Source organism: Salarias fasciatus, chromosome 3 (genome assembly GCF_902148845.1).
Source record: "Salarias fasciatus chromosome 3, fSalaFa1.1, whole genome shotgun sequence".
NCBI classification, from domain to species: Eukaryota; Metazoa; Chordata; class Actinopteri; order Blenniiformes; family Blenniidae; genus Salarias; species Salarias fasciatus.
This window is the reverse complement of record NC_043747.1, coordinates 21,257,406-21,399,417: the sequence shown is the minus strand read 5'-3', so window position 1 is coordinate 21,399,417 and position 142,012 is coordinate 21,257,406. Positions and strand designations below refer to the sequence as shown.

The window sequence follows — 142,012 nt, the reverse complement described above, 5'->3', positions numbered from 1 at the left end:
AAACTGAGTCGCAAAGTTTCATTTTGCATTCTTTTACACAGGCATGAAGCCTATAAAAAGATATTGAGTTCCTGGAAGATGTTGCATGATTTGGACATAGGGATTTGGATTATTTTCACCTCAATGTCTTAGATTATTAGACCTGTCCTGACTTTCTGCACCTTTGAGGGCTGTCTTCTTTTGGCTAGTGACCCATACAGTTGAATTTTTTGTCCAGGTTAACAAGTAGTCTTTAGCAAACACATCACGTACATTACAGGTAAATGGGAGATAAAAAATAAGCCCAACATTATTTTACGCGTTACGGGAAGGGTAATAAGCGCGACAGCTGTGGTTTTGGTGTCGGATAAATAATAATGACTAGCTTGCACGCTATGGAAAGAGTATTAAAAGTTTTGCACAACACACAATACAGTCAGTTCACCCACATGCCAATATGACACCTGAATTTGCCTGAGCTGTGCAGCTCTTTGCTCAGTGCGCAGCGCGCCAATATTATCACAGCCAAAAAGCGCGCACAACAGAATTTTTAGCGGGACACGGCAATAAGGCAGCTGTATGAACATGAATAAATGTTACACTTCCAACTACATGCAGTCGGCTATTACGTTAAAACAACTCTGACATATTGACTGAACTTTGCATATTTGACCATGAAATTCCACAAAATAGTCATAGCAAAAAGAAATAGACCAAATACTAATCAAGATTTTGCGCACTCACCTCCAAATGGCGCAAAGCACCTCCGGGATGGCGGGGTGCCAGTACCAGAGAGCGCACAGGGATCGGCTGCTGGATCGGGGCAGCACCTCCGGGGGGGGCGTGTTGTTAGTACCGGTAGTGGAGGCACAGAGACAGGCTGCTGGATGTGGGCGGCCGGGCCAACCTCCATCGGTGACGGTGCCCTTGGTTGATCGAGAGCCAGGGTGGGGACTGCCTCAGCAGTCAAATGAAGTAGTTTAGCATAGCCCAAATGAACCTCGCTGAAGTTGGAGAAGGAATCCTGAGAAAAATGTAGGTCGCAAACGCCAGCACGAACCGGCAGTTTGCTATCCTCCCCAACGCCAATTGCTCGCAACCACTGGCGCCTAAACTCTAAGTCCTCAGGAAAGGCATGTAACCCAGCGGTACTATGGCATCCCGCTACACTACAACTCCTCCTCCTCCCCATTACTAAAATGATGCTAATGCTAAAACTATGTTCACCTTATAATCGCTCTGACAGATATCGCTCGCTCTGGTCCAATTCCAACAGGCCGGTTGTAGGGGAGGCATCTGCTTATAAAGGGCTGTACTCGATGACGTATGATGGATGCAGGGGCGTGGGCGATACGTAAGCTGGATGCCGTTATCCAGCCAATCACGAAATTCAAATGTAGTAACTGCAGTTAAACCACTTGGAGTGGTAGTAAGACGGTTTTTGTCACAAAAATAGGATTTTAAACAACTTTGCACTAAATTGTAAAAGTAATGTCAGAAACGAGTAGACAACAATATAAGACATGCATTTATACAGTTTATCAGCAAAAAAAAAAAGTGATTTGGGGGTTAGTTGCTCTTTAAGTAGATTTTCAGGATCGTCCCAACCCCACAATACAAAAGCATCCCATGGTCTCCACGGCTCTCTGTCACTGTCAGCTGTCACCAACATCCGTGCTAAATGTGAAGAGGTTCTGGCCTGACTTGGGCTAACACTGGCTTTAAAAAACGTATAGCCCTGTTGCTGATTTAAAAAAAAAAAAAAAACAGCCGACTTTCCCACTGTGAAGATATTTGTAAGCTTCTGTGCTCTTGTAGTTCATACATGACTGGAGACCACTTCCGCATGTCATCCTCCCACTCTGTTCAAAGCCTCCGATGAGGCAGAGTTGTTCGAATACAGCTTTTAAGGTAGATGTTAGTTTCTCCCCACTCTATTTTCTCGTTTGTTTACACCGCAGTTGTCGCTAATCGGAAGTGCAAACACAAAGTGGAAGTCCCGCCGCTTGAGAAATGGGCGGGCCTGAATAAGGTCACACACCGGCATTGCAATGCATGCCGGGATGTCACCGCCATGTCAGAGTGAAAACAAACCCACTCAAAGTAGTGAAAAAATGGTTGTTAGCTGTGTAGCAGCTGAGTGGAGTGACTACAGAGGGAAAAAGACAGGATCGTTGTTTCACAGGTTTACGGCCGATGTAGAATGGAGAGGAATGGATCGCTGACCTTCAGCATGCTGGTGGGGAACACACAACGAAGCAGTGGTGACCAGCAGGAACCAGTGGAACGTTTTTTTGGAGATGTGTGCTTTTATATATTTGCTCTCTTCCTCTGTTTACTGATGATTGATACGATAAAGTGTCTCTTCCTCTAATACTGTTTTGTAAACCTCGCACTGGCGACAGAACCAGTTACGGCCGCACTGTGTGACAAAAAATAGATCCAGACATGAACAATTTTTTGAACAGGTGAAAAATGACGGGGAGACTTGAAGTACAGATGTATTTTTATTGTTTAACATTTAAAGCTCGTGTCCGGAGTTTCCATTCATTTCCAACGTATGTATCATTTTTCAACAGAGCTTAAATGTGTCAGTCTGGTCGATACTACAATATAATATTAGCATAAAGCAATATAAAAATTTATTTATGAGCCCCGCCTTCGTCTCATAGACCCCCATGTTATCCGAAAAAGCGCCGGTCAGCGTCAGCCAATAGAATGCGAGCTTCCGCATTCTCGTGCTGTCAGTCAACATGTGCGTGCAGCCAGAGAGCACGCGCATTTGCCCAGGCAGAGGAGAGTTAGCAACGCAGCAGCCGCCCGCTTACCTCGGATATATCCATGGTCTGCTGAACATCCACCGTAAACAGCTAAACATGTAGGATGCTGTAGGACTCGGAGGCTCTCATTTTCACTCCACAGGTAATGTGTGTGCACAATTAAAGGGGCGTGGCTTGGTCGTTCATGAAAGCAGAGGGAGGGCGGAAAAAACCTCTCTCTTTCAAAACTCCGGACACCAGCTTTAACCCCAAAGAATGTAAAGAATGACATGACAAACTCAGTGCAGCCGTGACTGGTTCTGCTGCCAGTGCAAGGTTTACAAAACGGTACTAGAGGAAGAGACAACATCGTATCAATTATCAGTTAAACAGAGGAAGAGAACAAATATATAAAAGCACACACACCTCCAACAAAATGTTCCACTGGTTCTTACTGGTCCTCACTGCTTCGTTGTGTGTTCCCCACCAGCCCGCTGAAGTGCAGCGATCCACTTCTCTCTCCATTCTATATCGGCCGGAAACCTGTGAAACGACAATCCTGCCTTTTCCCCTCTATCGCTGCTACAAAGCTGAGAACCATTTTTTCACTACTTTGATGCTGATTTCTCTGTCGAACACACCAGAAAAACTGTGGCGCTCCGGGTTTTTTTTCACTCCAACATGGCGGCGACATTACGGCATGCATTGCGATGCCGGTGTGTAACGTCAGCTGCAAATACTCTATACTGTAACAAGATGGCGTCCGCCATGAAAATGCTGTTTTTGCATTAATTTTGCTCCTTGAAATCTATTTGTATATATTTCCACAAATGTACAGAAGGTTTGAGTGAAAGTAATGAGTTGAATGACTCATGTCTCTCTTTCTCCTGTGCAAAACAGACAGGAAATAACACCTGCTACGGGCCACATGGGGCGTGGGCCCTGTAACACGTACACACCAGACCAGCGAGCCAAGGCTAAGGAGTCGGTTGGTTGGTCGCCCAATGACCCCATCGTCCAGCATGACCATCTGTCTGTCCAGGGATGATTTTGGATTCCTTCAACTGTGCAAACTTATCCACAGTAAGAACTTGAGTAGGCCCCTACTCACTCACTTGTTTGCTGTATTATAAATGGAACAATTTGAAATTTGTCTGACATACCAGCAGTAAATAAATGGGCTTGTAGTATTAGATTCTACAGATTTCTCAGTGTTTCTCCCATATCATTTCAGAGGTGGTGTGTAAAAATCCTGCAATGAAAGCCATGACGGATGAAGAGTTCCAACGCCTGGCGAGCGACTGGCTTCGATTTGCGTCTGACCATGAAGGGGGGAGAAAAGAACACGCAAACCGCAAGTGAGCTGCTGCAACTGCACAGGACAATAATTAATTTCTACGTCAGTGTTTTTTTTTATTTTAGTCATTGGTGTTAAAAAGGGTTTTGTTCTCAGTGTTATGTATTGCTTTGTGAATTTTTTGAACAATAAAGTGTTATGAAATGGCTATTTCTTCAATTTATCTTAAAGTAAATCCTATAATGGGGGGGGGGGGCACTATTAATCCATATTGGTTGGTTGAGTGTTGGCCCCATGTTGGCAGCCAGCGTAGATGCCAACACTGGGCCAACGTTGGGCCGATGAGCAAAAATACATTGGGCCCCAACATTGGGCCGATGTTGAGGTATACATTGGGCCAACGTTGGGCCAACATCTGATTGTTATGTGGGTTGTTAATCAATAAGTTAATGGTTAAATCACTCTGTGGTCTACTCCATTCCCAAATAGCTGATTATTTAACATTATTAACGAATAAATAACCATTTACTCTGATTAATAATAGTTGATGTTGGGTTAAATTACTTGGTGCTTCACTTTAAACAGTTTATTACGTCATAATTGATTGTTAATGGTGATCCACTGTTAATGACCTGCAATTATTAATTGGTAAATCAAAATTTACTCAAATTAATAACTAAATTACCTAAAGTAATCCATTACTTCCAGTAATCAATACTTTAGTAATTTATCCCCAATTACCAATCTTAAACCCCAACATATGCAACAGAGAGTAATGCCCCCCAAATCTCTCTCTCTCTCTCTCTCTCTCTCTCTCTCTCTCTCTCTCTCTCTCTCTCTCTCTCTCTCTCTCTCTCTCTCTCTCTCTCTCTCTGTCAAGTCAAACTTGAGGTGGATCTGTCTAAAGAAATAAGGCAGGTTCAAAGAACAGGAGGCGGAACCTTCAGAGCAGGAGGCGGATCCTTCCTGAGACCTGCAGGACCTGAATCAGTGGAGCCCCAGCACAGGTGAGGCAATCAAGCAGACAGCAGCACCAAGCATCAGACAGAGGAAGCAACCAAGCAGACAGCAGCACCAAGCATCAGACAGAGACTGAACGCGATTGCTTGCAAACTCACCCTGCAGATTCAAAGCACCTACAAACACCAGAGAGGCAACCGGTAAGCAGCCGAGCTGTCTAAAAAACTGGTGGAATGAAGAGACTCTGCGCACTGCGTTTAGTCCTGATTGCTGATTACCATCAATTGCGCTGTGTGTGAATGACTAGTACTCATGTGTTGGTTATGTTTAAATATTTCACTTTGATTTGGGAATCTGCTTAATCATTATGAATTGGAGAGCTCATGTGTTGGTTATGTTTAAGTATTTCACTTTGATTTGGGAATCTGCTTAATCATTATGAATTGGAAGCTTGATTTGGATTCAGCAGTAACTGGGTTGAGTTTCACAAATGTATTTGTAATTGCCATGGTTATTCTTTCGCAAATACTTTGATAGAATATGATTTGTGATTTTTTGAACAGAATTTAAATATGTTTCCTTTTTTTTCTCTTTGGAAGGTTTTTCACCTATGTCCAAATGTCAAGTGGCAAAACTGAATCCTGAAACCTGCACCTAAAAATAAAAGATGCAAAAAAGGACAAGCTGCTTGATCATTGAGTGAATCCGCTTCCTACAACTCTGAGTAGGTGACTCATCCCGTTCAAGTGGGGATTGCAGGGAAACCGAAGAGAACTTGACACACTCTCTCTCTCTCTCTCTCTCTCTCTCTCTCTCTCTCTCTCTCTCTCTCTCTCTCTCTCTCTCTCTCTCTCTCTCTCTCACACTCACACACACACACACACACACACACACACACACACACACCTCTCGTTTTCTGTTATTCTTGTACATGTAAAATGAAAATAGTTACATTTTACAAACATTTTTTGGTCTTAGACATCCAGAGGCACTATGTGGTATTACTGCAGGTTCTGTTATACACCATCATTCTTAGGCAAAATCAAAATTTAGAAAAATAATTTTTCCTATAGTGCAACATTAATTAAATTACTAACAAGCGTTTTCTCCTCAATATTTAAGTCTGAGTACATTTCAATGTACCTGACTGGATAAGTGGAGGAAAATCCCACCTCAACAGTGGAAGTACTTGATGTCAGGCCATTTCTCCTCACTCCAAGTAAATTCCGTGCTTGTGATCAAGTATGGATCAACATAGTCAATCCCCTTGCACTTTTTGCGACACATCCTGCTGGTCCATCCTGCCATGGAGAGGAGCGCTGTTTTAACAGTGTGCAAAGACTGCTGTGGAGCAGCTTCAAACTATTTATTTACTCAGTGATGTGAAGCCAGCAGCCCAGAAAAATAACATGTCAGCTAAAGGGAGATTAAATACAGAGGATGTTTAGTCAAACATTTTATTAAGACTTCTATTCTTTAATTTAAGCTGCACCGACAGCGGGTGGCATGCACCGCCCTCGGTGGCCTGAGTCCCGAGTCCACTCAGTCCTGTGTCCTGTTCGGTCCGGGGTCCTGCTCAGCACCGGTCCGGTGCTGGGTGTGTCTCGGTGGGACCGTCCCGCTGTGGGGAGCAGACCTGGCCACGGTGCCGCCGCTGTCTGGCTCTGAGACATAATTAAATGAAACAATAAAAATCTGAACTGTATCACGTGAGTCAGCCTCATTATTTGTAATATCAGGGTTAAATTAACGGATCTATAATGTGTTCAGACCTCAGCCGGTATCCGTTCGTCCAGATGACACTGTTCATCGCTGCTGCAAGCTTCCTCCAGACAGCGTTTTCCTATTCTCCTTTAATTCCAGTTTTTATTCTTCCAGAGAGCTCCTCCTGATTTACCTCCACCTCAGACCTGAAAGGTGATGATATGATTATGAAGAATGTTCTGCCCTCACTATGCGTAAGCCACTTTGCAGAGCTAGGCAGACAGTTAACATCAGAAGGTTGGGAAAAAAGGACCAGGAGAAGACTGAATTTCGTTTGAAGGCAAAGTCTTGTGTTTTTGATTCTCTTTTCATTTCCTTCTTTTAATTTCTTTTTTGTAGAACTGCAATGACATGAAATATACACAGAATATACTTACACAGCGTACTGAATAACATTTTCTACTGTAAATAGTTGACCCTTTTAACAATGCTTTTTAAACATATGAATTGACACAAACATGAATTTAGCTACTGAACATTCACAAAATTATAATGAGATGGGATGAGAAGTGCTAAAAATAAACTATATTATTTGCTTAGAAGAGCAACTTTCGATGGCTTCACGAATCACATGAAATGACATGGATAAGAAGTGACAATACTTTCAACATGACAATACAGAAGCCACACTCGAAGTGCACATGTACATTATGTAAGAGAACAGAACTAACTCTGTATTAGCTCACAGCAATAAGCTCGCTTTACAATCAGAGTACTGCACATCATGCTGAAGGCTAACAGAATAAGCTACATAGCTAGAGCTAACTAGCAAAGAATTCGGCATTTCTACCACAGAAAGAAACATACATCTGCAACAGGCACCATCAACACGCAGCAACAAAACAATGAATTGCTACTTACAGACGTATAATCGCTCAGACTTGTCATAGAAAGGGAGAACTGCACATAGCTCTGATGCACACAGCTGCACTGAAGGGGAGCTACTGCTGGAGACAACAATATTAAAAGAAACCAGTAGGGGGCACAGTTGCAGCAAAAACAAAAGGCAGAACAAAGAACTCTCACTAAAATGTCAGTCCGGCTGCAAGGATGGGGAGTGGTAGCAGGAGGGCTTTGTTTAGAACAATTAATTAGCCATGTGCTAGTCTTAGTCTCTGCTGAACAATATCAAGAACTTACCAGAATGAAAATGTCTGGAACATATCAAAAGATATCTTGGGATGACATCCAACTTCATGTCCATAGTATAACAGCAGCAATCCAGGCAAGCCGCCTTCTTTCAGTAACATTAGACAAATTAGTTCCCTCATGGTGCTTCCAAGCAGGAAAATCAAAAAAAGACAGCCCATTATCTAACTTTTAGCCCTTCCGGTCATACAAGTGAGCCTTACAACCAGCAACACAGCAGTTTCAAACCATTTTTGTCATTACTTTTCCAACTTCTAACAGGTTTGCACTGCAGTGCGTCTGTTGTGCCCTTTCAAAGTGGTGGATCAACATTAAATGGCTCAGCCCTTTTTTTGTGACATAACGCTCCAAAGCTCAACTGGCTATCTGCCAAGGAAGTGAAAGTTAAACTGGATTTATTCAGTGCAGAGGCAGACACTCAACCTGGCAAGAAGGTTTTCCTTGATAGTATTTTACCCCAGGTAAAATAGAAATCTACAATTATTCATTGTTTTTTTGAGGAGAGAGACATGGCTGACAAGGAGAAAGAGAGAAGATACCTTCAGAAGAGAAGAGCGTCTGGAGGAGATGAATGTGGAGTTATACAAAAGGTTTCAGGAAACAGCTATGGAACCCGTTTCAAAGACAAAGAAGGTAAGCTCTCTGCACTGACTTCAAGTAAGTTCAGTATTACATGATATTCATATTTTGAGTATCTTTGTGAAGTCTGATTGTGGCATTTTGCTGTTGACACAGACCAGGAAGGGGTTTTGCAGACAAAGGATCGCACCATTTCCCTTCCCAGTGGAGAAGTTCGACTGACTGTGAGTTCGATTAACCCAACAGAGACTTTGGATCAACCAAAGGTCAGTTTCAGTGACTTTTATCACTTATAAACTTTTAATACTTTAGAAACAGTCAATGAGATCAACTCTCAGGTTTTTACAGGAAACCCTTCTATCAGCTTTTAGGAATAAAAATACCTGTCCGTTACGACACAACTAAATCATTCTGTGAGCGCCGACAGTCCACAGGGCAATATTTGCTTTACTCGCGCTGTCATGGCTGCTTCCAGTGGCATTTAAACCTCCACAGTAAATACCCTCTGCAGTATGCAAAGTAAACAAATATTAATCCAAATAATGAAATAACAACACACTGATCTTACTCCTCTAAATATAGATTCCAAAGGTATGGAAGGTATGAAACAGATCCTTATCAGATAAATTAAACCAGTAAATGTCCAAATGTCCGTTGTAAACCTTGTCTCATGCTTTGGCTCATTCAGTGGTGCTACTTTTCTTGGGGTCTTAAAATAGACCTGCTGTCATTACACAGTCTAGAAAACTAATTTGAAATTTTATTTTAACTCTTTCCAAATTGCGTTGAAGTGTCGGTGTGGTGTATCGGCTTGGAGGGGTCGTTCCCCCCTCCTCCCTGCCTACCTCCTCCTCTCATAGAAAGCCCGGTCTCCTCTGCGCCCAAATTCCAAACGAGAACCACACGTTTTACAGATTTCCGTTCTTTGCTAAATGTCCCAAATAAAATCAGAAGGAGGGCAAGCAGTTGTGTGTGATTGTGTCAAAATTTCACTGGTACAGAACAGCTTTGGAGTTCAACAGGAAGTGAGTGCTCATGCGTGTCTTCCTCCTGAACATGGCGGTTGCTTTGGGGATGGGTGCGTTTGATTTAATGCACCAGGATGTTTTCCACAACTGACCCACGTTATCCACACACATCAAGACACCAGCAATGACCACGACATTCCTCCATCAGTTTTGTGAGAAGAATAAGTTCACATAGACTTCTGACCTCCCAGTGCTCATTCTGCTCTGGTCCTCGATATAGTAAGATATTTGTGAATGGACATGTAATGAAGCCAAAGGTGTTTGAACAAACGTAAAAATCAAGAAATGCTTTCTCTGTTTCTGCTTTCTTCACAACAGACAAATCATAAACATAGGTTACACACAGATGACGCTTCTGCCGCATAATGTGATGAGATTCTCCATCTCCTTCTCTCTACATGTAAACAGCAAGATGGAGATTTTCTGAATCTCCACTGTGGCCAGTGTACAGATGGTATCATTTTGGTGACTCGTAGCTGTGTTCACTTATCAATGAAAGACCCAAACACAGAGAAATACCAGTTTTCTCATTTCTATGGTTTCATGTAGTCAGATCCTAAAACTGAAAATTACTTTCACCCCTGGATTTGTCAGGTAAAGCCTGTTAGCACTTAAACAACCACAGTGTTTGTTATCTTTATGACAGAAATGTATGATTATCTTCAGTTATTACACCTACATTCAGCATTGTAAAATTATTATATCTGTTGGTGTTTTTCTTCCTCAGATTTTCACAAAAACAAACACGAAAGGTCTTGAGAAGATTTACCATTTGGATGGTTTCCTCCTGCGCTACATGAGAGACAATCCTAAAGCTTTCAAATATCTCCAAAAACAACTCTCTTCAATCGGCTGCGAGGTGGAGTTAAAGTGTGATGAAGAGAAGGCTGTGGTGAGGGGAGATGTGGAGAGGGGCCCTGGAGGAGCCTTCAGAAGTGATGCAGAGAAATGGGAGCAGCAAGTGAGCTGGATCATCGCCACCATCACCGAGGAGTACGACTGCTATCATGTAGTCGAGGCAAAGCAAGTGCAGGTGTTACTGCAGGATCTGTCCTTTGTGAATGAAGACATCAAGGTGTACAGAGAGAGCGGATATCCTGTGATTGTGGGGAAAGCAGAGGCTGTGAAACAGAGGGTCGCAATCCTGACAAAGAGACTGCCGATCCGAAAGGAAAAGCCAATCACAGAGAATCAGCTAAAACTGATAGAACATGAGTTCTGTTATGAAATGCGTGCACACTATCCAGATGTTCAGCTCAGCAGAGGTAAAGGCATCATCGTCTTGGAAGGCCTGGAAGATGAGGTGCAGTCTGGAGCCACAAAGCTCAATGGACTCATTGGCCAAATCAAAGAAAGGAAGATTCAGTTCCCAACACCTTTACTGAACTTCATCAATTTGAGTGGCGCCATTTCCAAATATCAAGCTCGCTTCATTATAAATCCAATCTCCATAGAGATGAGGCCGGACCTGGTTCTGTCCAGCCTGTCCGCTGATGCTTTGGACGAGGTCCAGGCAGCGCTGGTGAAAGATCTGAATGTGTCCACCATCCAGCTGCAGGGAGCTGCAGCAGTTTCTCCACATCTGGACAAACTGAAAGACATCCTGAATCAAGCCCAGAGTGAAGCAAACCGTGACGAGCTCAGAGTGGACGTCAGCTTCATCCCGGGAATCAATGGAGCCAAAAACGTACAACTTGTGGGCCACAGTGCAAATGTGCTTCAGTTTAAAGACATTATTCAAGACTATCAGCTGAACCAAGTCATGAGTCAAGATACAGTGAACCTGTCAAATCCTGAATTCGCTGATTGTTTCGATAAAATCATAGACCTGACCGGTATCAACTTACCCAACGTGACTTTTAAAGTCTCGCGTTTACCAAATCCTTGTGTGATCCTGTCTGGTCCTCATTGCAAAGTTCAAGAAGCCAAGCAGGCTTTGCTTCCAGCTTTGGCCTCTTTGACTTCAGACACATTGGTTCTGGAAGGCTCAGGAGCTCAGCGATACTATCAGACAAGTGGTAAAGACAGCAAGGAGCTGGTAGAGCGCTCCTTCCAGGTTATTATCAGGGAACAGCAATGTGTGTCAGCTCCAGATGTGAAAAGCAAACAAAGAAGCTCCAGCAGCCCCAAGACTTTCATCTCAAGAATTCCATTTTCCACTCACAATGTGAGTTCTCCCATCAACAAAGCCAACATAGCCATCAAGCTTGGTTCTTTGGAAGATGAGCAGGTTGACCATTTTGATTATATTCATCAGCATGTCCTCAAGTAATAACAAAAACAGAACAATACATAAAGCTCGTGTCCGGAGTTTTGAAAGAAGGAGAGTTTATTTAATGCAACGTCTCGAGGTTCCGCTCTGCTTTCATGAGCGACCAAGCCACGCCCCTTTAATTGTACACACACATTACCTGTGGAGTGAAAATGAGTTTTTACCAAGTCCTACAGCATCCTACATGGTTAGCTGTTTACGGTGGATGTTCAGCAGACAATGGATATATCCCAGGTAAGCGCGGTGGCTGCTGCGTAGCTAACTCACCTCTGCCTGGGCGAGTACGCGTGCTCTTTGGCTGCGCGCACACGTTGATTGACAGCCTGACAGAGCGGAAGCTCGAACTCTATTGGCTGAAGCTTTTTCGGATAACATTAGGGTCTATGAGACGAAGGCAGGGCTCATAAATAAATTTTTATATTGCTTTATGCTAATATTTTAGTGTTGTATCGACCCAGACTAACACATTTAAACTCTGTTAAAAAATGATACGTACATTGGAAACAAAGGGAAACTCTGGACACGAGCTTCAACTGATTTGACTTTGTTTCACTGCCTGTCTCAAAGGTCAATGTTCTGGTCGTCCCCATGGTCAACAAACGGCTGAGGTCCACACAGATCGGCAAATGCCTTCTGAAGAAAGCTGGGAACGCACTGAAATCAAAGTTCGACTCTCTGGCGTTGAACTGCAGACTCGCTCCTGGAGACATTCTGCAGGTTGACGGTCCTCCATCGCTGGGCTGCTCAAAGATCTTCTTCATTGAGTGTTTACCTTGGGATGGAGGCAGAGGCACGAGTGTCCAGGTAAAGTAAGAGCTGTGAAAAATATGTCTAGAAAAGGAAATATATTTATTGAATTTGAAAGTCTGCTTATTGGAGGCAAGTTTGTGAAGTTGACGATACAGTTTTTCTGTTGATTATTCTAATGATCACCTTCGCATTTCCGAACTAAAAGTCAATAAAACCAAAATGTTCCAGCAATCACAAGCAATTAAATTCATTTGGTGTTCATAAATAAAAGGGTCGGAGTTTGTGAAGGGAACAAGTATTCCATTGCCTTTTATACCTTGTGTCTTCCTGATATTTCATTTAATCTACATGCCAGTTCTGTATATCTTTACAATTCGTCATGTATAATCTTACAAAGAAAATGAAAGAAAATTGTATTTTGTTTTTGTGTTCTGCAGGCTCTTGGAAAAGGACTCAGACAATGCTTGGATAGATGTACTCAGCAGGGCCTCAGTTCGTTAGCTTGTCCCATTATTGGGCCTGGAAAACTGCTAAGATATCCTCCGAGCGAAGCCGTCCAAGTGCTCACTGATGCTGTTTGTGGGTTTGGATCATGTGCATCGTCCAGTTCGCTCTCCACCATCCACATCATCATCAAACCCGGTTATCCTGGCTCAGACGAGGTGAATATATCAAACACAATGTCTGCATCAAATGTGATACTTTGTTTGATGTTTGGTTGCTTCTGTTTCTTTCACAGCTCTATCGTGACCTCTACCAACACCTGAGCATGAGAAAAGGAAGTGAAGGTACCCTCGAAAAACCAGCTCAGTTGGCCTTCATGACATGATAATCTGAACTGCTGATGAAAAAAACTCCAATCTGAATTGTGATCCTTCCCTCCAGAGATCTTCAGATCCCTCGCCAGTGACCTGGATGAATTTACCATCAAGCTGGGAGGCGGAGCTAAACTACAGATAATTTTTGGGGACATCGTCGATGAGACGACGGATCTTGTGGTGAACACAACAGACTTCACAAATTTTGACCTTGGTAAATGAATTTTGATCGAGAAACTGAAAGGAACTTTATTTTGCTGATGACTTTTTATTTTTACCTCCTAAAGACATCTAAAAACACATCTGTTCCAGAAGACATTTCAGACTCACTGACACAGTGTGTCTTGGCGGTACCATATACTGCCTTCTAATACTCTGCTGTTATGCCAGAGCAATGTTTACAATCTCTATATTACATGCTTGTTTGAATGCTCTTTTATCTTTACATTTTGGTTGTTGTGAAGCACTTTGTGACTCTGGTCGTGAAAAGTGCTATATAAATAAATTTGCTTGCTTACTTCGTTACTTAAATTCAGGATCAGAAGTCTTGTGTTGTGGGAAAGTGTTGGTGAACATCAGTGCAGTGGACTTGATGTTAAAGCTTAAAAACTTTGAAAAATGTGTTCATTTTTGCATGTTACTGATCATTATTTCAGTTTATGTTACATAGTTTAGAACATGGTTGTCAAACATGAGACCATGGGATCTCATGGGTTGAGGGTAGGAGTGAAGATTGACCGGTAAATCGAGAGCTTCGCCTTTCAGCTCAGCTTCCTGTTCACCGGAACAGGCCGATACAATGAATGCATCACTGCAGCCACTGCACGAATCCACCTGTCAACCTCACGCTCCATCCATCCCCGACTCATGAAAAAAAACCCAAAGATACTTGAACTTCTCTACATGGAGCATGGTTTCTCCCCCTCCCTGGAGAGGGCAGACCACCGTCTTCTGGTGAGGACCATGGCCTCGGATTTGGAGGTGCTGATCCTCATCCCTATCGTTTCACACTCGGCTGCAAAACCACCCCAGTGCTTCCTTTAGGTCTGGGTTTTAATAAAGCCAACAGGACAACATCATCTGCAAAGAGCAGAGATAAAATCCTATGGCCACCAAACATGACCCCCTCCAGTTCCCAGCTGTGCCTCGAAATTCTGTCTCTAAAAATGACGAACAGAACCGATGACAAAGGGAAACCTTGCTGGAGTCCAACATGCACTGAGAATAAGTCTGACTTTCTGCCGGCAATGCAGACCAGACTCCTGCTTCGGTCACAAAGAAACTGGATGGCCCCTTAACAAGCGGCCCCAGACTCCGCATTCCCAAAGTACCCCTCACAAGGCACCCTGAGGTTGAAATCACATTGTTCCTCCTGGATCTGAGGCTCGCCTATTGGTCGAATTCTCCTCTCTAGTACCCCAGAATAGACTTTCCTGAGGAGGCTGAGGAGTGTGATCTCCCTATAGTTAGAGCACACTCTCCAGGCCCCCTTTTTAAAAAGAGGAACCACCAATCTGCCAGGCCAGAGGCACTGTCCTCAACTGCCCCTGTCAGCAGCTCCCCGCCTCCATTGTAAACAGTGTTGGTGGAGACCTGCTTTCCCCTCCTGAGGCACCAGACGGTTTGCCAGAATTTCTTTGAGGCTGACCAGCAGTCCTCCTCCATGGCCTACACAAACTCCTCCCAGACCCAAGTTTTTGCCTCCACAACAGACTCAGACTGCAGTTCGTTTGGCCTGCTCGTACCTGTCAGCTGCTTCTGGAGTCCCATGAGCCACCAAGACTTGATAGGACTCCTTCTTCAGCTTGATGGCAGCCCTTACTGCTGGTGTCCACCACCAGGATTGGGGGTTGCTGCCATGGCAGGCACCAGAGACTTTACGAATACAGCTCTGAGCAGTTGCTTCAATAATGGAGGCCATATTGTTAATCAATACTGTTGTCTAATCATGTAATTTCACATTTTGTTTCACATTTATTGATATTTCAGAATCAGAATCAGAGAATCAGAATGCTCTTTATTGTCATCGCAACAAGTTACCGAAGTTCAAGTGCAACGAAATACATGGGTTTTTAAGACGCCCAGGCAGCCAATTACGGCACTCCGTCTTGAAAAGGAAACAGAGTTAAAGGAACTCAGACAGAAATTGGGGGGGGGGGGGGGGGGGGTAAAAAAAGATACGTCAATTCAGATCACGGTTCCGAAGGGAGTCGTGATTAGAAGTGAGAGACCAAAAAAAGCCAACCTGCGCAAAAACATAGCCATAAACACGAGACAAATTGCTATCAGACTAATTGATCAGTGGTCACTGCCCCCATCGGCGCAACACACCATCACCATTAGTCGTCAGCAGAAGAGAGAGGGGAGGAGACGTTGAGAATAGGCGGGGTGGGGGATGTATTTGAGTGTGTGCTCTATTAGTTCATCAGTCCGTGTATGTGTGTGTGGTTGGCCCGTCCTCTCTGCGCTCCAGCTGGTGACCACCGTTGCCATGAGGATGTCCTCAAAAGAAGCAGTCCAGAAAGGGAAGGGTGTTTTGTCGCGGAGTCAGACAATGGTGGGAGATGGAGAGCGACCTCTTGTCCTTGTCTTCTTCCGGGAGATTGAATTCCAAGGGGCGCCAGATTCAGTCCGAAGGTTTCTTGGTATTTTGTTTTGGTCGGAAGGAGCCGTTGTGACCTTCCCATTATCGCTAGTTCTCAACCATGTCAGACCGAAGCTGAGCTGTACCTTCCCGTGGTTGAATCCATCTTGCGCCTCAGATCGTCCATAATCCCAGCAAAATTGTCCATCCTTCGAAAGAGTTCGCAACCTCGGTCAGCCTCAGCTTTTGCCCGTTGATTTGAAAAGACCGTCCACCCTTGGACGTCTTTTGAGGTGGCGGTCTTCTTAATCCTCCAGAGGATCAGACCACTGACCAGGCCAATCAGCAGCAGACCGATCATCATACATCCAAAAATGTAAACATTTTCTGCATCCTCGACGCTCAGATTTGCCAGACAGATGATGGCTCTCCACTGTCCGCGGGAGTCCATCAAATACCCAGCATGCCAAGTTCTGTCAGGGCAGACAGGCTCCCCCGCTCCTGCACTTCTTTGTGAGAAAATCATATCAATTGCGTTGAGAGGCCAGCTGATCAATTCCATGGTTGATATGTTTTGATTCTTCGAAGAAAATCAAGACAGGTGGTTGCTCCAGTCAACAGACGAGACAGAGTGCTGCAGTAGAGACAGTAGGGAGGGAGAGAAACAAGCAGGAGCGATAGGAAAAGCGTCCGCCTCCTCCAAGAGCCAGCGAAGAAGAAAGAAATTTGTATTTAAAAAATGAATCCCCCTTGTTTTCTTTGTTTCCTGCAGATGGTGTGTGCAAATGTATCTTAGCCGTAGCTGGACCAGAGGTAGAAGAACAACTTAAAACAGGTAACAAAAAAAAACAAGAGATACAAAAAAAAGAGATTGTCGTTCCTTTTTAATTGACTAGCTTCTGACTAAATTTGTTTACATATGTTTTGTCAGTTGCGACATTAAACCCAGGAAGCATGGTTTTCACTCAACCGGGACGGTTCCCCTGCAAGGCCATTTTACACGTCTATGGAGAGAAGTCCACCAGCCGCATTGAAAAGATCAGTCAACTGGTCATCAAGTGCTGCGAAGCAAACTACTACACTTCTGTAGCAATCCCTGCAATCTGTGCTGGTGGGTTCCTGGAACATGGAAGATTTACAGCTTCAGGAATCAATTTTAACTGTCCCGGTTTGGTTTGTTGTGCAGGAGCCGGCGGGCTGCAGCCTGGACTCGTGGCAGGAGCAATCCTTCGAGGGATCAAGAGCGCCACGACTTCCACTCACCTTCACATGCTGCGCGATATCCGCATAATCCTGTACAAGATGGATGTGTTCTTGGCATTTCAGGAGGAAGCCATGCAGATATTTTCCACTGCTGAATATTGCACAGGTGAAGTGTAGCTTCAGCATCTCTGTGATGATTGAGAAAGCTGTCTGTTCCAGTCAGACACTGCAAACACATTTTAGTTCAGGGGCCACATTCAGCCCAACTTCATCTTGACTGGGCAGCAACGGTAAAACAGAGCCTTTAAATTTAAACCAAACGATTTCAACTGAAAATGACAACAACCTCAACATAAAGCATTTTTAATGAAAACTTCTGTTACGGTGTGCACCAGAGGCTCAAGAGCAGATCACGAAATGAACAGTGGAAAACAAAATGTGTAAATTTCACTGAGGAGATCTGAGGTCCGGGAATCCTCATGGGTGCAAGGGACTGGGCCAGGTGAAGTGATTGGAGCAGGAGTTCCCAAAGACAGGTAGGTAGTAGCACTAAAGTCAGGAGTGGTACAGAAGCAGGCGGCGGCTGAGGGGCAGGCAGGATGCACGAGGCAGGGAGTTCGCCTGAGCGTGTCTTCAGACTGGGATGGAAACACAAAGTTAATAGGGAACGGGAAGCCATCAACAAACTCATAACAACTAACTGTAGTTGGTGCTGCACTCCAGTGCTTAAGTGGAGTCAGAGTTTAGTTTGAATAGACGCCCTCACCAGGAAATCTCCACCCGAAGTCGCAGCTGAAGGCAATTCTCATGATCAGCTTGCCCTAACACCACCACCCAGCACCACCCACCTAAACAGACAGGCAGACAAATCAGACCCTGAGCGCCTCGATATGGTCTCAGAGACACAGGCTGTGCACCTTCTGGAGCAAAATATGGTTTAATATCCCCCAATAAAACTTCTCCTACAGCTGTGCCATTTTGCATGTTTTTACAAACCCATGTCTGTCCGGCTAATGCTTGTTTGTTAGCATCAAAGGAGCTATCTTTCATGGCAGCTTTGCCAATATCTCACCGCTGAACTCAGTATTGTGTTGTGTCCTCTACTCTTAAAAAATTTTTTTCTTAAGAATCCACATATTCTTTGAATTTTTTAAAAATTTTCTCAGTGGTTTTGGTGGAAAAGACTGAAGCCTTTTGAGGGCCCATTTTGGCCTTAGAGCCACAGCCCTGGTTTAAATTATAATTCAGATAAAATAATATTTTTTTCAATGAGTTGTTTTTTAATTTCTTTTTCTTTCTTTTTTTTTTTGCCCATTTTCAGGTGCCCTGCCTAAAACACAGCAACAAGAGCGCCGGCTGTCAGCGAGCGCAGACCTCAGCATCCTCAGCAACAGTCCTGCAAGTCAGAACTCTGCCTTTCTGTTCCTGGGTCTCTCCAGGAAGAGCGTTGACGACGCCATGGCGAAGCTGAAAGATCTGTATCAGAACCAGTGCTCCACTCACACCTTCAGAAAAGAGGAGCTGGACGGCCTCACGCAGGATGACATGACAGAGCTGATGGAGCTGATCAACACTCAGGGACTGCACAAACAAAATGACCAGTCAGGCGACTTGTCTGTGAGCGGCCTAAAAGATGGCGTCACCCAGACGGTGATTGCATTCAATGCAATTCTCCACAGTAATCTCAGGAGACAGGTGAGAATCAAGGAGGAAGAGGATCTGTACACCCGTGTGGTTTGGTGCATCATGAGCCACAATGGTCTCTGGGAGAGACTTCCCAAAACTGCAAATTACAATTTGGAAAAACAAGACATTGCAAGGGGAATAGTGGATGCACATGGAGTCACGTGGACGGTAGACCTAAACAGCATGGAGGCCACAAACCTCATGGTCGCAGAGCCCAGGAAGCTCAAACGACTGGAGAACCTGCCAGGTAAGAAGATGGATGTCAGGAGTCACAACAGTGAACCCTAGTGGACAGATTAATATAACAGTTCCCTCTGTTGAAAAATTTCAGGTCATGTGTTTTTAAAAAAACATATCATTCACTCTGTGCAGTACCATCCTGTGAAGATTTTCAGTTTACAGTTCTGTTTTGTTCCTGGTCTCAATGTCTTCCAGACTTCACCATGCCTCTGTACTGGGACAGTATGGCCCCCGGGGAGAACGTGAAGGTGGTGGCAGTGCCACCTTCCTCTGCAGAGTACCGAGCTTTGAAAAGTGAATTCAGTAAAACTGAGAGCAAGACTGTCATGAAAGTAGGTGGTTCCCAATGGAGACATCTATACCTTTTTGAAAAAAGGAAAAGATTTTGAATTCAGAAGCAAGTTGTCGAGTTATTTGCAGGCCTGTAATGATATGAAGTATTTATGTAATAAACTCCCTCACAGAAAAATGTACTTTCCAAAAAAAACAATAAATTACCTGGATTAATATCATTTTGTTTGTAACAATACATAAGTTTCAAAACGGAACAGAAGGAGTTAGATTCCTCAATATAACGCTCAGTAACTCATGATCTTTTTTATTGTTTTTGCTGCTAGATTGAGCGTTTGCAGAACACCCATTTGCGTCGCGCCTACGAAGTCCAGAAGAAGCACATTTCAGAGAAGAACAAGCAGGAGGGGGGAGCGAGGGAAAAACTTCTGTATCACGGGACCACCAAGGACAGCTGCAACTCCATCACAGAGACTGGCTTTAATCGTCGTTTCTGTGGACAAAACGGTAAAGATCTCCAGAGAATACTACAACTACTACTTCTCCCCTTCCCTCTCTGAAAATGTGGGCTCAGTATGTCTCATCTCCTGTTCATCTCATCCTCAGGAACTGCATATGGTGCTGGTGTTTACTTTGCCGTCAATGCATCTTACTCAGCGAATCCGCACTATTCCAAGCCGGCTGCTGACAACTCTCAGGTCATGTTCGTGGCTCGAGTGCTGACCGGCATCTGCACTCAGGGCAACAGCAGCATGAACGTCCCTCCTCCTCGAGACAGCCGGCGGCCCCACGACCGCTTCGACAGTCTGGTGGATCAAATGGTCATTCCCCAGATGTACATCGTGTTTCACGACCATCAGTCTTATCCAGACTATCTCATCACCTTCAAATGAGGGGGAAATAAAACAGCTGGTTTCTCTCTATAGCGCCACGTTGTACCATAATCTCAGGGTATCATTTGCAGGTAGTTCTTGTAGTTTAGTTAGAATCCGTGCCTACCGAAGCTACACTTTAAAGAAGAATTATTGTCTGTGTATTATTTACTGTCTAGTCACAATCAAGGTGGTGTGATGTTGATCGCCTTGACAAATAAATGAACCAGTAAAATTGCAACAAACCTTCAAATAAACTCTTTGTTTGTGTTATGGCCGGCTCAAATGTTTTCTTCTTGCTAGGGGGGGCATAACATAAAAACATTGAGACCCACTGATCTATGATAACATTGCATGTAATGGCAAAGTGAATCTGTGAATGATTTTTTTTTTTTTTTTTTTAATTTTTAATTGCAAACACGAACAAACAATACAGATAGACCGAGACATGCAACACGACAAGCCACACAACAGAAAACAGAGAGGAAGTAAAACAAAACAACAAAACAAAAACAAAAAAAAAAACCCAAAAACAACAACATAAAAAGAAACTAAACAACTAATGAGTAAGCTAGTTGGTGTGTGTGTGTGTGTGTGTGTGTGTGTGTGTGTGTGTGTGTGTGTGTGTGTGTGTGTGCATAAGTGGTATGTGTGTGTGTGTGTGTGTGTGTGTGCATAACAGAAAAACATATACGGTCCACCCCTTTTTTTCACATATAGATATCCATACACATTCATACCCTCATACATACATACATTCACACATGTGCACAATACATACATATACAAACAATTGTACGGAAAACAATAGCCAAATAATCAAAACATCAATAATAACAGCAACAGAGCTCTGCCACCAAGAACAACCACAATATAACAACAACAATCACAACAATAACAACAACAATGATAACAACAATAGGAACAACAATAACAATAATAAGAACAACAATAAGAACAACAATGACAACAACAACAATAAGTATGCTATGTGAGAGTGGTTTGCTGTGGGTCATGATTGCAGAAAGTTAATGAATGTTTGCCAGATGGGGTTTTGGGGGGTATCAGAGGAGTTTGTATTTTCTGGAGAGATGTAGTCGATGAGGAGGTTTTTCCAGTGTGTAATATGTATGGAGTTCCGTGATTTCCACTTCATGAGGATAGTTTTCTTGGCAACAGCTAGGGCCATGAGAAGTAAGCGGTTTTGTGTATGATCAAGTTTTGATGTGGATAGGTCTCCTAATAAACAGAGGGTGGGGGAAAGCGGGATGTGGCAGCCCATGATTTGTGACAGGATGTCTGTAATGTTTTTCCAGAAGTGGTGGACAGGTGTGCAGTGCCAGGTTGCATGAATGTAGGTATCTGTGAAGTTTTCTGTGCAGTGTGAACAGTTATCGGATGATGAGAAGCCCATTTTTTGCATTTTTTGTCCAGTCAGATGTGTTCTACGAATGATTTTGTATTGGATGAGGTGTAGGTTGGCATTTTTTGTCATGAAGAAAATGTCCTTGCAGATTTGGGGCCAGAAGTCGGCATCGGGAGCAATTGTGAGATCTGTTTGCCATTTTTCTGAAGGTACAGATGATATTGTATCGGTTTGTGAAATTAACTTGGATATTTTAGGTAAGAGTTTTTTTGAGGAGGAGATATTAATGAGGGTAGAAGCTGAAGGGGGGAGGTCTAGGTTTATGTTTCTGTTTTTCATTGCTGATTGGATGGATGATGAAACCTGTACGTATTGTAAAAACTGTTGGCTCCTGATGCCACACTTTGTTTGTGAATGATTTTTCATAATACCTTGAAATATTGGCAGGGGTTCATAATGTTGCATGAATTTTGACAATTTTCCAAAAATTGGAAACGTTTCAAGTGAAAATGGATTAGCCCTAATCCTAACCCTCACCCAGATGTTGAAACATGTGACACTTCGCCATGCTTCTTTTACGACTAATGGTCAGAATCAGTTATCAGATGGCTCTTTTCCTTACAGCTGCTTGAACATGATAATGTGAGTCCGAGGTGTTAATCTGTGAGATCTTCAAGGTAACCTGTGTTTATTTTACTAGATTGAGCGCCTGCAGAACATTCACCTGCATCGCACCTATCAAGTGCAAAAACAGCACGTTTCTGAAAAGAACAAAGGACAAGGAACCATAGAGAGGACGTTGTTCCACGGGACGAGTCCAGAAACCTGTGACTCCATCATGAATCACGGTTTCAACAGGAGCTTCTCTGGAAAAAATGGTAATGGTCCTTTGGTTTGAAATCTAAAGAAGTAATTATGATTTGATAAAATAATGAGGGTCTCTATACATACTTGTGTATATGTGATTCTTGCAACCTGATCTCACAGAAATGCGTGAAATGAGCACGCATTGTAAGAACCAGAGGGTCCCAGATTGCGTGCTTATTTCACGCAAAGTGCTGAAAATGCATGCTGTCACCACGCATGCAGTCTCCACTCAAAGTCAATTAGAATCCCTGGCGTGGTGGAGACACGCATTCTCACCTTCAACATGTCGCTCCGTGGGTGTTGTTTCAGAGATCCCGGAAGTGCAAATGTAGACTAATCGATATTCTGAAGAAAGATGTGATTATTATCCAAACCAGTGCAGCCATCCGAGGCAGACTGTGTAGCAGTGGTATGTGCTTCTGCTGAGTTAAAAAGCACCGTGAAATAACTCTATTTTAAGAAAACACGTTTTATTGTCAATGTAACATCACGGAGAAGGACTACAATACCCATAATCCTCATGTTTAACAGCGACATGTCTGATTGGTCTAGCCTGAAAAAAAAAAAATAATTCAGCTTTTATTTTAGTCCCTTGGTCCTTTTTGTTTTCAACATTGATTTTTGACTTTCTAATTCAATGAGTGAAATGTGCTTTTTTTGTAATCTGAAAAACACTGGTGTTTCCCGTTGCCTAGGTAACGCTGTCGACGTATCCGCATTCGGTGGTGACAGAAAGAGAGCGAAAAATGTATTTCCCGGTCCGGTCATTATATGTTCTGAATTACACATATGATGTTTGTGGAGTTAAATGATAATTTGTCGTGTTGAGTGTAGCACTTATGTTACACGCTAAGGGCTAATCAAGCCCAGGACTAGATGATGATAATTCCAATGATAGCAACAGGCTAGCTGATCAGAAGATTCTGGGGTCGCTCATGGAGAGAGAAGAGGCAGAGACTTGGAGTTGAGTTTGCAAGTAAAAAGGTACCATATATTGAGCTCTTCGACACAAAAGGAAAACAAACAGGACAAACAAACATAACAGATTTGCAAAACTTTAACCTGTGCGAATGGCCATTCGAGATACTCTCAACAAGTTACAATTGTAATGAATATTCGAAGGTGACAGGTATTAGAAGTGCAACACAAAGGAACGATGATGATAACAGCAATTGATTTTTCACAGTGGTAAGAGGTGGAGTCCAGCTTCACACCCCTTGGACAGAAACAATCAACCCAATTGTCCATTCATCCCACCCAAAGTTCACATGACCCACGTCTGGGTCTAAACAGCTGGTGACTCTGCGGAAGAGTCCGAGCATGTGTGGGTTGTGTGGGTGTAGGTCAAGTCGTGTGGGGGTGAGAGGTTGCTGGCTTCAGGAGCCCCTACCGGCCCGGCAGAGGTAGCACTTGGTCTCCGGCTGGAAAACCGGAGCTCCGGTTAGGCTCTCGGCCTGGTCTCTAGCTCGCCATCATTCTTTGCAGGACCGCAGGAAAAAAACCTGGCCTGTACAAAGCACCAAATAACGAATATCAAATACATGTACATATCAAATAAATACAAATCCTTGTACTAATAAATTGGATTGAAGTAATTGTGCGCACTGACCAATTTATAGCACTACCTGCACAGTAAGTTACATTGCAGTGAAAGTAATCCGAAAAGAGATTCAAAGAGTCTTAAATAGTAATAAAATACAATCTTTCAGTGTCAACGTTCAATAAATAGTTATATCATTAAGTAAAGTGCTTCATGCAAACTGTGGAAATTAATTAATTAGTCCACTGTTGACAGATAAAGTGCTCATTCAGTGCATCAGTGAAGTTTATAAGCCACAAACTTACAAGATCACATTCAAAAATAAAGGCACTTAAAATACATCATCACACTTTTCTGACACCAATGATGGAGTATTTGGCTTATCATCACAGTTCAGGGTAAGTTGATATTTTTGAAAACAAGGCACAACTTTGAATAACCCATGCATACTAACACCTGCCTCTAGAATGAATGGAGACGCTAGGCTAACAAACGGACTGAGCACTCACCGATTCCACGGTCTGGATTACACGTGTGTGCTCTAATCGCACGATCTCGGACGCGGTAGCCGACGACTCCTATGATAAAGTGCATGGTTAAGTATAGAGCAGCACAAAGACAGTTTAACCGCAAAGATTTGACCGAAACCGACCTGAGCACAGCCTTCTCTTGGCATCCCCACTGCCTCTCCGTGTCTCACTACTCCCCGGCATGACCCTGCTAATAATAGGTGCGTTCGACATGAGAAAGCCAGAGGCAGACCTTTAAGACTTTTGAGCCGCCCCGCCCAGATGTGGCCCGGCGTCACTGATACGTAAGACCTACGTAGGGCATCGAAAACTCGCGAGACCCAAACGAGATCAGTCACAGAGGTAGCCGCGTGAGCTACTGGAGAGCAACTCACCGCGGCTACCTGGCCCACCTCTCTGTTTCATACAGGCAGGGGATTGGACCCGAGCCCACTCGTCATCAGTTTGATGACAACGCGCTTTATTTGCATAAATAAACATCCAGTCCCGGCTCCAGTCCAGTGTAGAAGGGGGGGGGGGGGGGGGGGGGGGGGTCGAAAAAGTAACGGAGCAACACAAAGACAGAATCCACAGATCAGAGGCCTGTTCTACTGTGTCCAACAACGTATGATCATTAATCACACTGCTAAAAAGCACAAATAGTAATAAAAGAAATGATAAAATAACCAGCCCTCACCTTTAGTAGAGCTGGAGTCTCCACTTTTTTTTTTTTTTTGGAATTTTGAATAGCACAACACTTCATATTGATTTGACCAAGCCAGTGGAGTTTGCTGTTGTTTTTTAAGCACAAAATAGACTGAAAACTTTATTTATTAATTTTTTGGACTGAGGGGGCGAGGCAGTCTGCCCCCCTTGATGCCTGGTAGCACTTGCAGCAGCAGGCACGCTTCACATGACAGAAGCCAAAACGTAACTTAAAATTATTTTGTTTTTTTTAAATTGTATTCATTTCAGTTAACTGAATATGATTTAACACAATGTGACACACAAAAGAAATTATGAATTATTTTGTTTTTAATAAGAAAAACAAAATTACCCCTCTGACAGCCAGGGGGGGGCAAGGAGGCACAGGGGGGGGGGGGGGGGGGTCATTGCCACCCCGGACGACGGGCCTGTAAACACCCCCCACAGTGGAGTCATGAGAAACACACCAACATAGAGAACTCCGCCCCACGGCTGCGCCGTCTGCTTCATCTAGCTCCGTCTACCTCTGGCTTTGCCATCGTGAACGCACCTAATAGCCGGCGCTAGGTCACGTGACTGTGTGACGTCGTCATGAATGAAGCGATCCGATTGGCTAATCGCCAAGCCAACGGGAACATGTCAAATGCCGCGGGATTTGTGAGAGAGTGAGTGCAGCAGATCTATAAATGTCTGGATGTGGACAAGAGTGAACAGTATAATGACAGGCTGTCAGGATTTGACACCTGGGTTACATGAGCGTCTGATGGTTTGTTGCTCCGATTGTTTCCCTCCACTCGCTCATGCTCGGTGCAGGACGGTCGGAGCATGACGTCACATAATGCTACTTGGAATTAGTTTGGCTTTTCCCACAACCTTTTACAAAGCAATCGGCGAAGCAAACTTCAAACTCTCAACGCGAAAACGGATCATTTTTCCCACAAACATCATATGTGTAATCCAGGACCAGGAAATAAATATTTTTTTTATTCGAGAGGACCCATGGGCTCCAGCGGAAGGCTTCGCCACTTGCCGTTTGCACCCTGATTCAGACGAGGGCTGTTTTGGAGCTAATAATACCTCCTGATGTATTTCTAACATACCTGTTTTTCAGGGCATTTTTTTTTTTTTTTTTTAGAGTGGCTCCAACATGATCTGCCACCAGAGAAAACAGCTGCAGCTTCTCCGACGCTGCACTGCGCGTCTTGATCTCCATGGAAACCAAGACGCGATTCTGGATCATCTGGAAGTGTGACAACAATATGGTTCTTAGCTGTTGTTTATTTCTGACAAAATAAATGTGTATTCACCCTTGCAGTGGGCTGCATGCTCCTCATTACTTCCACATCGCGAAAAGTCCTTCAAAAAGGACCCCATAGCTCATTAATTCATATACAAATATTTATTTTATTTTATTTTATTTATATGTGAATGGATCCCCATTAGTTGCCACCAGGGTGACATCTAATCTTCCTGGGGTCCATACCTATTAAACAGTCATAAATTGTAATAGTACACAATAAACAGAGTCACAGATAGTGAATGGAGTACATAGATATTAATTCATGATCCAAATGATCAAGAGCGACATTTTAAAATCAAGTGTCTCCTATTGGTCATGTAAATATTACCACGGAGCATCACGGACTGAAGGAGTGTTTGGAGGACGTTGCTCTGAGAAGTAGTTAATTTTAATAAATGTACATTTTATCTTCATATTTTCCACTCGGTTTCTGGATGTGATCAGTAGTTTTTTTGTTTCAACGCACAATCTGTCTATTTTGCCTGCTGAATTGCCGTCAGGTTGGTTGTTAGGCTGTTGCTAAGGACTCTGACCCCTGAACCGGAAGGAAGTTGATGTGCGTCACAGACTGCTTTTTTTTTTTTTAACGGAGCGAGTTTTTGCTCTTAAACTAATGATTGCCCACAAATACTCCTCTTTGCATTAAACATCAACAAATTCTGTGATTGTGGTGACTGACAGGTTAGAGGTGGATAATGTGCCTGCTTGCTGTTCTGTTTGAACTGGTTTGAACCGACAATCAACCAGGCTGCAAGGTATTATGGGAATCGTAGTCAAAGCAACACTGGTGGTCCCACGCATAATAATCCGCCGCGTGCGTCTCATATGCACATCTGTTCTGCAGGTGTGTGTGCCACATCATCCGTGCTTCCACATCTGTCTGGGACGCTGCGCCAAAATCCTCTTTTAGACTGTCAATGGACAAAAACCCACTGATTTTGAGAGCGGGATTGTCGGTATCACGAGAACACAAGATCTCGCGGGAATTGCAGCATCTGTCAGTCACACAATCGCTGGCAAATCACAGAAATAAATCCAGAGCGATGAACTTTTTCATACTCAATTCATCAGACACGCATTACACTTCACCAGCAGTACGTGTTGAGGTGTTCATATGGTTTATTGGCGTTCATAAACTCATAAACGTAACCCTACGTTCAAACCCCAGAAAGAACTACAAAATCTATGACGTCATCCATGCATTTGCATCACTACGCCTTTGGGAGTTAAAGTTCTGTATTCAAAATACCCGTTTTCCCTAAATAGAAGAGTAAAATATAAAAAATCAGTACATTTAGGGGTTTAGAGTGATGAGGAGCATGCTCCTTTGGATTATGTTTTTACATGAAACTGATATACGTAGGTGAAATTTAGTTTTTACCACATATCGTGATGCCCCCTGCTGGTGATATATCAAGTCAAACCTGACAGAATAGTGGAGTTTAAGAGCTTTGTATAACAGTTGGTCCCATGATTCTAGCATTTTTCATTGTCAAAATAGAGGCTTTAAAAGAAGCACCAAAGTCAAAGTTCAAAGGTCAATATCTCTGAGCAGGAGCAAATTCAAACTTCCACTCTGGTGTAATCTTACTCCTCTGATCAAGCCCTTTACAATGATGTATCATACTTAGTCCTATGACACATTTTTAATTTTCCCTCCTCTTGACACAGGCTTGTTTGACATGTAGGTTTCAGGGAGAAATGTGAGGCTCAACAGGATGAAATGTGATTAAATTGAATTTATCTTAAATATAGTGGCCAAATTATTTATTGAGAACTTTGTTTGAACTTACTGGAACCCTTAACCCAAAATCTTCATCAGCTGATCCTCCAAACTGCTCACAAAGGCTTTGAGAGTGTAAAGGTCACATACTATGGCAAAAGATCCGATACGTATCAGATTTAGGACCACATATCCAAGTGGCCTGGGTCGCATTGAAAAAATCGGATCTGTGTCGTTCAGACTGTCATGAAAAGATCCGATACAGGTCGCATAGGGGCAAAAAAATCGGATTTGGGTCACTTCAGCCTGCAGTGTGAACGTAGTCTAAGTCCTTTCTGCTGTCCGTACAGGGCGCGACAGTGTCCAGTTAAAAGAATCAATTCAGCACCATCATTTGGTCAGATTTGCTCCAAATAAGATGAGATTTGTGGGATGTGTTCACACCACTGCCAGATAGTCATATGCAGAATTTCAAAGCCTCACCTCTTTCCTGAAGCTACTTCTTGTTTGTCCAACAGGTCATGATTTTATAAAATCCAACAGGTCATGATTTTATAAAACCCAACAGGTCATGAATTTATAATTCCCAGAGGCCTCGCAGTTCAGGTTTCAGGTCTGTTTCTGCTGTAGAGGTCAAATAAGAGCAATAGAGCAACAGAGGTCAAAGGTCAGAACAGGCTTCATGTCTCAGAGGAGGCCTCAGAGGGTTTACTGACTTTATGGGGCACCTCTAAAGGACTGTCTGACAATAATCCAGCTCTCACAGCATGAAGGAAATAAACAGGCCTTGCAGTGTGTATTTTTTATACATGGACCCACACTGACCTGGAGAGAAGGCCTCTGCAGCTCCGTCTGGTGGATCTTTTGTTGAGACTGAATTTAAAATGAAATAAGGATGGTTGAAACCTCTAAGTCTCAGCAATGCACATCTATGTTCAGAGGTTCTCCTTCATGTTGAAGTACTCTACCATGCTGCGCACACGTATTTAGATTTTCATGGTTGGTGCCACACAGGCCGGCATAAACCGGTGGGAAGACAGTGGTGTGAAGGGAGCCGGAGCTTAAACTAATTATTCTTACAGAATACTCAAATATGCCTGAATGAAGAGGAAACATCAACCAAAAAGAAGTTTTCGTGAGCTAATCACACACTAACCATGTTAACAGCTCAGAAAAGTCAATTTTTCAGAGCTACTTTTCCTCTGCACACACACACGGCGCTGGTGGTGTTGTGCTGCTTTTAGATCGGCATTTCCCTCAAAGATCCCTGAAACATTTCCCTTAATTCATCCAAAGGGATGAATTAAGATCTATCTAAAAGAAATGAGTTGACTTATCACCCTTTTCTCCTTTGTTGTCATAACGTCAATACTTCATAATCCACTGGAATACAATTAAAACCATCAACTTCCTTCTGGTTCAGGGGTCAGAGTCCTTAGCAACAGCCTAACAACCAACCTGACGGCAGTTCAGCAGGCAAAATAGACAGATTGTGCGTTGAAACAAAAAAACAACAGATCACATCCAGAAACTGAGTGGAAAATATGAAGAAAAAATGTACATTTATTAAAACTAACTACTTCTCAGAGCAACGTCCTCAGTTAAAAAAAAAAAAAGAGCGAAAACAAAAACACTCCTTCAGTCCGTGATGCTCCGTGGTAATATTTACATGACCAATAGGAGACACTTGATTTTAAAATGTAGCTCTTGATCATTTGGATCATGAATTAATATCTATGTACTCCATTCACTATCTGTGACTCTGTTTATTGTGTACTATTACAATTTATGACTGTTTAATAGGTATGGACCCCAGGAAGATTAGATGTCACCCTGGTGGCAACTAATGGGGATCCATTCACATATAAATAAAATAAAATAAAATAAAATAAAATAAATATTTGTATATGAATTAATGAGCTATGGGGTCCTTTTTGAAGGACTTTTCGCGATGTGGAAGTAATGAGGAGCATGCAGCCCACTGCAAGGGTGAATACACATTTATTTTGTCAGAAATAAACAACAGCTAAGAACCATATTGTTGTCATCACTTCCAGATGATCCAGAATCGCGTCTTGGTTTCCATGGAGATCAAGACGCGCAGTGCAGTGTCGGAGAAGCTGCAGCTGTCTTCTCTGGTGGCAGATCATGTTGGAGCCGCTCTAAAAAAAAAAAAAAAAAATGCCCTGAACAGCAGGTATGTTAGAAATACATCAGGAGGTATTATTAGCTCCAAAACAGCCCTCGTCTGAATCAAGGTGAAAACAGCAAGTGGCGAAGCCTTCCGCTGGAGCCCATGGGTCCTCTCGAATAAAAAAAATATTTATTCCCTGGTCCTGGATTACACATATGATGTTTGTGGGATTAAATGATCTGTTTTCGCGTTGAGAGTTTGAAGTTTGCTTCGCCGATCGCTTTGTAAAAGGTCGTGGGAAAAGCCAAACTAATTCCAAGTAGCATTATGTGACGTCATTCTCCGACTGTCCTGCACCGAGCACGAGCGAGTGGAGAGAAACAATCGGAGCAACAAACCATCAGACTCTCAACACGACAAATTATCATTTAACTCCACAAACATCATATGTGTAATTCAGAACATATAATGACCGGACCGGGAAATACATTTTTCGCTCTCTTTCTGTCACCACCGAACGCGGATACGTCGACAGCGTTACCTAGGCAACGTGAAACGCCAGTGTTTTTCAGATTACAAAAAAAGCACATTTCACTCATTGAATTAGAAAGTCAAAAATCAATGTTGAAAACAAAAAGGACCAAGGGAATAAGATAAAAGCTCAATTTTTTTTTTTTTTTTTTTTTTTGCAGACTGGACCAATCAGACACGTCGCTATTAAACATGAGGATTATGGGTATTGTAGTCCTTCTCCGTGATGTTACATTGACAATAAAACGTGTTTTCTTAAAATAGAGTTGATATTTCACGGTGCTTTTTGACTCAGCAGAAGCACATACCACTGCTACACAGTCTGTCTTGAATGGCTGCACTGGTTTGGATAATAATCACATCTTTCTTCAGAATATCGATTAGTCTACATTTGCACTTCCGGGATCTCTGAAACGACACCCACGGAGCGACATGTTGAAGGTGAGAATGCGTGTCTCCACCACGCCAGGGATTCTAATTGACTTTGAGTGGAGACTGCATGCGTGGTGACAGCATGCATTTTCAGCACTTTGCGTGAAATAAGCACGCAATCTGGGACCCTCTGGTTCTAACAATGCGTGTTCATTTCACGCATTTCTGTGAGATCAGGTTGGACAGAAAAGTGAACAGAGACTGCAGGGCCTGGGATGCTCCCAGTGCATCTGGAGTCCAGGAAACCTGTAAACATGCAGTCAGAGACCTAATGGGAGCAATAAAATCACAATCATTTGGAATAAACTGTCGACAGTAGGAATACATTCCCAGGAATGAGACACCCTGTTCTTGGTGAGCGGGACTGGTGTGAATCCGGTGAATCAAATGGACTCTCTGTCTCAACTAAACACCTTGATCAGTTATTCACACCATAGTGCATCCAATACCTGTAACCGCTGTCATCATCCAGGACGTGTTAATGTGACACCTGGCCTCAGTGTTACTCAGCAAGGTTTAGCTGAGGTTATTAACCTACATAATCTTTGTTTAGTCCACAAATATTTCAGCTAAAACAGATGGAGGTGGAAGTGCCATCTGTGTCAGTGGATTTTGAAATTGACATTTGATTGAGGGTTCATGAAGCTAATCATAAAAAAACCTTCACTTAAATAAGTTCTCTTGTGTATTTAGCATTGGTATACTTTCCATAATACGTACAGACAAACACAAAGTTCACAATATTAAAGCATGACATTTTAAATCATTTCACTGAAGACAATGAGCCTCACAGCCTGCGGTCAGAGCCACAGCACTGTGGGGGGAGAAGTGACCCATAATGGAGGCAGCCTGCTGCCTCTTCTTCATTTTATCAGGATCGATCAGTCCTGTTGACCCACTAGTATTTCTCCCTTGAGATTGACAAGATCCAATGAACACATCATCATTTGAAAGTTGATAAAATAACATTAGGAACTCCAATTACTTCTCTTTTTCTCTGTGTGTGTGTGGTGTTGCAAGTGTCCGTGTGTGTGTATATGTGTATGTGTTTGTGTGTTCATGCTCTGACCTCGGCGATCAGCCAGCAGTTGACACGTCGTCATTACGTTGGAAGTTTCCACGTCTGTAATCAAACCCCATCGCCTCCACAACCTCCTCAACCTCCTCAACCTCCTCAACTGCCAACCACCACGCCTCCAGCCTCTGGAGCCGCTCCCTCCATTATTGTGTCCACGTTCACAACCACAACAGTTCCCCCTTCTCCCCTGCATTAAAAAAAGTCTCAGCAGAAAGAGAAGAACAGAATCACCGCACATGTCTTCGCAGGCTCAGAAAAAAACAATTTTCCCTAAATCTGAGTCAATCTGAGTCAGTCCCTCTAGTTGTGTGTGTGTGTGTGTGTGTGTGTGTGTGTGTGTGTGTGTGTGTGTGTGTGTGTGTGTGTGTGTCTGTACTTCCCGCTGCTGTGAAGCTTCTCCTCTCCTCAGGTCGGTGCGGTGTGGCGGGCAATGGAGGATCGGAATTGTGGATCAGAATGATGGGGGTACCTGCAGGAATTGTCTACAAAACAAACAAATGCTTCCCAGACAAAAACAAAACAAAAACACATTAGTATATCGTTTTGTACTAAACTATCTTATTGGTGCATCTTCAACCTCATATCATCAGCTCACTGTTTTCTGTTCAGCTGTCCTCGGCTCCTCAGCTGATAAAGATGCAGCTACTGAATAAACTTTTTTTTACAGTTCACTTTGGAGGGTCTGAAATAAAGAAAACCCTCTCAAGATTAAATTAATTAGGTTATACATACCGATCCTAAGAAAGTGGACTTCCTGTTCCGTTTGTTCTTGAAAACACAATGCATATGTGGTTATTCGAGCATTCGTGCTCATTGGCACATCATGTCTACAGCACAGATTGCAGAACATGTACTTCAGCGTAGGTCTTACGTTATGCTGAGAGAGATGGCGAATATTGGAGGGTTGGATCATTGTTGTTGAACCTTCCCAAATCATTCCATAGCCAATCGCGGGGTTTGGCAAGGGAACTACGTTTGTGAGAACCTGGTACATTAAACAGAGACATCTAGACAATAGACAGACATACAGACGCTGCGCATTGAGTCCTGTCAAAAAAATGTTGATGTTTGAGGGGCGAGTCTCAGAATATAGGATTTCTGGTTGAGGCGGAAGATTATGGCCAATGACTCCGGTCTGGAGTCTCTGCCTGTTCAACTCCAACGTCAAATCAGTCCTTCTATATGGAGCAGAGACATGGAGAACAACAAAGACCAAAATCAAAAGAGTCCAGACCTTCATCAATTTATGCCTGCGAAGAATTCTAAAGATCCACTGGCCAAATACCATCAGTAATGCAGATCTCTGGGAAAGAACCAACCAAGTGCCAGCAGAAGAAGAGATCAGGAGGAGAAGATGGAAATGGATAGGGCATACCCTGAGGAAACCATCAACAAACATTACACGACAGGCCTTGACCTGGAATCCTCAGGGGAAGAGAAAGAGAGGCCGACCAAAGAACACCTGGAGAAGAGACCTGGAGGCGGACGCCAAACAGACTGGCTACACCTGGAGGGAGTTGGAGCGAATTGCCCAGGACCGTGGACGCTGGCGGACTGTTGTGGATGGCCTATGCCCCTCTAGGGGTTTAAAGGCCAAGTAAGTAAGTAAGTAACTCCGGTCAGAGAGTCGGGAAACAGGACAGAGAGATCAGATTGTCTTCTTCTTCTTCCTTATTCTTCTTCTCCTTTCTTTAACAGCAACTCTATGCATGTTTATGCATGTATGCGTGTATATATGTGTGTGTGGTCTGGAAAAACAAGGAATAATCACTGTATCACAAAATTAGTAGTTACTGGATGTAACTCCAGTTCTACGAGTAAGTGCGTGCCCGCCTACGGGCTTCGCTAGTGGCACACCTCCAATCTCTGTCCAATCCACTGAGACTATACAAAGCTCGACGCACCAATGGCACGCGATGGCGCAGCGCCACGCCCCACACCAAGGGTACATAACCTCGGATGGCACTAAGCAAATCCTTCTTCTGACGTAGCAAAAACAAGGGAAGCAGACAGCTGGGCCAGCAGGTAGGCGGGCACGCACTTACTCGTAGAACTGGAGTTACATCCAGTAACTACTAATTCTACTTCGTAAGTGTTTAGCCCGCCTACGGGCTTCGCTAGTGGTACTCACCAAGGCAAAGGCCGTAGGTCGATGAATGTACTCCCAGCTGGCCTGCTGACGGGATTGGTGCGTAAGACGGAAGTAAACAAACCGTACGTCCAGAACGGCCATAGAACTCCCGAAGGACGAGGCGGGCACCTAGCGATGAAGTGCGGCCCACGACGTACAAAGCATCGCCACAGCGACACACACACACGCCGGCCGGGAAACCACAGCGGCAAGCGGTGAAGGGGGGGACCCCTGGCCCGCGTTCCACACACGGGGAGCGGCAGCGAACCCAAAAACGGCAAGCGGCAGAACTGCTGCCCCGGCAACACCGTAAACAACATCCGCAGACCGCGGCAGAGCCGAGCAGCAGGCGGGGAATCCCTGGTCCGCGAGCCCACCCGGGACATGGCAGCCAGGCCAGAAGGACCGAAACAGTTAGACGACCGAACTCCTGTTCTCGCCGAAAACCGACATGGCCACAGAGTCAGTGCACATATCCAACAGATACGAACGCATGAAGGTGGACGCAGAGGCCCAGGAGGCAGCCTGGCAGATGTCACTCACCATGACCCCTCTGCACAGGGCCGCAGGCCACACGTCGTGTGGAATGGGCACGAATCACTGCTGGTGGCGAGAGATTCTGTGCCTCGTAGGCAGCTGCAATAGCGTCCCCCACCCAGTGGGCAAGACGCTGAGAGGTCAGCGGGGAACCATGCCCCCGGGCTCCAAACCTCACAAACAGCTGGTCCGTGGTGCGAAAGCCAGCTGTGCGCTGGACATAAAGACGCAGAGCCCTGACCGGGCACAGTGACCGCAGGCGTGGGTCGTCCCCAGATGAGCCAGGCATGGAGTCAAGCGTCCTGATCCGGATCACTTGCGACCGGAAGTCCGAAGTGATCACCTTGGGATGAAAGGCTGGGTTAGGCCAGAGGTGCATGAGTCCCCCATCCCAGCTGAACACCGTGCAGGATGGGTGGACTGACAAAGCGCAGAGATCCCCAACTCTCTTGGCGGATGCTAGCGCCAACAAGATGGCGGCCTTAAAGGAGAGAAAGCGGTCCTCCGCCTGCTCCAAAGGCTCGAAAGGAGGTCCCTTAAGGCCCTTCAACACCACATGGAGGTCCCATGGAGAGACCACATGCCTGGGGGGCGGTCGCAATCGACACGCCCCGCGCAGAAACCGCTTCACAAGCGGGTGGCTGCGTGCAGAAAAGCGGCCGAAACTGCCGTGGCCCACTGTGATGGCCGATGCAAACACTGCCAGGGTGGATGCAGCGCGACCGCTGTCCAGCAGGGCCTGGAGGAACTCCAAAACTCCACCAATGGTGCAGGAGACCGGGTCCAAGCCCCTCTCCGAGCACCACGATGTGAAGAGCTTCCACCAAGACCTGTAGGCCTTGACAGTAGAGGGGGCCCTGGCACTCTGGATGGTGGACACCACCACTGGGGGGAGGTCTAGTTCCACCAGCCTCACCTGCTCAGCCTCCAAGCCAGGAGCCTCCCGCCCAGGAAGGGGCGGGACCGAAGGGCGCCCCCTGCCTGCTGCAGTGCGTCGGGCCCGTCGGGAATCGGCCACGGGTCCCCGACTGCCAACTGAATCAGGTCCGGGAAACACCACGCACTCGGGGTGTCCGGAGCCACCACGATCACATGAAGATTGTGCAACCTCCCCTGCGCAGCAGCGGGGTCAAGAGGTGGACTGGAGGGAACGCGTACAGGATGCCCGACGGCCAGCTCCTGTGTGCGAAGGCGTCTACCCCTAGAGGGGGGGCGTCTGACGACCTGAGCGAGAACCAGAATGGGCACTGTGTGTTCTCTGCACTGGCGAAAAGGTCTGCCACTGGGCATCCGAACCTGCGCCAGAGTCTGGCTGCGACCCATGGGGACAGGCCCCACTCGTCGTGGAGTGGGCCTCCCCGGGACATTCTGTCTGCACCGACGTTGAGGACTCCGGGCACGTGACGCGCTCTGAGAGACGCGAGGTGCCGGTCCGCCCACCAGAGGATCTCCGCCGCTATGCAATGAAGAGGGGGAGACCGGGTCCCCCCCTGCCTGTTCAGGTACGCGACCACTGTAGTGTTGTCCGTCCTGATGAGCACATGGCTGTCCTTCAGCCTGGCTTGGAAATGGAGCAGGACCCTCTGCACCGCCGTCATTTCCAGCACATTGATGTGAGTGGGAGTCAAATCCCAAGCACCGCCCACCGCGTGGTGGTCTCGGGTGCCTCCCCATCCCGCGAGAGACGCATCGGTGAACACTTCGACGTGATGCGACACGCAGCCCAGGGGAACTCCTTGCATTAGGAGAGCAGGATCCATCCAATAAAGGAGATCCTGGCGTGCTTGGGGCGGGATCGGGAACCGTTTGCATCCGTTCCACTTCCCCAAGCAGCGGAAGCGTGCAAACCACCGTTGCAGCCTGCGCATGTGTAGAAGGCCCAGCCGGACCACTGGGTGGGCCGCGGCCATGGGCTCACCTAGCTTGCTACAGGCCCGGTCACACCGCCCGAACTGTGCTGGAGCGTCCCTGGAGAGGTGAAAAAAATTCATCACCTTTCACCACCGTTCACCACCGTTCACCACAGTTTAACCCTTAAATTCGTTAATGCTCCCAAATGGGCGAAGTAACGTTTTTTTTTTTTTTTTTTGCTACCAGTTTAAGCGCCATTGTTCCCTACTCAACGTGGTTGTGGCAATGCGGTGTTGGCGATGGCCCATCATGCTTCGTGACATCGCGATATTTCATTTTTGCAATGACCGCGACAGCCCTAGAGTCCAGTTGCTTTCCACACACATCCAACGTCCAGTACGAACTGACCTCGAAAGAGAGCAGATGGCACGGAGACACATGTATCTGTAGTAAAACCCTCTCATGTCCCTCACAATGTTTTCTCTCCCTGTTCTCTCCCTAAGCGGATGTCACTCTGCTTTCTATCTCTGCTTCCAGCTTCACTCATCCAAGTTACTTCTCAGTCATTCTTCTTTTCCCGGGTTTTCCTGTTTCCCAGTGAACATTTTAGCAGAACCAGTCACTGTCTCATGCTCAAACTTCCCCCCTTTGGGGAACCCAAACCATTCACTCAATTCTCTCACACGTCCCACACACTCGGGCCCATACCTTCTTGACATGTCATTACATATTGGGGTGTCTGGAGGACTCTCCACTAGGACGACCAGGTCCCTCCTACTCTGACACACAGATGAGCCTGGGCCAAATGACTCCCCTCCCGTCCGACACCGGGGCAGGGGACAAATGACCCCTCTCTCATCCTCCTAGTGGAGTGGTCAACAGATCTGTTATCCATTTTCAATTGGACATCGCCTTTTCGCCACTACGGTCCCAGCCCAGACCCGAGGGTGCAAAAGTGCTAAAAAACCCTCTCCAATCTCTCTCCCACTCCAAACGCCAAACACTCTGGGAGTTTTATGCTGTGTATTATAGTGACCGGCACTACATCAGTCACTCGTCCTCCAACCAGTCCAATATGGTAAGAAGTCACTGAGTGCTTGTAGGAGTTTCCCTGAAAAGGAGGGAAACCAGTTCGTGGATCCCAGCGGTGGTCCGGACAGTAGGCCCAGACCCAGTCCCCATAGAGTCCGTCAATGGCGGTGGGGCTGCAGCAATTTGTCCGCAGGATGGCCAATCACCAGGTCTCTGTCCTCCGCCGGATTCCACTCGTAGGATTCTGTTCATGATGCCAACTGTTATGTCAATTTTATTTAACAAAGGGCATCAGCCGGTGAGCTCGTTTTGGTCTCTTTTATTATGCTGTACAGCAGGAGAAGTCACGCAGTCAACAGAGTAACAGGGGTGTACAAAACTCTAATAACTATCTGCCACGTTCACTCCCAGGGGCCTTGACTGCACCCAGCCGTAGGCTGGACACAGGAAGACTCCCACGAGTGCCCGCAGCTGCTACGCTAAGATTATCAGGAAAAGTAAATTCTAGAAAAAGCATTCGCAGTTCCCCACACATCTGAGTGTGTGAGAGCCACGGTTATTTATAACAAATAAATCCAAGCACTGCAAAACAGTTAAGCATGCACTCAATAGAAATTTCCACCACAACCTTCTGGTTTTGCTCCTTTCCATATAAATCAACTCACTTGTTTTTCCTATTTAGCAAACTCTGTGTCTGGAATGTGTACTGGTAAAGAATAGAATAGATACATCAACCGGGGCACTACATTCATTTTAATCACCTCTATTCTTGAGCTGAAATCTAAGGCTAAATTTGTCCATTTTGACAAGTCTTTTTGAATTATTGTATTTATTTTACCATAGTTATTAACTGCATATAATGTACAAAATTTTTTAGTCAAATTAAGCCCTAAATATTTTATTTGTTCGGAATCCTATGTGAGTTTTTGTTTTTGTCTGATTAGTTGGGCTGGTCTGTAGTTACTACAAAGTATTTGAATTTTTATGATATTTAATTAATATCCAGATATTTTTCCAAAATCTTTTAAAATTTGTAAAAGTTTAGGGAATGAGCTGTCGGGGTTTTGGAGGTATACTAAAATGTCATCTGCGAAGAGACCTATCCTTTGTTCTTCTTTGGCAACTGTTACTCCTTTCAGTTCAGTTGTTTGTCGTATGTACTGGGCCAGAGGCTCTATAAACAGGGCAAAGAGGGCAGGGCTGACTGCAAAGAGATCGGTCCAGCAGACCCGATCAAAAGCCTTTTCGGCATCTAGGCTCACTAAAGCTGTGGCTGTGTTTTGTTTCTTGGCTTCATAAATTACGTGTAAAGTCCGTCGTATGTTGTCCTGTGTTTGGCGTCCCTTTATAAATCCTGTCTGGTCTTCGTCTATTAAATAAATGCAAACCTTTTTATAATGCACTTTAGTCTCTTTGCACTGAAACAGAGTAAATCAAAGCCACAACTGAAGGATATTTTTTCTGTATTTTACATCAGCAAACACAACCGTAATAATGTGCTTTTGTGATTGCACTTTTAACAAAAATAAATGTGTATATTTGTGATATTCAGGTAGGATTTCATAAGTTTAAGCTGATATTTATTGAAATGCTTGGTTACATTTGCTGTTTTGTTTTTATTGAAAACTGCTGAAGAAAACTAAAAGACCAAGCACAGATAATTATGATAGAAAATAAAGAGCAACAAAAGCCCTCAAATGGATAAAAAAATACACTGAGGCCTGTTACAATGTTTTATGAACAGTTTTTAGTCTCATCATGATATCGAGTCGAGAGTCATTATGTGGTATTACTGCAGATTAATCAGTTCTTTCATTGATAGTTTTGGGATTTTTTTTTCAACTTTTTTTTTTTTTTTTTTTTTTTTTTTACAGAATTATCATTCTTTTCAACCTACAACATGTTAAATAGTTTGAAGGCCCAAAATCAGCTTTGCCTCCACCAGAAATTGGTGAAATAATTGTTGCTCTTGTGCAAATTTCATTACATTGTTGTCAGGTGTTTTCAGAGGACATTTCAATGTACCTGATTGGATTAAAAAGAGGAAAATACCACCTCAAAGGGAAAATGAACAGCATTATGTAATTGTCTGTGTGTTTAGGTAATAAGAAGGAGGTGCCTTTTGAAAATGACAGTAGCAGGAAACAATCAGTTCAGTGGCAAACAGACGCTCATCAGCTGGGAAGGAGGTTTTTCATGAAAGTTTTTTTTTTACCCGGGCAAAATGGAAGAATACAAACATTCACTGTTTTTTGTAGCAAGACACATGACTGACAAGGAAACAGAGAAGGTGAGAAGATACTTTCAGAAGAGAAGAGAGTCTGGAGGAGGTGAATGTGGAGTGATACAGAAGGTTTCAGGAAACAGCTATGAAATCCGTTTCAAAGATAAAGAAGGTAAGCTCTCTGCACTGGCTTCAATAAGTTCAGTATCAAATAATAATTCACAATTTCAGTATCTTTGTGAAGTCTGATTGTGGCATTTGTTGCCGTCACAGACCAGGAAAGGGTTTTGCAGAAAAAGTTTCACAACATCTCTCTTCCTGATGGAGAAGTTCAACTGACTGTGAATCGGATCAACCCAACAGAAACTCCGGATCAACCAAAGACCAGTCAGGCACAGGTCAGTTTCAGTGACTTACAATAATTGTTACGAGTTTTATGGGAAACTGCAACGTGAGCGCTTCACAATGTTGTCAGACCAGTTGTGTCAGATAATGCCTTTTAGCAATTTAAATATAGACACAGTCCCAGTGGTTCATACCTTTATCTCTGAAAGGTATCATTATCCTCAGTTATAACACTCTGAACACATCTACTTCCACAATGAATAATCAAATATCTGTTGGATGCTTCTTCCTCAGACGTTCACAAAAATAAACATGAAAAGTCTTCAGAAGATTTACCATTTGGATGTTTCTCTCCTGCGCTACATGACAGACAATCCCAAAGCTTTCACATATCTCCAAAAAAAACTTTCTTCAATCGGCTGTGAGGTGGAGTTAAAGTGTGACGAAGAGGAGGCCGTGGTGAGGGGAGATGTGGATAAGGGCCCTGCAGGAGCCTTCGGAGGTGTTGCAGAGAAATGGGAGCAGCAGGTGGACCGGATCATCACCACCATCACTGAGGAGTACAACTGCTATCATGTAGTGGAGGCAAAACAAGTCCGAGTATTACTGCAGGATCTGTCCTTTGTGAATGAAGACATCATGGTGTACGTAGACAGAGGAAACACTGTGATTGTGGGGAAAGCAGAGGCTGTGAAACAGAGGGTCGCAATCCTGACAAAGAGGCTGCTGATCCGAAAGGAAAAGCCAATTACAGAGAATCAGCTAAAACTGATAGAACAAGAGTTTTGTCGTGAATTGCGTGCACACTATCCAGATGTTCAGTACAGCAGAGGTAAAGGCATCATCATCCTGGAAGGCCTGGAAGATGAGGTGCAGTCTGGAGCCACAAAGCTCGATGGACTCATAGGCCAAATCAAACAAAGGAAGATTCAGTTCCCAACACCTTTACTGAACTTCATTAGTTTCAGCGGCGCCATTTCCAAATATCAAGCTCGCTTCCAGCAGAGCTTTAGAAATCCCGTCTCCATAGAGATGAGGCCGGACCTGGTTCTGTCCAGCCTGTCCGCTGATGCTTTGGACGAGGTCCAGGAAGCGCTGGTGAAAGATCTGAATGTGTCCACCATCCAGCTGCAGGGAGCTGCAGCAGTTTCTCCACATCTGGATAAACTGAAAGACATCCTGAATCAAGCCCAGAGCGAAGCAAACGGTGACGAGCTCAGAGTGGACATCAGCTTCATCCCGAGAATCAATGGAGCCAAAAAAGTACGACTTGTGGGCTACAGTGAAAACGTGCTTCAGTTTAAAGACATTATTCAAGACTATCAGCTGAACCAAGTCATGAGTCAAGATACAGTGAACCTGTCGAATCCTGAATTTGCTGAATGCTTTGATAAAATCTTAGACCTGACTGGTATCAAGTTACCCAACGTGACTTTTAAAGTTTCTCCTTCACCAAATCCTTGTGTGATCCTGTCTGGTCCCCATTGCAAAGTTCAAGAAGCTAAGCAGGCTTTACTTTCAGCTTTGGCTTCTCTGACGTCAGACACGTTGGTTCTGGAAGGCTCAGGAGCTCAGCGATACTATCAGACAACTGGTAAAGACAGCAAGGATCTGGCAGAGCACTCCTTCCGGGTTATTATCAGGGAACAGCAATGTGTGTCGGCTCCAGATGTGAAAAGCAAACAAAGAAGCTCCAGCAGCCCCATTACTCTCCTCTCAAGACTTCTATTTTCTAGAAACCACTCAAGATCTGTTGGTGGTACTGCTACCGCTCACAATGTGAGTTCTCCAGTCAATAAAGCCAACATAGCCATCAAGCTTGGTTCTTTGGAAGATGAGCAGGTTTGACCATTTTGGTTACTATTCATCAGCATGTCCTCAAGTAATACAAAAACAGAACAATACATTAAAGCTCGTGTCCGGAGTTTTGAAAGGAGGAGAGTTTTTTTAATGCAACGTCTCGAGGTTCCGCTCTGCTTTCATGAGCGACCAAGCCACGCCCCTTTGATTGTACACACACATTACCTGTGGAGTGAAAATGAGTTTTTACCAAGTCCTACTGTATCCTACATGTTTAGCTGTTTACGGTGGATGTTCAGCAGACAATGGATATATCCAAGGTAAGCGCGGCGGCTGCTGCGTAGCTAACTCACCTCTGCCTGGGCAAGTGCGCGTGCTCTCTGGCTCTGCCTGACAAAGCGGAAGCTCGAAGTCTATTGGCTGAAGCTGTCTGGCACTTTTTCGGATAACATGGGGGTTTATGAGACAAATGCAGGGCTCATAAATAAATTTTTATATTGCTTTATGCTAATATTTTATTATAGTATCAACCCAGACTAACACATATAAGCTCTGTTAAAAAATGATACATACATTGGAAACAGAGGGAAACTCCGGACACGAGCTTCAACTGATTTGACTTTGTTTCACTGCCTGTCTCAAAGGTGAATGTTCTAGTCGTCCCTATGGTCAACAAACGGCTGAGGTCCACACAGATCGGCAAATGCCTTCTGAAGAAAGCTGGGAACGCACTGAAATCAAAGTTCGACTCTCTGGCGTTGAACTGCAGACTCGCTCCTGGAGACATTCTGGAGGTTGACAGTCCTCCATCGCTGGGCTGCTCGAAGATCTTCTTCATTGAGTGTTTACCTTGGGATGGAGGCAGAGGCACGAGTGTCCAGGTAAAGTAAGAGCTGTGAAAAATATCTCTAGAAAAGGAAATATATTTATTGAATTTGAAAGTCTGCTTTTTGGAGGCAAGTTTGTGAAGTTGACGATACAGTTTTTCTGTTGATTATTCTAATGATCACCTTAACAATCAGTGTCGAGAGAACCAGCAAGTAATGCTCAATTGGAAAGTTTTGGTATTGAAACACAACCATTTTAACCCCAATAACCTCATCGAAAGGCAAAAGCAGTCATAGTTTTGATTTGAGAAACAAGTTTCTTCTCAAAAAAACTCAACTTGTTGCATTTCCGAATTAAAACAGTCAATAAAACCAAAATGTTCCAGCAATCACAAGTAATTAAATTAATTTGGTGTTCATAAATAAAAGGGTTGAAGTTTGTGAAGGGAACAAGTATTCCATTACCTTTTATACCTTGTGTCTTCCTCATATTTCATTTAATCTACATGCCAGTGCTGCATGTCTTTACATTTCGTCATGTATAATCTTGCAAAGAAAATGAAAGAAAATTGTATTTTGTTTTTGTGTTCTGCAGGCTCTTGGTAGAGGACTCAGACAATGCTTGGACAGATGTACTCAGAAGGGCCTCAGTTCGTTAGCTTGTACAATTATTGGGCCTGGAAAACTGCTAAGATATCCTCCAAGTGAAGCTGTCCAAGTGCTCACTGATGCTGTTTGTGAGCTTGGATCATCTGCGTCATCCAGTTCGCTCTCCACCATCCACATCATCATCAAACCCGGTTATCCTGGCTTAGATGAGGTGAATATATCAAACACAATGTCTGCATCAAATGTGATACTTTGTTTGATGTTTGAATGCTTCTGTTTCTTTCACAGCTCTACCGTGACCTCTACCAACACCTGAGCATGAGACAAGGAAGTGAAGGTACCCTCGAAAAACCAGCTTAGTCGGCCTTCATGACATGATTATCTGAACTGCTGATGAAAAAACTCCAATCTGAATCATGATCCTTCCCTCCAGAGATCTTCAGATCCCTCACCAGTGACCTGGATGAAATTACCATCAAGCTGGGAGGCGGAGCTAAACTCCAGATGATTTTTGGGGACATCGCCGATGAGACAACGGATCTTGTGGTGAACACAACAGACTTCACAAATTTTGACCTTGGTAAATGAATTTTGATCGAGAAATTGAAAGGAACTTTATTTTGCTGATGACTTTTTATTTTTACCTCCTAAAGACATCTAAAAACACATCTGCTCCAGAAGACATTTCAGACTCACTGACACAGTGTGTCTTGGCGGTACCATATACTGCCTTCTAATACTCTGCTGTTATGCCAGAGCAATGTTTACAATCTCTATATTACATGCTTGTTTGAATGCTCTTTTATCTTTACATTTTGGTTTGTTGTGAAGCACTTTGTGACTCTGGTCTGTGAAAAGCGTGATATAAATAAATTTTGCTTGCTTACTTAGTTACTTAAATTCAGGATCAGAAGTCTTGTGTTGTGGGAAAGTGTTGGTGAACATCAGTGCAGTGGACTTGATGTATTTAGCTTAAAATCTCTGAAAAATGTGTTCATTTTTGCATGTTACTGATCATTATTTCAGTTTATGTTACATAGTTTAGAACATGGTTGTCAAACATGAGACCATGGGATCTCATGGGTTGAGGGTAGGAGTGAAGATTGACCGGTAAATCGAGAGCTTCGCCTTTCAGCTCAGCTTCCTGTTCACCGGAACAGGCCGATACAACGAATGCATCACTGCAGCCACTGCACGAATCCACCTGTCAACCTCACGGCCCATCCGTCCCCGACTCATGAAAAAAACCCCAAAGATACTTGAACTTCTCTACATGGAGCATGGTTTCTCCCCCTCCCTGGAGAGGGCAGACCACCGTCTTCTGGTTGAGGACCATGGCCTCGGATTTGGAGGTGCTCATCCTCATCCCTATCGTTTCACACTCGGCTGCAAACCACCCCAGTGCATCCTTTCGGTTTGGGTTTAATGATGCCAACAGGACAACATTGTCTACCAAAAGCAGAGATAAAATTCCATAGCCACCAAACATGACCCCCTCCGGTCCCTAGCTGTGCCTTGAAATTCTGTATATGAAAATGACGAACAGAACTGGTGACAAAGGGAAACCTTGCTGGAGTCCAACATGCACTGAGAACAAGTCTGACTTTCTGCCAGCAATGCGGACCAGACTCCTGCTTCGGTCATACTGGATGGCCCCTTAACAAGCGACCCCAGACTCCGTATTCCCAAAGCACTCCTCACAAGGCACCCTGAGGTTGAAATCACATTGTTCCTCCTAGATCTGAGGCTCGCCTATCGGTCAAATCCTCCTCTCCTGGAATAGATTTTCCTGGGGAGGCTGAGGAGTGTGATCTCCCTATAGTTGGAGCACACTCTCCAGGCCCCCTTTTTAAAAAGGAGAACCACCAATCTGCCAGTCCAGAGGCACTGTCCTCAACTGCCTCAGTCAGCAGCTCCCCGCCTCCACTGTAAACAGTGTTTGTGGAGACCTGCTTTCCCCTCCTGAGGCGCCAGACGGTTTGCCAGAATTTCTTTGAGGCTGACCGGTAGTCCTCCTCCATGGCCTCCCTGAACTCCTCCCAGACCCGAGTTTTTGCCTCCACAACCACTCGGACTGCAATTCGCTTCGCCTGCTGGTACCTGTCAGCTGCTTCTGGAGTCCCAGGAGCCACCAAGAGTCGATAGGACTACTTCTTCAGCTTGACGGCGGCCCTTACTTCCGGTGTCCACCACCGGGTTCGGGGGTTGCTGCCACGGCAAGCACCAGAGACTTTACGAATACAACTCCGAGCAGTTGCTTTAATAATGGAGGCCATATTGTTAATCACTACTGTTGTCTAATCACGTGATTTCACATTTTGCTTCATAGTCATTGATATTTATATTTAAAGAATGAACCCCCCTTTTTCTCTTTGTTTCCTGCAGATGGTGTGTGCAAATGTATCTTAGCCGTAGCTGGACCAGAGGTAGAGGAAGAACTTAAAACAGGTAAAAAAAGAAAAATACAACAAGAGATTGTTGCTCTTTTTTTGATTGACTAGCTTCTGACTAAATTTATTTCCATGTGTTTTGTTAGTCGCAATATTAAACCCAGGAAGCATGATTTTCACTCAACCGGGACAGTTCCCCTGCAAAGCCATTTTACACGTGTGTGGAGAGAAGTCCGCCAGCCGCATTGAAAAGATCAGTCAACTGATCATCATGTGCTGCGAAACAAACCACTACAAGTCTGTAGCAATCCCTGCAATCTGTGCTGGTGGGTTAATGGAACATGGAAGATTTACAGCTTCAGGAATCACTTTTAACTGCCCTGGTTTGGTTTGTTGTGCAGGAGCCGGCGGGCTGCAGCCTGGACTTGTGGCAGGAGCAATCCTTCGAGGGATCAAGAGCGCCACGACTTCCACTCACCTTCACATGCTGTGCGATATCCGCATCATCCTGTACAAGATGGATGTGTTCCTGGCATTTCAGGAGGAAGCCATGCAGATATTTTCCACTGCTGAATATTGCACAGGCAAAGTGTAGCTTCAGCATCTCTGTGATTATTGAGAAAGCTGTCTGTTCCTGTCAGAGGCGGCAAACATGTTTTAGTTCAGGGGCCACATTCAGCACAACTTCGTCTTGACTGGGCAGCAACGATAAAACAGAGCCTTTAAATTTAAACCAAACAATTTCAACTGAAAATGACAACCTCAACATAAAGCCTTTTTAATGAACTTCTGTTATGGTGTGTGCCAGACGCTTAAGAGCAGATCGCAAAATGAACGGTGGAAAACAAAATGTATTAGTTTCACTGAGGAGATCTATCTAAGGTCCGGGAGTCCACAGGGACGCAAGGAACTGGGCCAGGTGAAGTGATTGGAGCAGGAATTCTCCAAAGACAGGTCGGTAGTTGCACTAAAGTCAGGAGTGGTACAGAAGCAGGTGGCGCCTGAGCGTGTCTTCAGATCAGGACGGAGACACAAAGTTAATAGGGAATGGGAAGCCATCAACAAACTCATAACAACTAACTGTAGTTGGTGCTACCCTCCAGTGCTTAAGTGGAGTCAGAGTTCAGCTTGAACAGACGCCCTTCATCGAGAAGGGATCTCCACCCGAAGTCGCAGCTGAAGGCAATTCTCATGATCGGACCGTCCTGACTTCCTTAAACACTACCAACCAGCGCCACCCACCTTAACAGACAGGCAGACAAAACAGACCCTGAGTGCCCCTATATATATGTATATATGGTCATAGAGAGACAGGCTGTAACGCCTCCTGGTGCAAAATATAGTTTAATATCCCCCATTGAAACTTCTCCTACAGCTGTGTCATTTTGCATGTTTTTACAAACCCATGTTTGTCAGGCTAATGCTTATTTGTTTGCATCAAGGGAGTTATCTTTCATGGCAGCTCACCAATATCTCATCGCTGGACTCAGTAATGTGTTATGTCCTCTACTCTCAAGAAATTTCTTTCTTAAGAATTCTTAAGAATCCACATATTCTTTGAAATTTTATAAATGTACTTGATGGTTTGGTGGAAAAGACTGAAGCCTTTTGAGGGCCCATTTTGGCCTAAGAGCCACAGCCCTGGTATAAATTATAATTCAGGTAAAAGAAATTTTTTTTCAATGAGTTAATTTTTAATTATTATTATTATTATTATTATTATTATTATTATTATTATTATTATTATTATCATTATATATATTTTTTTCAATTTCAGGTGCCCTGCCTAAAACACAGCAACAAGAGCACCAGCTGTCAGCAAGCACAGACCTCAGCATCCTCAACAACAGTCCTGCAAGTCAGCACTCTGGCTTTCTGTTCCTGGGTCTCAGCAGAAAGAGCGTTGACGACGCCATGGCGAAGCTGAAAGATCTGTATCAGAACCAGTGCTCTACTCACACCTTCAGAAAGGAGGAGCTGGACAGTCTCATGCAGGACGACGTGACAGAGCTGATGCAGCTGATCAACACTCAGGGACTGCACAAAGAAAATGACCAGTCAGGTGACTTGTCTGTGAGCGGCCTAAAAGATGGCGTCACCAAGGCGGTGATGGCATTCAATGCAATTCTCCACGGTAACCTCAGGAGAGAGACGAGAATCAAGGAGGAAGAGGAACTGTACACCCGTGTGGTTTGGTGCATCATGAGCCACAATGGTCTCTGGGAGAGACTTCCCAAAACTGCAAATTACAATTTGGAAAAACAAGACATTGCAAGGGGAATAGTGGATGCACAGGGAGCCACATGGACGGTAGATCTAAACAGCATGGAGGCCACAAACCTCAAGGTCGCAGAGCCCAGGAAGCTCAAACGACTGGAGACCCTGCCAGGTAAGAAGATGGATGTCAGGAGTCACAACAGTGAACCCTAGTGGACAGATTAGACATAGCAGTTCCCTCTGTTGACAAATTTCAGGTCCTGTGTCTTCAAAAAAATGTAATTCACTCTTTGCAGTACCATCCTGTGAAGATTTTCAGTTTACAGTTCTATTTTGTTCCTGGTCTCAATGTCTTCCAGACTTCACCATGCCTCTGTACTGGGACAGCATGGCCCCCGGGGAGAACGTGAAGGTGGTGGCAGTGCCACCTTCCTCTGCAGAGTACCGAGCTTTGAAAAGTGAATTCAGTAAAACTGAGAGCAAGACTGTCATGAAAGTAGGTGGTTCCCAATGAAGACATCTATACCTTTTTGAAAAAAGGAAAAGATTTTGAATTCAGAAGCAAGTTGTCGAGTTATTTGCAGGCCTGTAATGATATGAAGTATTCATGTAATGAACTCAATCACTGAAAAATTTACTTCCCCAAAAAATCAATAAATTACCTGGATTAATGACATCATTTTTGTTTGTAACAATACATAAGTTTCACAACGGAACAGAAGGAGTTAGATTCCTTAATATAAGTGACTCATGATCTTTTTTATTGTTTTTGTTGCTAGATTGAGCGTTTACAGAACATCCATCTGCGTCGCGCCTACGAAGTCCAGAAGAAGCACATGTCAGAGAAGAACAAGCAGGAGGGGGGAGCGAGGGAAAAACTTCTGTATCACGGGACCACCAAGGACAGCTGCAACTCCATCACAGAGACCGGCTTTAATCGTCGTTTCTGTGGACAAAACGGTAAAGATCCCCATAGAATACAGTGAGTCCTACTTCTCCCCTTCCCTCTCTGAAAATGTGGGCTCAGTATGTCTAATCTCCTGTTCATCTCATCCTCAGGAACTGCATATGGTGCTGGTGTTTACTTTGCCGTCAATGCATCTTACTCAGCGAATCCGCGCTACTCCAAGCCAGCTGCTGACAACTCTCAGGTCATGTTCGTGGCTCGAGTGCTGACCGGCATCTTCACTCAGGGCAAAAAGGACATGAACGTCCCTCCTCCTCGAGACAGCCGGCGGCCCCACGACCGCTTCGACAGCGTGGTGGATAAAATGGACAAACCCCAGATGTACATCGTGTTTCATGACAACCAGTCTTATCCAGACTATCTCATCACCTTCAAATGAGGAGGAAATAAAACAGCTGGTTTCTCTCTATAGAGCCACATTGTAACATAATCTCAGGGTATCATTTGCAGGTAGTTCTTGTAGTTTAGTTAGAAACTGTGCCTCCCGAAGCTACACTTTAAAGAAGAATTATTGTCTGTGTATTATTGACTTTCTGTAGTCACAATCAAGGTGGTGTGATGCTGATCGCCTTGACAAATAAATGAACCAATAAAGTTGCAACAAATCTTCAAATAAACAGTTTGTTTGCTTCAACTGTAATCAGAAAATAAAATTAGTACACATACTCCTTATTGGTATTAATAAAGAAAAAATAATAATCAAAGGGTTTAAAATAAAAATATACAAAAAAAGAATATAATGTAAGTAGGTTTTCACAATTGAATAGAGAAAAAAAGCGGCAATGTTTCAAAAGTTTAATGACATCTATATGTCAAAGTATGGTGAGGCATCATACACACACACACACACACACAAACACACACACACACACACACACACACACACACACACACACACACACACACACACACCTCGTTTTTGTTTCTGTTGCTATTGTTGTACATGTAAAATGAAAATAGTTACATTTTATGAACAATTTTTAGTCTTAGCACGACATGTAGAGGCACTATGGGATATTACTGCAGGCTCTGTTATACACCATCATTGTTGGGCAGAAATAGAAAATTAAAAAAATAATTTTTCCTATGGTGCCACATTGATTAAATTGTTAACAAACGTTTTCTCCTCAATATTTAAGTCTGAGTACATTTCATTGTACCTGACTGGATAAACGGAGGAATATCCCACCCCAACAGTGGAAGTAGTTGATGTCAGGCCATTTCTCCTCATTCTGAATAAATTCCGTGCTTGTGATCAAGTATGGATCAACATAGTCAATCCCCATGCGCTTTTCGTGAGACAGAATCCTATTTTATTTTTTATTTCATTTATTTTTTTGCTGAAAAGTCCTCAGTAATCCGCCATTGCCTCGATGTGTTTTCAACTCTGTATTCCCTCCAACATGGCGCTCGGACCTGTTGCTCAGCAACCGATGACGTCATTTCGGAACACCATAGATATGAACACTAGATGCCTCGGCACCGCTGCAGAGGTCGGCCATCTTTGTACGGGAATCTCGCTCGCTCATTACATTGTGTTGATGAGACATGAACTGTTTAACAAGCTATAACTTGCTCAAATTTCAACCGATTTTCAAACGGTTTGGTTTTTTAAGAAAACCTCAAATCTCTGTTAATGACATGACATATATTTGAATGAGCATGGCATGCCCTAAATATATAAATATAATAAATGTATATCATATCCTGAATATTCATAATATTCTTCATGTTAGGCTCCATGTTCAAATCCTTCCACTGAGATATATTCATAGAATTGTAAAGATGACAATACATAGTTGATTATTGTAATGAACACCCCAACAATCAGTGTCGAGACAACCCGAAAGTCATGCCTAAATCATGAAGGTTTAGTTTTGAAGTACAACCATTTTAAACCCAATCTGAAGCTGCTGGAAAAACATCTTTCTACAGGCTCTTGGAAGAGGACTCAGACAGTGCTTGTATGTACTCTGCAAGGCTTGAGTTTATTAGCGTCTCCCGTTATTGGGCCTGGAATACTGTTAAAATATCCACTGAACGAAGCCCTCGAAGTGCTCACTGAAGCTTTGTGTGGGTTTGGATCATCTGTGTCGTCCAGTTCGCTCTCCACCATCAACATCATCAAACCTGGCTACCATGACTCAGAGGATAGATTGTTCTTAACATTTAAAAAGCATCTCAGGCAAAATTTTGCACACAGTGTGATAAATTCAGGTAATGAAGAAACTAACTCCTGCCTCATTTGTTTTCTTCTCTTAAAGGAATTCTATCATTCTGTTGTGGCTGCTCATTCTTTGTGTGTTTTTTTTTTTCTTTTTCTTTTTTTTTTTGGGCAGAGTAATTTCTTCAGTATCGAGATGTGCAGAGAGAGCAACCCCCTGAGTTCATTCCAGGCCTCCTTTCCAGAAGCTCCACTGGAGAGCAGTCCGTGTTCTTCTTCCTGGGTCTTCACAGAAAGGATGTTGACGATGCCATGAATAAAGTGAAAGACCTCTATCAGGCTCACTGCTCCACAAAAACCTTCCCCAAGAAGGACCTGGAGTACCTGACCGAGGCAGATGTGACGGCTCTGCAGGAGCTGTTGAAGACCGAGGCTCTCCATGTTCAGGAGGATGGTCAGGGCGGTTTGACGGTGAGCGGGTTAAAAGTTGGAGTCAATAAGGTGGTGCAGATGCTTGAAACCACCATTCCTCTTCGGAGAGAGATAAAATTAAAGGAGGAGGAAAATCTCTACGCTCTCGTGACTTGGTGCATCTTGGACCTTTACGACCAATGGGAGGAACTCCCGAAAGCGACACGCTATGCCCTGGAAAGGGGAGACGTTGCAAAAGGCATCATTGACAAACAGGGACAACAGTGGAGCGTGGATCTGCAGAGGATGGAGGCCACAAGAAATGGAAGAACAACAATGCTGAAACGACTGGAGAATCGGGCAGGTATACAAATATGATGGCAATTTGACACATCTGATTCAAAAAAGTAACTTCACATCTGAGCTGGTAATTTACATGACTGTTATGCCAGTGAAAAGCTTTAGAATTGTGATTTAGTTTAGGTTTTATGGTGGTTTTCTGAGTGATAATTCTATTTAATCAGAAGAGAGAAAATATCTCCATTCTTCTGGGAATTTGTCATTTAGAAAAACATACAAAACATGTTTTCACTTCAAAAGCCTCCAATTTTTTTTCAGACTTCACACTTCCTTTGTATTGGGACAACATGAGCACGGGGGAAAACCTGAAAGTGGTGCCATTGCAGCCAAGTTCATCAGAGTACCGCACTGTACTTGATTCCTTCAAACGAACTGCCAACAACACTGTGATAAAGGTTTGTATCTGAACCATCTATCAAACTTGTCTATCTATGATAACATTGCATGTAATCACAAACTGAATTTGTGAATGATTTTTCATAATACCTTGAAATACTGGCAGGGGTTTATAATGTTGCATGAATCTTAACAATTTTCCAAAAATTAGAAACGTTTCAAGTGAAAATGGATTAGCCCTAACCCTCACCCAGATGTGGAAACATGTGACACTTCGCCATGCTTCTTTTACAGCTGATGGTCAGAATCAGTTATCAGATGGCTCTCTGCCTTACAGCTGCTTGAACAAGATGAATGTGAGTCAGAGGTGTTAATCTGTGAGATCTTCAAGGTAACCTGTGTTTATCTTGCTAGATTGAGCGCCTGCAGAACGTTCACCTGCGTCGCACCTATCGAGTGCAAAAACAGTACGTTTCTGAAAAGAACAAAGGACAAGGGACCATAGAGAGGAGGTTGTTCCACGGGACGAGTCCAGAAACCTGTGACTCCATCATGAATCACGGTTTCAACAGGAGCTTCTCTGGAATAAATGGTAACGTTCCCTTGGTTTGAAATCTACAGAAGTAATTATGATTTGATAAAATAATGAGGGTCTCTATACTGTATATATGGGATTCTTCAGCATAAATGTACAATAACCCCTTTTGTTTCTTTTTACCAGGTACTTCCTACGGTCAGGGAACCTACTTCACTGCGAATGCCACTTACTCAGTTTTCTATGCAAGGCCAGGAGCTGATGGCTCTCAGACCATGTTTCTGGCCCGGGTGCTGACGGGTTGCTACACTCAGGGAAACGGCAGCATGAGATGCCCTCCGTCTCGAAGCAGCCGCGACCTTTACGACTCTGTTGTTGACAGAACAGACAACCCCAGCATGTTTGTTGTATTCAACGATAACCAGGCCTATCCCGACTATCTCATTACTTTTAGTACTTCCTCATAATGGAGATAACACGGGTTTAAATGTAATACATTTGAAACAGACTGATCAACAAGAAGTCAGAATTGTCATTAGTTAATGAAATGATTTACTTTGAATATGTAAAGATGGTTTGAAACCTTTTTCATTTTAACATTAGGGATCCTGTCGTGTACTTGCATTATTTTGAACTTTGATGTCTTGTTGATCTGACAAAAGTATTTTTCATATTTTGTGGAACTTTGAATTAATGCAATTTGATGTGGAGCCCACAGAATGACTTTGTAAAGTACAAAACCTCATTTGGAGTTATGTTGTTGATAATTCATGTGCAATGAATGTGAATGTTTTAGTAAATGTAGAGGACAGAAACACTTCGATCCGAACTGAGAGATCAGTGGTGCTGCAGTGAAAACGAGCAAACTTTTGAAGTGTCCTGAGCATCAAAACTGGACTGTGATGGTAAATATGCATCAACATGCAGGAAAACTGCAAAATACCACAAACTGAAGACTTGACTTTGTGATATTTTGCTGCATTTTGTATCATTAAAAATGTCAATGTCAAAATTTTACCTATTTTTTCATGTGGTTTGTAAATTCTAAAAAGTATGATTATAAATTCAGTGCAAACCTTTTTATAATGTACTTCAGTCTCCTTGCACTGAAACAAAACAAACCAAAGCCACAACTGAAGGATATTTTTTCTGTATTTTAGATCAGAAAACATAGGTGTTATAATGTGCTGTTGTAATTGTACTTTTAACAAAAATAAATGTGTATAGTCATGATATTCAGGTAGGATTTCATACGTTTAAGCTGATATTTATTGAAATGCTTGGTTACATTTCCTGTTTTGTCTTTATTGAAAATGGGCGAAGAAAATTAAAGGACGAAGCACAGATAATTATGAGAGAAAATAAAGAGCAACAAAAGCCCTCAAATGGATCAACATGCACTGAGACCTGTTGCAATGTTTTATGAACAGTTTTTAGTCTCATCATGACATCTAGAGGCATTATGTGGTATTACTGCAGATTAATCAGTTCTTTCATTGATAGTTTTTTTTTTTTTTTTTTTTTTTTTACAGAATTATCATTCTGTTGTGACTGTGGGCGCCGCTGGGGGCTGCTGCCCCAGTGACTGTGTTTGCACTGCAAAGGCTTTCAGGATGCAAGACTGCTTTGGGCCAGGTTCAGGGCTGTTCTGTGTGTTTTGTGGTGTTTATTTGTGTTCCGTTTTGTTATGATTGTGTTTTGCTTACTGTTTGTGTGCTGTTGCCACGTTTTATTTGACTTTTATGTTCATGTTTTGAGCACCGTGTGTCAGGGGGGTCGTTTGGGGAAGGACGCGGCCTGTGCGCCTCGGTAGCGCTGGAGTGCACAGTGGGCTTTGTTGTAACAATAAAACGCCTGGGTTTGTCAAACTAATGAGCTGATAATCCTTGCTGCCACCACAGCTCGTCGAATGCCACAAATCTTTACAACCTACAACATGTCAAACACGTAGTTTCAAGCCCCAAAATCTGCTTGGCTACACCAGCAAACTGTCATTACAATATTGTCAAGTGTTTTCAGAGGACATTTCAATGTAGCCTGGTAAACCAGACCCGAGTGGGCGGGGCTGGTTCACGAGGCTAATTTCAATGTACCTGATTGGATTAAAAAGAGGAAAATGCCACCTCAAAGGGAAAATGAACAGCATTATGTAATTGTCTGTGTGTTTAGGTAATAAGAAGGAAGTGCCTTTTGAAAATGACAGTAGCAGGAAACAATCTCAGTTCAGTGGCAAACAGACGCTCATCAACCGGCAAGAAAGTTTTCATGAAAGATTTTTTTTTAACCAGGCAAAATGGAAGAATACAAACATTCACTGTTTTTTGTAGCAAGATATATGACTGACAAGGAAAAGGAGAAGTTGAGAAGATACTTTCAGAAGAGAAGACAGTCTGGAGGAGGTGAATGTGGAGTGATACAGAAGGTTTCAGGAAACAGCTACGAAATCCGTTTCAAAGATAAAGAAGGTAAGCTCTCTGCACCGGCTTCAATAAGTTCAGTATCAAATAATATTTCACAATTTCAGTATCTTTGTGAAGTCTGATTGTGGTATTTGTTGCCGTCACAGACCAGGAAAGGGTTTTGCAGAAAAAGTTTCACAACATCTCTCTTCCTGATGGAGAAGTTCAACTGACTGTGAGTCGGATCAACCCAACAGAAACTCCGGATCAACCAAAGACCAGTCAGGCACAGGTTAGTTTTAATGACTTAAAATAATCGTTACGTGTTTTACGGGAAACTGCTATGTGAGCGCTTCACAATGTTGTCAGACCAGTTGTGTCAGATAATGCCTGTCAGCAATATAAATATAGACACAGTCCCAGTGGTTCACACCTTTATCACTGAAAGGTATCATTATCCTCAGTTATAACACTCTGAACACATCTACTTCCACATTGAATAATCATATATCTGTTGGGTGTGTCTTCCTCAGACGTTCACAAAAACAAACATGAAAAGTCTTGAGAAGATTTACCATTTGGATGTTTTCCTCCTGCGCTACATGACAGACAATCCTAAAGCTTTCACATATCTCCAAAAACAATTCTCTTCAATCGGCTGTGAGGTGGAGTTAAATTGTGACGAAGAGGAGGCCGTGGTGAGGGGAGATGTGGATAAGGGCCCTGGAGGAACCTTCGGAGGTGTTGCAGAGAAATGGGAGCAGCAGGTGGACCGGATCATCATCGACATCACCGAGGAGTACAACTGCTATCATGTAGTGGAGGCAAAACAAGTCCGAGTATTACTGCAGGATCAGTCCTTTGTGAATGAAGACATCATGGTGTACGCAGACAGAGGATATCCTGTGATTGTGGGGAAAGCAGAGGCAGTGAAAAAGAGGGCTGAAATCCTGACAAAGAGCCTGCCGATCCGAAAGGAAAAGCCAATCACAGAGAATCAGCTAAAACTGATAGAACAAGAGTTCTGTCGTGAATTGCGTGCACACTATCCAGATGTACAGTACAGCAGAGGTAAAGGCATCATCATCCTGGAAGGCCTCGAAGATGAGTTGCAGTCTGGAGCCACAAAGCTCGATGAACTCATTGGCCAAATCAAACAAAGGAAGAGTCAGTTCCCAACACCTTTACTGAACTTCATCAGTTTCAGTGGCGTCATTTCCAAATACCAAGCTCGCTTCCAGCAGAGCTTTAGAAATCCCGTCTCCATAGAGATGAGGCCGGACCTGGTTCTGTCCAGCCTGTCCACTGATGCTTTGGACGAGGTCCAGGCAGCGCTGGTGAAAGATCTGAATGTGTCCACCATCCAGCTGCAGGGAGCTGCAGCAGTTTCTCCACATGTGGACGAACTGAAAGACATCCTGAATCAAGCCCAGAGCGCAGCAAACCGTGACGAGCTCAGAGTGGAGGTCAGCTTCATCCCGGGAATCAATGGAGTCAACAAAGTGCGACTTGTGGGCTACAGTGAAAACGTGCTTCAGTTTAAAGACATTATTCAAGACTATCAGCTGAACCAAGTCACGAGTCAAGATACAGTGAACCTGTCGAATCCTGAATTCGCTGATTGCTTCGGTAAAATCTTAGACCTGACTGGTATCAAGTCACCCAACGTGACGTTAAAAATCTCTCGTTTACCAAATCCTTGTGTGATCCTGTCTGGTCCCCAATGCAAAGTTCAAGAAGCCAAGCAGGCTTTACTTTCAGCTTTGGCTTCTCTGACGTCAGACACGTTGGTTCTGGAAGGCTCAGGAGCTCAGCAATACTATCAGACAAGTGGTAAAGACAGCAAGGAGCTGGTAGAGCACTCCTTCCGGGTTATTATCAGGGAACAAGAATGTGTGTCAACTCCAGCTGTAAAAAGCAAACAAAGAAGCTCCAGCAGCCCCATGACTCGTCTCTCAAGACCTCCAGTTTCTAGAAACCACTCAAAATCTGTGGGTGGTACTGCTACCGCTCACAATGTGAGTTCTCCACTCAACAAAGCCAACATTGCCATCAAGCTTGGTTCTGTGGAAGATGAACAGGTTTGACCATTTCCATTAATACTCATTAGCATGTCCTCAGGTAACACAAAAACAGAACAGTTTATTAGTTGAGTTAACCATTTCACTGTTGGTCTCAAAGGTGAATGTTCTGGTCGTCCCAATGGTCAACAAACAGCTGACTTCAACACAGTTCGGTAAATGCCTCTTGAAGAAAGCTGGGAATGCACTACAATCAAAGTTCAACTCTGTGGCGTTGAACTACAGCCTTGCTCCTGGAGATGTTCTGCAGGTTGACGGTCCTCCATCGCTGGGCTGCTCAAAGATCTTCTTCATTGAGTGTTTACCTTGGGATGGAGTCAGAGGGACAAGTGTCCAGGTAAAGTAAGAGCGTTAATAGGACTGGACACTACAATACAGTTTTGGAGATTATTATTCTAATGAACACCTGACCAATCATTATAAAGACATCAAGCAAGTAATACTCAAATTGTAAACATTTGGTACTGAAATATAACAATTTTTTAACCCACCTGAAGCTTTTTGAAGAACATCTAAACTGTTTAACAGCAAATTAGTCACAGTTTTGATCTGGAAAATTGTCTTGTTCTTGTTACATTTCTTTATTAAAATGGTCAATAAAAGCAAAATGTTCCTGCAGTCGACTCGTAATTAAAATGATTTGGTGTGGATAAATTAAAGAGGGAAAATTTGTGAAGGGGCAAAGCATGCTATTATATTACTTTCATGACCTTGTTTTACATCTTTCCAATAATTCATTTCATCTACATAGCAGTATATCTGAACATTGCTTAATGCATAATCTTATAAAGAAAATGGTGTTTTCTTTTTGTGTTCTGCAGGCTCTTGGTAAAGGACTCAGACAATGCTTGGCTCTATGTACTCAACAGGACTTGAGTTCGTTAGCTCTTCCCATTCTTGGGCCTGGAATACTGCTAAAATATCCTCCATGCGAAGCCATCCAAGTGCTCACTGATGCTGTTTGTGAGTTTGGAACATCTGCATCGTCCAGTTCGCTCTCCACCATCCACATCATCATCAAACCTGGTTATCCTGACTCAGACGAGGTGAATATAGCAAACACAATGTCTGCATCACATGTGAGATGCACTGCTTGATGTTCAAGTGCTTCTGTTTCTGTCACAGCTCTACCGTGACCTCTGCCAACACCTGAGCATGAACCAAGGAGGGGAAGGTATCCCAGAAAAACCAGCTCAGTTGGCCTTCATGACAATCCAACCTCCTGATAAAAAAAAAAAAAAAAACTAATCTGACTGATTTAAAAAAACTCTAATCTGAGATCCTTCCCTCCAGAGATCTTCAGATCCCTCACCAGTGACTTGGATGAAATTACCATCAAGTTGGGAGGCGGAGTTAAACTACGGATGGTTTTTGGGGACATCACCAACGAGACGACGGATCTTGTGGTGAACACAACAGACTTCACAAATTTTGACCTCGGTATGTGAATTTTGATCTCGAAACTTATTTTGCTGGTGACTTTTCATTTTCACCTCCGAAATTTAACAGCAGAAGTCAATGCAGGAGTGTGAAGTATTTGCCTTCAAAGCTGTAAAAAATGTGTTTGTTTTCTTTATTTTGTGAAGTTTGTCCCCCATATTGTCATGTTGTAGTTCAGAAGGAATTCTTGGTGTTTTACTTTGTGGCTTTTTTTCTAATTAGGTGACATTATGTGATGTTTTATCCTTAACAGATTCTACGTTAACCAGTTTTTGTTTGGTTTGGATCCAAGTATGTGTACTTCTACTATATTGATGTCATTTGCAGATGATTAAGTGGAGTATTTTTTACCTCTGGTTTGAAAGATGATGCATGCTGGGTAATTATCCTGATGATTAGAAAGGCCATGATAAGGTGCTGTGAATGCATGGATGTCAATGTCATTTTGTCAGCATGTACCAGATCCATTCCTGTCACTTTGGAAGTGATTTTTAATTACTTGAGCACCAATGAGGTAATGTCCTTGAATATAAATATATCAATAACCAGGAAACAAAATGTGAAATTATTTGATTTGATAACAACGTTGATGAACAATATGGGTGTACACAAATAAATAAATAATCATTTCGTTATTTCATTGGAATCAGATGGAATTGGAATCAGAAAAATTGTTTTGCTTTATGTATTTATATGTTTTTTTTTTTCCTGCAGATGGTGTGTGCAAACGTGTCTTAGCTGAAGCTGGACCAAAGGTAGAGGCAGAACTTAAAGCAGGTAAAAAAAAAAAAAAAAAAAGAAAAGAATAAACAAAAAGGGTTCCTGCTCTATTTTAATTGATTTATATTCAATAGCTTCTAACTAAAGTTGATTCCATGTGGTTTTCTTATAGCGACAATTAACCCAGGAAGCATGGTTCTGACTGAACCGGGACGGTTCCTCTGCAAAGCCATTTTACACGTGTGTGGAGAGAAGACCGCCGGCCACATTGAAGGGCTCACTCAACTGATCATCAAAAGCTGTGAAACAAACCACTACACTTCTGTAGCAATCCCTGCACTCTGTACTGGTGGGTTCATAGAAAATAGAAGATATACAGTTTCATAAATCACTTTTAACTGCTTGGCTTGTTGTGAAGGAGCCGGCGGGCTGCAGCCTGGACTTGTGGCAGGAGCAATCCTGCAAGGGATCAAGAACGCCACGACTTCCACCAACCTTCACACGCTGCGCGATATCCGCATCATCCTGTACAAGATGGATGTGTTCCTGGCATTTCAGGAGGAAGCCAAGCAGATGTTTTCCACTGCTGTATACAGCACAGGTGATGTGCAGCTTCAGCTTCTCTGTGATTATTGAGAAAGCTGTGTGTTCCACTCAGAGGCGGAAATCTTGTTTTAGTTCAGGGGCCACATTCAGCCCAACTTCATCTTGACTGGGCAGCGCCGATAAACAACAGCCTTTAACTTTGAATCAAACAATTTTCAACATCAAACCTTTTTGACCCTCAAGTTTTCTTTGCGGTCAATTTGATCCCATTCATTGTTTATCTTTTAAAAAATAATACTTGAATTTTTTTTTGTGCTTCATATTTCATGACTGTTCCTAATTTGATAAGTAAAATAGATTAAGCGTAAAATATTTTTTGATGATACTTTTACAATGTGCTGGAGGCATTTTACATGCATCGGTGTTCCTCTGGGGTCAGTTTGACACCAAGCTTTATAACTGTATAAAACTGGTCTGCCAGTGTGTGACCTTTGTTTGACCTAACATTCCAACACCTGCAGGTGCAGTATTGATATTTTTGAGTTGATACATTACATGGGGTGTGTTTATGTCTATGTCTGTGTCTGTGTGTTTGTCTGTGTGTGTATGTGACCGAGCATTCCCACACCTGCAAGTGAGCACTCACACCTGCCAAAGCAAAACTGATATTTCCCGCGCTGTGGAGGGTGGGTTTTCCCACAAGGACATTGGTTGTTCATGCAAAATAAGGGAGGAGCAAACATATAAAAGCTTGCCCCCTTTCCAAATCATTCGTCAACGGGAAAATATTATGGTCCCCTTGTCCACCTGAACAGAAGGGTAGACTTACGGCAGCCGATGTTATAAAGATGGTTCCAGGCCCAACTAGATACGCTGTCAGTCGTGTTGATGACATCAAGTCATCATTTGAGCTCTTTATGACACCACCAACTCAAAATATGTTAACACTTTACTTTAAGCACCCGGTATAACACATTATAAGTAGGTATAAACACTCCTACATGATCACAATGCTTTATAACTCACTATACAGCACTATACAGCATAGCTACACATGTTATAATGGCATTATAATTCTTTATAAATGTACTTATAATGTGTTATACAGGGGGGCTTCAAATAAAGTGTTACCCAAAATATTGTTCATGTGATGATGAATTTCAAGGGGAAGGGTGTGTATGGGGACACTTGGAAAGACCTCATTGTGGTAGACTTGGAAGCCTACATTGGCCTGCCAGTTTTAGCAGGAGTTTACAAGTCTAAAGGTGAGGTAACAATTAATGAATCACGATGGTTCACTTTGAGAATCATGAATGTACATCCTAAGTTAGAAAAGATTTGGATGAAAGATTTTCAAGATTAATTATTTCTAATTAAAAAGTTTGGTGGCGCTAAAGGACAGTGTCCAGATTTGATTATCAGGTGGTTATTTATGTATTCAACAAATAAACAATGTGCCTGACACAAAAAAATGTTCAACTACTTCTTGTAAATCATTTTCTGGAGGCAAATATCACTAGATTAATATTTGAGGGTAATAGGAGAGTCAATGAAACCTTCTGTTGCAAAATAGAATATAAATATCAATATCCCCCCAAGAAACTCCTATAGCTGTTGCATTTTGCATGTTTTTACAAAGTCATGGTTGTTAGGCGAATGCTCGCTTGTTAGCAACAAGGTAGATATCTTCCATGGCAGCTTCACCAATATCTCAGTTCAGGACTCAGTTTTGTGTTGTGTCCACGACTCTTGATCGTGAGCCTTATGCTTGATTGCCCTTGTTTAAATTATGATTCAGATAAAAGTATATTTTTTTCAATGACTTGATATTTTTTTCCAGATGCCCTGCCAAAAACACAGCAACAAGAGCGCCGGCTGTCAGCGAGCGCAGACCTCAGCATCCTCAACAACAGTCCTGCAAGTCAGCACTCTGCCTTTCTGTTCGTGGGCCTCAGCAGGAAGAGCGTTGACGACGCCATGGCGAAGCTGAGAGATCTGTATCAGAACCAGTGCTCCACTCACACCTTCAGAAAGGAGGAACTGGACAGCCTCATGCAGGACGACATGACAGAACTGATGCAGCTGATCGAGACTCAGGGACTGTACATACAAAATGACCAGTCAGGCGACTTGTCTGTGAGCGGCCAAAAAGATGGCGTCACCCAGGCAGTGATTGCCATCAATGCAGTTCTCCATGGTAACCTCAGGAGAGAGGTGAGATTCAAGGAGGAAGAGGATCTGTACACCCGTGTGGTTTGGTGCATCATGAGCCACAATCGTCACTGGCAGAGACTTCCCAAAACTGCAAATTACAATTTGGAAAAACAAGACATTGCAAGGGGAATAGTGGATGCACAGGGAGCCACGTGGACGGTAGATCTAAACAGCATGGAGGCCACAAACCTCATGGTCGCAGAGCCCAGGAAGCTCAAACGACTGGAGAACCTGCCAGGTAAGAAGATGGATGTCAGGAGTCACAACAGTGAACCCTAGTGGACAGATTAAGCATAGCAGTTCCCTCTGTTGGAAAATTTCAGGTCCTGTGTTTTGAAAAAAAAATGTAATTCACTCTTTGCAGTACCATCCTGTGAAGATTTTCAGTTTACAGTTCTATTTCGTTCCTGGTCTCAATGTCTTTCAGACTTCACCATGCCTCTGTACTGGGACAGCATGGCCCCGGGGGAGAAGGTGAAGGTGGTGGCAGTGCCACCTTCCTCTGCAGAGTACCGAACTCTGAAGAGTGCCTTCAGAAAAACTGAGAGCAAGACTGTGATGAAAGTAGGTGGCTCCCAATGGAGACATCTATACCTTTTTTTAAAAAAGGAAAACATTTTGAATTCAGAAGCAAGTTGTTGAGTTATTTGCAGGCCTGTCATGATATGAAGTATTCATGTAATGAACTCTCTCACTGTTTCCCAAAACATCAATAAATTACCTGGATTAATAACATAATTTTTGTTTGTAACAATACATAAGTTTCACAACGGAACAGAAGGAGTTAGATTCCTCAATATAACGGTCAGTGACTCATGATCTTTTTAATTGTTTTTACTGCCAGATTGAGCGTTTGCAGAACATCCATCTGCGTCGCGGCTACGAAGTCCAGAAGAAGCACATTTCAGAGAAGAACAAGCAGGAGGGGGGAGCGAGGGAAAAACTTCTGTATCACGGGACCACCAAGGACAGCTGCAACTCCATCACAGAGACCGGCTTTAATCGTCGTTTCTGTGGCCAAAACGGTAAAGATCTCCATAGAGTCCCATTGAGTCCGACTTCTCCCCTTCTCTCTCTGAAAATGTGGGCTCATTATGTCTAATCCCCCGTTCATCTCATCCTCAGGAACTGCATATGGTGCTGGTGTTTACTTTGCCGTCAATGCATCTTACTCAGCGAATGCGCGCTACTCCAAGCCGGCTGCTGACAACTCTCAGGTCATGTTCGTGGCTCGAGTGCTGACCGGCATCTACACTCAGGGCAACAAGGACATGAACGTCCCTCCTCCTCGAGACAGCCGGCGGCCCCACGACCGTTTCGACAGTGTGGTGGATAAAATGGACAATCCTCAGATGTACATCGTGTTTCACGACAATCAGTCTTACCCAGACTATCTCATCACCTTCAAATGAGGGGGAAATAAAACAGCTGGTTTCTCTCTATAGAGCCACATTGTAACATAATCTCAGGGTATCATTTGCAGGTAGTTCTTGTAGTTTAGTTAGAAAGTGTGCCTACCGAAGCCATACTTTAAAGAAGAATTATTGTCTGTGTATTATTTACTGTCTATAGTCACAATCAACGTGGTGTGATGCTCATCGCCTTGACAAACAAATGAATCAATAAAATTGCAACAATCTTTCAAATAAACTGCCTTTTTCAACTGTAATCAGAAAATTAAATGAGCACAAATTAGTACACATATTCCTTATTAGTATGAAAAATTAAAGAAAAATGACAGAGGGTGAAAAGCAAAAATACATTAAAACAAAGAGTGTGGCGTCTGAAAATGAGGCTCCGCTCCACGATGTCCCAGGAGAGGCTCAGCAGTGTGGCTGTCTGCCATGTCCACAGAGACAAGCTGGGGAGAATAGACGAGAAGGACATATGTAATGTCTTCATCAGAAACTTCAGAATGGCAGGACAGTGTTTTTGGGCACTTTTAAAAATGCAGATGTTACCTTGTAGCCTACAAATCTGGACCTGTTGGATTTCCAGTCCTCACAGCTGCAGTTACAGTTGGGGATAAAATGACACTTTGAGCATGTTTACCTCTGTTTTCTATGTTCAGTGTTAAAGTTCCAGTGAGCTGTAACCCAAGGGGCAGGCATTTCTAAATATATATATAAAAAAGTCTGCACTTAAGTGTGCACATTTAACACTGTCTTAAAATAAATTGTGTTTCCTTAATGAATGAAAGCATCTTTGATGCATTCTTCTTAATTACAGTTCAAATGTAAAAATATAAAATTCATCCCTATTCACATCTTTCAATAAAACTCGCATTTCTTCTTAATCAAAACAACACGTGGGATGATAAGTATACCCCAGGGATGATAAGTATATTGATGATGAATGTTAGCTGAGGTTCTACTAGAATGAGGCCAAACAGCTTCAAAATGTTGGTGTTGGCATGTTGAGAGTAAAGTTCTTCAGGACATATCCACTTTTCAAAACAAATTACTGCCTCCGGGTCGGAGCTGCCACTGCAACAGACGCACATTTACAGCAGCCGCACGTGTTTTTTTTTTTTTTTTTTTTTAATCCTTGTGGACTGTGTGTGTCTCTGCAGTCAGCCGATGGTGCGTTCAGGGGCGTCGGAATGTTCAATACTACTGAAAATAACCGGGGTTACAATGGCTACTCGTGAAGGATTTGTGTGAGGTGGAGAAAAAAAAACAATACCCCTGGAAAATACCCCCTAACTGACTCCTCTGGGAAAACCCCACCTCAAAAGCGAAAGTAACTTCTTGTAATGTTCCGTGTCGTTCAAGGAAGTGAAACTTAAACAGATCATTCTTTCAGTTCAGAGGCAGACACTCTGAAGATTTTTTTTCCTTGATAGTGTTTAAACCCAGGTAAAATATAAATCTACAATTATTCATTGTTTTTTGAGGCGAGAGACATGGCTGACAAAGAGAAGGAGAGAAGATACCTTCAGAAGAGAAGAGCGTCTGGAGGAGGTGAATGTGGAGTTATACAAAAGGTTTCAGGAAACATCTATGAAATCCGTTTCAAAGACAAAGAAGATAAGCCCTCTGCAATGACTTCAAGTAAGTTCAGTTTTAAATCATATTTCACATTTTGAGTATGATTGTAAAGTCTGATTGCAGCATTTTTCTGTTGACACAGGGTTTTACAGAGAAAGTTTCGCACTGTCTCTCACCATATTTCCACATTTTCAGTATCTTTGTGAAATCTGATTGTGGCATTTGCTGTTGACAGACCAGGAAAGGGTTTTGCAGAGAAAGGATCCCACCATCTCCCTTCCCGGTGGAGAAGCTCAACTGACTGTGAGTCCGATTAACCCAGCAGAGACGCTGGATCAACCAAAGACCAGTCAGGCACAGGTGAGTTTCAGTGACTTACAATAATTGTTACGTGATTACGGGAAACTGCTACGTGAGCGCTTCACAATGTTGTCAGACTTGTTTTGTCCCATCATTCCAGTCAGCACAGGTCACTTTCAGCGACTTTTATCAACCCTCAGGTTTTTACAGGGAACTCTTATCAGCTCTCAGTAATAAACACATCTCTCTGTTCTGACACTACAAAATAATTCAGTGGCGCTACTTTTCTCTGGGTCAGAAAATAGACCTGCTGTCATTACACAGTCTTGAAAACTACTTTGAAATTTTATTTTAATTGTTTCCAAATTGCGTTGAAGTGTCCGTGCGGTGTTTTGGCTCGGCGGGGCAGTTCCCCCCTCCTCCCTGCACGGAAAGAGCCCGGTCAACTGAACCACACGTTTTATAAGGAGGACTATAATCAGAAGGAGGGCAAGCAGTTGTGCTCAGCGTTATTGTGTCAAAATTAAAATTTTACAGAACAGCTTTGGAGTTCAGCAGGAAGTGAGTGCGCATGCATGTCTTTTTCCTGTACATGGCGGTTGCTATGGGGACGGCTGCATTTGATTTACTGCACTGGGATGTTTTCCACAACTGATCGACATTATCCACACACATCAATACACACCCTTTGCACTGGCACCAGATAAACAATATATTATATCAACGAATTGATCTCATGATCTGTTAATCGATACTTATATTTGAGATGTTTATCAGTAGTTAGGGTTAGGTTAGATTAGATAGTTTGCAATATACTGTCAAGTGTTTTTTACTTTCTGTCTGCTCCAATGGCCTACAGTGGAGTGTTAAAATGTTTTCATTTGTTTGTTTTTTTAATTTTGCTATTGTAAAATGCATGAAGCTGGAAGAAAGATAGGTGAAGGTATGAGTACGGCCATGATTACATGTCGCCAGGTATTTAACAAAGTTTTACATTTCTCTCTCTGTTTTTTCAAAAATAAATTTATTTACACGGACCCACATAAAAAACTGGTTCAGAGCAGAATGAATAAAGTAAAAATGAGTGTATGAATGAAACTGTGATGGCCTACTGGCTGTACACCGAATATGCCACAATGATTGAACACAGCCCATCATAATCAAGAACAGGTGAGCATAATCATCCCTCCCCACAACCACCCTGGCACTCCCTCTGCCCTGCACCAAAGATGACCACACCCCACCACCATAAAAACCATGAAAGAAATAATAATGAGTAATGTTTTTCGACTTTCTATGGAAGGACATATCAACACCGAAAGGGACATTAGCAATGACCACGACATTCCTTCATCAGTTTTGTCAGAAGAATAAGTTCACATAGACTGATGCCCTCCCAGTGCTCATTCTCCTCTGGTCCTCGATATAGTAAGATATTTGTGAATGGACATGCAATGAAGCCAAAGGTGTTTGCACAAATGTAACAAACAAGAAAAGCTTTCACCGTTTCTGCTTTCATCACAAAAGACAAACCATAAACATGGCTTACAAACAGACGACGCTTCTGTCGCATAATGTGACGTGATTCTCTGTCCCCTTCTCTTTACATGTAAACAGCAAGATAGACATTTTCTGAATCTCCAGTCCACTGTGGCCAGTGTACAGATAGCATAATTTTTGGTGACTCGTAGCTGCGTTCACTTATCAACGAAAGACCCAAACACAGAGAAATGCCACAGTTTTCTCATTTCTATGGTGTCATGTAGTCAGAGCCAAAAACCTGAAATTACTTTCACCCCTGGATTTGTCAGGTAATGCCTGTTAACAATTACACAACCACAGTGTTCGTAATCTTCATGATACAAATGTATGATTATTTTTAGTTATTCCACCTACATCAACATTGAATAATCATATATCTGTTGGGTGTTTTTCTTCCTCAGAATTTCACAAAAACAAACACAAAAAGTCTTGAGAAGATTTACCATTTGGATGTTTTCCTTCTGCGCTACATGAGAGACAATCCCAAAGCTTTCACATACCTCCAAAAACAACTCTCTTCAATCGGCTGCGAGGTGGACTTGAAGTGTGAGGAAGAGAAGGCTGTGGTGAGGGGAGATGTGGATAAATGCCCTGGAGGAGCCTTCGGAGGTGATGCAGAGAAATGGGAGCAGCAAGTGAGCTGGATCATTGCCACCAGCACCGAGGAGTACAACTGCTATCATGTAGTCGAGGCAAAGCAAGTCCAGATGTTACAGCAGGATCTGTCCTTTGTGAATGAAGACATCATGGTGTATGCAGACAGAGGATATCCTGTGATTGTGGGGAAAGCAAAGGCAGTGAAAGAGAGGGTCGCAATCCTGGCAAAGAGCCTGCCGATCCGGAAGGAAATGCCAATTACAGAGAATCAGGTAAAACTGATAGAAGAAGAGTTCTGTCGTGAATTGCGTGCACACCATCCAGATGTTCAGCTCAGCAGAGGTAAAGGCATCATCGTCCTGGAAGGCCTGGAAGATGAGGTGCAGTCTGGAGCCACAAAGCTTGATGAACTCATTGGCCAAATCAAACAAAGGGAAATTCAGTTCCCAACACCTTTACTGAACTTCATCAATTTGAGTGGCGCCATTTCTAAATATCAAGCTCGCTTCTTTAGAAATTCCGTCTCCATAGAGATGAAGCCGAACCTGGTTCTGTCCAGCCTGTCCAATGATGCTTTGGATGAGGTCCAGGCAGCGCTGGTTATAGATCTGAATGTGTCCACCATCCAGCTGCAGGGACCTGCAGCAGTTTCTCCACATCTGGACGAAATGAAAGACATCCTGAATCAAGCCCAGAGCGAAGCAAACCGTGACGAGCTCAGAGTGGACGTCAGCTTCATCCCGGGAATCAATGGAGCCAACAAAGTACAACTTGTGGGCTACAGTGCAAATGTGTTTCAGTTTAAAGACTTTATTCAAGACTATCAGATGAACCAAGTCATGAGTCAAGATACAGTGAACCTGTCAAATCCTGAATTCGCTGAATGCTTCGATAAAATCTTAGGCCTGACTGGTATCAACGTACCCAACGTGACTTTTAATGTCTTTCATTTACCAAATCCTTGTGTGATCCTGTCTGGTCCCTATTGCAAAGTTCAAGAAGCCAAGCACGCTTTACTTTCAGCTTTGGCTTCTCTGACGTCAGACACGTTGGTTCTGGAAGGCTCAGGAGCTCAGCGATACTATCAGACAACTGGTAAAGACAGCAAGGAGCTGGTAGAGCACTCCTTCAGGGTTATTATCAGGGAACAGCAATGTGTGTCGATTCCAGATGTGAAAATCAAACAGAGAAGCTCCAGCAGTCCCATGACTCTCCTCCCAAGACCTCCAGTTTCTAGAAACCACTCAAGATCTGTTGGTGGCACTGCTACCGCTCACAATGTGAGTTGTTCACTCAACAAAGCCAATGTAGCCATCAAGCTTGGTTCTTTGGAAGATGAGCAGGTTTGAACATTTCGATTAATATTCATCAGCATGTCCTCAAGTAATCAAGTAATACAAAAACAGAACAATACATTAACTGATTTAACTTTGTTTCACTGCCTGCCTCAAAGGTGAATGTTCTGGTCATCCCCATGGTCAACATACGGCTGACTTCCACACAGATTGGTAACTGCCTTCTGAAGAAAGCTGGGAACGCACTGAAATCAAAGTTCGACTCTCTGGCGTTGAACTGTAGACTCGCTCCTGGAGACATTCTGCAGGTTGACGGTCCTCCATCGCTGGGCTGCTCAAAGATCTTCTTCATTGAATGTTTATCTTGGGATGGAGTCAGAGGGATGAGTGTCCAGGTAAAGTAAGAGAATTAATAGGACTGGAAAACGAAATATATTTATTGAATTTGAAGGTCTGCTTATTGGAGGCGTGCTTGTAAAGTTGACCAGAGAGTTTTCCTGTTTTTATTCTAATGATCATCTTAGCAATCAGTGTCGAAACAGCCAGCAAGTAATGCTCAGATGGAAAAGTTTGGTATATTGAAACACAACCATTTGAAACCCAAATGTCCTCATCGAAAGGCAACAGCAATCATAGTTTTGGTTTGAGAAACAAGTTTCTTTTCAAAAACATTTGCATTTCCGAATTAAAATCAAAATGTTCCAGCATTCACAAGTCATTAAAATCATCTGGTGTTAATAAATAAAAGGGTCGAAGTTAAGAGAACAAGTATTCCATGATGTTTTATTAATGAGCTGGTATCTTCCTGATATTTCATTTAATCTACATGGCAGTACTGAATATCTTTACGTTTCTTCTTGTATAATCTTACAAAGAAAATGAAAGAAAATTGTGTTTTGGTTTGTGTTCTACAGGCTCTTGGTAAAGGACTCAGACATTGCTTGGATCTATGTACTCAACTGGGCTTGAGTTCGTTAGCTTGTCCCATTATTGGGCCTGGAATACTGCTAAAATATCCTCCGAGCGAAGCCGTCCAAGTGCTCACTGATGCTGTTTGTGAGTTTGGATCATCTGCATCATCTAGTTCGCTCTCCACCATCCACATCATCATCAAACCCGGTTATCCTGGCTCAGACGAGGTGAATATATCAAACACAATGTCTGCATCAAATGTGATACTTTGTTTGATGTTTGATTGCTTCTGTTTCTTTCACAGCTCTACCGTGACCTCTACCAACACCTGAGCATGAGACAAGGAAGTGAAGGTACCCTCAAAAAACCAGCTCAGTCGGCCTTCATGACATGATAATCTGACCTGATGATAAAAAACTCTAATCTGAAACATGATCCTTCCCTCCAGAGATCTTCAGATCCCTCACCAGTGATCTGGATGAAATTACCATCAAGCTGGAAGGCGGAGTTAACCTACGGATGATTTTTGGGGACATCACCGATGAGACAACGGATCTTGTGGTGAACACAACAGACTTCACAAATTTTGACCTTGGTAAATGAATTTTGATTGAGAAACTGAGAGGAGATTTATTTTTCTGGTGACTTTTCATTTTCACCTCCTAAATTCAACAGCAGAAGTCTGGTGTTGGTGGGAAAGTGTTGGTGAACATCAGTGCAGTGAACTTGATGTATTTAGCTGAAAAACTTTGAAAAATGTGTTCATTTTTGCATGTTCTTGATCATTATTTCAGTATATGTTACATAGTTGAGAACATGGGTGTCACACATGAGATCATGCAAAAAGCAGAGACGAAATCCCATGGCCACCAAACATGACCCCCTCCGGTCCCCAGCTGTGCCTAGAAATTCTGTATATAAAAATGACGAACAGAACCGGTGACAAAGGGCAACCTTGAGGGATTCCAAAATGCACCGAGAACAAGTCTGACTTTCTGCCAGCAATGCGGAGCAGACTCCTGCTTCGGTCATACAGAAACTGGATGGCCCTTAACAAGTGGCCCCAGACTCCGTTCTCCCAAAGCACCCCTCACAAGGCGCCCTGAGCTCGAAATCACATTGTTCCTCCTGGATCTGAGGCTCGCCTATCGGTCAAATCCTCCTCTCCAGTACCCTGGAATAGACTTTCCTGGGGAGGCTGAGGAGTGTGATCTCCCTATAGTTGGAGCACACTCTCCAGGCCCCCCTTTTAAAAAGGGGAACCACCAATCTGCCAGTCCAGAGGCACTGTCCTCAACTGCCCCAGTCACCAGCTCCCTGCCTCCACTGTAAACAGTGTTTGTGGAGACCTGATTTCTCTCCCTGAGGCACCAGACGGCTTGCCACAATTTCTTTGAGGCTGACCGGTAGTCCTCCTCCATGGCCTCCCTGAACTCCTCCCAGACCCGAGTTTTTGCCTCCACAACCGCTCGGACTGCAATTCGCTTTGCCTGCTGGTGCCTGTCAGCTGCTTCTGGAGTCCCAGGAGCCACCAAGAGTCGATAGGACTACTTCTTCAGATTGACGTCGGCCCTTGCTTCCAGTGTCCACCACCAGGTTCGGGGGTTGCTGCCACGGCAGGCACCAGAGACTTTGCGACTCCAGCTCCGAGCAGTTGCTTCAATAATGGAGGTGAAGAACATGGTCCACACTCAATGTCACCAGTCTCCCTTGGGATTTGAGAGAAGCTCTCCCGGAGGTGGGAGTCGAAAACCATGCTAACAGAGGTTCCAAGACAGAGATGCCAGACGTTCCCAACAGACCCTCACAACAACGTCTTATCAACACGTTTGTGTCTGCCAAGTCTGTCCTGTTTCCCCCTCCACCAGTGAATCAAACTCACATACAAGCCCCAACCCCAGGCCTGGTTCCTGGGTGGGGGCCTGGCTGCACCATACCAGGCGACATAACAACCTTTTTTTTTTAATACTTTTCATACATGCTTTGAACTGCTCTGAGTCTGGCCCATCACCCATGACCTGTTTGCAATGGGAGACCATACCAGGGGCATAAAGCCCCCGACAACATAGCTTCTGCGATCATACAGGCGCTCAAACTCCCCCACCATGTTAAGGTGGCAATTCAGGGGGGGGAGCAAAGGAAATATTCAAAATGGTTATTATGGCACTATTTCATGGCACTGGGACTGCATGGATGTCAATGCCATTTTGTCAATGCTTACCACATCCACTCCTGTTACTTTCAAAGTGAATATTAATTACTTGAGCACCAACAAGGGGATTTAATTTTGAAATGAACACTATGGCTGTACACCAAGAAAAAAATCATATTATTAATTGGAACTTGGGGAAATCAGACATAAAGCAAAACAATGTTTCTGATTTCCAATAAATAATATGATTTTTGTGTACAGCCTTACTGTTAATCACTACTGTTGTCTAAACAAGTGATTTCACATTTTGTTTCGTAGTTATTGATATTTATATTTAAAAATTAACCCCCCCACCCCCCTTTTTTTCTGCAGATGGTGTGTGCAAATGTATCTTAGCCGCAGCTGGACCAGAGGTTAAGGAACAACTTAAAACAGGTAACAAAGCAAACAAAAAAAAAAGGTTGTCATTCCTTTTTAGTTGACTGTCTTCTGACTAAATTTGTTTACATATGTTTTATTAGTAGCGACAATGTACCCAAGAACCATGGTTTTCACTCAACCGGGACGGTTCCCCTGCAAAGCCATTTTACACGCGTGTGGAGAGAAGTCCGCCAGCCATATTGAAAAGATCAGTCAAGTGATCGTCATGTGCTGCGAAGCAAACCACTACACTTCTGTAGCAATCCCTGCAATCTGTGCTGGTGGGTTCATGATGGAAAATGGAATATTTACAGTTTCAGGAATCAATTTTAACTGTTCCGGTTTGGTTTGTTGTGCAGGAGCCGGCGGGCTGCAGCCAAGACTCGTGGCAGGAGCAATCCTGCGAGGGATCAGGAGCGCCACGACTTTCGCTCACTTTCACACCCTGCGCGATATCCGCATAATCCTGTACAAGATGGATGTGTTCCTGGCATTTCAGGAGGAAGCCAGGCAGATGTTTTCCACTGCTGTATACTGCACAGGTAAAGGGGAGCTTCAGCTTCTCTCTTGAGAAATCTGTCTGTTCCAGTCAGAGGCGGCAAACATGCTTTAGTTCAGGGGCCACATTCACCACAACTTCGTCTTGACTGGGCAGCAACGATAAAACAGAGCCTTTAAATTTAAACCAAACAATTTCAACTGAAAATGACAACCTCAACATAAAGCATTTTTAATGAAAACTTCTGTTACGGTGTGCGCCAGAGGCTCAAGAGCAGATCGCGAAACGAACAGAGGAAAAAAAAAAGTATAAATTTCACTGAGGAGATCTGAGGTCCGGCGTCCAAAGGGATGCAAGGGACTGGGCCAGGTGAAGTGATTGGAGCAGGAATTCTCCAAAGACAGAGAGGTAGTAGCAATAAAGTCAGGAGTGGTACAGAAGCAGGTGGCGCCTGAGGTGATCTTCAGACAAAGACACAAAGTTAATGGGGAACGGGAAGCCATCAACAAACGCTTGCATGTAACAGCTGACTGTAGTTGGTGCTAAACTCCAGTGCTTAAAGGGGCACAGTGCAGTTTGCTCGTTTTATGCGAAACACCGACCCCTGCAGGCCTTAGGCGTAACTGTAGCTCAGTGAAAAGCTCGTGTCTGTGGTTTGTGCCCATGTACGTGCACAGAAGAGGGGAACTCCTTCCTCGCTCTTTTAGCAGTGCTCGAGTGAAAGGTAAGTTTCTTTTGCCTGGTGGGGTCTGTGCTGGAGTTGTGGCAGTGCTAGAAGCGGTGTTTTCTTACTTTCTGGAAGCTCCATCCTCAGTACAGCTCAGTTGTTGCTGCTAAGCATCTGGCGGAGTTATGGCAGACAAATCGAAACTTAAGGATTACCAGGCCAGCGGGAGCGCGCATTACGTCATGCTCAGAGTGATTCGTACCTGAATCACTCATATCGCTGTGCCGTCAGTGCGCTGCACAGGAAAATAGGAGCAACTGCGATCTTGCAAAAACAGCTCTGCTGCCCATCAGGCAAAGGTGAAAACGTGTGTGGGTGTGAATAATTGAAAATTTAATATTTAAAACTGCGCTGTACCCCTTTAAGTGGAGTCAGAGTGAATAGATGCCCTCATCAGGAAGGGATCTCCACCAGAAGTTGCAGCTGAAGGCAATTCTCATGATCAGCCCGTCCTGACTTCCTTAAACACCACCACACAGTGCCGCCCACCTAAACAGCCAGGCAGACAAAACAGACCCCGAGCGTCCCTATATGGTCTCAGAGACACAGGCTGTGACACCTTCTGGTGCAAAATATAGTTTAATATCAACCAAGAAAACTTCTCTTACAGCTGTGTAATTTTGCATGTTTTTACAAACCCATGTTTGTCAGGCTTCTGCTTGTTTGTCAGGATCAATGTAGCTATCTTTCATGGCAGCTTCACCAGTATCTCACCGCTGGACTCAGTATTGTGTTGTGTCTACGCTTAAGAAATTTGTTTCTTGAAGCTCGGGTTGGCGATCTGAATTAGATACATTTTTTTAATTACTGGTTAAAATGATCTTTATGACCCGATGGGAAGCAATTCATAGCGAGTTTTTAAAGTAGAGCGGAAAATATCCGCTATCTACAGCAGGAGTAAAACATTAAAAACAGCAACCAATAGTCTTGCCGGGACACCTTGGTTGTAAACCAATCAAATCCCTTCACCGTTCTACCTGCCCCCTGCGCGTACATTTCAATGGCGTGCACTGACCCTGGTTCAGTGCGCGCGTTGCCAAGCTGAGAAGGACGGAGCGTCGTTGCAGAATGGCGGAGAAGAATGTTTCGGGGATTACTTACTGTTGAGTGCGCCATAACTTGGCGTAGTGCAAATAAAGAAAAATGAAGAAACGAAGCGCTGAGGACAGGTTAGTACTGTAACAGCGGTGCTCGTGCATGTAAGCCCGTGCGTTCCAATGGGAGCTCCTCCAATGGGGTGGGAGCTGGGCGGGAGTTGGGCGGAGCTAGGCAGAGCCTTGGGGAGATGCTACATTTGAATACATGCTAGTTTTCCAAAATCGCCAACCCTAGCTTTAAGAATCCAGATATTCTTTGACATTTTTAAAATTTGCTTGATGGTTTGGTGGAACAGATTGGAGCCTTTTGAGGGCCCATTTTGGGCCAAGAGCCACAGCCCTGGTTTAAATTACAAATACAGATAAAATACAGATACAGATAAAAAACAGATAAAAATACACAAAATACAGATAAAAATATATTTTTTTTCCAATGAGTTGATTTTTTTTGTTGTCGTTTTTTCATTTTCAGGTGCCCTGCCTGAAACACAGCAACAAGAGCGCCGGCTGTCAGCGAGCGCAGACCTCAGCATCCTCAGCAACAGTCTTGCAAATCGACACTCTGCCTTTCTGTTCCTGGGATTCAACGGGAAGAGCGTTGACGATGCCAAGCTGAAGCTGAGAGATCTGTATCAGAAACAGTGCTCCACTCACACCTTCAGAAAGGAGGAGCTGGACAGCCTCATGCAGGACGACGTGACAGAGCTGATGCAGCTGATCGACACTCAGGGGTTGTCCATACAAATTGACCAGTCAGGTAACTTATCTCTGAGTGGACAAAAAGATGGCGTCACCCATGCGGTGATTGCCATCAATGCAATTCTCCATGGTAACCTCAGGAGACAGATGAGAATCAAGGAGGAAGAGGATCTGTACACCCGTGTGGTTTGGTGCATCATGAGCCACACTGGTCTCTGGCAGAGACTTCCCAAAACTGCAAATTACAATTTGGAAAAACAAGACATTGCAAGGGGAATAGTGGATGCACAGGGAGCCACGTGGACGGTAGATCTAAACAGCATGGAGGCCACAAACCTCATGGTCGCAGAGCCCAGGAAGCTCAAACGACTGGAGAACCTGCCAGGTAAGAAGATAGATGTCAGTAGTCACAACAGTGAACCCTAGTGGACAGATTAGGCATAGCAGTTTTTTTTTTTTTTTTTTAATATATCATTTACACTTTGCAGTGCTATCCTGTGAAGATTCTCAGTTTACCGTTGTGGACAGTGAACCCTAGTGGACAGATTAAGCATAGCAGTTTCCTTTGTGTCAGGTCCTGTGTCTTCAAAAAAATGTAATCCGCACTTTGCAGTACCATCCTGTGAACATTTTCAATTTCCAGTTCTATCTTGGTTCCTGCTCTCAATGTCTTCCAGACTTCACCATGCCTCTGTACTGGGACAGCATGGCCCCCGGAGAGAAGGTGAAGGTGGTGACAGTGCCACCTTCCTCTGCAGAGTACCGAGCTTTGAAGAGTGCCTTCAGAAAAACTGAGAGCAAGACTGTCATGAAAGTAGGTGGTCGCCAATGATTCAGGGATTTGCAGGCTTACAATATCAATTATTCATGTATATTCACTCAGTCACAAAGAAATATACTCAACCAAAAAAATCCCCAAATCACCCTGGATTAATTTAATCTTTGAGGAGTCTGGGCATGTACACCATTTGATATATTCAAAAACAAAAACTATGTCAACTGAAAACATTTGAGTCAGAAGAAGTGAATCAATGGCAGAGGTTTTCTAGAAAGGGATTGGCAGGCATCTCCTGGGGGGCTTCAAACTGTCTGAGCGGCACAGTTTAGTGAAAAGAAGGGAAAAAAATTTACTTATCGGGAAGATTTACAATAAATGTGAAATAGCCTAAATTTGTGTGAATTCATTAAAGGAGCACAGCGCAGTTTGCTCGTTTTATGCGAAACACCGACCCCTGCATTCTTTAGGTGTAACTGTAGCTCAGTGAAAAGCTCGTGTCTGTGGCTTGTGCCCATGTACGTGCACAGAAGAGGGGAACTCCTTCCTCGCTGTTTTAGTAGCACTCGAGTAAAATTTAAGTTTCTTCTGCCTGGTGGGGTCTGTGCTGGAGTTGTGGCAGTGCTGGAAGCCGGTCTTTCCTTACTTTCTGGAAGCTCCATCCTCAGTACAGCTCAGTTGTTGCTGCTAAGCATCTGGCGGAGTAATGGCAGACAAAACGAAACTTAAGGATTACCAGGCCAGCGGGAGCGCGCATTACGTCATGCTCAGAGTGATTCGTACCCGAATCACTCATATTTCTGTGACTTCAGTGCCCTGCACAGGAAGATAGGAGTGACTGCGATCTTGCAGAAATAGCTCTTGCTGCCCATCAGGCAAAGGTGAAAATGTGTGTGGGGGTGTGAATAATTGATAATTTAATATTTAATACTGCGCTTTGCCCCTTTAAAGAGATGCTTTATTATACCAAAGTGAAATAAATAGTTAAAAAATACTTTTTCTTCTGTTTTTATAATCAGTAAAAATGGACCTCAATCGTCCACCTCATCAAATTATCTCTCTACAGGCTCTGTATTGACTCATAAAATCCAATATCAATAAACTTCTATTCATATTTTAACTTTGCTGCATAGTTGATCATAATCTCAAATGACTCTCCTCTTTTACATCTCATAGAGGGCTGCTTGGTATTTGTTGCCTCTTTTACAGTTTGATCTCAATGAGCCTGTTTAAGGCAGTAAAACTCGATCAGTATGTGACGGAGTCACTCTGACGGGGGCCACGGCGCAGAGCTGGCGCTCATTAAAACACACATTAACACTCACCTGTGTCTTTTTCCCGTTTGTCTGCTCCATTCCCTGCATATTCGGACATTGTTATTCACCGCAGTAGTCGTGGGTGCACACTCGACCACTGCCAAATCATCCTCCTGCCATAATCTTTTCACCCTGCAAACTTTTCACCAGTATTCACGTCCCATTTGCATCCTCCCACTGGAAAACCGAGCACTGCGCTTACTTCTTGGTTATGTCCCGTCAGACAGGGAAACCCAGAAGTGATGTCATGATGACATCACCAAAAAGTGTCGATTTCGGCATGAAAATAATTTATTTTCATTACTGACGTACTGGGAGATGCAGTGGTATGACTGTTTGTTCCTGCATATTTATCCTGAATTTATTATGTTTTGTGGGAGAAAACTTTGATTTTCATTGTTAATTACCTGAGTGGAGGGGCCTGTGGTGTTAAAAGGAGGCCAACCTTCACCTGTGGAGACAGTGAGAGTTAGACTTCCCTCTGACTGAGAGAGAGTGGGAGCCTGCAAGCGTTGGTTTTGCATTGTTACAGTGGAGGTAACAGAAAGCCAGTGATCTTTGTGATAATTTTCCTTTTTTCTTCCTATTCTTCTTGTAAATACTGTAAATAGTTTTGAGCTCGTCATTTTGTTTTCTCACTTTGGGGATTACGTTCTGGGAAAATAAAAGAACCCTCAACATCATCTACCTTCGGCTGTGCCATCATTTTAACAACAAACAAGGACCCACATCACACAGTAACAGAAGAAGTTCAACCTGTTTATAGTCTGTGAAACAAGTTTTAAATTCACCTTCTGTCTTTATTATGTTTACCCATCATCAACCTGATTTACGTGATGTCAGTTATCTTTTTCTATTGCAGTTGCACTATATGACCACTAGAGGGCTCTGTCTCCATTGAAATACACTGCCTCATAATCCCATTAAATCAAAGACATTCCACTAGTTATTAGACAAAAGGGCCATTTCAGCTATTAACTTGATGATATGTTCACTAAGTGTCTTGTCACATTTCTTTGATTTGTTGTATATAAAATCCCTCATGCTAGCTTGTGAACCGCTAGCTGCTAGCTAGCGTTAGCATCGGTGCTAGCTTCAACGTCTCTCCCTCCAGCTTGTTAGGGTGTTTCCATGGCGGCTGATCTCTCGTACATCCCGCACTGCTGTTGTAAACCAGCTTTTCCTGACACAGCCTCCACCCAACAGTATTTCCACAGTTTGTGAGAAAAGCTGCCTCACAGCGCCCCGCTCGTTGTTAGCTGCCATCGCGTCCCCGAGTCAACTTGAACGCAACACCAGCTGTGGCTGCGTTTTTTTTTTGTTTTTTTTTAAATCATTGTTAACATTGCTTCGCATGCATCTATTATGTATGTGGATAACTGCACTAGAGGGAACATTTAGTTAGTTCATGTTATTATCTGAAGCTTTCAGGTAACATCACTCCAAAACAGAACGAGGAGGAGGAGGAAAATGAAGTGTACACGGTTATTGATTTTCCAAAACGGTTATGATTTATTATCCGTGTACACGTGTAGACGTTGACATCCCTAATTGTAACAATACATAAGTTTCACAACAGAACAGAAGGAGTTAAGATTCCTCAATATAACGCTCAGTGACTCATGATCTTTTGTGTTTGTTGCTAGATTGAGCGTTTGCAGAACACCCATCTGCGTCGCGCCTACGAAGTCCAGAAGAAGCACATTTCAGAGAAGAACAAGCAGGAGGGGGGAGCGAGGGAAAAACTTCTGTATCACGGGACCACCAGGGACAGCTGCGACTCCATTTCGACGAATGGCTTTAATCGTCGTTTCTGTGGTCAAAATGGTAAAGATCCCTCAAGAATAGTATGACAACTACTACTTCTCCCTGTCCCTCGTTGAAAATGTGGGTTTAATTTGTCGAATCTCCTGTTCATCTCATCCTCAGGAACTGCATATGGTGCTGGAGTTTACTTTGCTGTGAATGCATCTTACTCAGCGAATCCACGCTACTCCCAGCTGGCTGCTGACAACTCTCAGGTCATGTTCGTGGCTCGAGTGCTGACTGGCGTCTACACTCAGGGCAACAGCAGCATGAACGTCCCTCCTCCTCGAGACAGCCAGCGGCCCCACGACCGCTTCGACAGCGTGGTGGATAAAATGGATAAGCCCGAGATGTACATCGTGTTTCACGACAGCCAGGCTTACCCAGACTATCTCATCACCTTCAAATGAGGAGGAAATACTGAGGGGAGGTCCTGCACAGCTGGAATTGTAATATAATCTCAGGGTATCATTTGCAGGTAGTTCTTGTAGTTTAGTTAGAAACTGTGCCTACCGAAGTCATACTTGAAAGAAGAATTATTGTCTGTGTATTATTTACTGTCTATAGTCACAATCAAGGTGGTGTGATGCTGATCGCCTTGAAAAACAAATGAATCAATAAAATTGCAACAAACCATCAAATAAACTGCTTTCTTCAACTGTGATCAGAAAATGAAATGAGCACCAATTAGTACACATATTCCTAATTAGTATAAATAATTAAAGAAAAATGACAGAGGGTTAAAGCAAATATACACAAAAACAAAGAGCAGAAGTGAACGAGAAAATTCCAGAGGAATTTTTACTTTGTGCCTACCAGCTGCTGCTGACAGTGATTCGTGTGTGTGTGTGTGTGTGTGTGTGTTTGTGTGTGTGTGTGTGTGTGTGTGTGTGTGTGTGTGTGTGTGTGTGTGTGTGTGTGTGTGGGACCAGCTGCACTCAGCAGGTGTGTGTGTGTGTGTGTGTTGCCATGGGGACCAGCTGCAGTCAGCAGCCACCACAGTGATTCAGCAGTTTCACCCTGTTCGCATGGTTGAATAAATGTCTTTTCTCGAGAACTGAAGAAGTTTTTTTTGTCTCTGGGTGACTCTCATCTGTTTACTTGGATGTTCCTACAGGAATAATTATGGAATATTGTGGAGGAAATACTCTCAATGGATAGACTGACGATTGATTTGAGGACTAAAGCAGAAAGCCAGGAGCAAAGATGGGAAAATGGTATATATGCAACAGAAAGTAATGCCTGTCAATGCCTTTATTTTTGAAGGGCACCATTTCTTTTACCGTGAGTCTTTCCTTTTTTCTTTTATGAGTGAAGCTTCAGTTTCCATGGCTCCAAGGCGGTGCTTGCTCGGAGGAAACATGTAAAATTCGCAGCAAATACACTAAAATATTTATTTAAAGGTGCTGTAGGCAGGATTCTGCATCTCCACCATCTTGCTTAGGGTTACCTAAGGAAGATGGCGATTTGACCCATCTAAGATGGCGATTTGAAACCCAGCACAGCCAATCCTGTCCTGTTTTCTCTGACATCACGCCCTTACGCAAGTTAAGCCCCTCCCACAAGAACATGCGACCAACGCCCCTCGACCAATCACGGTTAGAGCCTCAGGGGCTCTTCTGATTGGTCAAAGATACCTGGAGCTGTCGGGATTCCTTTCAGCTCAGAACAGAGACAGATGGAAACGCTGCGCCCTTGCGGTAGTGCAATTATGCTACACTCCTAAAGGATTATCAATGTATACTCTAACATTTCATCCAAAGAAAACACAGAAAAATTAGCATTGACTAGCAAAATCCTGCCTACAGCACCTTTAATTGTATTGTAACTTGTCTAGGAAGGGTTTTTAGTGTCATTAAAGCTCGGGTAGGTGATGTTGTCCAAAAGCACTTTTTGTCATACTGAGTGAAATGCTCCTTGCCCTCTGGGAAAAGTCAATACATTATGTGGACGGAAAAAGGTGCTGAAAAAATCTGACAACTGTAGCGGCCAAAGGACAGTTAAAAACTCTGACCAATCATAAGGCGCGGACTGCTCTTCAGGAACCAATCAAATCCCTCGCTGTTCTACCAGCCCCCTGCGCGTACATTTCAATGGCGTGCACTGGCCCTGGCTCAGTGCGCGTGCGCGTTGCCAAGGCGCTCTCGGCGCTCGCGGCTCGCGTGAAAAACAGAACGAAGCGGAGCGGGCGCGCTGCGCTCCTATGGGCGTTGTGTGCGGGCAGTCAGAAAGGTTAATAACATTTTCAAAGATCATCGACCCTAGCTTTAATGAATAAAAGCATCTTTGATGCACTCTTCTTCATTACAGTTCAAATGTAAAAATATAAAATTCATCCCTTTTCACATCTTTCAATAAAACTCGCATTTCTTCTTAAAGCTGTATTGCACAACTTTTAAATGTCTATGAATGTTCGTTTTAGCCAAGCCACTACTACTGGAGATGACAAAATGCAAATTAAGCCGATCGGCTCCTCGAACATGTCGCAGGATTTTTCAATATATATAATTATTGCTTTGCGTGTCGACCGGTGACATTCCCGCGCTGGCACGCAGGAAATTACGCATTTTACGTCACAACAAGAAAGGAGGGGGAGGACGCACGGAGGGCTCATAGCAACAGGCTCAGCTCACAGTCTCAGGCAGACCGAGGAAGCGACATGTGATCAGGGTTTCTGCCAGACCTTTTCAGTCCGGGCGCCACCCGCACTAAATTGTGCAGCGCATTGTTGTGCAACGGAGAGGAGGAAAAAAAAACTCTCCAACAGTCGAACACCGGCAACGTTAGCAGCGTTAGCCGTTAGCAGCATTAGCAGCGACGTCACACGCTGCCCACCACCCCCCAAACTCTTTTCCTGCAGAAAACACTGTACTTTGTGTGTAACACTCCGTTTCTCATCAAGAAGCAGCAACCACAGACCAACGGACAACAAATGATTTCCACTGATGACCCCTGGGTCTTTTCATCCACTAACCTGTCGGTTACAAATTAGCAGGCACCTTGTCTCCCGTTTTAATAAGCTATTTGCGTTTCTGTGGCAAAAACAAAAGAAAACAGTAATTACCTCTTCGGAAGAATCCATCTTTTTTTCACCAGCTGTCCTTATTCACACAGAATAAAAACCGTTTCCAACGGTGATTCGCGCTGTGGAAACGCAAACCACAGCGGCAGGTTGGGGGGGGGGGGGGGGGGGGGGGGGGGGGGCATGGAAGCGCCGGCTTTATTGTTGTAAGAACGCAGAAATCCACTTAAGGGCGACCGAAGTTACGCACTATAGCTTTAATCAAAACAACACAAAACAACACGTGGTGTTCTGTTCCCAAGGGATGATAAGTATATTGATGATGAATGTTAGCTGAGGTTCTACTAGAATGAGGCCAAACAGCCTCAAAATGTTGGTGTTAGCATGTTGAGAGTAAAGTTCTTCAGGACATAACCACTTTTCAAAACAAACTACTGCTTCTGGGTCGGAGCTGCCACTGGAACAGACGCACATGTACAGCAGCCGCACGTTTTTTTTTTTTTTTAATCCTCGTGGACTGTGTGTCTCTGCAGTCAGCGGATGGTGCGTTAGGGGCGTCGGAATGTTCAATACTACTGACAATAACTGGGGTTACAATGGCTACACGTGAAGGATTTGTGTGAGGTGGAGAAAAAAAATACCCCTGGAAAATACCCCCTGACTCCTCTGGGAAAACCCCACGTCAAAAGCGAAAGTAACTTCTTGTAATGTTCCGTGTCGTTCAAGAAAGTGAAACTTAAACAGATCATTCTTTCAGTTTAGAGGCAGACACTCAGAAGATTATTTTCCTTGATAATGTTTAAACCCAGGTAAAATAGAAATCTACAATTATTCATTGTTTTTTGAGGCGAGAGACATGGCTGACAAAGAGAAGGAGAGAAGATACCTTCAGCAGAGAAGAGCGTCTGGAGGAGGTGAATGTGGAGTTATACAAAAGGTTTCAGGAAACATCTGTGAAATCCGTTTCAAAGACAAAGAAGGTAAGCCCTCTGCAATGACTTCAAGTAAGTTCAGTTTTAAATCATATTTCACATTTTGAGTATGATTGTAAAGTCTGATTGTGGCATTTTGCTGTTGACACAGGGTTTTACAGAGAAAGTTTCGCACTATCTCTCACCATCTTTCACATTTTCAGTATCTTTGTGAAGTCTGATTGTGGCATTTGCTGTTGACAGACCAGGAAAGGGTTTTGCAGAGAAAGGATCTCACCATCTCCCTTCCCGGTGGAGAAGCTCAACTGACTGTGAGTCCGATTAACCCAGCAGAGACGCTGGATCAACCAAAGACCAGTCAGGCACAGGTCAGTTTCAGTGACTTACAATAATTGTTACGTGTTTACGGGAAACTGCTGCGTGAGCGCTTCACAATGTTGTCAGAAGAGTTTTGTCCCATCATTCCTGTCAGCACAGGTCACTTTCAGTGACTTTTATCAACCCTCAGGTTTTTACAGGAAACTCTTATCAGCTCTCAGTAATAAACACATCTCTCTGTTCTGACACTACTAAATAATTCAGTGGCGCTACTTTTCTCTGGGTCAGAAAATAGACCCGCTGTCATTACACAGTCTTGAAAACTACTTGGAAATTTTATTTTAATTGTTTCCAAATTGCGTTGAAGTGTCTGTGCAGTGTTTTGGCTCGGCGGGGCAGTTCCCCCCTCCTCCCTGCACGGAGAGTCCGGTCAAGTGAACCACATATAAGGAGGACTATAATCAGAATTTTTTGACTTTCTATGTAAGGATCAACTCCGAAAGGGACAGTAGCAATGACCACGACATTCCTCCATCAGTTTTGTCAGAAGAATAAGTTCATGTAGACTGATGCCCTCCCAGTGCTCATTCTCCTCTGGTCCTCGATATAGTAAGATATTTGTGAATGGACATGCAATGAAGCCAAAGGTGTTTGCACAAATGTAACAAACAAGAAATGCTTTTACCATTTCTGCTTTCATCACAACAGATAAACCATAAACATGGCTGACAAACACGCGACGCTTCTGTCGCATAATGTGACGTGATTCTCCGTCCCCTTCTGTCCACATGTAAACAGCAAGATAGAGATTTTCTGAATCTCCAGTTCACTGTGCAAAGTGTACAGATTGCATAATTTTTGGTGACTCATAGCTGCGTTCACTTATCAATGAAAGACCCAAACACAGAGAAATGCCACAGTTTTCTCATTTCTATGGTGTCATGTAGTCAGAGCCTAAAACCTGAAATTACTTTCACCCCTGGATTTGTCAGGGAATGCCTGTTAACAATTACACAACCACAGTGTTTGTATTCTTTATGATAGAAATGTATGATTAGGGCTGGACGATATGGCCAAAAATGTTATCACGATATAGGCCTTAATTTCGGTCGATACGATATAATTTCGATATTGATATAAATAATACAAAAGCCTCCGAAAAACTGTTAAGAATCATGTAGATAATGTACTACCTGTAAAACTAGAAATTATTTATCCAGGAAGCTCCTGCAGTATAACCAGAGATGGGAAAAGTACTTACATTCTGTACTCAGTAAAAGTACAAGTACTTGTGAAAAAAACGACTTTAGTAAAAGTAAAAGTACTCATTGAAAAAATTACTCAAGTAAAAAGTAAAAAGTACAGGCTCTGAAATGTACTTTTAGAGTAAAAGTAAAAAGTATTTCTTGTTTACCAGTCGTGTCTGTAAAATCAACTGTAACCTTGAGGTTACAATTTGTGAGGTTAAGAGCTTAACCTTACATCATACAATGGCTAATTTGAAGGCTATTAACCTGTTAGGACTTGATCTGTGTCATTTTTAAACACATGTACCATTACACTTTCATAAGTAACATATCTACAAGCTCATGGCACAGCAAGTGCAGCACTATGGCCTGTTCGTCCCGTTCACTTGGCTTGTCCTCCGGCGTGGCGTCGTCAGGGTTTACCGCTGCCACTTTGCTGTCCTGCTCTCTGTGTCGGACATGTCGCTGCCAAGCTGGGCTCCATAGTCTCACATTAACACATCTCTCATTGAAATTACTGAAGTGAGTTAGCGTGCTACCTGAAGTCTGCCACCAGAGAAAGTTGTGTGTGTGGGTGTAGTCTCTGTAGCCAATGAAAAGAACGAACATGGACAGCGAGCCAATCACAAGTTGGGATGTATGGAACCGTCAGTAATGTTTCATATGATTGGCGGAGCCTGCGGAGACATTTTCAATTCTTTTTTTAATCGTTGTTGTGCATTAAAAGTAACGAGCCTGTTTTGAAAATGTACGGAGTAAAAAGTACAGATACTTGTGTTAAAATGTAGCGGATACAAGTAAAAAGTACTCAGAAAAATATATACTCAGTAAAGTACAGATACCAAAAAAATGTATTTCGTTACAGTACTTCGTTACTTGTACGTCGTTACTTCCCATCTCTGAGTATAACATTTTATAAATAAAAACTACAATAAATTAAATGTTTACCTTTTATTTAAGAAATAAACGTAAGTTTCACCTTTTTCAATATAAATAGTTTAACTTGACACTTAAATACAGTTATGTTATTGTTATGGATTCAAACAAAGGTGCTTCAACCAGCAAGAAAAATTAAAGTGCTCAGAATTACTGCAATAAACAGAAAAAAAGAGTGAGCAACAACAAGCATAAATATTGCTGGGACAGGGAATTGAAATAACTGCCATACACTCACCTTTTCAATATTAATAGCTTGTCTAAACTACAACACGGTTTTTATTATCACAATAAAAGTGATCAGAATTACTAAGGTTAAGTACAGATTACTTAAGGTTGTAGTGATTATGGTGACACTGCAGCGAAACCCTGTACTTTTTTTTTTTTGGTGGTAGTTGTCTTCACTGTTGTAGCGGCTTGTAAATTGTAGACGGTCCCTTAACCCTGCAGTACTACCGGCTGCTAATCGAAAACAATATTACTTCTGACGCTTGATAGACAGACACTTTTAATGAAAATGAGCTTGTAGCATGTAGTCCACCTCACAACAATGGGATGGAGGCGCCCTTTATATGTTACTGACGTTCTGTTAAAGAGTTATTGAGTCCGAAAGTCCGCATCTGTCAATATGCTGCTAACTTTACTGGACTGTTCAGTCAATGATATACCTAATTCATGGCCACGATTTATTATTTTGCGGCCACAAATTAGCTTGCGGAAGCTTATTCAGTCGCGGTTACATCACGAGTTCTCATTTTGGAGCTCAAACTTACCGCGATGGACCTTAGCTTGGAGCATGAGCTGAGGACAGCCAGCTGTGGTGTGCTGCCAAGTAGTGATCACTCTCTGGCAGCGCTTTCTGTTCGGCTTGAATCGGCGGCGCCGTGAACAGCACTTAGTGATTGTGAAACGCATACTGTAATACACTATATGGAAAATGTGTTTAAAACTCATATCACCGTTATTGAATAAAAATATACCGCGGTATGTATTGATATCGAAATTTTGTCCAGCCCTATGTATGATTATTATCAGTTATTCCATTTATATCAACATTGAATAATCATATATCTGTTGGGTATTTTTCTTCCTCAGACTTTAACAAAAACAAACATGAAAAGTCTTGAGAAGATTTACCATTTGGATGTTTTCCTCTTGCGCTACATGAGAGACAATCCCAAAGCTTTAACATATCTCCAAAAACAACTCTCTTCAATCGGCTGCGAGGTGGAGTTAAAGTGTGATGAAGAGCAGGCAGTGGTGAGGGGAGACATGGATAAGGGCCCTGGAGGAGCCTTCGGAGGTGATACAGAGAAATGGGAGCAGCAAATGAACCTGATCATCACCACCATCACTGAGGAGTACAACTGCTATCATGTAAACGAGGAAAAGCAAGTCCAAGTGTTACTGCAGGATCTGTCCTTTGTAAATGAAGACATCAAGGTATATGCAGACAGAGGATATCCTGTGATTGTGGGGAAAGCAGAGGCAGTGAAGGAGAGGGTCGCAATCCTGACAAAGAGCCTGCCGATCCGAAAGGAAAAGCCAATTACAGAGAATCAGCTAAAACTGATAGAAGAAGAGTTCTGTTGTAAATTGCGTGCACACTATCCAGATGTTCAGCTCAGCAGAGGTAAAGGCATCATCGTCCTGGAAGGCCTGGAAGATGAGGTGCAGTCTGGAGCCACAAAGCTCGATGAACTCATTGGTCAAATCAAAGAAAGGAAGATTCAGTTCCCAACACCTTTACTGAACTTCATCAATTTGAGTGGCGCCATTTCCAAATACCAAGCTCGCTTCCAGCAGAGCTTTAGAAATCACGTCTCCATAGAGATGAGGCCGGACCTGGTTCTGTCCAGCCTGTCCGCTGATGCTTTGGACGAGGTCCAGGCAGCGCTGGTGATAGATCTGAATGTGTCCACCATCCAGCTGCAGGGAGCTGCAGCAGTTTCTCCTCATCTGGACAAACTGAAAGACATCCTGAATCAAGCCCAGAGCAAAGCAAACCGTGACGAGCTCAGAGTGGGCGTCAGCTTCATCCCAGGAATCAATGGAGCCAACAGAGTACAACTTGTGGGCTACAGTGCAAGTGTGTTTCAGTTTAAAGACTTTATTCAAGACTATCAGATGAACCAAGTCATGAGTCAAGATACAGTGTACCTGTCGAATCCTAAATTTGCTGATTGCTTCGATAAAATCTTAGGCCTTACTGGTATCAACGTACCCAACGTGACTTTTAATGTCTTTCGTTTACCAAATCCTTGTGTGATCCTGTCTGGTCCCCATTGCAAAGTTCAAGAAGTCAAGTACGCTTTATTTTCAGCTTTGGCTTCTCTGACATCAGACACGTTGGTTCTGGAAGGCTCAGGAGCTCAGCAATACTATCAGGCAAGTGGTAAAGATAGCAAGGAACTGCTCGAGCGCTCCTTCAGGGTTATTATCAGGGAACAGCAATGTGTGTCGATTCCAGATGTGAAAAGCAAACAGAGAAGCTCCAGCAGCCCCATGACTCTCCTCCCAAGACTTCCAGTTTCTAGACACCACTCAAGAGCTGTTGGTGGTACTGCTACCGCTCACAATGTGAGTTGTTCACTCAACAAAGCCAATGTAGCAATCAAGCTTGGTTCTTTGGAAGATGAGCAGGTTTGAACATTTCGATTAATATTCATCAGCATGTCCTCAAGTAATCAAGTAATACAAAAACAGCATAATACATTAACTGATTTGACTTTGTTTCACTGCCTGCCTCAAAGGTGAATGTTCTGGTCGTCCCCATGGTCAACATACGGCTGACTTCCACACAGATTGGTAACTGCCTTCTGAAGAAAGCTGGGAACGCACTGAAATCAAAGTTGGACTCTCTGGCGTTGAACTGCAGACTCGCTCCTGGAGACATTCTGCAGGTTGACGGTCCTCCATTGCTGGGCTGCTCAAAGATCTTCTTCATTGAATGTTTACCTTGGGATGGAGTCGGAGGGATGAGTGTCCAGGTAAAGTAAGAGCGTTAATAGGACTGGAAAAGAAAATATATTTATTGAATTTGAAGGTCTGCTTATTGGAGGCATGCTTGTAAAGATGACCAGAGAGTTTTCCTGTTTTTATTCTAATGATCATCTTAACAATCAGTGCCGAAACAGCCAGCAAGTAATGCTCAGTTGGAAAGGTTTGGTATATTGAAACTCAACCATTTTAAACCCAAATGTCCTCGTCGAAAGGCAAAAGCAATTTGAGAAACAAGTTTCTTTTCAAAAACATTTGCATTTCCGAATTAAAACAGTCAATAAAATCAAAATGTTCCAGCATTCACAAGTCATTAAAATCATCTGGTGTTAATAAATAAAAGGGTCGAAGTTAAGAGAACAAGTATTCCATGATGTTTTATTAATGAGCTTGTATCTTCCTGATATTTCATTTAATCTACATGCCAGTACGGAATATCTTTACATTTCTTCATGTATAATCTTACAAAGAAAATGAAAGAAAATTGTATTTTGTTTTTGTGTACTGCAGGCTCTTGGTAAAGCACTCAGACAATGCATGGATCTGTGTAATCAACTGGGCTTGAGTTCATTAGCTTTTCCCATTATTGGGCCTGGAATACTGCTAAGATATCCTCCGAGCGAAGCCGTCCAAGTGCTCACTGATGCTGTTTGTGAGTTTGGATCATCTGCATCATCTAGTTCGCTCTCCACCATCCACATCATCATCAAACCCGGTTATCCTGACTCAGACGAGGTGAATATATCAAACACAATGTCTACATCAAATGTGATACTTTGTTTGATGTTTGATTGCTTCTGTTTCTTTCACAGCTCTACCGTGACCTCTACCAACACCTTAGCATGAACCAAGGAAGTGAAGGTACCCTCAAAAAACCAGCTTAGTCGGCCTTCATGACATGATAATCTGACCTGATGATAAAAAAACTCTAATCTGAAACGTGATCCTTCCTTCCAGAGATCTTCAGATCCCTCACCAGTGACCTGGATGAAATTACCATCAAGCTGGAAGGCGGAGTTAAACTACGGATGATTTTTGGGGACATCACCGACGAGACAACGGATCTTGTGGTGAACACAACAGATTTCACAAATTTTGACCTTGGTAAATGAATTTTGATCGAGAAACTGAAAGGAGATTTATTTTGCTGGTGACTTTTTATTTTCACCTCCTAAATTCAACAACAGAAGTCTGGTGTTGGTGGGAAAGTGTTGGTGAACATCAGTGCAGTGAACTTGATATATTTAGCTTAAAAACTTGGAAAAATGTGTTCATTTTTGCATGTTCTTGATCATTATTTCAGTTTATGTTACATAGTTGAGAACATGGGTGTCACACATGAGATCATGCAAAAAGCAGAGATGAAATCCCATGGCCACCAAACATGACCCCCTCCGGTCCCCAGCTGTGCCTCGAAATTCTGTATATAAAAATGACGAACAGAACCAGTGACAAAGGGCAACCTTGAGGGAGTCCAAAATGCACCGAGAACAAGTCTGACTTTCTGCCAGCAATGCGAACCAGACTCCTGCTTCGGTCATACAGAAACTGGATGGCCCTTAACAAGTGGCCCCAGACTCTGTTCTCCCAAAGCACCCCTCACAAGGCACCCTGAGCTCGAAATCACATTGTTCCTCCTGGATCTGAGGCTCGCCTATCGGTCAAATCCTCCTCTCCAGTACCCTGGAATAGACTTTCCTGGGGAGGCTGAGGAGTGTGATCTCCCTATAGTTGGAGCACACTCTCCAGGCCCCTTTTTTAAAAAGAGGAACCACCAATCTGCCAGTCCAGAGGCACTGTCCTCAACTGCCCCAGTCAGCAGCTCCCCACCTCCACTGTAAACAGTGTTTGTGGAGACCTGCTTTCTCCTCCTGAGGCACCAGACGGTTTGCCCGAATTTCTTTGAGGCTGACCGGTAGTCCTCCTCCATGGCCTCCCCGAACTCCTCCCAGACCCGAGTTTTTGCCTCCACAACCGCTCGGTAAGGCTGGACGATTAATTGAATTTTAATCTTGATTTCGATTTTGGTTACTCACGATCATAAAAATGTTATAATCGGAGAAAAATGATTAATTAGCCGCACGGCGCAGCGTGTATGAAATTTCCTACGCAGCCAAAGTACCATGAATGCACCTTGTGCACGCAGCTGCAGGAAGGGCTCTATCAGCAACACATGAAGGAAGCGGTTTACAAATATGGCAGAAAAGGAGCCTTTAGTTGACAAGAAAGGTAGGACTACTTCAGTCATCTGGAAGCATTTTGGCTTCAAGTCGTCGGACATCCAGCATCCCTGCCACAAGTGCTGCATCAGAGCGGGTTTTCAGCGCAGGTGGAAATGTTGTCACCTGCCTTCGTTAGTCGCTGAAGCCAGACCAAGTGAACAGACTCGTCTTCCTTGCCAAAAACCTGTAGGAAGTTAACTACAGGGAGTTTTGAACTATGCAGCCAACCCCTCTTTTGTTATTTAAAATAGTTTTTGAGAGAGTTCAAAGAATATTTTCAGGTTGTGTTTTTGACTGAGTTATTAGTGTATTTTGCATATTGCTATTTTTGCAAGTTTTATAGAAATGCATGCAGATTGGGTATTTATTTTTATTTGTTTTATTGATATTATTTAAGATATTAATTTTTTATAAGTTTATTTTTGATTGTTCTTTCAAGTTGTAGTTTAATAAATACTCAAGTTTTGGAATTATGAATAATCGTGGTTATTAATCCTGATTTCAATATCTATCAACATAATCGTGATTATTATTTTTGCCATAATCGTCCAGCCCTACCGCTCGGACTGCAATTCGCTTCGCCTGCTGGTGCCTGCCAGCTGCTTCTGGAGTCCCAGGAGCCACCAAGAGTCGATGGGACTACTTCTTCAGCTTGACGGCAGCCCTTACTTCCAGTGTACACCACCAGGTTCAGGGGTTGCTGCCATGGCAGGCACTAGAGACTTTGCAACTACAGCTCCGAGCAGTTGCTTCAATAATGGAGGTGAAGAACATGGTTCACACTCAATGTCACCAGCCTCCCTTGGGATTTGAGAGAAGCTCTGCTGGAGGTGGGAGTCGAAAACCATGCTGACAGAGGTTCCCAGACAGAGATGCTCGACATTCCCAACAGACCCTCACAACAACGTCTTGTCAACACGTTTGTGTCTGCCAAGTCTGTCCTGTTTCCCCCTCCACCAGTGAATCTAACTCACATGCAAGCCCCAACCCCAGGCCTGGTTCCTGGGTGGGGGCCTGGCTGCGCCATACCAGGCGACATAACAACCTTTTTTTATATATACTTTTCATACAGCCTTTGAACTGCTCTGAGTCTGGCCCATCACCCAGGACCTGTTTGCAATGGGAGACCATACCAGGGGCATAAAGCCCCCGACAACATAGCTTCTGCGATCATACAGGCGCTCAAACTCCCCCACCATGTTAAGGTGGCAATTCAGAGGGGGGAGAGCAAAGAAAATATTCAGAATGGTTATTATGGCACAATTTCATGGCACTGGGACTGCATGGATGTCAATGCCATTTTGTCAATGCTTACCACATCCACTCCTTTTACTTTCAAAGTGATTATTAATTACTTGAGCACCAACAAGGGGATTTAATTTTGAAATGAACACTATGGCTGTACACCAAGAAAAAAATCATATTATTAATTGCAACTTGGGGAAATCAGACATAAAGCAAAACAATGTTTCTGATTTCCAATAAATAATATGATTTTTGTGTACAGCCTTATTGTTAATCACTACTGTTGTCTAAACAAGTGGTTTCACATTTTGTTTCGTAGTTATTTATATTTATATTTAAAGAATGAACCCCCCAACCCCTTTTTTTTTCTGCAGATGGTGTGTGCAAATGTATCTTAGCTGCAGCTGGACCAGAGGTTAAGGAACAACTTAAAACAGGTAACAAAGCAAACAAAAACAAACAAAAAAAAAGGTTGTCGTTCCTTTTTAATTGATGAGCTTCTGACTAAATTGGTTTACATATGTTTTATTAGTAGCGACAATATACCCAAGAACCATGGTTTTCACTCAACCGGGACGGTTCCCCTGCAAAGCCATTTTACACGTGTGTGGAGAGAAGTCCGCCAGCCATATTGAAAAGATCAGTCAAGTGATCGTCATGTACTGCGAAGCAAACCACTACACTTCTGTAGCAATCCCTGCAATCTGTGCTGGTGGGTTCATGGAAAATTGAATATTTACAGTTTCAGAAATCAATTTTAACTGTTCCGGTTTGATTTGTTGTGCAGGAGCCGGCGGGCTGCAGCCAAGACTCGTGGCAGGAGCAATCCTGCGAGGGATCAGGAGCGCCACGACTTTCGCTCACTTTCACACCCTGCGCGATATCCGCCTAATCCTGTACAAGATGGATGTGTTCCTGTCATTTCAGGAGGAAGCCATGCAGATATTTTCCACTGCTGTATACTGCACAGGTAAAGGGGAGCTTCGGCTTCTCTATTGAGAAATCTGTCTGTTCCAGTCAGAGGCGGCAAACATGTTTTAGTTCAGGGGCCACATTCACCACAACTTCGTCTTGACTGAGCAGGAACAGTAAAACAGAGCCTTTAAATTTAAACCAAACGATTTCAACTGAAAATGACAACAACCTCAACATAAAGCATTTTTAATGAAAACTTCTGTTACGGTGTGCGCCAGAGGCTCCAGAGCAGGTCGCAAAACGAACAGTGGAAAAAAAAAATGTATAAATTTCACTGAGGAGATCTGAGGTCCGGCGTCCAAAGGGACGCAAGGGACTGGGCCAGGTGAAGTGATTGGAGCAGGAATTCTCCAAAGACAGGGAGGTTGTAGCACTAAAGTCAGGAGTGGTACAGAAGCAGGTGGCGCCTGAGGTGGTCTTCAGACAAAGACACAAAGTTAATGGGGAACGGGAAGCCATCAACAAATGCTCGCATGTAACAGCTGACTGTAGTTGGTGCTAAACTCCAGTGCTTAAGTGGAGTCAGAGTGAATAGATGCCCTCATCAGGAAGGGATCTCCGCCAGAAGTCGCAGCTGAAGGCAATTCTCATTATCAGCCCGTCCTGACTTCCTTAAACACCACCACCCAGCGCCCTCCACCTAAACAGCCAGGCAGACAAAACAGACCCCGAGCATCCCTATATGGTCTCAGAGAGACAGGCTGTGACACCTTCTGGTGCAAAATATAGTTTAATATCAACCAAGAAAACTTCTCTTACAGCTGTGTAATTTTGCATGTTTTTGCAAACCCATGTTTGTCAGGCTACTACTTGTTTGTCAGGATCAATGTTGCTATCATCCATGGCAGCTTCACCAGTATCTCACCGCTGGACTCAGTATTGTGTTGTGTCTGCACTTAAGAAATTTGTTTCTTGAAGCTCGGGTTGGCGATCTGAATTAGACATATTTTTTTAATTACTGATTAAAATGATCTTTATGACCCGATGGGAAGCAATTCATAGCGAGTTTTTCAAACATTCGAATACATGCGAGTTTTCCAAAATCGCCAAGCCTAGCTTTAAGAATCCACATATTCTTTGAAATTTTAAAAATTTGCTTGATGGTTTGGTGGAACAGATTGGAGCCTTTTGAGGGCCCATTTTGGGCCAAGAGCCCCCAGCCCTGGTTTAAATTACAAATACAGATAAAATACAGATACAGATAAAATACAGATACAGATAAAATACAGATAAAAATACACAAAATACAGATAAAAATAAATTTTTTTCAATGAGTTGATTTTTTTTGTTGTCGTTGTTGTTTTTTCATTTTCAGGTGCCCTGCCTGAAACACAACTTCAAGAGCGCCGGCTGTCAGCGAGCGCAGACCTCAGCATCCTCAGCAACAGTCTTGCAAATCGACACTCTGCCTTTCTGTTCCTGGGCTTCAACAGGAAGAGCGTTGGCGACGCCAAGCTGAAGCTGAGAGATCTGTATCAGAAACAGTGCTCCACTCACACTTTCAGAAAAGAGGAGCTGGACAGCCTCATGCAGGACGACGTGACAGGGCTGATCCAGCTGATCGACACTCAGGGGTTGTCCATACAAATTGACCAGTCAGGTAACTTATCTCTGAGTGGACAAAAAGATGGCGTCACCCATGCAGTGATTGCCATCAATGCAATTCTCCACGGTAACCTCAGGAGAGAGATGAGGATCAAGGAGGAAGAGGAACTGTACACCCGTGTGGTTTGGTGCATCATGAGCCACAATGGTCTCTGGCAGAGACTTCCCAAAACTGCAAATTACAATTTGGAAAAACAAGACATTGCAAGGGGAATAGTGGATGCACAGGGAGTCACATGGACGGTAGATCTAAACAGCATGGAGGCCACAAACCTCATGGTCGCCGAGCCCAGGAAGCTCAAACGACTGGAGAATCTGCCGGGTAAGAAGATGGATGTCAGGAGTCACAGTGAACCCTAGTGGACACATTAAGCATAGCAGTTCCCTCTGTTGAAAAATTTCAGGTCATGAGTTTTTTTTTTTGAATATATCATTCACACTTTGCAGTACCATCCTGTGAAGATTTTCAGTTTACCGATGTATTTTGTTCCTGGTCTCAATGTCTTTCAGACTTCACCATGCCTCTGTACTGGGACAGCATGGCCCCCGGAGAGAAGGTGAAGGTGGTGGCAGTGCCACCTTCCTCTGCAGAGTACCGAGCTTTGAAGAATGCCTTCAGAAAAACTGAGAGCAAGACTGTCATGAAAGTAGGTCCTTCCCAATGATTCAGGGATTTGCAGGTTTGCAATATCAATTATTCATGTATATTCACTCAGTCACAAAGAAATATACTCAACCAAAAAATCCCCAAATCACCCTGAATTAATTTCATCTTTGAGGAGTCTGGGCATGTACACCATTTGATATATTCAAAACTAAAACTATGTCAACTGAAAACATTTGAGGCAGAAGAAGTGAATCAGTGGCAGAGGTTTTCCAGAAAGGGATTGGCAGGCGTCTCCTGAGGGGCTTCAAACTGTCTGAGAGACTCAGTTTAGTGAAAAGAAGGGAAAAAAAATGACTTATTGGGAAGATTTGCAATAAATGTCAAAATAGCCTAAATTTGTGTGAATTCATTAAAGAGATGCTTTTCTATACCAAAGTGAGATAAATGGTTAAAAAAGACTTTTTCTTCAGGTGTTATTATCAGTAAAAATCGACCTCAATCATCCACTTCTTCAGATGATCTCTCTTCAGGCTCTGTACTGACTCATAAAATCTAGTATCAATAAACTGCTATTCATATTTTAACTTTGCTGCATAGTTGATCATAAGCTCAATGGACTCTCTTCTTTTACATTATATTCATTTCATAGAGGGCTGCTTGGTATTTGTTGCCTCTTTTACAGTTTGATCTCAATGAGCCCATTAACGGAAGTAAAACTCGATCAGTAACACAAGAAGTTCAGCCTGTTTATAATCTTTGAAACAAGGGTTTTAAATTCACCTTCTGCCTTTTTTACTTCAAACCACATCATCAGCCTCATTTACATGACTTCATATTTTTCAGGCTGGTTTGGAAACATGTTCAATGACAGCCAGAGGAACCTTTTTAAATCCTTGAACAAGAAGAAGTTCAACCTGTTTATAGTCTGTGAAACAAGGGTTTTAAATTCACCTTCTGCCTTTATTATGTTTACCCATCATCAGCCAGATTTACGTGACGTCACAGTTATCTTTTTCTATTGCAGTTGCACTATATGACCACTAGAGTGCTCTGTCTCCATTCAAAAACACTATCTCATAATACCATTAAATCAAAGATGTTCCACAGTTATCAGACAAAAGGGCCATTTCAGCTATTAACTTGATGATATGTTCACTAAGTGTCTTGTCACATTTCTTTGATTTGTTGCATATAAAATTCGTCATGCTAGCTTGTGAAGCACTCGTGTTATCATCGGTGCTAACTTCAGCATCTCTCCCTCCAGCTTGTTAGGGTGTTTCCATGGCGGCTGGTCTCTCGACAGTTTGTGAGAAAAGCTGCCTCACAGCACCCCGCTCGTTGTTAGCTACCATCGCGTCCTCGAGTCAACGTGAACGCAACACCGGCTGTGGCTGTGGTTTTGTTTATTAAATCATCGTCATGCATCTATTATGTATGTGGATAACTGCACTAGAGGGAAAATGTAGTTAGTACATGTTATTATCTGAAGCTTTCAGGTAACATCATCACTCCAAAACAGAACGAGGAGGAGGAGGAGGAAAATGAAGTGTACACGGTTATTGATTTTCCTAAATGGTTATGATTTATTATCCGTGTACACGTGTAGACGTTGACATCCCTAATTGTAACAATACATAAGTTTCACATCGGAACAGAAGGAGTTAAGATTCCTCAATATAACGCTCAGTGACTCATGATCTTTTGTGTTTGTTGCTAGATTGAGCGTTTGCAGAACACCCATCTGCGTCGCGCCTACGAAGTCCAGAAGAGGCACATTTCAGAGAAGAACAAGCAGGAGGGGGGGAGCGAGGGAAAAACTTCTGTATCACGGGTCCACCAAGTACAGCTGCGACTCCATCTCGACGACTGGCTTTAATCGTCGTTTCTGTGGTCAAAATGGTAAAGATACCCCTAGAATAGTATGACGACTACTACTTCTCCCCTTCCCTCGTTGAAAATGTGGGTTTAATTTGCCTCATCTCCTGTTCATCTCATCCTCAGGAACTGCATATGGTGCTGGAGTTTACTTTGCTGTGAATGCATCTTACTCAGCGAATGTGCACTACTCCAAGCCGGCTGCTGACAAGTCTCAGGTCATGTTCGTGGCTCGAGTGCTGACCGGCATCTACACTCAGGGCAACAGCAGCATGAACGTCCCTCCTCCTCGAGTCAGCTGGCGGCCCCACGACCGCTTCGACAGCGTGGTGGATCAAATGGATAAGCCCCAGATGTACATCGTGTTTCACGACAGCCAGGCTTACCCAGACTATCTCATCACCTTCAAATGAGGGGGAAATACTGAGGGGAGGTCCTGCACAGCTGAAAACAGCTGGTTTTACTCTATAGGGCCACATTGTAACATAATCTCAGGGTATCATTTCGTTCTTGTAGTTTAGTTATAAACTGTGCCAACTGAAGCCATACTTTAAAGAAGAATTATTGTCTGTGTATTATTTACTGTGTGTAGTCAAAATCAAGGTGGTGTGATGCTGATCGCCTTGATAAATAAATGAATCAATAAAATTGCAACAAACCTTCAAATAAACTGCCTTTTTCAACTGTAATCAGAAAATTAAATGAGCACAAATTGGAACACATATTCCTTATTAGTATGAATAATTTAAGAAAAATGACAGAGGGTTAAAAGCAAAAATACATTAAAACAAAGAGCAAAAGTGAACTAGAAAATTCCAGAGGAAATTTTACTTTGTGCCTACCAGCTGCTGCTGACAGTGATCTGTGTGTGTGTGTGTGTGTGTGTGTGTGTGTGTGTGTGTGTGTGTGTTTATATAACACCTCTATATTCACTGTGAGCTCTGAGCTGAGATCAGCCACGACAGTCAGCAGGTGTGTGTGTGTTGCCATGGAGACCAGCTGCAGTCAGCAGCCACAACAGTGATTCAGCAGTTTCACTCAGTTCGTATGGTTGAATAAATGTTTGTCTCATGCTAGCTGTTGCCAAAGCTGTCCGTCCCTGAGAGTGGGATCCCTCCATACTGTGGTTCTCCCCAAGATTTCTTCTTTTCCACTGGGTTTTTGGAGTTTTTTCTTGCCGGATGTGAGGGTCTAAGGCAGTGGTTGCTTCGTTTTGTCTTGTTGCTGTGAATTTGACATATTAACATTATGCTTATTCACTGTTTTTATTTTTACCAACCAATGTAACATCTTGAAGCCCTCTGAGGCAACTGTTGTTGTGATACTGGGCTATACAAAAATAAATTGATTGATGGGGGGGAATAAATGTCTTTTCTCGAGAACTGAAGAAGTTTTTTTTTGTCTCTGGGTGACTGTCATCTGTTTACATGGATGTTCCTACAGGAATAATGATGGAATATTGTGGAGGAAATACTCTCAATAGATAAACTGACGATTGATTTGAGGAACTAAAGCAGAAAGCCATGAGCAAAGATGGGAAAAATATGCAACAGAAAGTATTGCCTGTAAATGCCTTTATTTTTGAAGGGCATCACTTCTTTTTACAATGAGCCTTTCCTTTTTTTGTGAGTGAAGTGTCAGTTGCCATGGCTCCACGGAGGCGCTTGCTTGGAGGAAACCGATAAAATTCGCTATAAATACACTTAAATATTTATTGAATTGTATTGTAACTCGTCTAATAAGGATTTTTTAGTGTCATGTACTTATTGTTCGCATCTGTTCTTTAACTCTTAAGCTCTACAGATCTGAAAAGTCTGATGAAAGTTATTTACCACCTTAACGGCTGAAATCATCAGCACCTTGGAAAGCAGAAACAATGTGTGAATAGTGTACATTGTTTCTATTGTTGGTGAATGGGCGAGGTCCTTTACTTAAGAATGTCCTTGTTTGTTTGCTTATTAGTATAGCTGTGCAATGTGCATATATTGTATTAGTAAAAACCTAAAACATAAATCTAATTGTCTAAATTATTTGGACTTGTGTAAGAATCACTTGTATTGTGTGATGCTAAAAAGAAGTGTTTGTTTTTCGTTTTATCCTTTTTTGAAGCTTTCACGCCACGGTATTCACTGCGTCTATGATGATTGAAAGTCTTCAAATAGTTACATTTTAAGAATATTTTTAAGCTTAGCATGACATCTAGAGGCACTAAGTGGTATTACTGCAGGTTCTATTATACACCATTATTCTTGGGCTAAACCAAAAATTGGGAAAAAAAATTCCTATGGTGCAACATTAATTACATTATTGACAAGCACTTTCTCCTCAATATTTAAGTCAGAGCACATTTAAATGTACCTGACTGGATAAATGGAAGAAAATCCCACTTCAAAAGGGAAAATAACTTCATGTAATCCTCATCTTTCAAGGAAGTGAAGCTGAAACGGGTCATTCCTTCAGTTCAAACTGACACTCAATCTGGGAAGAAGTTTTTAAACAATTAAATTCAAGGTTGCTCTTGAGCAGGGACCACCAGTATGATAGATGATGGAAATGTTGTTAGGCCAGAGGAAGCTTTCTTTTTTAAATAAATGAAGGAGAGAAAAAACACAACCTTACAATAACTTCTTTACACATTTTATTCCAAGAATGTTTCTTGAAGCACTTAAAAAGGTTCTTGTGAAGAAGTTTTTCCTTGATAGTTTTTTAAACCCAGGTAAAATAGAATTCGGCAATTTTTCATTGTTTTTTGTTTTTACTTTTTAACCTACATTTTAAATTGTTCGAAGCCCCAGTATCTGCTTTGATAATAAATTGGTGAAATAATTGTTGCTGTGGTGCAACTTTAATTACATTATTGTCAAGTGTTTTCAGAGGACATTTCAATGTACCTGAATGGATAAAAAGAGGAAAATACCACCTCAAAGGGACTATAAACTGCAGTATGCATCTGTCTGTGTGTTTAGGTAATGAGAAGGAGGTACTTATTGAAAATGAAAGTAAAAGGAGACATCCTGTCAGTTCAGTGGCAAACAGGCTCATGAGCTGAGAAGAAGTTTTTTCAAGAAGGTTTTTTTTACCAGGGCAAAATGGAAGTATACAAACATCCATTGTTTTTTGAAGCAAGAGACATGACTAACAAGGAAAAGGAGAAGGTGACAAGATACTTTCAGATAAGAAGAGAGTGTGGAGGAGGTGAATGTGGAGTGATACAGAAACTTCCAGGAAACAGATATGTAATCCGTTTCAAGGACAAAGAAGGTAAGCTCTCTGCACTGGTTTCAATAAGCTCAGTATTAAATAATATTTCACATTTTGAGCATCTTTGAGAAGTCTGATTGTGACATTTGCTGTTGACAGACCAGGAAAGGGTTTTGCAGAGACAGTTTCACACCATCTCTCTTCCTGATGGAGAAATTCGACTGACTGTGAGTCGGATCAATCCAACAGAAACACCGGATCAACCAAAGACCAGTCAGACACAGGTCAGTTTCAGTGACTTTTATCAACCCTCGGGTCTTTCCACGAAACTCTTTTATCAGCTCTCAGTAATAAACACACCTGTCCGTTCCGATACTACTAAATCATTCAGTGACGCTACTTTTCTCGAGGTCTTAAAATAGACCCGCTGTCATTACACAGTCTTGAAAAGTACTTTGAAATTTTATTTTAACTCTTTCCAAATCGCGTTGAAGTGTCCGCACGGTGTTTCGGCTCGGCAGGGCAGCTCCCCCCTCCTCCCTGCTTACCTCCTCCTCCCCTCGGGGAGAGCCCGGTCTCCTCCTCCTCCTCCTGCAGCCTTCCAAACGTGAGCCACGCGTTTCATATATTTACGTTCGTTGCAAAATGTCCCAATTAAAATCAGGAGGAGGGCAAGCAGTTGTGCTGAGCGTTATTTTTTTCCCCCGAAATGTTAACGGCACAGAACGGCTTTAGAGCTCAGCAGGACGTGAGTGCGCATGCGCGTCTTCTTCCTGAACACAGCGGTTGCCATGGGGACGGGTGCGTTTGATTTACCGCACTGGGAAGTTTTCCACAACCGACCCACATGAGTCATAGGTATACAACGTTTGTATCAGGGCAGGACAAACAATAAATGACACCAACTAATGATCTGTGAATTAATACTTTTATTCAAGATGTGCGTCAGTATTTACAGGGTTATTTAGTTTTGATCATTTACAGTGTTTACTGTTTTTATATCATGACAACAGAAACTACACAAATGACCATGATCGAAAGTTTACATACCCCAGTTTTTAATACTTGGATATCTTCTTACATCCCTTTCCTGTTTTATACAGTTCAGTTACCTTTTCCCACAGATGTTTTGCTTTCCCCATGACTCAGAATCCAGAGATATCAGTGCAAGGGTCAGTCAGGAGCCCAGAAACTCCCTGTACCTTTATACACACATTGAGCAGACAGGTGTGGCTGGTTACCTTTGGCAGCCATTCAAACTCATTTATCTCAACTTGTCTGCATGTTATCAGGCCAAAATCTCAAGGGAATGTAAACATTTGATCTGGGTTGTTAGTGCAGTTTCTGTTGTCTATTATTTAAAAAGAGCAAACACAGTTGTTTCATATTTTGTGGCTTAACCCAGACATAAAAAAAATGAGTGGAGTATAGGATAGGATAGGATAGAAATGTATGATTATCCGCTGTCACAACATGTCGATAACATCGACATGAACACTGAATAATCATATATCTGTTGGGTGTTTTTCTTCCTCAGACTTTCACAAAAACAAACACGAAAAGCCTTGAGAAGATTTACTATTTGGATGTTTTCCTCCTGTACTATATGAGAGACAATCCCAAAGCTTTCACATATTTCCAAAAAGAACTCTCCTTAATCGACTGTGAGATGGAATTAAAGTGTGATGAAGAGAAGGCTGTGGTGAGGGGAGATGTGGATAAAGGCCCTGGAGGAGCCTTCGGAGGTGTTGCAGAGAAATGGGAGCAGCAGGTGGACCAGGTCATCATCAACATCACCGAGAATTACGTCTGCCATCATGTACTGGAGGCAAAACACGTTCAGGTGTTACTGCAGGATCTGTCCTTTGTGAATGAAGACATCAAGGTGTACACAAACAGTGGATATCCTGTGATTGTGGGGAAAGCAGAGGCAGTGAAAAAAAGGGTCGCAATCCTGACAAAGAGCCTGCTGAGCCGAAAGGAAAAGCCAATTACAGAGAATCAGCTAAAACTGATAGAGCAAGAGTTCTGCCGTGAATTGCGTGCACACTATCCAGATGTTCAGTACAGCAGAGGTAAAGGCATCATCATCCTGGAAGGCCTGGAAGATGAGGTGCAGTCTGGAGCCACAAAGCTCGATGAACTCATTGGCCAAATCAAAGAAAGGAAGCTTCAGTTCCCAACACCTTTACTGAACTTTATCAATTTCAGTGGCGCCATTTCCAAATACCAAGCTGGCTTCCAGCAGAGCTTTAGAAATCCTGTCTCTATAGAGATGAGGCTGGACCTGGTTCTGTCCAGCCTGTCCACTGATGCTTTGGACGAGGTCCAGGCAGCGCTGGTGAAAGATCTGAATGTGTCCACCATCCAGCTGCAGGGACCTGCAGCAGTTTCTCCACATCTGGACAAACTGAAAGACATCCTGAATCAAGCCCAGAGGAAAGCAAACTGTGACGAGCTCAGAGTGGAGGTCAGCTTCATCCCGGGAATCAATGGAGCCAACAAAGTACAACTTGTGGGCTACAGTGCAAATGTGCTTCAGTTTAAAGACATTATTCAAGACTATCAGCTGAATGAAGTTATGAGTCAGGACACAGTGAACCTGTCGAATCCTGAATTCGCTGATTGTTTCGATAAAATCTTAGACCTGACCGGTATCAAGTCACCCAACGTGACTTTTAAGTCTCTCGTTTACCAAATCCTTGTGTGATCCTGTCTGGTCCTCATTGCAAAGTTCAAGAAGCCAAGCAGGCTTTACTTTCAGCTTTGGCTTCTCTGACGTCACACACGTTGGTTCTGGAAGGCTCAGGAGCTCAGCGATACTATCAGACAACTGGTAAAGACAGCAAGGAGCTGGTAGAGCACTCCTTCAGGATTATTATCAGGGAGCAGCAATGTGCATCCCCTTCAGATGTAAAAAGCAAACAAAGAAGCTCCCAAAGCCACATGACTCTCCTCTCAAGACTTCCAGTTTCCACTCACAATGTGAGTTCTCCCATCAAGAAAGCCAACGTTGCCATCAAGCTTGGTTCTTTGGAAGATGAGCAGGTTTGACCATTTCCATTATTTTTCATCAGTATGTCCTCAAGTAACACAAAAAACAGAACAGTACATTAACTGATTTGACTGTGTTTCACTGCCTGCCTCAAAGGTGAATGTTCTGGTCGTCCCCATGGTCAACAAACAGCTGACTTCCACACAGATTGGTGAATGCCTTCTGAAGAAAGCTGGGAACGCACTGAAATCAAACTTCGACTCTCTGGCGTTGAACCGCAGCTTCGCTCCTGGAGACATTTTGCAGGTTGACGGTCCTCCATCGCTGGGCTGCTCAAAGATCTTCTTCATTGAGTGTTTACCTTGGGATGGAGCCAGAGGGGCGAGTGTCCAGGTAAAGTAAGAGAACTGGAAAAGAAAATATATTTATTGAATTTGAAGGTCTGCTTATTGGAGGCAAGCTTGTAAAGTTGACCATAGAGTTTTCAAGTTGATTACTCTAATGATGACCTCAACAATCAGTGTCGAGAGAACCAGCAAGTGATGCTCAAATCGGAAAGGTTTGGCATTGAAATGTATCCATTTTAAACCCAACTGAAGCTTTTTGAATAACATCTAAACTTGTCAAAAGGCAAAAATAATCATAGTTTTGTTTTGAAAAACAAGTTTTTTCCTCATGAACATTCATCTTGTTGCATTTTCGTAATAAAATGGTCAATAAAACCCAAATGTTCCTGCATTCACAAGTAATTGAAAACATTTGGTGTTGATTAAAGCTGGGGTCGACGATCTTGGAAACTGGCATGTGGCACGAATGTAGCATCTCCCCAAGGCTCCGCCCAGCTCCCACCCCATTGGAGGAGCTCCCTTTGGGAGCGAACGCATTGGACGCGGAAGTGCCACGCGCACGGAGTTTGTGATTGCCTCCAATGTTATTAACCTTCTGACTGCCCGCACACAAGGAGCGCAGCGCGCCCGCTCCGCTTCATTCTATTTTTCACGCGAGCAACGAGCGCCTTGGCAATGCACGCGCGCACTGAACCAGGGCCAGTGCACCCCATTGAAATGTATGCGCAGGGGGCTGGTAGAACGGCGAAGGGATTTGATTGGTCCGCGCCTTTCGATTGGTCGGAGTTTTTACACTCCTGTGGCCGCTACAGTGGTCAGATTTTTTCCGCACCTTTATCCGTCCACACAATGTATTGACTTCTCCCAAGGGGCAAGGAGCAGTTCACTCAGTATGACAAAAATTGCTTTTGGACAACATCGTCTACCCCAGCTTTAATAAAACAGTTAAAGTTTGTGAAGGAGAAAAGCATTCTATTACATTTCTTTCATGACCTTGTTTCACAACTTTACGATAATTCATTTCATCTATATACCAGTATCTCTTTATTTTAATTCCATTACATTTCATTAATGACCTTGTATCTTTCGGATATTTCATTTAATCTACATACCAGTACCGAATATCTTCACATTTCTTCATGTATATTCTTACAATGAAAATGAAAGAAAATTGTATTTTGTTTTTGTGCTCTGCAGGCTCTTGGTAAAGGACTCAGACAGTGCTTGGATCTATGTACTCAGCAGGGCTTGTGTTCATTAGCTTTTCCTGTTATCGGGCCTGGAAAATTGCTAAAATATCCTCCCAGTGAAGCCGTTCAAGTGCTCACTGATGCTGTTTGTGGGTTTGGATCATCTGCATCGTCCAGTTCGCTCTCCACCATCCACATCATCATCAAACCCGGTGATCCTGACTCAGACGAGGTGAATATATCGAACACAATTTCTGCATCGCATGTGAGATGCACTGCTTGATGTTTGATTGCTTCTGTTTCTGTCACAGCTCTACCGTGACCTCTACCAACACCTGAGCATGAGCCAAGGAGGGGAAGGTATTCCAGAAAAACCAGTTCAGTCAGGGCTTCATGACATGATATTCTGACCTGCTGATAAAAAAAACTCTAATCTGAAACGTGATCCTTCCCTCCAGAGATCTTCAGATCCCTCACCAGTGACCTGGATGAAATACCATCAAGTTGGGAGGCGGAGTTAAACTGCAGATGGTTTTTGGGGACATAACTGACGAGACGACAGATCTTGTGGTGAACACAACAGACTTCACAAATTTTGACCCCGGTAAATGAATTTTGATCGAGAAACTGAAAGGAACTTCATTTTGCTGGTGACTTTTCAATTTTACCTCCTAAATTCAAGAATTCACTTTCCCACCAACCTTGTGTTGTGGGAAAGCTTGTCCCTCCAACCTTGTGGGAAAGTGATGGAAATCATCATTGCAGGGGCCTTGAAGTATTTGCCTTCAAAGCTCTAAAAAATGTGTTAATTTTCTTTATTTTGTGACTTTTTAAGTGATTAATAATTACACCAACAGGGGGGTTTACTTTTTTAAATACATGTATCAATAACTGGGAAACAAAATATGAAGTCATGTGATTATTCAACAGTAGTAGGGATGTGCGATACCACTTTTTTTCAGACCGATACCAAGTACGAGTACTTCATCTTCAGTACTCACCGATACCGATACTTGCATACCGATACTTTATACACATAAAATTTAAAATAATGCAATGAGATTATTTTTGAAAATGAATTTTATTTCCAATAAAAAGGCAGCCCAGCCACTATGTTTAAGTCCAAAATAATAGTCTGAAAAATAAAACAAGCAACTGAGTTGCACTTATTTAAATGAAATTAAGTGCAAGATAAAACAATTTCTCAGAGTTTTACACTTTACATAAACTAAGGTTTTTAAATGTACTAATTTGAATGATTTTTTTATGAACTAAAGTCAAAGATAGAAAACCCCCTGAGTTTAAAGAGTTGCTCGTGTTATTTGTGCTGCTCTCGGATCTCTGCTCTTCAGTTTCTCGGTCTTCTGCAGAGTTTGCCGTCGAGTTGCTGCCGGAGTTTTCTTTTTTTCCAGCACAACAGCGTCAGACTCTCGTCCACAAGCTTCGCCCTGAGACGTTTAAACAAATTACTAGTGGTAAATGAACAACATCGCGCACCTCCTTTAGCAATTTTAGCATTGCAGAGTTAGCATTCTGCAAAGCTCGGCTCGTTTTCACTTATATAACAGAATGTCCACACCGGCGGTTCTGGTGAGACGAGCAGCCGTTCTGGATTCATCCTGTTGTCTCAGCTCTGGATGAGACTCATAGAGAAGTCAGCCCGCTGCAGTGTAGCCCTGCGCCTGTCAGCGCTCCAGAGGAGCTTCTTCCTCTTTCATGTTTGTCGGCAGCTTGCATCCCATTCGGTTGCACTACCGCCAACTGCTGGTGAGGAGGGCTTACTACACGTGGGGTTTTCTTGCCGTGAGTATCGGCGGCTGGTATCGGTAGCCTTCACGAGTACCCGATACCTTGAAATAAGGCCAGTATCGGCCCGATACCGATACCTGGTATCGGTACTCGCACATCCCTAAACAGTAGTGAATAATAATATCGCTGCACACAAAGAAATAATCATATTGTTATTTAATTGGAACTTTGGGAAATTAGAAACATTGTTTTGTTTAATGTATTTATATATTTTTCATTTTGCAGATGGTGTGTGCAAGTCTATCTTTGCTGTCGCTGGACCAGAGGTACAGGAAGAACTGAAAGCAGGTAAAAACAGAAAAAGGCTGTTGCTACTTTTAATTGAGTTATATTCAATAGCTTCTGACTAAATCTGATTACATTTATTTTTTTTGTAGCGAGAAGAAACTCAGAAAGCATGGTTTCCACTAAGCCGGGACGGTCCCCTGCAGAGCCATTTTACACGTGTGTGGACAGAAGTCCACCAGCCATATTGAAAAGCTCAGTCAACTGATCATCAAAAGCTGCGAAACAAACCACTACAAATCTGTAGCAATCCCTGCAATCTGTGCTGGTGGGTTCATGGAAAATGGAAGATTGATGGTTACAGGAATCACTTTCAACTGCCCTGGTTTGGTTTGTTGTGCAGGAACCGGCGGGCTGCAGCCTGGACTCGTGGCAGGAGCAATCCTGCGAGGGATCAAGAACGCCACGACTTCCACCAACCTTCACACCCTGCGCGATATCCGCATCATCCTGTACAAGATGGATGTGTTCCTGGCATTTCAGGAGGAAGCCATGCAGATGTTTTCCTCTGCTGCGTACTGTACAGGTGACGTACAACTTCGTCTTTTCTGTGATTACTGAGAAAGCTGCCTGTTTCAGCCTGTCCAGGATTTACCCCGCCCTCGCCCATAGCAGCTGGGATTGGCTCCAGTCCCCCGTGACCCTGAGAAGGACCAAGTGGGTTAGATAATGGATGGATGGATGGATGCCTGTTTCAGTCAGAGGGTGCAGATACGTTTTAGGCCACATTCAGCCCAATTTCATCTTGACTGGGCCGAACGGTTAAATAGAGTCTTGAAATTTAAACCAAGTAATTTCAACTGAAAATGACAAAAACCTCAACATAAAGCCTGTTTAATGAAACCTTCTGGTGCAGAATATAATATAAATATAATGATACCCCCAAAGAAACTTCTCCTGCAGCTGTTGCATTTTGTATGTTTTTACAAAGTCATGGTTGTAAGGCCAATGCTCATTTGTTAGCAACAAGGTAGACTGACCAATGTCTCACTGCGGGACTTAGCATTGTGTTGTGTCCTCTACGCTTAAGAAATTTGTTTATTAAGAATCCACATATTCTTTGAAATTTTTACAGTTTGCACGGTGGTTTGGTGGAACAGATTGGAGCCTTTTGAGGCCCACGATGCCCTGGTTGATGCCTTGTTTGAGTGCCCTGGTTTGAATTTTATTCATATGAAAGCATTTTTTTTTTTCAATGACTTGATTTTTTTTGCCCATTTTCAGGTGCCCTGCCTGAAGCACAGCAACAACAGCCTCGGCTGTCAGCGAGCGCAGACCTCAGCATCCTCAGCAACAGTCCTGCAAGTCAGTCTGCCTTTCTGTTCCTGGGTCTCAGCAGGAAGAGCGTTGAGGACGCCATGGCGAAGCTGAAAGATCTGTATCAGAACCAGTGCTCCACTCACACCTTCAGAAAGAGGAGCTGGACAGTCTCGTGCAGGACGACGTGACAGAGCTGATGCAGCTGATCAACACTCAGGGACTGTACATAAAACGTGACCAGTCAGGTAACTTATCTGTGAGCGGCCTAAAAGATGGCGTCACCCAGGCGGTGATTACATTCAATGCAATTCTCCACGGTAACCTCAGGAGAGAGGTGAGAATCAAGGAGGAAGAGGAACTGTACACCCGTGTGGTTTGGTGCATCATGAGCCACAATGGTCTCTGGGAGAGACTTCCCAAAACTGCAAATTACAGTTTGGAAAAACAAGACATTGCAAGGGGAATAGTGGATGCACATGGAGTCACATGGATGGTAGATCTAAACAGCATGGAGGCCACAAACCTCATGGTCGCAGAGCCCAGGAAGCTCAAACGACTGGAGAACCTGCCAGGTAAGAAGATGGATGTTAGAAGTCACAACAGTGAACCCTAGTGGACAGATTCAGCATAGCAGTTCCCTCTGTTGAAAAATTTCAGGTTGAAAAAATACAGAATGAATGAATTGAATTCTGAAAAATATTATTTATTTATATATTATTTATTCACTCTTTGCAGTACCATCCTGTGAAGATTCTCAGTTTACCGTTCTATTTTGTTCCTGGTCTCAATGTCTTTCAGACTTCACCATGCCTCTGTACTGGGACAGCATGGCCCCCGGGGAGAACGTGAAGGTGGTGGCAGTGCCGCCTTCCTCTGCAGAGTACCGAGCTTTGAAGAGTGCCTTCAGAAAAATTGAGAGCAAGACTGTCATGAAAGTAGGTGGTTCCCAATGGAGACATCTATACCTTTTTGAAAAAAGTAAAAAATTTTAAATTCAGCGGCAAGCTGTTGAGTTCAGTCACTTGTAGGCTTGTAATATCAATTATTCATGAGAAATATACTCAACCAAAAAAACAAAAATTACCCTGGATTAATTTCATCTTTACAGGGCAACTCCGGTTTTTTGACACCTGGACCTTATTTCTAGGTGTGTGCGTGCTCATATACTCACTCAGACAAACATCGTGCAGCTCGGAGTCCTTCAGAAGTTATTTAGATCCAACTGACTTAGCGGGGGCCACGGCAGAGGAGGTTCAGCGCGGAACATAATCTCTGCAAAATCACTCACAGCACAGCGCTCCTCGCCCGGCTTGGAGACCTAAAGAGACTATCGGTGAGGAGAGACTTCCAGGAGCGCCGCGGGGTTGGATGCTCAAACCTCTGCTCTAACTTGGCCACAATTAGCTCAGATGGGAATGTCGCGGAGCTCCTCTCCGCCTCCGTGGTTATGCGGCAGGTCCCCGCGTGCTCCGCGGCCGGCACGGAGCGCGTCTCCGCCCGGGAGCAGAGATCCGGAGCTCTCCCATCAGCCTCCATGGGGCAGCTCTGGGCCGTTGACCTAATCGGCCCCTGGAAGTCAGACGCCCGGGCGCCGTGACAGCTGAGGCTGACTCAAAGTGCTTCTCTGCTGGGAAGAGGAGCTCCAACGTTCTCATCCGAGCTAATTGTGGCTAAGTTAGCGAAAACCGTCAGCTGACTCACCTGAAGACGGTAGACAAGCTGACTTGATGATAACACTGGCGATGGATGAAAAAATATAGCCGAAATGAGCGATTTTGTAGAGATTATGTCCCGCACTGAAGCTCCCCTGCCGTGGCCCCCGCTAAATCGGTTGGATCTAAATAACTTCTGAAGGACTCCGAGCTGCACGATGTTTGTCTGAGTGAGTATATGAGCATGCACACACCTAGAAATAAGGTCCAGGTGTCAAAAAACCGGAGTTGCCCTTTAAGGAATCCAGGCGTGTACACCAGTTGATAGATTTAAAAACATGATAGATTTAAAAACAAAAACTATGTCAATTGAAAATACTTGAGTCACAATAAATGAATTAATAGCAGAGGTTTCCAGAAAGGGAGGCAGGCGTCTCCTGGGGGGCTTCAAACTGTCTGAGTGGCAGTTTAGTGAAAAGATGGAAAAAATATTACTTTACTTATTGGGGAGATTTACAATAAACGTCAAATAGCTTAAATATGTGTGAATTCATTAAAGAGATAAGAGATGCTTCACTCTACCTAAGTGAAATTAAAGGGATAAAAAGACTTATTCTTCAGTTTTTCTAATCAGTAAAAATCAACCTCAATCATCCACCTCATCTCTCTTCAGGCTCTATACTGACTCATAAAATCTAATATCAATAACCTGCTTTTCTTATTTTAATTTTGCTGCATAGTTGATCATAATCTCAATTGATTCTACTCTTTTACATATTCATCTCATAGAGGGCTGCTTGGTATTTGTTGCCTCTTTACAGTTTGATCTCAATGAGCCCATTTAAGGCAGTAAACTCGATCAGTAACACAAGAAGTTCGGCCTGTTTATAATATATAGCCTCATTTACATGACTTCACATTTTTCAGGCTGGTTTGGAAACATGTTCAATGACAGCCAGAGGAACCTTTTTAAATCCTTGAAGAAATATTCTTGGAACTAAATGTGCAAAGAAGTTATTGAAAGGTTGTGTTTTTTCTCCTTCATTTATTTTAAAAAAATAAATGAAGGAGAAAATACTTTACTTACTGAAAAGCTTCCTCAGGCCCCGTATACACAACATTTCCAGTGAAAATGAATGGTGTCTGCATTTTCTTCTCCTAAAAGCTTTGTCTTCCCACTACAGTTTACTGAATGACTGATCAGACTTGTGTCATATAATAATTGAGGTCCCTGCTCAAGAGCAGCCTTGAATTTAATTGTTACGATGCATAAGTTTCACAAAGGAACAGAAGGAGTTAAGACTATAATAGACTATACTAATACTTAATGACTCATGATCTTTTGTTTTGTTTCTAGATTGAGCGTTTGCAGAACATCCATCTGCGTCGCGCCTACGAAGTCCAGAAGAAGCACATTTCAGAGAAGAACAAGCAGGAGGGGGGGAGCGAGGGAAAAACTTCTGTATCACGGGACCACCAAGGACAGCTGCGACTCCATCACGAAAACTGGCTTTAATCGTCGTTTCTATGGACAAAATGGTAAAGATCCAAAGAGAATACTGCGATGACTTACCCCCAAATTCCACATCTTCTGTGTCCGCTCCGGTCCACTCCGCTCTGCTCCGACCCCCGCAGAAAATACGTGGCTATTTCAATGACAGTAGCTGTTTCACAGCCACCCTTCCGCCACGTTCGGCTCCATCTGGGTCCGCTCCGTCAGTCCAAAAATAGAGCCAAGGTCGATGTTTCTCTCCGGTCCGGTCCGACCAGATCCGCACGCACAAATTTCCATAGTTCAGATCGCACCAAACAGGAAAGAGAACTCCAACAACCTCCGGCTTTATACAAAATAAAATCATTTTGTCTTTATTAAAAACTTAAAACTGTTTAAAGACGTTTTATTTGTCCTCACATTAATTTTCAGATATATCACGAACAGACATACCATACTGATTCAAATATACACTTTAAAAAGCGGTTCAAACAAAAACTAAAACACACTTTCAAGTTTTATATGACAAACTTCTATTTTGGCTGTATCAAGCTATAGTCAACCGTTTCTTAATGTTTACACAGCTGCATATATGGCCCATTTGCAGACTATTGTCCATAAATTTCGTGTTTTATACAAAATACATATTCAGGACCATGTATGCATTTTATTCTGAATGGCCTGAATTGCACATGCGCTTCTCTGCTTCTCGGCCGGGCGGAACAAAGGCGCAGTGGAGCAATCCGGAGCAATGCGTGCGCTGTGGGTTTTGAGAATACGGAGTGCAGCGGGGCGGAACGGAGCAGACACGGAAGATGTGGAATTCCTCTGGTGGGCGATATGGCAAAAATAAATTATCACGATACTTTAAGATCAAAATCACTATCACGATTTTATCACAATTCTTTTTTTATATTGATTTTTCTAGACTAATTTGCAAGTTTGACCATTTTCCCCCAATGTTAAATTTACAAAACGTATAAAATGTATTTAAACATGTAAAACCCTAAAAGAAAAAAAAAATATGACAATTTCATCCAAAGAAATAGAAAAGAAACAAATTGGTTTTAAATTAAATAGTACAGTTTTTTTTCTAATCAAAATGTGCAATGAACACAAATGTAAAAAGTAATGAACAACAATAGAGTGCACTTTTGTAACACAGAAACTAAACACAGCAAATAGGGTCAATAAAAATGCACAAGTAGCTGGTTACCACTGAAAGGATAAGTACAGTTTAAACAGCTTTCACATTGTTTATAGAACGAAGTAGAACAATATACTCACCCCGAATGCTTTTCTGATCCGAACAGTGCTTCAGGAGAAATTTAGATCCAAATCAAGCGGTGGACATCCGTAAACGGCTAGCAGACGGGCCATCGGTAACGGCACTCCTAAAACAGCTTTAATCATCCAAAAACTCATTAGTTTCACCAATATTTCATCAGGGTCCGCTCACGCCAATCCTCCACGACAGATATTCGTCCATTTTGCACTAAACTGGAAGAAGAAAGTTGTTGGGTAGCCTCTGGTAGCCCCTGAAATAAAGAGCCGTACTGCACATGAGGGCGACAGCCGTAAACAAAGCTTTCAGTTCAGAGGTCAGCAAAACCACAACATGTATCTTGTAATATATTCGAATGATGTCCAGAGGCGTTTGGTAGCGTGAGGATGTTTATTCCCGAGAGCAGGTATCAGAAGCATGCGTTAGCATTGGCAGTCAAACACACACAACAACAATGCGGCTTCTGTAGCTCCGGCTTACCTAGACATAGATATCTAGACATAGATAGCTAGACAAGCGTGCACTTCTTACTGAACACACATCTGCATACATGACCTATCTTGCAACACCGGGCTGTCGTGGAGGAGAGGTGTGAGCGGACCGTGATAAAATATTGGTGAAACTAATGGGTTTTTGGACGATTAAAGCCGTTTTACCCATGCCCTGTCTGCTAACAGTATGGATGTCCACCACTCGATTTTGGACCTAAATTTCTCCCAAAGCACTGTTCAGATCAGAAAAGCCTTCTGGGTGAGTATATTGTGCTACTTCATTCTATAAACAACGTGAAAGCTGTTTAAACCATACTTATCCTTTAAAGGGCAACAATTTAGAACAAAAACGATTTAACTTTAATGTCTATAACCTGAGTGAATAATACTTGAGAAAATTTTTTGTTCAGGGATCAAAGCTTTTATCTCCTTAAAAAATTAAGGTACAAGGTAATGAACAACAATAACGTACACTTTTGTAACACAAAAAACTTAACACACGAAATAGCTTTTTAGCACAGTTATAATGGGAACCATGTCTTTAGCAAGGTAATAAGTAACTGCTTCAGTTACTTCTTTCTTGGGGTGTCAACATTTACAATTTTTTGTACAAGTGTAACCGGGACTTCTCACCAACGTGGAATCGATTACACGTGACTTCATAGATTTATCTTTTTCACTTGCAGTTGCACTATATGACCACTAGAGGGCTCTGTCTCCATTGAAATACACTACCTCATAATCCCATTAAATCAAAGACATTCCACTAGTTATTAGACAAAAGGGCCACCGTTTAAGCTATTACCTTGATGATATGTTCACTAAGTTTCTTGTCACATTTCTTTGACATGTTGTATATAAAATCCCTCATGCTAGCTTGTGAACCGCTAGCTGCTAGCTAGCGTTAGCATTGGTGCTAGCTTCAGCGTCTCTCCCTCCAGCTTGTTAGGGTGTTTCCATGGCAGCTGGTCTCTCGTAGATCCCATACTGCTGTTGTAAACCAGCTCCCACAGCCTCCACCCAATAGTATTTCCACAGTTTGTGAGAAAAGCTGCCTCACAGTGCCCCGCTCGTTGTTAGCTGCCATCGTGTCCCCGAGTCAAATTGAATGCAACACCGGCTGTGGCTGCAGTTTTGTTTTTTAAATCATTGTCAACATTGCTCCGCATACATCTATTATGTATGTGGATAACTGCACTAGAGGGAACATTTAGGTAATGTTTTTATCTGAAGCTTTCAGGTAATATCATCACTCCAAAATATTATATATAGCTATAGGCGAAAAAAGAATGTGCCCTATAGACGATTTAATGATCTTTCTGATTTATGAGATCGTCCCGACATTATAATCCTTAATGATCTAATATCGTCATATCGCACACCCTACGATGACTACTACTTCTCCCCTTCCCTCTCTGAAAATGTAGGCTAAGTATTTCTAATCCCCTGTTCATCTCATCCTCAGGAACTGCATATGGTGCTGGTGTTTACTTTGCCGTCAATGCATCTTACTCAGCGAATCCGCGCTACTCCAAGCCAGCTGCTGACAACTCTCAGGTCATGTTCGTGGCTCGAGTGCTGACCGGCATCTACACTCAGGGCAACAGCAGCATGAACGTCCCTCCTCCTCGAGACAGCCAGCGGCCCCATGACCGCTTCGACAGCGTGGTGGATAAAGTGGACAATCCCCAGATGTACATTGTGTTTCACGACAATCAGTCTTACCCAGACTATCTCATCACCTTCAAATGAGGGGGAAATAAAACAGCTGGTGTCCCTCTGTAGGGCCACATTGTAACATAATCTCAGGGTATCATTTGCAGGTAGTTCTTGTAGTTTAGTTAGAAAGTGTGCCTACCGAAGCCATACTTTAAAGAAGAATTATTGTCTGTGTATTATTTACTGTCTATAGTCACAATCAACGTGGTGTGATGCTCATCGCCTTGACAAACAAATGAATCAATAAAATTGCAACAATCTTTCAAATAAACTGCCTTTTTCAACTGTAATCAGAAAATTAAATGAGCACAAATTAGGACAAATATTCCTTATTAGTATAAATAATAAAAGAAAAATAGTCAAAGGGTTTAAAATAAAAATACATAAAAACAAAAAGTAAAAGTGAACTAGAAAATTCCGGAGGAAATTTGACTTTGTGTCTGCCAGCTGCTGCTGACAGTGATCAGTGTGTTTGCATAACACCTCAGAATTCACAGTGAGCTCTGAGCTGAGATCAGCCATGACAGAGTCAGCAGGTGTGTGTGTTGCCATGGATACCAGCTGCACTTGTAATGGTGTTATAAGTTATGTTAAAATGCTGTTAAAAACAAATGTGAATTTGTGTAATGTAATATGAGTTCTGTTAAAATGCTGTGAATATGTTAAAATACTAAGGGACAGAATGTTTTAATTCATGAAAGTATTTGGTTAAAAATAACAATTCATGAAAGGTTAAAAAAGATCTAAAGTGAAATTCATAGTAGTTGATCAAATTATCTGTTATCCATTGCTTTGGTCTCCCAGGCAGACACCCAGTGTTGAGCCAAAGATGGTTAATCTGTGTGTTAAACAATTAATTTCTGATATTGTTTTGAAATATGTATTTGGGTCTTACTTGACAATGTTTTCTGCAGTGTTTTTGCTCCTACAAGCTTATTTCTTTGAGAATTGTTTATGATCAGGTTTTGATTACTCATGCCTGAGCCCTGTGGAGGGAAACGCGCTGCTTCCGTCCATCCATTAATACACGGGATGTGACTGAGGAAACAGCGTGTCTTTGTGTTCACTTTATTATTCCCCTTCACAGGTGAGAAATGATAATGATGATGCATTTGTCAGATCATATGTGTTTTCTGTTTGTTAAGAAAGACATGTGGAGTAAAACACTGATGTCTGTAGTGACTTTAAGAGTGAAGGAAGAGTTAAATGTAAGTGGATGTGACACTCATTGTTGTTCCTTTCGACTGCATGGTGGCGTAAATAGCATTATTTCTGAGCCATATTTGTAGTTTTACTGTGCAATGTTGAGCATTTGAATAATATGTGATTGATGGGGAAATGTGTTTCACTCACACTTTCAGAAAAGAGGAGCTGGACAGCCTCATGCAGGACGACGTGACAGGGCTGATCCAGCTGATCGACACTCAGGGGTTGTCCATACAAATTGACCAGTCAGGTAACTTATCTCTGAGTGGACAAAAAGATGGCGTCACCCATGCAGTGATTGCCATCAATGCAATTCTCCACGGTAACCTCAGGAGAGAGATGAGGATCAAGGAGGAAGAGGAACTGTACACCCGTGTGGTTTGGTGCATCATGAGCCACAATGGTCTCTGGCAGAGACTTCCCAAAACTGCAAATTACAATTTGGAAAAACAAGACATTGCAAGGGGAATAGTGGATGCACAGGGAGTCACATGGACGGTAGATCTAAACAGCATGGAGGCCACAAACCTCATGGTCGCCGAGCCCAGGAAGCTCAAACGACTGGAGAATCTGCCGGGTAAGAAGATGGATGTCAGGAGTCACAGTGAACCCTAGTGGACACATTAAGCATAGCAGTTCCCTCTGTTGAAAAATTTCAGGTCATGAGTTTTTTTTTTTTGAATATATCATTCACACTTTGCAGTACCATCCTGTGAAGATTTTCAGTTTACCGATGTATTTTGTTCCTGGTCTCAATGTCTTTCAGACTTCACCATGCCTCTGTACTGGGACAGCATGGCCCCCGGAGAGAAGGTGAAGGTGGTGGCAGTGCCACCTTCCTCTGCAGAGTACCGAGCTTTGAAGAATGCCTTCAGAAAAACTGAGAGCAAGACTGTCATGAAAGTAGGTCCTTCCCAATGATTCAGGGATTTGCAGGTTTGCAATATCAATTATTCATGTATATTCACTCAGTCACAAAGAAATATACTCAACCAAAAAATCCCCAAATCACCCTGAATTAATTTCATCTTTGAGGAGTCTGGGCATGTACACCATTTGATATATTCAAAAACTAAAACTATGTCAACTGAAAACATTTGAGGCAGAAGAAGTGAATCAGTGGCAGAGGTTTTCCAGAAAGGGATTGGCAGGCGTCTCCTGAGGGGCTTCAAACTGTCTGAGAGACTCAGTTTAGTGAAAAGAAGGGAAAAAAAATGACTTATTGGGAAGATTTGCAATAAATGTCAAAATAGCCTAAATTTGTGTGAATTCATTAAAGAGATGCTTTTCTATACCAAAGTGAGATAAATGGTTAAAAAAGACTTTTTCTTCAGGTGTTATTATCAGTAAAAATCGACCTCAATCATCCACTTCTTCAGATGATCTCTCTTCAGGCTCTGTACTGACTCATAAAATCTAGTATCAATAAACTGCTATTCATATTTTAACTTTGCTGCATAGTTGATCATAAGCTCAATGGACTCTCTTCTTTTACATTATATTCATTTCATAGAGGGCTGCTTGGTATTTGTTGCCTCTTTTACAGTTTGATCTCAATGAGCCCATTAACGGAAGTAAAACTCGATCAGTAACACAAGAAGTTCAGCCTGTTTATAATCTTTGAAACAAGGGTTTTAAATTCACCTTCTGCCTTTTTTACTTCAAACCACATCATCAGCCTCATTTACATGACTTCATATTTTTCAGGCTGGTTTGGAAACATGTTCAATGACAGCCAGAGGAACCTTTTTAAATCCTTGAACAAGAAGAAGTTCAACCTGTTTATAGTCTGTGAAACAAGGGTTTTAAATTCACCTTCTGCCTTTATTATGTTTACCCATCATCAGCCAGATTTACGTGACGTCACAGTTATCTTTTTCTATTGCAGTTGCACTATGTGACCACTAGAGTGCTCTGTCTCCATTCAAAAACACTATCTCATAATACCATTAAATCAAAGATGTTCCACAGTTATCAGACAAAAGGGCCATTTCAGCTATTAACTTGATGATATGTTCACTAAGTGTCTTGTCACATTTCTTTGATTTGTTGCATATAAAATTCGTCATGCTAGCTTGTGAAGCACTCGTGTTATCATCGGTGCTAACTTCAGCATCTCTCCCTCCAGCTTGTTAGGGTGTTTCCATGGCGGCTGGTCTCTCGACAGTTTGTGAGAAAAGCTGCCTCACAGCACCCCGCTCGTTGTTAGCTACCATCGCGTCCTCGAGTCAACGTGAACGCAACACCGGCTGTGGCTGTGGTTTTGTTTATTAAATCATCGTCATGCATCTATTATGTATGTGGATAACTGCACTAGAGGGAAAATGTAGTTAGTACATGTTATTATCTGAAGCTTTCAGGTAACATCATCACTCCAAAACAGAACGAGGAGGAGGAGGAGGAAAATGAAGTGTACACGGTTATTGATTTTCCTAAATGGTTATGATTTATATCCGTGTACACGTGTAGACGTTGACATCCCTAATTGTAACAATACATAAGTTTCACATCGGAACAGAAGGAGTTAAGATTCCTCAATATAACGCTCAGTGACTCATGATCTTTTGTGTTTGTTGCTAGATTGAGCGTTTGCAGAACACCCATCTGCGTCGCGCCTACGAAGTCCAGAAGAGGCACATTTCAGAGAAGAACAAGCAGGAGGGGGGAGCGAGGGAAAAACTTCTGTATCACGGGTCCACCAAGTACAGCTGCGACTCCATCTCGACGACTGGCTTTAATCGTCGTTTCTGTGGTCAAAATGGTAAAGATACCCCTAGAATAGTATGACGACTACTACTTCTCCCCTTCCCTCGTTGAAAATGTGGGTTTAATTTGCCTCATCTCCTGTTCATCTCATCCTCAGGAACTGCATATGGTGCTGGAGTTTACTTTGCTGTGAATGCATCTTACTCAGCGAATGTGCACTACTCCAAGCCGGCTGCTGACAAGTCTCAGGTCATGTTCGTGGCTCGAGTGCTGACCGGCATCTACACTCAGGGCAACAGCAGCATGAACGTCCCTCCTCCTCGAGTCAGCTGGCGGCCCCACGACCGCTTCGACAGCGTGGTGGATCAAATGGATAAGCCCCAGATGTACATCGTGTTTCACGACAGCCAGGCTTACCCAGACTATCTCATCACCTTCAAATGAGGGGGAAATACTGAGGGGAGGTCCTGCACAGCTGAAAACAGCTGGTTTTACTCTATAGGGCCACATTGTAACATAATCTCAGGGTATCATTTCGTTCTTGTAGTTTAGTTATAAACTGTGCCAACTGAAGCCATACTTTAAAGAAGAATTATTGTCTGTGTATTATTTACTGTGTGTAGTCAAAATCAAGGTGGTGTGATGCTGATCGCCTTGATAAATAAATGAATCAATAAAATTGCAACAAACCTTCAAATAAACTGCCTTTTTCAACTGTAATCAGAAAATTAAATGAGCACAAATTGGAACACATATTCCTTATTAGTATGAATAATTTAAGAAAAATGACAGAGGGTTAAAAGCAAAAATACATTAAAACAAAGAGCAAAAGTGAACTAGAAAATTCCAGAGGAAATTTTACTTTGTGCCTACCAGCTGCTGCTGACAGTGATCTGTGTGTGTGTGTGTGTGTGTGTGTGTGTGTGTGTGTGTGTGTGTGTGTGTGTGTGTGTGTGTGTGTGTGTGTGTGTGTGTGTGTGTTTATATAACACCTCTATATTCACTGTGAGCTCTGAGCTGAGATCAGCCACGACAGTCAGCAGGTGTGTGTGTGTTGCCATGGGGACCAGCTGCAGTCAGCAGCCACAACAGTGATTCAGCAGTTTCACTCAGTTCGTATGGTTGAATAAATGTTTGTCTCATGCTAGCTGTTGCCAAAGCTGTCCGTCCCTGAGAGTGGGATCCCTCCATACTGTGGTTCTCCCCAAGATTTCTTCTTTTCCCACTGGGTTTTTGGAGTTTTTTCTTGCCGGATGTGAGGGTCTAAGGCAGTGGTTGCTTCGTTTTGTCTTGTTGCTGTGAATTTGACATATTAACATTATGCTTATTCACTGTTTTTATTTTTACCAACCAATGTAACATCTTGAAGCCCTCTGAGGCAACTGTTGTTGTGATACTGGGCTATACAAAAATAAATGATTGATGGGGGGGAATAAATGTCTTTTCTCGAGAACTGAAGAAGTTTTTTTTTGTCTCTGGGTGACTGTCATCTGTTTACATGGATGTTCCTACAGGAATAATGATGGAATATTGTGGAGGAAATACTCTCAATAGATAAACTGACGATTGATTTGAGGACTAAAGCAGAAAGCCATGAGCAAAGATGGGAAAAATATGCAACAGAAAGTATTGCCTGTAAATGCCTTTATTTTTGAAGGGCATCACTTCTTTTTACAATGAGCCTTTCCTTTTTTTGTGAGTGAAGTGTCAGTTGCCATGGCTCCACGGAGGCGCTTGCTTGGAGGAAACCGATAAAATTCGCTATAAATACACTTAAATATTTATTGAATTGTATTGTAACTCGTCTAATAAGGATTTTTAGTGTCATGTACTTATTGTTCGCATCTGTTCTTTAACTCTTAAGCTCTACAGATCTGAAAAGTCTGATGAAAGTTATTTACCACCTTAACGGCTGAAATCATCAGCACCTTGGAAAGCAGAAACAATGTGTGAATAGTGTACATTGTTTCTATTGTTGGTGAATGGGCGAGGTCCTTTACTTAAGAATGTCCTTGTTTGTTTGCTTATTAGTATAGCTGTGCAATGTGCATATATTGTATTAGTAAAAACCTAAAACATAAATCTAATTGTCTAAATTATTTGGACTTGTGTAAGAATCACTTGTATTGTGTGATGCTAAAAAGAAGTGTTTGTTTTTCGTTTTATCCTTTTTTGAAGCTTTCACGCCACGGTATTCACTGCGTCTATGATGATTGAAAGTCTTCAAATAGTTACATTTTAAGAATATTTTTAAGCTTAGCATGACATCTAGAGGCACTAAGTGGTATTACTGCAGGTTCTATTATACACCATTATTCTTGGGCTAAACCAAAAATTGGGAAAAAAAATTCCTATGGTGCAACATTAATTACATTATTGACAAGCACTTTCTCCTCAATATTTAAGTCAGAGCACATTTAAATGTACCTGACTGGATAAATGGAAGAAAATCCCACTTCAAAAGGGAAAATAACTTCATCTTTCAAGGAAGTGAAGCTGAAACGGGTCATTCCTTCAGTTCAAACTGACACTCAATCTGGGAAGAAGTTTTTAAACAATTAAATTCAAGGTTGCTCTTGAGCAGGGACCACCAGTATGATAGATGATGGAAATGTTGTTAGGCCAGAGGAAGCTTTCTTTTTTAAATAAATGAAGGAGAGAAAAAACACAACCTTACAATAACTTCTTTACACATTTTATTCCAAGAATGTTTCTTGAAGCACTTAAAAAGGTTCTTGTGAAGAAGTTTTTCCTTGATAGTTTTTTAAACCCAGGTAAAATAGAATTCGGCAATTTTTCATTGTTTTTTGTTTTTACTTTTTAACCTACATTTTAAATTGTTCGAAGCCCCAGTATCTGCTTTGATAATAAATTGGTGAAATAATTGTTGCTGTGGTGCAACTTTAATTACATTATTGTCAAGTGTTTTCAGAGGACATTTCAATGTACCTGAATGGATAAAAGAGGAAAATACCACCTCAAAGGGACTATAAACTGCAGTATGCATCTGTCTGTGTGTTTAGGTAATGAGAAGGAGGTACTTATTGAAAATGAAAGTAAAAGGAGACATCCTGTCAGTTCAGTGGCAAACAGGCTCATGAGCTGAGAAGAAGTTTTTTCAAGAAGGTTTTTTTTACCAGGGCAAAATGGAAGTATACAAACATCCATTGTTTTTTGAAGCAAGAGACATGACTAACAAGGAAAAGGAGAAGGTGACAAGATACTTTCAGATAAGAAGAGAGTGTGGAGGAGGTGAATGTGGAGTGATACAGAAACTTCCAGGAAACAGATATGTAATCCGTTTCAAGGACAAAGAAGGTAAGCTCTCTGCACTGGTTTCAATAAGCTCAGTATTAAATAATATTTCACATTTTGAGCATCTTTGAGAAGTCTGATTGTGACATTTGCTGTTGACAGACCAGGAAAGGGTTTTGCAGAGACAGTTTCACACCATCTCTCTTCCTGATGGAGAAATTCGACTGACTGTGAGTCGGATCAATCCAACAGAAACACCGGATCAACCAAAGACCAGTCAGACACAGGTCAGTTTCAGTGACTTTTATCAACCCTCGGGTCTTTCCACGAAACTCTTTTATCAGCTCTCAGTAATAAACACACCTGTCCGTTCCGATACTACTAAATCATTCAGTGACGCTACTTTTCTCGAGGTCTTAAAATAGACCCGCTGTCATTACACAGTCTTGAAAAGTACTTTGAAATTTTATTTTAACTCTTTCCAAATCGCGTTGAAGTGTCCGCACGGTGTTTCGGCTCGGCAGGGCAGCTCCCCCCTCCTCCCTGCTTACCTCCTCCTCCCCTCGGGGAGAGCCCGGTCTCCTCCTCCTCCTCCTGCAGCCTTCCAAACGTGAGCCACGCGTTTCATATATTTACGTTCGTTGCAAAATGTCCCAATTAAAATCAGGAGGAGGGCAAGCAGTTGTGCTGAGCGTTATTTTTTTCCCCCGAAATGTTAACGGCACAGAACGGCTTTAGAGCTCAGCAGGACGTGAGTGCGCATGCGCGTCTTCTTCCTGAACACAGCGGTTGCCATGGGGACGGGTGCGTTTGATTTACCGCACTGGGAAGTTTTCCACAACCGACCCACATGAGTCATAGGTATACAACGTTTGTATCAGGGCAGGACAAACAATAAATGACACCAACTAATGATCTGTGAATTAATACTTTTATTCAAGATGTGCGTCAGTATTTACAGGGTTATTTAGTTTTGATCATTTACAGTGTTTACTGTTTTTATATCATGACAACAGAAACTACACAAATGACCATGATCGAAAGTTTACATACCCCAGTTTTTAATACTTGGATATCTTCTTACATCCCTTTCCTGTTTTATACAGTTCAGTTACCTTTTCCCACAGATGTTTTGCTTTCCCCATGACTCAGAATCCAGAGATATCAGTGCAAGGGTCAGTCAGGAGCCCAGAAACTCCCTGTACCTTTATACACACATTGAGCAGACAGGTGTGGCTGGTTACCTTTGGCAGCCATTCAAACTCATTTATCTCAACTTGTCTGCATGTTATCAGGCCAAAATCTCAAGGGAATGTAAACATTTGATCTGGGTCGTTAGTGCAGTTTCTGTTGTCTATTATTTAAAAAGAGCAAACACAGTTGTTTCATATTTTGTGGCTTAACCCAGACATAAAAAAAATGAGTGGAGTATAGGATAGGATAGGATAGAAATGTATGATTATCCGCTGTCACAACATGTCGATAACATCGACATGAACACTGAATAATCATATATCTGTTGGGTGTTTTTCTTCCTCAGACTTTCACAAAAACAAACACGAAAAGCCTTGAGAAGATTTACTATTTGGATGTTTTCCTCCTGTACTATATGAGAGACAATCCCAAAGCTTTCACATATTTCCAAAAAGAACTCTCCTTAATCGACTGTGAGATGGAATTAAAGTGTGATGAAGAGAAGGCTGTGGTGAGGGGAGATGTGGATAAAGGCCCTGGAGGAGCCTTCGGAGGTGTTGCAGAGAAATGGGAGCAGCAGGTGGACCAGGTCATCATCAACATCACCGAGAATTACGTCTGCCATCATGTACTGGAGGCAAAACACGTTCAGGTGTTACTGCAGGATCTGTCCTTTGTGAATGAAGACATCAAGGTGTACACAAACAGTGGATATCCTGTGATTGTGGGGAAAGCAGAGGCAGTGAAAAAAAGGGTCGCAATCCTGACAAAGAGTCTGCTGAGCCGAAAGGAAAAGCCAATTACAGAGAATCAGCTAAAACTGATAGAGCAAGAGTTCTGCCGTGAATTGCGTGCACACTATCCAGATGTTCAGTACAGCAGAGGTAAAGGCATCATCATCCTGGAAGGCCTGGAAGATGAGGTGCAGTCTGGAGCCACAAAGCTCGATGAACTCATTGGCCAAATCAAGGAAAGGAAGCTTCAGTTCCCAACACCTTTACTGAACTTTATCAATTTCAGTGGCGCCATTTCCAAATACCAAGCTGGCTTCCAGCAGAGCTTTAGAAATCCTGTCTCTATAGAGATGAGGCTGGACCTGGTTCTGTCCAGCCTGTCCACTGATGCTTTGGACGAGGTCCAGGCAGCGCTGGTGAAAGATCTGAATGTGTCCACCATCCAGCTGCAGGGACCTGCAGCAGTTTCTCCACATCTGGACAAACTGAAAGACATCCTGAATCAAGCCCAGAGGAAAGCAAACTGTGACGAGCTCAGAGTGGAGGTCAGCTTCATCCCGGGAATCAATGGAGCCAACAAAGTACAACTTGTGGGCTACAGTGCAAATGTGCTTCAGTTTAAAGACATTATTCAAGACTATCAGCTGAATGAAGTTATGAGTCAGGACACAGTGAACCTGTCGAATCCTGAATTCGCTGATTGTTTCGATAAAATCTTAGACCTGACCGGTATCAAGTCACCCAACGTGACTTTTAAAGTCTCTCGTTTACCAAATCCTTGTGTGATCCTGTCTGGTCCTCATTGCAAAGTTCAAGAAGCCAAGCAGGCTTTACTTTCAGCTTTGGCTTCTCTGACGTCACACACGTTGGTTCTGGAAGACTCAGGAGCTCAGCGATACTATCAGACAACTGGTAAAGACAGCAAGGAGCTGGTAGAGCACTCCTTCAGGATTATTATCAGGGAGCAGCAATGTGCATCCCCTTCAGATGTAAAAAGCAAACAAAGAAGCTCCCAAAGCCACATGACTCTCCTCTCAAGACTTCCAGTTTCCACTCACAATGTGAGTTCTCCCATCAAGAAAGCCAACGTTGCCATCAAGCTTGGTTCTTTGGAAGATGAGCAGGTTTGACCATTTCCATTATTTTTCATCAGTATGTCCTCAAGTAACACAAAAAACAGAACAGTACATTAACTGATTTGACTGTGTTTCACTGCCTGCCTCAAAGGTGAATGTTCTGGTCGTCCCCATGGTCAACAAACAGCTGACTTCCACACAGATTGGTGAATGCCTTCTGAAGAAAGCTGGGAACGCACTGAAATCAAACTTCGACTCTCTGGCGTTGAACCGCAGCTTCGCTCCTGGAGACATTTTGCAGGTTGACGGTCCTCCATCGCTGGGCTGCTCAAAGATCTTCTTCATTGAGTGTTTACCTTGGGATGGAGCCAGAGGGGCGAGTGTCCAGGTAAAGTAAGAGAACTGGAAAAGAAAATATATTTATTGAATTTGAAGGTCTGCTTATTGGAGGCAAGCTTGTAAAGTTGACCATAGAGTTTTCAAGTTGATTACTCTAATGATGACCTCAACAATCAGTGTCGAGAGAACCAGCAAGTGATGCTCAAATCGGAAAGGTTTGGCATTGAAATGTATCCATTTTAAACCCAACTGAAGCTTTTTGAATAACATCTAAACTTGTCAAAAGGCAAAAATAATCATAGTTTTGTTTTGAAAAACAAGTTTTTCCTCATGAACATTCATCTTGTTGCATTTTCGTAATAAAATGGTCAATAAAACCCAAATGTTCCTGCATTCACAAGTAATTGAAAACATTTGGTGTTGATTAAAGCTGGGGTCGACGATCTTGGAAAACTGGCATGTGGCACGAATGTAGCATCTCCCCAAGGCTCCGCCCAGCTCCCACCCCATTGGAGGAGCTCCCTTTGGGAGCGAACGCATTGGACGCGGAAGTGCCACGCGCACGGAGTTTGTGATTGCCTCCAATGTTATTAACCTTCTGACTGCCCGCACACAAGGAGCGCAGCGCGCCCGCTCCGCTTCATTCTATTTTTCACGCGAGCAACGAGCGCCTTGGCAATGCACGCGCGCACTGAACCAGGGCCAGTGCACCCCATTGAAATGTATGCGCAGGGGGCTGGTAGAACGGCGAAGGGATTTGATTGGTCCGCGCCTTTCGATTGGTCGGAGTTTTTACACTCCTGTGGCCGCTACAGTGGTCAGATTTTTTCCGCACCTTTATCCGTCCACACAATGTATTGACTTCTCCCAAGGGGCAAGGAGCAGTTCACTCAGTATGACAAAAATTGCTTTTGGACAACATCGTCTACCCCAGCTTTAATAAAACAGTTAAAGTTTGTGAAGGAGAAAAGCATTCTATTACATTTCTTTCATGACCTTGTTTCACAACTTTACGATAATTCATTTCATCTATATACCAGTATCTCTTTATTTTAATTCCATTACATTTCATTAATGACCTTGTATCTTTCGGATATTTCATTTAATCTACATACCAGTACCGAATATCTTCACATTTCTTCATGTATATTCTTACAATGAAAATGAAAGAAAATTGTATTTTGTTTTTGTGCTCTGCAGGCTCTTGGTAAAGGACTCAGACAGTGCTTGGATCTATGTACTCAGCAGGGCTTGTGTTCATTAGCTTTTCCTGTTATCGGGCCTGGAAAATTGCTAAAATATCCTCCCAGTGAAGCCGTTCAAGTGCTCACTGATGCTGTTTGTGGGTTTGGATCATCTGCATCGTCCAGTTCGCTCTCCACCATCCACATCATCATCAAACCCGGTGATCCTGACTCAGACGAGGTGAATATATCGAACACAATTTCTGCATCGCATGTGAGATGCACTGCTTGATGTTTGATTGCTTCTGTTTCTGTCACAGCTCTACCGTGACCTCTACCAACACCTGAGCATGAGCCAAGGAGGGGAAGGTATTCCAGAAAAACCAGTTCAGTCAGGGCTTCATGACATGATATTCTGACCTGCTGATAAAAAAAAACTCTAATCTGAAACGTGATCCTTCCCTCCAGAGATCTTCAGATCCCTCACCAGTGACCTGGATGAAATTACCATCAAGTTGGGAGGCGGAGTTAAACTGCAGATGGTTTTTGGGGACATAACTGACGAGACGACAGATCTTGTGGTGAACACAACAGACTTCACAAATTTTGACCCCGGTAAATGAATTTTGATCGAGAAACTGAAAGGAACTTCATTTTGCTGGTGACTTTTCAATTTTACCTCCTAAATTCAAGAATTCACTTTCCCACCAACCTTGTGTTGTGGGAAAGCTTGTCCCTCCAACCTTGTGGGAAAGTGATGGAAATCATCATTGCAGGGGCCTTGAAGTATTTGCCTTCAAAGCTCTAAAAAATGTGTTAATTTTCTTTATTTTGTGACTTTTTAAGTGATTAATAATTACACCAACAGGGGGGTTTACTTTTTTAAATACATGTATCAATAACTGGGAAACAAAATATGAAGTCATGTGATTATTCAACAGTAGTAGGGATGTGCGATACCACTTTTTTTCAGACCGATACCAAGTACGAGTACTTCATCTTCAGTACTCACCGATACCGATACTTGCATACCGATACTTTATACACATAAAATTTAAAATAATGCAATGAGATTATTTTTGAAAATGAATTTTATTTCCAATAAAAAGGCAGCCCAGCCACTATGTTTAAGTCCAAAATAATAGTCTGAAAAATAAAACAAGCAACTGAGTTTGCACTTATTTAAATGAAATTAAGTGCAAGATAAAACAATTTCTCAGAGTTTTACACTTTACATAAACTAAGGTTTTTAAATGTACTAATTTGAATGATTTTTTTATGAACTAAAGTCAAAGATAGAAAACCCCCTGAGTTTAAAGAGTTGCTCGTGTTATTTGTGCTGCTCTCGGATCTCTGCTCTTCAGTTTCTCGGTCTTCTGCAGAGTTTGCCGTCGAGTTGCTGCCGGAGTTTTCTTTTTTTCCAGCACAACAGCGTCAGACTCTCGTCCACAAGCTTCGCCCTGAGACGTTTAAACAAATTACTAGTGGTAAATGAACAACATCGCGCACCTCCTTTAGCAATTTTAGCATTGCAGAGTTAGCATTCTGCAAAGCTCGGCTCGTTTTCACTTATATAACAGAATGTCCACACCGGCGGTTCTGGTGAGACGAGCAGCCGTTCTGGATTCATCCTGTTGTCTCAGCTCTGGATGAGACTCATAGAGAAGTCAGCCCGCTGCAGTGTAGCCCTGCGCCTGTCAGCGCTCCAGAGGAGCTTCTTCCTCTTTCATGTTTGTCGGCAGCTTGCATCCCATTCGGTTGCACTACCGCCAACTGCTGGTGAGGAGGGCTTACTACACGTGGGGTTTTCTTGCCGTGAGTATCGGCGGCTGGTATCGGTAGCCTTCACGAGTACCCGATACCTTGAAATAAGGCCAGTATCGGCCCGATACCGATACCTGGTATCGGTACTCGCACATCCCTAAACAGTAGTGAATAATAATATCGCTGCACACAAAGAAATAATCATATTGTTATTTAATTGGAACTTTGGGAAATTAGAAACATTGTTTTGTTTAATGTATTTATATATTTTTCATTTTGCAGATGGTGTGTGCAAGTCTATCTTTGCTGTCGCTGGACCAGAGGTACAGGAAGAACTGAAAGCAGGTAAAAAACAGAAAAAGGCTGTTGCTACTTTTAATTGAGTTATATTCAATAGCTTCTGACTAAATCTGATTACATTTATTTTTTTTGTAGCGAGAAGAAACTCAGAAAGCATGGTTTCCACTAAGCCGGGACGGTTCCCCTGCAGAGCCATTTTACACGTGTGTGGACAGAAGTCCACCAGCCATATTGAAAAGCTCAGTCAACTGATCATCAAAAGCTGCGAAACAAACCACTACAAATCTGTAGCAATCCCTGCAATCTGTGCTGGTGGGTTCATGGAAAATGGAAGATTGATGGTTACAGGAATCACTTTCAACTGCCCTGGTTTGGTTTGTTGTGCAGGAACCGGCGGGCTGCAGCCTGGACTCGTGGCAGGAGCAATCCTGCGAGGGATCAAGAACGCCACGACTTCCACCAACCTTCACACCCTGCGCGATATCCGCATCATCCTGTACAAGATGGATGTGTTCCTGGCATTTCAGGAGGAAGCCATGCAGATGTTTTCCTCTGCTGCGTACTGTACAGGTGACGTACAACTTCGTCTTTTCTGTGATTACTGAGAAAGCTGCCTGTTTCAGCCTGTCCAGGATTTACCCTGCCCTCGCCCATAGCAGCTGGGATTGGCTCCAGTCCCCCGTGACCCTGAGAAGGACCAAGTGGGTTAGATAATGGATGGATGGATGGATGCCTGTTTCAGTCAGAGGGTGCAGATACGTTTTAGGCCACATTCAGCCCAATTTCATCTTGACTGGGCCGAACGGTTAAATAGAGTCTTGAAATTTAAACCAAGTAATTTCAACTGAAAATGACAAAAACCTCAACATAAAGCCTGTTTAATGAAACCTTCTGGTGCAGAATATAATATAAATATAATGATACCCCCAAAGAAACTTCTCCTGCAGCTGTTGCATTTTGTATGTTTTTACAAAGTCATGGTTGTAAGGCCAATGCTCATTTGTTAGCAACAAGGTAGACTGACCAATGTCTCACTGCGGGACTTAGCATTGTGTTGTGTCCTCTACGCTTAAGAAATTTGTTTATTAAGAATCCACATATTCTTTGAAATTTTTACAGTTTGCACGGTGGTTTGGTGGAACAGATTGGAGCCTTTTGAGGCCCACGATGCCCTGGTTGATGCCTTGTTTGAGTGCCCTGGTTTGAATTTTATTCATATGAAAGCATTTTTTTTTTTCAATGACTTGATTTTTTTTGCCCATTTTCAGGTGCCCTGCCTGAAGCACAGCAACAACAGCCTCGGCTGTCAGCGAGCGCAGACCTCAGCATCCTCAGCAACAGTCCTGCAAGTCAGTCTGCCTTTCTGTTCCTGGGTCTCAGCAGGAAGAGCGTTGAGGACGCCATGGCGAAGCTGAAAGATCTGTATCAGAACCAGTGCTCCACTCACACCTTCAGAAAAGAGGAGCTGGACAGTCTCGTGCAGGACGACGTGACAGAGCTGATGCAGCTGATCAACACTCAGGGACTGTACATAAAACATGACCAGTCAGGTAACTTATCTGTGAGCGGCCTAAAAGATGGCGTCACCCAGGCGGTGATTACATTCAATGCAATTCTCCACGGTAACCTCAGGAGAGAGGTGAGAATCAAGGAGGAAGAGGAACTGTACACCCGTGTGGTTTGGTGCATCATGAGCCACAATGGTCTCTGGGAGAGACTTCCCAAAACTGCAAATTACAGTTTGGAAAAACAAGACATTGCAAGGGGAATAGTGGATGCACATGGAGTCACATGGATGGTAGATCTAAACAGCATGGAGGCCACAAACCTCATGGTCGCAGAGCCCAGGAAGCTCAAACGACTGGAGAACCTGCCAGGTAAGAAGATGGATGTTAGAAGTCACAACAGTGAACCCTAGTGGACAGATTCAGCATAGCAGTTCCCTCTGTTGAAAAATTTCAGGTTGAAAAAATACAGAATGAATGAATTGAATTCTGAAAAATATTATTTATTTATATATTATTTATTCACTCTTTGCAGTACCATCCTGTGAAGATTCTCAGTTTACCGTTCTATTTTGTTCCTGGTCTCAATGTCTTTCAGACTTCACCATGCCTCTGTACTGGGACAGCATGGCCCCCGGGGAGAACGTGAAGGTGGTGGCAGTGCCGCCTTCCTCTGCAGAGTACCGAGCTTTGAAGAGTGCCTTCAGAAAAATTGAGAGCAAGACTGTCATGAAAGTAGGTGGTTCCCAATGGAGACATCTATACCTTTTTGAAAAAAGTAAAAAATTTTAAATTCAGCGGCAAGCTGTTGAGTTCAGTCACTTGTAGGCTTGTAATATCAATTATTCATGAGAAATATACTCAACCAAAAAAACAAAAATTACCCTGGATTAATTTCATCTTTACAGGGCAACTCCGGTTTTTTGACACCTGGACCTTATTTCTAGGTGTGTGCGTGCTCATATACTCACTCAGACAAACATCGTGCAGCTCGGAGTCCTTCAGAAGTTATTTAGATCCAACTGACTTAGCGGGGGCCACGGCAGAGGAGGTTCAGCGCGGAACATAATCTCTGCAAAATCACTCACAGCACAGCGCTCCTCGCCCGGCTTGGAGACCTAAAGAGACTATCGGTGAGGAGAGACTTCCAGGAGCGCCGCGGGGTTGGATGCTCAAACCTCTGCTCTAACTTGGCCACAATTAGCTCAGATGGGAATGTCGCGGAGCTCCTCTCCGCCTCCGTGGTTATGCGGCAGGTCCCCGCGTGCTCCGCGGCCGGCACGGAGCGCGTCTCCGCCCGGGAGCAGAGATCCGGAGCTCTCCCATCAGCCTCCATGGGGCAGCTCTGGGCCGTTGACCTAATCGGCCCCTGGAAGTCAGACGCCCGGGCGCCGTGACAGCTGAGGCTGACTCAAAGTGCTTCTCTGCTGGGAAGAGGAGCTCCAACGTTCTCATCCGAGCTAATTGTGGCTAAGTTAGCGAAAACCGTCAGCTGACTCACCTGAAGACGGTAGACAAGCTGACTTGATGATAACACTGGCGATGGATGAAAAAATATAGCCGAAATGAGCGATTTTGTAGAGATTATGTCCCGCACTGAAGCTCCCCTGCCGTGGCCCCCGCTAAATCGGTTGGATCTAAATAACTTCTGAAGGACTCCGAGCTGCACGATGTTTGTCTGAGTGAGTATATGAGCATGCACACACCTAGAAATAAGGTCCAGGTGTCAAAAAACCGGAGTTGCCCTTTAAGGAATCCAGGCGTGTACACCAGTTGATAGATTTAAAAACATGATAGATTTAAAAACAAAAACTATGTCAATTGAAAATACTTGAGTCACAATAAATGAATTAATAGCAGAGGTTTTCCAGAAAGGGAGGCAGGCGTCTCCTGGGGGGCTTCAAACTGTCTGAGTGGCAGTTTAGTGAAAAGATGGAAAAAATATTACTTTACTTATTGGGGAGATTTACAATAAACGTCAAATAGCTTAAATATGTGTGAATTCATTAAAGAGATAAGAGATGCTTCACTCTACCTAAGTGAAATTAAAGGGATAAAAAGACTTATTCTTCAGTTTTTCTAATCAGTAAAAATCAACCTCAATCATCCACCTCATCTCTCTTCAGGCTCTATACTGACTCATAAAATCTAATATCAATAACCTGCTTTTCTTATTTTAATTTTGCTGCATAGTTGATCATAATCTCAATTGATTCTACTCTTTTACATATTCATCTCATAGAGGGCTGCTTGGTATTTGTTGCCTCTTTTACAGTTTGATCTCAATGAGCCCATTTAAGGCAGTAAAACTCGATCAGTAACACAAGAAGTTCGGCCTGTTTATAATATATAGCCTCATTTACATGACTTCACATTTTTCAGGCTGGTTTGGAAACATGTTCAATGACAGCCAGAGGAACCTTTTTAAATCCTTGAAGAAATATTCTTGGAACTAAATGTGCAAAGAAGTTATTGAAAGGTTGTGTTTTTTCTCCTTCATTTATTTTAAAAAAAATAAATGAAGGAGAAAATACTTTACTTACTGAAAAGCTTCCTCAGGCCCCGTATACACAACATTTCCAGTGAAAATGAATGGTGTCTGCATTTTCTTCTCCTAAAAGCTTTGTCTTCCCACTACAGTTTACTGAATGACTGATCAGACTTGTGTCATATAATAATTGAGGTCCCTGCTCAAGAGCAGCCTTGAATTTAATTGTTACGATGCATAAGTTTCACAAAGGAACAGAAGGAGTTAAGACTATAATAGACTATACTAATACTTAATGACTCATGATCTTTTGTTTTTGTTTCTAGATTGAGCGTTTGCAGAACATCCATCTGCGTCGCGCCTACGAAGTCCAGAAGAAGCACATTTCAGAGAAGAACAAGCAGGAGGGGGGAGCGAGGGAAAAACTTCTGTATCACGGGACCACCAAGGACAGCTGCGACTCCATCACGAAAACTGGCTTTAATCGTCGTTTCTATGGACAAAATGGTAAAGATCCAAAGAGAATACTGCGATGACTTACCCCCAAATTCCACATCTTCTGTGTCCGCTCCGGTCCACTCCGCTCTGCTCCGACCCCCGCAGAAAATACGTGGCTATTTCAATGACAGTAGCTGTTTCACAGCCACCCTTCCGCCACGTTCGGCTCCATCTGGGTCCGCTCCGTCAGTCCAAAAATAGAGCCAAGGTCGATGTTTCTCTCCGGTCCGGTCCGACCAGATCCGCACGCACAAATTTCCATAGTTCAGATCGCACCAAACAGGAAAGAGAACTCCAACAACCTCCGGCTTTATACAAAATAAAATCATTTTGTCTTTATTAAAAACTTAAAACTGTTTAAAGACGTTTTATTTGTCCTCACATTAATTTTCAGATATATCACGAACAGACATACCATACTGATTCAAATATACACTTTAAAAAGCGGTTCAAACAAAAACTAAAACACACTTTCAAGTTTTATATGACAAACTTCTATTTTGGCTGTATCAAGCTATAGTCAACCGTTTCTTAATGTTTACACAGCTGCATATATGGCCCATTTGCAGACTATTGTCCATAAATTTCGTGTTTTATACAAAATACATATTCAGGACCATGTATGCATTTTATTCTGAATGGCCTGAATTGCACATGCGCTTCTCTGCTTCTCCGGCCGGGCGGAACAAAGGCGCAGTGGAGCAATCCGGAGCAATGCGTGCGCTGTGGGTTTTGAGAATACGGAGTGCAGCGGGGCGGAACGGAGCAGACACGGAAGATGTGGAATTCCTCTGGTGGGCGATATGGCAAAAATAAATTATCACGATACTTTAAGATCAAAATCACTATCACGATTTTATCACAATTCTTTTTTTATATTGATTTTTCTAGACTAATTTGCAAGTTTGACCATTTTCCCCCAATGTTAAATTTACAAAACGTATAAAATGTATTTAAACATGTAAAACCCTAGAAGAAAAAAAAAATATGACAATTTCATCCAAAGAAATAGAAAAGAAACAAATTGGTTTTAAATTAAATAGTACAGTTTTTTTTCTAATCAAAATGTGCAATGAACACAAATGTAAAAAGTAATGAACAACAATAGAGTGCACTTTTGTAACACAGAAACTAAACACAGCAAATAGGGTCAATAAAAATGCACAAGTAGCTGGTTACCACTGAAAGGATAAGTACAGTTTAAACAGCTTTCACATTGTTTATAGAACGAAGTAGAACAATATACTCACCCCGAATGCTTTTCTGATCCGAACAGTGCTTCAGGAGAAATTTAGATCCAAAATCAAGCGGTGGACATCCGTAAACGGCTAGCAGACGGGCCATCGGTAACGGCACTCCTAAAACAGCTTTAATCATCCAAAAACTCATTAGTTTCACCAATATTTCATCAGGGTCCGCTCACGCCAATCCTCCACGACAGATATTCGTCCATTTTGCACTAAACTGGAAGAAGAAAGTTGTTGGGTAGCCTCTGGTAGCCCCTGAAATAAAGAGCCGTACTGCACATGAGGGCGACAGCCGTAAACAAAGCTTTCAGTTCAGAGGTCAGCAAAACCACAACATGTATCTTGTAATATATTCGAATGATGTCCAGAGGCGTTTGGTAGCGTGAGGATGTTTATTCCCGAGAGCAGGTATCAGAAGCATGCGTTAGCATTGGCAGTCAAACACACACAACAACAATGCGGCTTCTGTAGCTCCGGCTTACCTAGACATAGATATCTAGACATAGATAGCTAGACAAGCGTGCACTTCTTACTGAACACACATCTGCATACATGACCTATCTTGCAACACCGGGCTGTCGTGGAGGAGAGGTGTGAGCGGACCGTGATAAAATATTGGTGAAACTAATGGGTTTTTGGACGATTAAAGCCGTTTTACCCATGCCCTGTCTGCTAACAGTATGGATGTCCACCACTCGATTTTGGACCTAAATTTCTCCCAAAGCACTGTTCAGATCAGAAAAGCCTTCTGGGTGAGTATATTGTGCTACTTCATTCTATAAACAACGTGAAAGCTGTTTAAACCATACTTATCCTTTAAAGGGCAACAATTTAGAACAAAAACGATTTAACTTTAATGTCTATAACCTGAGTGAATAATACTTGAGAAAATTTTTTTGTTCAGGGATCAAAGCTTTTATCTCCTTAAAAAATTAAGGTACAAGGTAATGAACAACAATAACGTACACTTTTGTAACACAAAAAACTTAACACACGAAATAGCTTTTTAGCACAGTTATAATGGGAACCATGTCTTTAGCAAGGTAATAAGTAACTGCTTCAGTTACTTCTTTCTTGGGGTGTCAACATTTACAATTTTTTGTACAAGTGTAACCGGGACTTCTCACCAACGTGGAATCGATTACACGTGACTTCATAGATTTATCTTTTTCACTTGCAGTTGCACTATATGACCACTAGAGGGCTCTGTCTCCATTGAAATACACTACCTCATAATCCCATTAAATCAAAGACATTCCACTAGTTATTAGACAAAAGGGCCACCGTTTAAGCTATTACCTTGATGATATGTTCACTAAGTTTCTTGTCACATTTCTTTGACATGTTGTATATAAAATCCCTCATGCTAGCTTGTGAACCGCTAGCTGCTAGCTAGCGTTAGCATTGGTGCTAGCTTCAGCGTCTCTCCCTCCAGCTTGTTAGGGTGTTTCCATGGCAGCTGGTCTCTCGTAGATCCCATACTGCTGTTGTAAACCAGCTCCCACAGCCTCCACCCAATAGTATTTCCACAGTTTGTGAGAAAAGCTGCCTCACAGTGCCCCGCTCGTTGTTAGCTGCCATCGTGTCCCCGAGTCAAATTGAATGCAACACCGGCTGTGGCTGCAGTTTTGTTTTTTTAAATCATTGTCAACATTGCTCCGCATACATCTATTATGTATGTGGATAACTGCACTAGAGGGAACATTTAGGTAATGTTTTTATCTGAAGCTTTCAGGTAATATCATCACTCCAAAAATATTATATATAGCTATAGGCGAAAAAAGAATGTGCCCTATAGACGATTTAATGATCTTTCTGATTTATGAGATCGTCCCGACATTATAATCCTTAATGATCTAATATCGTCATATCGCACACCCTACGATGACTACTACTTCTCCCCTTCCCTCTCTGAAAATGTAGGCTAAGTATTTCTAATCCCCTGTTCATCTCATCCTCAGGAACTGCATATGGTGCTGGTGTTTACTTTGCCGTCAATGCATCTTACTCAGCGAATCCGCGCTACTCCAAGCCAGCTGCTGACAACTCTCAGGTCATGTTCGTGGCTCGAGTGCTGACCGGCATCTACACTCAGGGCAACAGCAGCATGAACGTCCCTCCTCCTCGAGACAGCCAGCGGCCCCATGACCGCTTCGACAGCGTGGTGGATAAAGTGGACAATCCCCAGATGTACATTGTGTTTCACGACAATCAGTCTTACCCAGACTATCTCATCACCTTCAAATGAGGGGGAAATAAAACAGCTGGTGTCCCTCTGTAGGGCCACATTGTAACATAATCTCAGGGTATCATTTGCAGGTAGTTCTTGTAGTTTAGTTAGAAAGTGTGCCTACCGAAGCCATACTTTAAAGAAGAATTATTGTCTGTGTATTATTTACTGTCTATAGTCACAATCAACGTGGTGTGATGCTCATCGCCTTGACAAACAAATGAATCAATAAAATTGCAACAATCTTTCAAATAAACTGCCTTTTTCAACTGTAATCAGAAAATTAAATGAGCACAAATTAGGACAAATATTCCTTATTAGTATAAATAATAAAAGAAAAATAGTCAAAGGGTTTAAAATAAAAATACATAAAAACAAAAAGTAAAAGTGAACTAGAAAATTCCGGAGGAAATTTGACTTTGTGTCTGCCAGCTGCTGCTGACAGTGATCAGTGTGTTTGCATAACACCTCAGAATTCACAGTGAGCTCTGAGCTGAGATCAGCCATGACAGAGTCAGCAGGTGTGTGTGTTGCCATGGATACCAGCTGCACTTGTAATGGTGTTATAAGTTATGTTAAAATGCTGTTAAAAACAAATGTGAATTTGTGTAATGTAATATGAGTTCTGTTAAAATGCTGTGAATATGTTAAAATACTAAGGGACAGAATGTTTTAATTCATGAAAGTATTTGGTTAAAAATAACAATTCATGAAAGGTTAAAAAAAGATCTAAAGTGAAATTCATAGTAGTTGATCAAATTATCTGTTATCCATTGCTTTGGTCTCCCAGGCAGACACCCAGTGTTGAGCCAAAGATGGTTAATCTGTGTGTTAAACAATTAATTTCTGATATTGTTTTGAAATATGTATTTGGGTCTTACTTGACAATGTTTTCTGCAGTGTTTTTGCTCCTACAAGCTTATTTCTTTGAGAATTGTTTATGATCAGGTTTTGATTACTCATGCCTGAGCCCTGTGGAGGGAAACGCGCTGCTTCCGTCCATCCATTAATACACGGGATGTGACTGAGGAAACAGCGTGTCTTTGTGTTCACTTTATTATTCCCCTTCACAGGTGAGAAATGATAATGATGATGCATTTGTCAGATCATATGTGTTTTCTGTTTGTTAAGAAAGACATGTGGAGTAAAACACTGATGTCTGTAGTGACTTTAAGAGTGAAGGAAGAGTTAAATGTAAGTGGATGTGACACTCATTGTTGTTCCTTTCGACTGCATGGTGGCGTAAATAGCATTATTTCTGAGCCATATTTGTAGTTTTACTGTGCAATGTTGAGCATTTGAATAATATGTGATTGATGGGGAAATGTGTTTCATGTGTTTATAAATGATATTTTCTGTTAACAGTACAATGTTATTTTTCTGGCAATGTTTAATTTTGAGGAATTCATTAATACAGGGGATGTGACTGAGGAAACAGCGTGTCTTTGTGTTCACTTTATTATTCCCCTTCACAGGGGTGTAACATTTTCTTGGAGGCACCGCTGGGATCTGGTGAGACAGGGTCTGACTTCTGCCAGCAACAGACGTCCCCAACTCTCATCCAGTCCCCTTCAACTTACCCAGGCAGGCAGCATCCAGTGGCAAGTACGGTGGTGTTTAAGTGTGAAAGACAAAGAGCATCAGCAATCTGAGGTGAACTTAAAGTACCAGGAGCGCTATTGCCAACGTTTAGCATACAAACTACTACTGAGACTGGCACTGAGTTTTTGCTGCAAGGACAATGGAATCAACTGAGGTCGAGACAGTACAGATGGACATACTTGGACTTTTGTGTACACTATCAGCAGAACATCTAAAGAGATTATGTAATTTCCTCAATATTGCCGGATTGGATTTTGAGCATGTGACAGGAAAGAGCAAAGCATCATTAATCACCATGATAAGTAGCCATCTACAAAGGGAAGAGTTGCAAGAACTTGAGGATATGGGACTGTCAGAGCTCCTCTTCTTTAAGGACAAAATAGCTGAGATAACCATGGCTGACCACTCAACTGAACCTCAAACACCCCAAAATGAAGACAAAAATGGAGAGGACATGGCACAGGTCATTAAACCACAAGAAAGCAGCTCCCCTCAGTTACAAACACCACCTTCTGCAGGAAGCACTCACACAGGAAGTGAACATAAGGCTCATGTCACCACAGTCATCCACAGATCGCCAGCCTTAGGTGCAGGTCAGGTCCCACCCCCCTGGCACAAAGAATTCAAAATTGCAGGACAAATTGGAGAACCGGGACAAAAAGATCGCCTCACATTTTCCAGCTTAGCCCGGCAGATTGAGCACGGCCTCCTCAAGGGTTTTCCTGAGACTGAGATTGTTGATGCTGTTATAAGAGCCATTGTCCCGGGAATGCAGCTGCGCAGTTATTTAGAGGGGAAAAATGACCTCACACTACCAACACTTAGGAGGATGCTCCGTTGTCATTATCAAGAAAAGAGCGCAACAGAATTATACAAGCAGCTGTCATCTGAGGTTCAGGGCATAAAAGAGACACCGCAAAACTTCCTTATCCGTGTTCTCGATCTGAGGCAGAAGATTCTATTTGCTTCACAAGAGTCAGAGTCAGGCCTGAGATACGATCGCGTGTTAGTACAGAACATGTTCCTACACTCAGTTATGACTGGTTTGCAGAACGACAATATCAAGCGGGATCTCCAGCCATATTTGGAGCAAGCTGATGTTTCTGATGAACTCTTGTTTGAAAAACTGAATACTGCATGTGCCTATGAAAGTGAGAGACAAAACAAGAAAAAAATGACAACACCACAGCGACCTGTAGCCGTCCACTCCGCTCAGTCTGACCATGCACCCGCTGAAAAGGAGAAAAAGAGTCAGCCAAGTCACAGTAAGAATCAAAGTGATATTCTTTCTGAACTGCAGGAGATGAGAGCTAACATGTGTCTCTTAAAGGATCTTAAAGCTGAAGTGTCTTCCATCAAAGAGTCCATGCAGCAGCCCTCCTACCTACTGCGGCAGTATCCAGATGCAGCAGCTGCACCAGACTGTACTCCACCTCAGCGAGCACCAGCCCATCATGGCCCACCACCCAGACACTGGATTGCTCCACCCCCTGGAGTCCAACACAGCTATCCTCAATTCAACCAAAGGTTTGGCAACCAACGCTCTTTTCACACACCTGCTCCACGCCTCAGAAGGAGATGTTATGCTTGCCAGCAGGAAAATACAGAAAACTGCATTCACTGCTTCAGGTGTGGCAGTAGTGAACACTTTGCAGTCGGTTGCAGGATGGGAAGAGCAGATCAAGTCAGAGGGAGCGCTTTAAACGAGCAAGGGTTACCCCAGCGGGGCAGGGAGTGACCGCTTCATCAAAAGCGCCCCAACTTTGTGCACACTGTGCTGTAAATGGAAAAAATGTGAAACTAAAACAATGCGCAGCATGTAAAGGTGTGTTATACTGTTCTAAGGCATGTCAACATGAACACTGGATAATTCATAAGGATCAGTGCTCAACAACCACAAGTAATGCAGTCAGAGCCAAAACACGACAAAGAAAACAAGTCAAAGTTGCTCCACTTGTCGGAAAGAAATATCTTATTGACTGCCAGATTCAAGACCAGCATGTTAGAGCCTTATGGGACTCCGGCTCACAAGTGACTGTAGTGAGTGAACATTGGAAAAGAGAACACTTACCACATGTAACATTGAGGGACATTTTTGAAATCATTGATGCTGATGACACATTAAACCTCACTGCAGCGAATGGGGAAGAGCTACCATATTCAGGATGGATAGAAGTGACATTTAAATTAGCTGCAAACGGACTTCCCACAACAGAGGTCGTTGTTCCCACTCTGGTGATTAAAGGTAACAGTCTTGCTCAACCTATTATTGGCTCAAATGTTATTGAACTGATTGTTGATATTGAACTGCAGCAGAATAACGCCACTGATAAAGAACAGCTTATCAAAACTGTCCAAGCGGCTTTTCCTGGCTTTGGAATGGATCGTGCTGAAGTTTTTGTAAAGCAAGTTACTGCTGAACGGCGATCCCATGAGTATGTAGCCAAGACAACCAGAGAGCGAGTACTCGTCCCCAAACACACAGCTTTAAAAGTAGAGTGCCGTGTTTTGACAGCACCTTTGCAGGAGGACACAACACTGATCTTTGAGCCTAATGTTGACCCACAGTGGCCAGAGGGCCTCGAGTTCACCGATACTCTTGTATCACTGAAAAAAGGGGCAAAACCATTCATAATGGTGGATGTGCAAAACTCAACAGATCATGACATAATGCTCAGAGGCAGAACTGTTATTGGGACAGTGCAGCACGTTCAAGCAGTCTACCCATCAGAGATCTTTGGAAGGCCCTGCCCCTCCCCTCCAGTAACAGTGAGTAATGTGGAAGTAAGGAAAGAACAAACCTCTGGTGATGGATGGGATCCCCCAGTCGATTTGAGTCATCTTAACTCACCTGAGAAAGAAAAAGTTAAACAAATGTTGAGAGAAGAGTCAGGCTCTTTCTCTACTTCAGATGATGACATCGGCTGTATTGAGAACCTGCAGCTCTCCATATCATTGACAGATACTGAACCTGTGGCCAAAACATACCTGTCTGTACCGAAACCATTGTATCAAGAAATGAAGAGCTACTTACATGATCTCATCGCACAAGGCTGGGTACGCAAATCTAACTCCCCCTATGCATCCCCAGTTGTGTGTGTTCGCAAAAAAGATGGAAGTTTACGCCTGTGTATCGACTACCGTGAGCTAAACCGTAAAACTGTACCAGACCGTCAGCCCATTCCCAGAGTGCAAGACATCATGGATGGTCTGGGTGGCAACTCATGGTTTTCGCTCTTGGACCAGGGAAAGGCTTACCATCAGGGGTTCATGGCGGAAAAGAGTCGTCCCCTCA

The 142,012-nt window shown here is 42.9% G+C and overlaps 7 protein-coding genes and 2 long non-coding RNA genes across 12 annotated transcripts; 8 read left to right on the top strand and 1 right to left on the bottom strand.

Moving 5' to 3' along the window:
- Positions 1-16,063: 16,063 nt before the first annotated feature.
- LOC115385928 (uncharacterized) lies at positions 16,064-28,540 on the bottom strand. The gene is made up of 3 exons (XR_003931211.1): positions 28,392-28,540; positions 26,013-26,015; positions 16,064-16,074 (listed from the first exon to the last, which is right to left on the bottom strand). It is a non-coding gene; the product is annotated as an uncharacterized LOC115385928 (long non-coding RNA).
- A 19,455-nt stretch (positions 28,541-47,995) lies between these two features.
- Positions 47,996-49,945, top strand: LOC115385921 (protein mono-ADP-ribosyltransferase PARP15-like). Its single transcript, XM_030088019.1, has 4 exons — positions 47,996-48,551; positions 48,739-48,875; positions 49,159-49,339; positions 49,439-49,945. Exons 1-4 carry the CDS (start codon positions 48,077-48,079, stop codon positions 49,723-49,725), a joined length of 1,080 nt encoding a protein of 359 aa, XP_029943879.1. The 5' UTR covers positions 47,996-48,076; the 3' UTR covers positions 49,726-49,945.
- A 2,293-nt stretch (positions 49,946-52,238) lies between these two features.
- Positions 52,239-53,619, top strand: LOC115382354 (protein mono-ADP-ribosyltransferase PARP15-like). Its single transcript, XM_030084096.1, has 4 exons — positions 52,239-52,285; positions 52,540-52,676; positions 53,032-53,209; positions 53,339-53,619. Exons 1-4 carry the CDS (start codon positions 52,258-52,260, stop codon positions 53,617-53,619), a joined length of 624 nt encoding a protein of 207 aa, XP_029939956.1. The 5' UTR covers positions 52,239-52,257.
- Positions 53,620-55,352: 1,733 nt separating this feature from the next.
- Positions 55,353-64,575, top strand: LOC115385911 (protein mono-ADP-ribosyltransferase PARP14-like). Its single transcript, XM_030087999.1, has 14 exons — positions 55,353-55,617; positions 55,719-55,843; positions 56,085-57,632; positions 57,733-57,969; positions 58,454-58,678; positions 58,758-58,806; positions 58,926-59,072; positions 59,787-59,849; positions 59,965-60,141; positions 60,211-60,393; positions 62,179-62,790; positions 62,980-63,116; positions 63,397-63,577; positions 63,678-64,575. Exons 1-14 carry the CDS (start codon positions 55,446-55,448, stop codon positions 63,962-63,964), a joined length of 4,143 nt encoding a protein of 1,380 aa, XP_029943859.1. The 5' UTR covers positions 55,353-55,445; the 3' UTR covers positions 63,965-64,575.
- A 637-nt stretch (positions 64,576-65,212) lies between these two features.
- LOC115385914 (protein mono-ADP-ribosyltransferase PARP14-like) lies at positions 65,213-80,714 on the top strand. Its single transcript, XM_030088008.1, has 14 exons — positions 65,213-65,605; positions 65,778-65,902; positions 67,786-69,324; positions 69,435-69,671; positions 70,191-70,415; positions 70,493-70,541; positions 70,637-70,783; positions 72,713-72,775; positions 72,862-73,041; positions 73,120-73,302; positions 75,556-76,167; positions 76,460-76,596; positions 79,520-79,700; positions 79,803-80,714. The coding sequence occupies exons 1-14, from the start codon at positions 65,458-65,460 to the stop codon at positions 80,087-80,089; spliced, it is 4,113 nt and encodes a 1,370-aa protein (XP_029943868.1). The 5' UTR covers positions 65,213-65,457; the 3' UTR covers positions 80,090-80,714.
- A 2,743-nt stretch (positions 80,715-83,457) lies between these two features.
- On the top strand, positions 83,458-120,559 carry LOC115385913 (protein mono-ADP-ribosyltransferase PARP14-like). Of its 4 annotated transcripts, none has more exons than XM_030088004.1 (15): positions 83,458-83,681; positions 83,877-84,001; positions 87,230-88,777; positions 88,888-89,124; positions 89,645-89,869; positions 89,947-89,995; positions 90,092-90,238; positions 92,976-93,038; positions 93,134-93,313; positions 93,389-93,571; positions 94,892-95,150; positions 116,820-117,172; positions 117,362-117,498; positions 119,176-119,356; positions 119,459-120,559. In XM_030088004.1, exons 1-15 carry the CDS (start codon positions 83,558-83,560, stop codon positions 119,743-119,745), a joined length of 4,098 nt encoding a protein of 1,365 aa, XP_029943864.1. In that variant the 5' UTR covers positions 83,458-83,557; the 3' UTR covers positions 119,746-120,559. The 4 variants fall into 4 exon arrangements, with proteins under 4 accessions (XP_029943864.1, XP_029943863.1, XP_029943867.1 ...); XM_030088003.1 differs by having other exon boundaries at positions 83,458-83,705; XM_030088007.1 differs by lacking the exon at positions 87,230-88,777 and having other exon boundaries at positions 83,458-83,705; positions 88,939-89,124.
- Positions 105,892-107,627, top strand: LOC115385923 (uncharacterized). The gene is made up of 3 exons (XR_003931207.1): positions 105,892-106,000; positions 107,431-107,493; positions 107,583-107,627. It is a non-coding gene; the product is annotated as an uncharacterized LOC115385923 (long non-coding RNA).
- Positions 107,627-116,730, top strand: LOC115385922 (uncharacterized). Its single transcript, XM_030088020.1, has 6 exons — positions 107,627-107,758; positions 107,834-108,016; positions 108,715-109,322; positions 109,549-109,685; positions 111,760-111,941; positions 115,136-116,730. Exons 3-5 carry the CDS (start codon positions 108,947-108,949, stop codon positions 111,916-111,918), a joined length of 672 nt encoding a protein of 223 aa, XP_029943880.1. The 5' UTR covers positions 107,627-107,758; positions 107,834-108,016; positions 108,715-108,946; the 3' UTR covers positions 111,919-111,941; positions 115,136-116,730.
- A 1,818-nt stretch (positions 120,560-122,377) lies between the features above and the next one.
- On the top strand, positions 122,378-138,542 carry LOC115385915 (protein mono-ADP-ribosyltransferase PARP14-like). Its single transcript, XM_030088009.1, has 14 exons — positions 122,378-122,619; positions 122,719-122,843; positions 124,097-125,608; positions 125,712-125,948; positions 127,100-127,324; positions 127,404-127,452; positions 127,552-127,698; positions 129,130-129,192; positions 129,283-129,459; positions 129,535-129,717; positions 130,416-131,024; positions 131,251-131,387; positions 133,467-133,647; positions 136,847-138,542. Exons 1-14 carry the CDS (start codon positions 122,448-122,450, stop codon positions 137,131-137,133), a joined length of 4,104 nt encoding a protein of 1,367 aa, XP_029943869.1. The 5' UTR covers positions 122,378-122,447; the 3' UTR covers positions 137,134-138,542.
- Positions 138,543-142,012: the final 3,470 nt, after the last annotated feature.

What these genes read in the sequence shown, in the direction of transcription:
- LOC115385921 (XM_030088019.1), top strand. Translation starts at nt 48,077, where the DNA reads ATGGCGAAGCTGAAAGATCTGTATCAGAACCAGTGCTCTACTCACACC. An exon ending in ACGACTGGAGACCCTGCCAG is followed by an intron (nt 48,552 to 48,738) that starts GTAAGAAGATGG and finishes AATGTCTTCCAG; the next exon opens with ACTTCACCATGCCTCTGTAC. An exon ending in AGAGCAAGACTGTCATGAAA is followed by an intron (nt 48,876 to 49,158) that starts GTAGGTGGTTCC and finishes TTTTGTTGCTAG; the next exon opens with ATTGAGCGTTTACAGAACAT.
- LOC115382354 (XM_030084096.1), top strand. Translation starts at nt 52,258, where the DNA reads ATGCTGAAACGACTGGAGAATCGGGCAG. An exon ending in CCAACAACACTGTGATAAAG is followed by an intron (nt 52,677 to 53,031) that starts GTTTGTATCTGA and finishes TTATCTTGCTAG; the next exon opens with ATTGAGCGCCTGCAGAACGT. An exon ending in GAGCTTCTCTGGAATAAATG is followed by an intron (nt 53,210 to 53,338) that starts GTAACGTTCCCT and finishes TCTTTTTACCAG; the next exon opens with GTACTTCCTACGGTCAGGGA.
- LOC115385911 (XM_030087999.1), top strand. Translation starts at nt 55,446, where the DNA reads ATGGAAGAATACAAACATTCACTGTTTTTTGTAGCAAGATATATGACT. An exon ending in CACTGCTGTATACAGCACAG is followed by an intron (nt 60,394 to 62,178) that starts GTGATGTGCAGC and finishes ATTTTTTTCCAG; the next exon opens with ATGCCCTGCCAAAAACACAG. An exon ending in TCGTTTCTGTGGCCAAAACG is followed by an intron (nt 63,578 to 63,677) that starts GTAAAGATCTCC and finishes TCTCATCCTCAG; the next exon opens with GAACTGCATATGGTGCTGGT.
- LOC115385914 (XM_030088008.1), top strand. Translation starts at nt 65,458, where the DNA reads ATGGCTGACAAAGAGAAGGAGAGAAGATACCTTCAGAAGAGAAGAGCG. An exon ending in CATGAGACAAGGAAGTGAAG is followed by an intron (nt 70,542 to 70,636) that starts GTACCCTCAAAA and finishes CCTTCCCTCCAG; the next exon opens with AGATCTTCAGATCCCTCACC. An exon ending in CTTCACAAATTTTGACCTTG is followed by an intron (nt 70,784 to 72,712) that starts GTAAATGAATTT and finishes TTTTTTCTGCAG; the next exon opens with ATGGTGTGTGCAAATGTATC.
- LOC115385913 (XM_030088003.1), top strand. Translation starts at nt 83,558, where the DNA reads ATGGCTGACAAAGAGAAGGAGAGAAGATACCTTCAGCAGAGAAGAGCG. An exon ending in GTTCTTTGGAAGATGAGCAG is followed by an intron (nt 88,778 to 88,887) that starts GTTTGAACATTT and finishes CCTGCCTCAAAG; the next exon opens with GTGAATGTTCTGGTCGTCCC. An exon ending in AATCCCTGCAATCTGTGCTG is followed by an intron (nt 93,314 to 93,388) that starts GTGGGTTCATGG and finishes TTTGTTGTGCAG; the next exon opens with GAGCCGGCGGGCTGCAGCCA.
- LOC115385922 (XM_030088020.1), top strand. Translation starts at nt 108,947, where the DNA reads ATGCAGCTGATCAACACTCAGGGACTGTACATAAAACGTGACCAGTCA. An exon ending in ACGACTGGAGAACCTGCCAG is followed by an intron (nt 109,323 to 109,548) that starts GTAAGAAGATGG and finishes AATGTCTTTCAG; the next exon opens with ACTTCACCATGCCTCTGTAC. An exon ending in AGAGCAAGACTGTCATGAAA is followed by an intron (nt 109,686 to 111,759) that starts GTAGGTGGTTCC and finishes TTTTGTTTCTAG; the next exon opens with ATTGAGCGTTTGCAGAACAT.
- LOC115385915 (XM_030088009.1), top strand. Translation starts at nt 122,448, where the DNA reads ATGGAAGTATACAAACATCCATTGTTTTTTGAAGCAAGAGACATGACT. An exon ending in CTTCACAAATTTTGACCCCG is followed by an intron (nt 127,699 to 129,129) that starts GTAAATGAATTT and finishes TTCATTTTGCAG; the next exon opens with ATGGTGTGTGCAAGTCTATC. An exon ending in ACGACTGGAGAACCTGCCAG is followed by an intron (nt 131,025 to 131,250) that starts GTAAGAAGATGG and finishes AATGTCTTTCAG; the next exon opens with ACTTCACCATGCCTCTGTAC.